Genomic DNA, 144179 nt, shown 5'->3' on the forward strand with positions numbered 1-144179 from the left:
TAGAGGGGCCTGGAAGGGGGAGTTCATAGCAGAACCACAACACTGAAGAACTTGGCAGCCTTCCAGACACAGGTCGACAAGTCTGACAGGGGAAAGATACATTGATTTATTACAGAGACTGTGATAGCAGAAAGTGCTGCAGTAAGCCAGAACACATTAGAATAGCTTTTGGAACTTGTAGGATGATAAAAAACAGGATGCAATTTTTGTTACGGAGTCTCTTTAAATATATCATATAGGAGACCCCCACAGTGATATTTGAGAGTGAAATGAAGTTTATTGGATTTACAGAAAGTGTACAATATTGTTGAAACAAAATTAGGCATGTGCATAATTTTGGGCACCACAAAAAAGAAATTAAATCAATATTTAGTAGATCCTCCTTTTGCAGAAATTACAGCCTCTGCACATTTCCTGTAGGTTCCGATGTGAGAGTCTGGATTCTGGTTGAAGGTATTTTGGACCACTCCTCTTTACAAAACATCTCTAGTTCATTCAGGTTTGATGGCTTCCGAGCATGGACAACTCTCTTTAACTAACATCACAAATTTTCAATTATATTTAGGTCTGGGGACTGAGATGACCATTCCAGAATGTTGTATGTTGTACTCTGCATGAATGCCTTAGTGGATTTTGAGCAGTGTTTAGGGTTGTTGTCTTGTTGAAAGATTCAACCCCGGTGCAGCTTCAGCTTTGTCACCGATTCCTGGACATTAGTCTCCAGAATCTGCTGATACTGAGTGGAATCCTTGCATCCCTCAACTTTTCAAGATTCCCCGTCCCTACACTGGCCACAAAGCCCCACAGTATGATGGAACCACCAACATGTTTTTACTGTAGGTAGCAGGTGTTTTTCTGGAATGCTGTGTTCTTTTTCCTCCAACACCCCTTGTTTGCCCAAAATAACTCAATTTTAGTTTCATCAGTCCACAGCACCTTATTCCAAAATGAAGCTGGCTTGTCTAAATGGGCTTTAGCATACCTCAAGCAGCTCTGTTTGTGCTGTGGGTGCAGAAAAGGCTTCCTCTGCATCACTTTCACATACAGCATCTCCTTGCGTAAAGTGCGCTGAAATGGTTGCACGATGCACAGTGACTCCATCTGCAGCAAGATGATGTTGTAGGTCTTTGGTGCTGGTCTGTGGGTTGACTCTGACTGTTCTCACCATTCGTCGCTTCTGTCTATTCGAGATTTTTCTTGGTCTGCCACATCAAGCGTTAACTTGAACTGAGCCTGTGGTCTTCCATGAAATCTCTGAGACAGCTTTCTGTATCCTTCCCCTAAACCATGACGGTGAACAATCTTTGGTCTTCAGGTCATTTGAGAGTTGTTTTAAACCCCATTTTGCTACTCTTCAGAGAAAATTAAAAGAGGAGGGAAACTTACAATTGACCCCCTTAAATACTCTTTCTCATAATTGGATTCAGGGGTCACTGTGCTTACCAAGCCAATTTGAGTTCCAATAATTAGTTCTAAAGGTTTTGGAATCAATAAAATGACTACAATGTATGCACCTGCCTAATTTTGTTTAAACAATTATTGCACACTTTCTGTAATTCCAATAAACGTAATTTCACTTCTTAAATATCACTGTGTGTGTCTCCTATATAATATATTTAACTGACATTTTTATCGTAACAACCAACAATTTATACAGGAAAATCATGACGATTAACAAGGTTTCACAAGCTTTCCCATCCCACTGTATATGGGCACATGGCTACTTTATTATTTTATCTGGCGAGCATGGCTACTTAATTTATGTATGCATGGTGGACTTTGCTACTTAATGGTTTTTATATTGACACACCTGATGCACCTTAATTTGTTTATTTTGAGGCAACTAATTATTTAACTATTTTATCTGGAGGTGTTTGACGGCTTAATTTTTTTATCTGGATGATTGTGACAACTTTATTTTTATTCTGTGGTTTGTGAATACTTAATGAATTATCTGATGGCATGTGTCTAAATGAATTATCTGATGGCATGCGTATGTCTACTTTTATCTGGAGGCATGAAACAATTTGAGTCTTTTATCTGGAAGCATGTGACCAGAGCCGGATCATCCACCAGGCAACTTAGGCAGTTGGCAAGGGCTGGAGAGACACTAGGGAGCCTAGTTAACACTAGCCTAGGTGACAAATCCTATTAAAAAAGCCAGGTGGCAATCAAGGGTAGGCCCAAAGATGATGCGTGTCTAGTGCCCCATTTAGCCTTAAAAGGGCATAATGGCGAATGCATGTGACTGCATGTGACTATTTAATTTTTTAACTATTTTTTTAACTATTTTTGCATGTGACTATTTAATTTTGAGGCACATAGATACTTAATTCTAATGTGTGTGTGTGTGTGTGTGTGTGTGTGTGTGTGTGTGTGTGTGTGTGTGTGTGTGTGTGTGTGTGTGTGTGTGTGTGTGTGTGTGGTGTGCTTGTGAAGAGGATGGGCGAAGGGGGGGGCACCAAAATCAGGTTTCGCTCAGGGCGCTGTGAAACCTAAGGATGGCCCTGGCAGCCATCTTTATTTCCTTACTAAAATGATGAGCATACTGACTGTCATGATAATATTTTGTCTTCAGTAGAGACACTCATCTGCAACATTACATATTGTTTATTTTGCCATAGTTTTAGCCGCCTATTTTAGTACTCATTTTTTGTGTTCCAGCTTTTTAGTGTTTTATGCAAATTTTAGCTAACATTAACTAGTCACCTGTACTAAAACTTATATTTCACTTGCATATCATAAAATTATACAGCCCACTGAGCAGTGGCGGACTGGCCCGGGGGGAGGGGGGCCGATTTCCCCCCGGGCCGCCTCCTGTCCCTTGCATCAGGGCCGCCCAGGGCTGAATCTTACATTTGCAGAAGCGGGTGGCCCTTCTCCCGAACAGCTACTATACTGGCTGCTGCTAAGACTGGCTGCTAGGCAACAGAGATCCCACCCCTTGCCTGCAGACACAGCCAGCCAGTGAGGAGAAGAGAGCAGCGTCGCCTCCAGCGCGTCATTTGAAAGGGCAGAGACAGCCCGAGTATTCCAGTGCTGCCTGATGTCTCTCCCTGCCGAGTGTCTCCCTCAATCCCTGCCTCTTGTAGCTGGGAAGGACAAGGACGCTGACAGTGGCAGAGTCTACAGACCAGAGTCACCTTGTAAGCCGACACCTCCTCTGCTTTTCCTTTGTTATGCTTTGAACAGGCCAGTTCTGAACACACTAGCCAGGCATTCCACTGTCTGATGTATTCATGTAACCCTTCCACTGCTGCCTGCTGGACTGGTATTAGCTTATATAGCTTTTTGCAGCACTTTCTATTTAAAGGGATACTTAAGTAAAAAAAAAATAATATTTACTCACTTGGGGCATCCCTCAGCCCCCTGAAGCTGTATGGTGCCCTCGCAGCCTCGCTCCGATCCTCCTGTCCCCACCGGCGGCTACTTCCAGGTTCGGCGACAGCCGCCGACAGGCTGGAAACACGAGTGATTTTCCGCGTTCCCAGCCGCTATATCACCGTCTATGCTATAGCGTATAACATATACGCTATAGCAGCATAGAGGGTGATATAGCGGCTGGGAACGCGGAGAATCACTCGCGTTCCCAGCCTGTCGGCGGCTGTCGCCGAAACCCGGAAGGCGAGGGCACCATACAGCTTCAGGGGGCTGAGGGATGCCCCAGGTGAGTAAAAATCTTTTTTTTTTACTTAAGTATCCCTTTAAGTCATGCATATTTATATATTCTACTTTGGCTGCATACTGATATATTGTACTACCTCAATAGCACTTACCACTTTACTTAAAGAACTTCTGATGTGAAGTAGAAAATCTATCTTTTACTCACCTGGGGCTTCTTCCATCCCCGAACAGCCGTCTCAGTCCCTCGCTGCAGCCCCGGTCCTCCTACGTGTCCCCTCTGGCTGTCCGCAATGATGGTGACCCGCTGCTGGGGTCAGCTCTTCTGCGCCTGCGTGTCCACATCGTCTGGCGCATATTGTGCCTGTGCAATAGTTGTGCGCAAGTGCAGTATGCGTGAGATGACATAGACGCGCAGGCACAGAAGAGCCGACCCCACCAGCGGGTCGCCATCATTGCGGACAGCCAGAGGGGATACCAAGGAGGACCGGGGCTGCAGCGAGGGACTGAGACGGCTGCTCGGGGAGGGAAGAAGCCCCAGGTGAGTAAAAAATAGATTTTTTACTTTGCATCGTAAGTCCTTTATTAAGGCTTTATTAAGTACAAGGTATTAGTACAACTGGATGATGCATCGGAAGTCCTTTAAAGGAAACTTGGGTTGTGTTGTGTACTGGTGTATTTATACTTACCTGTGGCTTCCTCCAGCCCCATAAGGTGCTCCCTTGCTGTCCTCTCTGGCCACTTTGTTGTAATATTACACAACCCCTCCCAGTAATCTGGCCAGTAGCAGCCAGTCATGCGCTTCTACAATGCCCTGCCACGCACGAGTGCTCTGCGTCTGCACAGTGCACAGGCACAGAACGCTCCCAGCTGTGGAAGCATGATGGGGGTGCACATGCAGTCGAGCCGTACCTGCGTAGAAGAGTGCGGCCAGCCAGATTACCATGGGGGACTACAACACAATGGTGAGGGCGGCAAGGGAGCCTACACACCTCATGGGGCTGGAGGAAACCCCAGGTAATTATAAATACACCACATCTCAGAGGGGGAACAGGTGACACAGGGACATGAGGTGACACACGAGGACAAAAGAGGCACAGTGAGAACAGAGGGGGAAGAACAGATGTAACATGAGGGAACAAAAGATATTGCGGGACAAAAAAGGCACAGGGGGACATGAGGTAACAGAGGAGGAACAGAGGTGACACGTGGAACAGATGTAGCATAGGGGGACAAAAGAGACGGGTAACAGAGGTGACACGGGGACAAAAAAGGCACAGGAGAACAAAGGGGACACTGAGGAAAAAAGGAACGGGACAAGAGGTGACACTGAGGGAGACAAGAGACACACGGGTAACACAGAGGGGGACAAAAAAGGCACAGGGGGAACAAGTGACATAGAGGACGACAGAAGAGGCACAGAAATGAGTGTTCTGACTTAAGAACGGATTCAGATTAAGAATGAACCCACATTCTCTATCTCCTTCATCAACCAGAGACTACCTGTATTTCGTTAGCCAGTTTATTAGGTATGTTTTGCTAGTACTGAATATGATATTTTTTTTTGCCATCAGAACTGCCTTAATTCTTTAAGGCATTCCTCAGAGATTTTTGGTCCATACTGGCATGATAGTGCCATGCAGTTAGCTCCGCCCACATCATGCCACGGTCAATCCCATCTTTGTTGTTCGCCTCACTGTTGTAACCCCCCCCCCCCCCCCCAAGGGCCTCTGGGTTGTGTTTTCCCCCCAGGCCAAAAGGTCCCAGTCCTCCCCTGCCACTGAGCAAATGCCGAAGGCCCTGAGGATGTCCCAGAAACAAAACAAAAAATCCACCAGGTCACAGAGCAGTGGCAGGAGACTCTTGAAGTGGTCTTCCTCAAAAAAAAATTATACATGCCTAGGGAAAAAGTTCCACAGAATGGAGACACAAGGCACTTTCTTGGTTCTTTTAAGCTGTGTGAATTAAGTAGGTAGGTCACACAGCGGAAGAATAAGGCACCGGGAACAGCCCACATCACTTTAATAAACATATTAATAATAAAAAAATTTCAGCCTCTAAACCACCCCCACCTGCACAGAGTCCTATGTTCAATACCAGGCTTAAAGCAGAGTTGGAAAGCCCATTTAAAGCAGCTTCTTCAAGTTCTGGACACTGATCTGTCTTCAACACCCAGTAGTCCAGCAAGTTCTCAGTTTGAAGGTGGTGGATTTCAGATCTGTAGGTGATATATTTAATGATCTATTATTGACAAGTGCTGCCTGTGATACCTGCTAGTGCTAGCATTGCTTGCCATAGCCTGATAAAACCTTGCATTGCTTTTATTACATTTCTGATTTTAGTAGTCTTACTGCATCTTCCTTCTTGCCTGTCATTGCTTTCAGAGCTGTGAGCATTATCTGTTTTCATAAGGGAAGGCAACAAGTGAGCAATTTGAGCAAGCAATAAACTAGTGAGCAAGTTTAGCATGCCAAGCGAGCAACAAGTGAGCAAGTTGAGCGCACCTAGTGAGCAATTTGAGTGCACCAAGTGAGCAAGTTAAGTGCACCAAGTAAGCAAGAAGTGAGCAACCTATGTGCAGCAATCAAGCAAGTTGAGCAACAAGCAATCAAGTAGTGTTCTAGTTAAGCATTTCAAGGGAACATCAAGAGCATAAGTTGAGCACATGAAGAAAGCAATCTGAGTGCACCAAGCGAACAACAACTGAGCAAGTTGAGTGCAGCTAGTGAGCAAAAAGCAAGCAAATTAAGTGCACCAAGTGAGCAACAAGAAAGCAAGCTGAACAAGCCAAGCAAGCAACAAACTAGAAAATTGATTGCAAGTTAACAAGCGAGGAAAGTTAGCATGCCAACCAAACAACAAACTAGAAAGTTAACAAGTGATTAACTTCAGCATGCCAAGCAAGCAACAATTGAGTAAGTTGACCACTGCAAGTGAGCAAGTTGAGCATCTCAAGTGAACAAGTGAGAAAGTTGAGTACTTCAAGCAATCAAGAAGTGAGCAACTTAAGTGCACCAAGCAAGGACCAAGCAAGTATGTTGAGCGCACCAAGTAAGCAAATTGAGCGTACCAAGTGAGAAAGTTGAGCAGGCCAAGCAGATTGAGTAAGTAAGTAAGTAAGTAAGTAAGTTAAGTAAGTAAGTTAAGTGCACAAAGTAAGCAAGAAGAAATCAATGTAAGCACGCCAAGCCAGCAACAAGTGAGCAAGTGGGGCACACCAAGTGAAAAACAAATTAGCAAGTTAAGAGCACCAAGCAACCAACAAGTAAGCAAGCTGAACAAGCCAAGCAAGCAACAAGCGAGTAAGATGAAAATGCAAACTAAGCAACAAGTAAGCAAGTTGCTTGCACAAAGTAAGCAAGCTGGGTACACCAAGCAAGTAACAAGAGAGCAAACTGGCCATGCTCTGCAAGAAAGCTGAGTGAGCAAAGTGAGAAACAAGCAAGCAAGTTGAGTGTCCCAAGCAAGAAACAAGTAAGTTGACCCCATCAAGTTGAGCGTGCCAAGTGATCAAGTTGGGTGGTGCAACAGGGAGCAAGTTGAGAATGCCAAGAAAGCAAAAAGCAAGCAAGTTGAACACACCAAACAAGCAACAAGGAAGCAAATTGAGTGTGCCAAGTAAGCAACAAGCAAGCAAGTTGAGTGTGTCAAGCAAGCAAGAAGTGAGCAAATTAACTGCACCAAGAAAGCAACAAGTAAGCAAGTTGAGCATGCCAAGCGAGCAAGTTGAGAGCAACAAGTAAGCAACCAGCAAGTTAGTTGAGCGTACCATGCAAGCAAGTTGAGCTGGTCAAGTGAGCAAGTTCAGCATGCAAAGCGAGCAACAAGTGAGCAAGTTGAGCACACCAAGTAAGCATCAAGTGAGCAAGTTGACTATGCCAAAGAGCAATAAGTGAGCAAGTTGAGCTTAGCATGTGAGCAACTTAAGCACGGCAAGCATGCAAGATGGGAGCAAGTTGAGCATGGCAAATGAGCAACAAGCAAGCAATTTAGGAATGCCAAGCAAGCAATAAGCAAGCTAGTTGATTGTTCTAAGAGAAAAAAAAACAAGCAAGTTGTGTATGCCAGGTACGAACCAAGCAATCAAGTTGAGTGTGTTAGGTAAGCAACAAGAAAACAATTGAGTACCAAGAGAGCAATTAGCAAGCAAATTATGCATGCCAAGCAAGCAAGTAAGCAAGTTGGGTGCACCAATTGAGCAAGTTGAGCATTCCAAGTGAGCATCAAGTAAGTTGAGCACACCAAGTAAGCAACAAGCAAGCAAGTTGAATGTTCCAAGCAAGCAAGAAGCTAGCAACTTTAGCGTGCCAAGTGAGCAACAAGTAAGTTGAGCTTAGCAACTTAGACATGTCAAGCAAATAACAAGCAAGCAAGCTGAGCATGGCAAGCAAGCAAGTTGAGAATGTCATTGAGCAAAAAGCAAGCTAGTTGATTGCTCCAATAAAAAAGTGAGCGAATTGAGTGTGCCAGATGAGCACCAAGCAGGCAAGCTGAGTGTGCAAAGCAAGTAACAAGCAACAAAGTGAGCACCAAGTAAGCAACTAGTAAGCAAATTTAGCATGTCAAATAAGCAACAAGTAAACAATCTGGGCAAAACAAGCATTCAAGTCAAGCACACCAAACGAGCAACAAGTGAGCAAGTTGAGCATGCCAAGCGAGCAATTAGAGCGCACCAAGCAATCATCAAGTCAGCAAATTGAGTACACTAATTGAGCAACAAGGCAAAAACTTGAGCATGCCAAGCGAGCAACAAGTGGGCAAGTTGACCACACCAAGCAAGCAACAACCAGTAAATTGAGTGCACAAAGCTAGCAACAAGACAGAAACTTAAGCACACCGAGTGAGCAATGAGCCAGCAAATTGAGCATGGCAAGAGAGCAACAAGCAAGCAAGAAAGTTGAGTGCATCAAGCAAGCAAGAAAGACGTGAGCAACATAATTGCACCAAGAAAGCAACAAGTGAACAAGATGAGCATGCAAAGTGAGCAACAAGCAAGCAAGTTGATGTGGCAAGTGAGCAACAAACAAGTAAGTTGAGAGTGCCAAGCTAGTTAGGTCGGTATGCCAAGCAAGCAATTTCAGCATGCCAAATAAGTAACAAGCGAACAAGTTGAGTGCGTCAAGTGAGCAACAAGCAAGTTGAGCTTGGCAAGCAAACTAGCAAAGCATGTCAAATGAGCAAGTTGAGCATGCCAAGCAGACAAGTGAGAAAGTTGAGGGTTGAGCAAGGCAAGCAAGCAAGCTGAGAATGTCAAGTGAGCAACAAGCAAGCTAGTTTATTGCTCCAAGAAAAAAAAAGTGAGCAATAAGCAAGCTAGTTGATTGCTCCGAGCAAAAAAAGAAAGCAATTGAGCACCAAGTGAGCAACAAGTCAGAAACTTAAGCATGCCAAGTGAGCAACAAGTGGACAAGTTTAGCATGCCAAGCAAGCAACAAGTAAGCAAGCTGAGTGCACCGAGAGAGCATCAAGCAAGCAAGTTGAGCATACCAAGTGAGCTAATTGAGTGCACTAAGCGAGTAACAAGCCAGCAAGTTAGGGGCACCAAGCAAGCAACAAAGCAACAGCTTATGCACATCAATTGAGCAACAAGCAAGCTGCGCAAACCAAGCAAGCAACAAGTGACAAAGTTAGGGGCAGCAAGAAAGCAACAAGCGAGCAAGTTTACTGCTCCAAGCAAGCAAATTTAGCATGCCAAAATGACCAATAAGTGAGAAATTTGAGTGCATAAAATGAGCAACAAGCATACAAGTTAAGCACACCAAGTGAGAAACAAGCAAGCAAGTTGAGCACACCAAGTTAGCAAGCAGGGTGTGCCATGCAGGTAAGTTGAGTGCTCCAAGTGAGCAACAAGCAAGTAAGTTGAGAGTGCTAAGCGAGCAAGTTGGGCATGTCAAGCAAGCAAATTGAGCATAAGTTGAGAGCATAAAGTGAACAAGACATAAGCAACATAAGTGCGTCAAATGAGCAAGAGAGAAATTTGAATGCTGAAATGCAAAAACGCAAGCAAGTTAAGGGCACCAATCAAGCAACAAGTGGTGTGCTAAGCAAACAACAAGCTAGCAAGTTGGATGCCACAAACAAAGTGACAACTTAAACGCACCAAGTGAGCAACAAGTAAGCAGTGTTGCCAATTCTCGGGACATCTATACACTTGCCTACCTTATCTGGGGACATCTATACGCCTGCCTACCTATTCTTGGGAGATCTATATGCCTGCCTACCTATTCTGGGGACATCTATGCACCTGCCTACCTATTCTGGGGACATCTATATGCCTGCCTACCTATTCAGGGGACATCTATACGCCTGGCTACCTATTCAGGGGACATCTATATGCCTGGCTACCTATTCAGGGGACATCTATACGCCTGGCTACCTATTCAGGGGGCATCTATACACCTGGCTACCTATTCTGGGGACAGCTATACACTTAGCTACCTATTCTGGGAAAACCCATAGACCTGGCTACCTATTCTGGGGACAACTATAGACCTGACTACCTATTCTGGGGACACTTATAGACCTGGCTACCTATTCTGGGGACAGAATTATTTTGGGGGACTATTCTCCTGGGAGAACTGCTGCCAGATTATCTGTATTTTTAAGGAACCACTGCTGCCAGATTAAGTGTATTTTGGGGAACCACTGCCAGATTATGTGTATGTTGAGGGAACTGCTGCTGTCAGATTACATCTATGTTTGGGGAACCACTGCCATATTATCTGTATTTTGAAAGAAACTCTTCCAGATTATGTGTATTTTTGGTGAAATGCTGTAAGATTACATGTATTTTGGGGGGAAACACTATGGCACAGCTCAAATTTCCCCGGGAGACCTTTTACAGCACTGCTAAAATCATGTATATTCAACTCCACCCGTGACCACGCCCACATTATGTTGTGTGACCACACCCATTTTCCGGTGCGGCACAGGGGGTTTTGTTAGTAAAAAAAATTATTTTCCAGTAAGTTTTTATGTCAGTAAAAAATAATGTGTATGATTGGCAACACTGCAAATAAGCAAGTTGAGTGGATCAAGAAAGCAACAAATGAACAAGTTGAGCATGCCAAGTGAGTAAATTGAGTGCACCAAATGGGAAACAACACAACAAATTAAGTGAACGCAAAAAGCACACAACAAGCAAGAAACAAGTGAGCAAGTCGAGCACACTATGTGATCAACAAGCCTGCAATTTGAGCATTCCAAGTAAGCAACAAGTAAGCAAGGTGAGTGTGCCAAGCGAGCAAGTTGAGAACATTAAGCAGAAAACTTTAGCAACAACCAAGAAAGTTAAACTTGCTGAGCAAGAAACAAGTTAGCAAATTGTGTTCATCAAGAGAGCCGCAAGCAAGCAAGTTGAGCATACCAAGCAAGCAAATTATGTGCATCAAGCGAGCAATGAGGCAGCAAGTTGAACATGCTGAGCAAGCAACAGAGAGTGCAGCAGAGCCATACGTTGGGAATACATAGATATAGGAAGTGTTCTAAATGTTGAAACCAGGATAATTAACATAGAAATATAATATATATATATATATATATATATATATATATATATATATATATATATATATATTAGCTGATGGCCCAGAGTTGCCCAGTATTTGGCTGGTGTTGGCTCTGCCCAGTTTTTCTAACTCTAAAACACAATTACTCAATTACCTAATTTGTGAGCTTTGCAATCTTTTGCATCAATAATTTCCACTAAAATAAAACAAATCTGATTGGCTGTGGCTCCACCCCTTTTCTGAATTTGAACCCCAGTCACCCAATTACCAACTGTGCCAGGTTTGAGGCTTGTGTCATTAACCGTGCAAGAATGGCAGCAATTAAATATTCCCCTTGAAAATCAATAGGTGAATTGTGATTGGTTTTTGTAGGCTCCACCCACTTTTCTGGATATTAATACCAGTCGCCCAGTGACCAACTGTGCATAGTTTGAGAACCCTACTTAGGAGAAAACTCATGGGAAAAAGTTAATTGCATATGGGCCTTAATTTGTAAAAAAAAAAAAAAGGCATTAGATGTTTCTGTTCTTGATGTGACACATAAGACTGTGTGAGTTTCAGATCATAGGGCGTTGCAGAAAACTTTCAGTGGTTGAAGTGTCATTGTACAATGGGTAAAAATATGCAGCATTGACACATTCCTAGCAATAAAGCTAAGTTATAACTGATTTCATAATATGTGCCATAACTGAACCAAGAAATGCTGAACTTTGGGAACTATAGTTTGACCCATTATAATGCAATTGTAATCATTCTGTTTATTTGTATGTATGCATATAACGTAAAATGGTTAGTTTTCAACAAGTGCTTTTAAAGGGACTCCGAGCAGTGCAGAAACTATGGAAAGATGCATATCATTTTAAAGCTTTCTTTCTCCTCTTTCCAATGATATATAAACCGCCACCCTACGCCTTTTAGTTTTCGCTATTTTCGCGATTGAAGTTGCCGCGGCCGCGATTTCAATCGCGAAAATAGAGAAAACTAAAAGGCGTAGGGCGACGATTTAGGTGTCGCCAGAAAGAGGAGAAAGAGAGCTTTAAAATGATATCCATCTTTCCATAGTTACTTGTATCACACAGGACGACACTTTCCCCAGTGTCAGCAGCTCCATTCAGCAGAATGGAGCTGCTGACTTTAGGAAAAAGTCGTCCTGTATAATACAAGTAACTATGGAAAGATGGATATCATTTTAAAGCTCTCTTTCTCCTCTTTCTGGCGACACCTAAATCGTCGCCCTACGCCTTTTAGTTTTCTCTATTTCCGCGATTGAAATTGCGGCCGTGGCAATTTCAGTCGCGAAAATAATGAAAACTAAAATACGTAGGGCGGCGGTTTATATATCATTGGAAAGAGGAGAAAGAGAGCTTTAAAATGATATGCATCTTTCCATAGTTTCTGCACTGCTCGGAGTCCCTTTAATGTTTGCCAGAAGCCATTTACGCCCATTATACTTTCCTGATGTTCTGGGTCACCACGAGATAGCTGTGTGCTTTGTCCTACTTGGATCAACGCCCTATGTCATTGAGCCATATTAATCCATGCCATGCACTGATGAGGAACAGAAACTCAAAAGCGGATGTATGTATGTTGGATTAGTCAGCCTCCAGTGCTTCTGCTTTTAGGCATCACTCACATGAGTACAGATGGCACTCACAATGTAGAAATGGAGCACATAGGAGGAGAGAATATGACTGGGTCACATGTGCCTGCCGGATCCTGGAGAGATGAGTTGTATATCCCTCTGGGGGGGAGAGGGGGCACTCTCTGACTACTTATACTAGCTTAAAAACAAGAAGAGAATCGAGAGCCCAATATGGTGCAGTATTGTCAGGTAAAATGAAGAGTTCAATACAATTTTATGTATATATATACTCACAAACACGGGTTACCAATAGGCAACCACTTTAAATGCAGGTGGGGAGCATTAGGACCTGACCCCACTCAGGTTAAGAAGTCGCTCTCTGTAGATAGTAGATGGAGATGCACCCCTCCACCCAGGGTGGACTAGAAGATCAGCAAAAACTCGGTATACAGAGGCGCCAGAGTAGAGTAAAACGTTTTAAAAACCGCTTAAAAGGAGAGAGGGATGTTAAGGTGGACTCACCTCCCTCTTACAAAAAAAGAAAACTCACTTGAGTCTCAATAAAATAGAATTGTCAAGTAATTTATTCAACTCCACAAATGCAACGCGTTTCGCGGGCGTGACCCCGCTTCCTCAGGCAAAAATGGGAGCACAACTCAGTGGGTCAAGCAATACGTTTAAGCGCCTCTGTCTTAAAAATTCAGGAATCTGCCTGGAGTCCTGGACCCTGTTGGTGGTGGCGGAGAAGGCAGTCAAGCGGACTGCAGGCAGAGGTGCTGTGTGGGGAGCGACCTAGTCTTGGGGCAGCCAGTCACATGGCGTGCAGGCAGAGATGGGGTGTGTGGGGACTGACTTAGTCTTCAGGCGGGCAGTAGCCCTCCGGGATCCATGCCTCATTCATTTTGATAAAGGTGAGGTACTGAACACTTTTGGGACTTAGGCGACTTCTCTTCTCAGTAACAATGCCTCCAGCTGCGCTGAAGGTCCTTTCTCACAGGACGCTTGAGGCAGGGCAAGACAGAAGTTGGATGGCAAATTGGGACAGCTCTGGCCACAGGTCAAGCCTGCGCACCCAGTAGTCCAAGGGTTCATCGCTGCTCACAGTGTCTACATTCACACTTAAGGCCAGGTATTCGGCTACCAGCCAGTCCAGGTGTTGGTGGAGGGTGGATCCGGAAGCGCTAAGGTGAGGCGTTGGACTAAAGAATGTCCGCATGTCCGACATCACCATCAGATCGCTGCAACGTCCTGTCCTTGCCTGCGTGGACATGGGAGAAGGATTACTGGCAGTGGTACCTTTATTGCGTTGTGCATCCATTCTGCCTTCTGGTGAGTTGGTAACATGTCCGGCACTTTGTGCCTATACCGAGGGTCTAGTAGCGTGGCCACCCAGCAGTGATGCTCATCCGAGCTAGGATATCCGAGATAGCTCTTTTTTTACTATCTGAGCTCGAATACCGAGCTCGAATAGTATTAGCTATCCGGGCTGTGCTATCCAAGCGCATTCGGATAGCAATCAGCTATCCGGAGATATCCGAGCTCGAATACGGAGCTCGGATAGCGTCATCAGTGGGTGACGTCACCTCGAGTCCTCACAAGCGAATCAGAGGGCTCCCAGCCCTCTCACTGCAGCCAATCACAGAGGGGGAGCCTGGCCAAGCCCCCCTCTATAAATAGCGGGCGCCATGTTGCCTCACTCGTCCTGCTTGTGACTTACTGACTGACTGTACTGAGAGACTGCTCCAGTGCTTTTTGTCTGTGCAAGTAGTGCATTTATTGTTCAATACACCAAGCGTTTTTACACTCCAACACTTGATATTCACCTGTATTGCTTTGTATTGTAGATAGATTGTAGTTTAGGCAGTTTAGTTTGTGTGATTAGGGACTAGGGAGGGAGACTGTCACTGGTGGTGCTGCTGCAGCTGCAGCTGCAGCAGCTAGGCCCTGTGCCTAGGCAAGGCAGCATGCCCTGCTTTGTGCTCTAGTCTCTAGTTACCTGTGCTCTCACCTGTCCTACTCTACTGTACTACTTCTGTGTTAGATAGATTATTGTACTATTTTGTAGTTAGCAAGGCCCAGCTTTACTGCTATACCTGTCCTGTATCTGCTCTCTGTAATCTAGTCACACCTGTTCTATTTTTTAGCTAGATTCTTCTATTGTTTAGTTAGTACTGTAGTGTGCCTCTAGTCTGTGTATAGGGATTGTCCGTTACCGTGTTACCTAGGGTCTTTGTGTGCGCAGTGCACGTCTGCACTGTCCGCACCCTCTCGTTAGTGCTACACCAGTCCTATTGTTTATATTACTTGTATTGTGTATTCGCTGAATTGTACTGTACTGTAGTCTGTGTATAGGGACACCGTCAGTCAGCATCAGCTAGGGTCTTTCTGCGCACTCTCTCGTTAGCGCTACACCGATCTCTGCTGTAGAGTACACCTGTCCGTCACCTCACACACCCACCACCACCAGTCCCACCCCATTAAAGTACCCCACTTGTCCCACCCGCCTTTACATACATAATTTTTTTTTTTTCATTTGTATAATCTTAAAAATATACGATGTCTGGCACTGGCAGCCGCAGGGGCAGCAAGGGCATCGGCAAGAGAGGAGGTCGTGGCAGCCACGCCACCACCACCACCATGCGCAGTTCTGCGTCTGCACCAGTGGCTATTCCGCCATTAGCCACTGGCTGTGGATGCCTTGGCCGCCCAACAGCTGGGAGTCACGCTGCAGAGACACAGCAGCAGCATGTGGCGCAGATGTTCCTCCCACCGCCAGGTCGTAGCCGTCCTATTGAGGAGAAGGACGCAGACTCTGTGGTGGAAATGATGGTGGATGAGCAGGCCACCATTAGGTCTGGAACCGAGTCCTCCACCCCCACCACCAGTCCTGTTCGCAAGAGCAGCAGCAGCCGCCCAGCACTGCCTGGGGAGGAGGAGGAGGAGTGCAGTTCTCCAGCCCCAGCGGGCAACACCAGCACCCTGTCACTCAGCACCTTCTTATCCCCAAGCACAGCGAGGGTATGGAGTGCTGTTGCGGCAGAATTGGAGGAGGAAGAAATGCTGATGGGCACTTTGGGGGATGATGCTTTTGACAGTCAGACAGTGGTGAGTGTCCATCAGCCCATGCATGCAGAAGGGGAGTTTGTGGGGTCATCCCAGCAGGACATGTTTGCGGAGGGGGAGGATGATGATGACAGGGTGAAGGACAGAGACTGGGTGGCAGATCCTGGGGATGTCATCAGCTCTGAGGAGGAGGAGGATGCGTCTGCGGGCCTTGCTAGAAGGATCAGCATCGCAGACATAGGCAGGATCAGAAGTGGGCGTGGTATGCAGGCCACAGAGCGTGCTGATCCAAAGAGTTCTGCCAGTGCCACCAGCCGCACCAAGAACCCCCCCCCCAACCACCACAGGTAGACCAGCGGAAGCAGCACCTTCGAGCCGAAGGGGAAACTTCACCGCCCCAATTTGGAATTTTTTCAGCCTGCCATATGTGGATTGCAAGTATGCCACCTGCAACCAGTGCCGCCAGCAGCTCAGCAGAGGGAAGGACACCTCTGCGTATGGCACCACCTCTCTGGTGACCCATCTGGCAGGGAAACACTTTCATGAGCATGAGGAGTTCATGAAGTTGAAGGAAGCTGGCAGTGGCAGACCCGCCACCACTGCGAAGCCGTCGGCAGCAGCCACCCGCCCTCCTCCACCTCCTCCAGCAGCACCAGCAGGAGTGTGTCAGAAACACACTGCTCCTCCTCCTTCTGCAACTCATGACGCCGACACTGAGGCCTGTTCTGGCAGCCAGTCCTCAGTGGCCTCCTCTGCTCCCTCCAGTGATTCCCGTGCCAGCAAAAGGCGTCGCCAGACCCTGCTCAGTGACACCTTCCAGGGGGTGGTCAGGGTTCTGCCTCCCAGCAGCCGTCGCGTGCATCAGCTGAATGGTTTGCAGGCACGGGCCATGTGCTCCCAACTCCTGCCTTATTCCCTTGTGCAGGAGGGGAGCGACATGCGTGCACTCCTGATGTGTGCAGCCCCCGATTGGCCAATCCCCAGCCGACATTTTTTTGCATGCACGGCCATCCCTGCACTTCACCGCTCTGTGATGGCCAATGTCGGGAGAGGGCTGGATCACGCAGTGGGTCAACGGGTCCACGTCACCATGGACTCGTGGAGCAGCCGGTTTGGGACAGGCCGCTATCTGTCCTTCACCGCGCATTGGGTCAGCTTGGGGTAAGGGGGTGAGGAGCAGCATCGGGCACTGTCAGAGCAGCAGCAGCAGCAACAACGCAGTGGGTGGTGCCACCATGCAGGGTCAGCGGAATTGCAGCAGGTTCCTCTGATCCGATTCCATCCTCCGGCACACCAGCTCAAACCCCCCGCCTCAGCAACAGAGTGAAGCCCCGTCACTGCCAAGAGCTGCTGGAATTGGTCAGTCTGGGGAAGACCAAACTGACGGTGAACCACGTCCTGGCCAAATTCTGAGAGCAGGAGAGGAATTGGCTGACCCCCAGAGGCCTCAGAGTCGGAGAGGTGGTGTCCGACAATGGGGCAAACCTGGTTGCTGCAATCAGCAGGGGAGACCTGACCCACATCCCCTGCCTGGAGCACGTCCTGAGCCAGACTCTTCCCAATGGCAGCGCACATGCTGAGGTGCTTGTGCAAGGACCCAAGAGTCATCCAGATGAAGCAGAGGGAGGACATCTGGATCTTCATGATGCTGGACCCACGTCTGAAGGGGAAGCTCAGCCAGTTCCTGCCTGCAGGAGGAGACCGTGCGCAACAAATGAGGGATTTGCAGCTGCCCCTTGTTGAGCGCTTGGAGGAAGCCTTCCCTCAGCCATCCACCCCCACTGTCCAGCCAGCCCAGAGGCAGCAGCAGGTGCCTGCATCCACCAGCAGCAAGCGCAGACGCATAACAGACCTGCTGTCTCTGACCAACGAGCTCTACATGAGTGTAGAGCTGCCAAGGACTAGAGAGGAGGTGCCTGCAGCAGCATCCTTCTCCAGTCACAGACAGCGCTTGACCCGCATGGTGGCTGACTACATAGGGTCCTTCAGCGGGCTTGACAGCGTTGCCCCTGTTGATCCCATGGAGTATTGGGTCAAGCACCTGCCGATCTGGAGCGAGCTTGCGCAGTATGCCCTGGAAGTGCTCCCCTGCCCCCCTTCCAGCGTACTGTCAGAGCGTTGCTTCAGTGCAGCCGGTGGAGTCATCACTGAGAAGCGATCTCGTCTGTCTCACAAGTCTGTGGACAGACTGACGTTTCTCAAAATGAACCAGGCTTGGGTGGAAGGCGAATTCCTGGCCCCTGTTGTCGGCGAGAGGGGGACATGAAGTGGCACACACACATTACACCTGCTGCTGCTGCTGTATTTCTTCCTGCTGTCTGTGTCTCCACTGCCAGGGAATACATTAAAAGGTGCTGCTGCCCATGCGCCACCAGCTATTTACACTCAAAAATAGCTGCATTATTTTGAAAAAAAAAATTAAATTATTTTAGAGGTGTCCGGGTTGAAAACTGTGCTGTCCCAATTGTGTATTGGACACAATGTGGGCTTCACGACCGCTGTCTGGAACCTCATGGTGTTTATTTACGGCCCTGGAAACACCGCTAGGACCCAGGGTCTATTATGTCTCGCTGCCTTCCTCTCCTGCCTGCTGCCACACACTCAACCTCCTCACGCTGCCTGCTGCTGTATTTCCTCCTGCTGTCTGTATGTTTCCACTGCCAGGGAACACATTACAAGGTGCTGCTGCCCATGCGCCACCAGCTATTTACGCTCACAAATAGCTGCATTATTTTGGGAAAAAAGAATTAAATTATTTTAGAGGTGTCCGGGTTGAAAACTGTGCTGTCCCAATTGTGTATTGGACACAATGTGAGCTTCACGACCACTGTCTGGAACCTCATGATGTTCATTTACGGCCCTGGTACCACCGCTAGGAACCAGGGCCTATTATGTTAGTCACATCACACTGCCTGACACACACTACTCCTCCTCCTGTAGCTGCATTGAGCTTCTGCTGTCTGTGTGCTGCTACCACTGCCAGGGAGAACAGAAGAAGAACTATTTTCTGCTGCCACCCACTCTCCTACCAGCTATAACCACACTGCAGTAGCTGCAACTACTTCCTCCTCCTGCTGATGTCTGTGTTTTACCACCGCCAGGGTACACAGAAAAAGGCGCTGTGGCTTGCAATGTGCCTCTAGTACCTATTATGCCATCAACACAAATATAACTATGGTGTTATTAAAATAAAATATTTCCACAAATGAAGTAAAAAAAAAATTACAAAAGAAAGGAAAACCAAGACACATAATATAATGATAGAGAAGAAGAGGAAGAAGAAGAGGAAGAAGATATAGAAGAAGAAGATATAGAAGAAGAAGAAGATATACAGTAGAAGAAGAAGAAGATATAGAAGAAGAAGATATAGAAGAAGAAGATATAGGAGGAGGAGGAGGAGGAGGAGGAGGAGGAGAAGGAGGAGGAGAAGGAGAAGAAGAGGAAGAAGAAGACGACGTAAATGAAGACTTCCAACTTACAACCATTTTGGACACACCTTCTCATGCAAACACTTTTCATGAAGTTAATTTACTATTTTTGATACCTTTTTTATAACTACTACATCACCACATAATCACTTGATGTTTTTCTTCGTAAAAAAGGTGGTTTCATGCATCATTGACCTCCAATCTGCACAAAGTTGGATGCAGACGTACTATCCATCTCCTATTGCTCTTTCTCAGTGACGTCAGGTAAGTCCTCCTCCTCCCCCCAGCCACGAACAATACCACAGGAACGTTGAGCAGCACAAGCCCCCTGCGACGCCTGCTGCGGTTGTTCTTCTGCCACTGCCTCCTCCTCCAAAGAAACACCTTCCTCATCATCCAAGTCTGACTCCTCTTCCCCACACAACTCTTCCTCCTCCTCCCCCCTCTGTGCTGCCGCAGGTGTTGGGGAAACTTCTGATGTAAATTGCTCCCACAACTGTTCCTGCCGTAACTGTTCCTCTTCACGCTCCTCCACAGCTTGATCCACCACTCTACGCACGGCACGCTCCAGGAAATAAGCGTATGGGATCAAGTCGCTGATGGTGCCTTCACTGCGACTGACCAGCTTGGTCACCTCCTCAAATGGCCGCATGAGCCTGCATGCATTTCAGAATCAGAATCAGAAGTAGTTAATTCGCCAAGTGTGACAAACATCACACCTGGAATTTTTTGTGGTACACAACGGCATGGAAAGCTGTTTTTACAGATACGAGGCATTTGGCACAATCAGATGTAAAGTGTAGAAAGGAAGAAACGAGAGTTAGCGGCAGAATAAAGGCAGCAGAAACATTACACATAACAAACATTCTAAAAAGTATCCTTAACAATACATGACAAGCATAAAAGCATACTAAAAACATTACAATATGGCACACCAAGACATTGTAAAACATGATTTGGGAAGCACATTCTAGAAGCAGAAAGATTACAACATAACAAGTATGCTAAACGATTTCAAGCGTAAGTGGTGATTTGGGCAGCGGAGCAAGGCTAGGGGGCTAGGAGGTGACCCTATGATCTTCTTGCATCAGTGTCCAATTCGGGGGACAGAACATCCCCATCTCCCGAGATTGTGTCCTTCTACTGTAATTGTACAGGTACTGGTTGACGGCTTTCTCCTGTTCTAGCAGGCAAGAGTACATGACCAGGGTCGAATTCCAGCAAGTCGGGCTATCACATATCAAGCGTCTCACCGGCAAGTTGTTTCTCCGCTGAATGTCCGCAAAGCATGCCATGGTCATGTAAGACCACCTGAAATGCCCACACAACTTCCTGGCCTGCTTCAGGACGTCCTCTAAGCCTGGGTACTTTGACACAAATCTTTGAATGACTAGATTGAGCACATGTGCCATGCCGGGTACATGTGTCAGATTTCCCAAATTAAATGCGGAAAGGAGATTGCTGCCGTTGTCGCACACCACGTTGCCGATCTCCAGCTGGTGCGGGGTCAGCCACTGATCCACCTGTTTGTTGAGAGCAGCAAGGACAGCTGGTCCAGTGTGACTCTCCGCTTTGAGGCAAGACATGTCTAATATGGTGTTACACAGTCGTACCTGGCATGCAGCATAGGCCCTGGGGAGATGGGGCTGTGTAGCTGGAGAGGAGATCGCAGCACCAGTAGAGTTGAAGTGCCACTCAGCCAAGGAGGAGGACAACAGCGAAGAGGATGTAGCAGGAGAGGAGGTGGCAGGAGGCCTGCAAGCCGTGGAGGTGTCACAAGTTGGTCCTCTGCACAGCCACGTACTCCCGTCCCTGCTTGCCAATGGTCACCAGGTTGACCCAATGGGCTGTGTAAGTTATGTACCTGACCTGACCGTGCTTGGCAGACCAGGCATCCGTGGTCAGGTGGACCCTTGACCCAACGCTGTGTGCCAGAGATGACACCACTTGCCTCTCAACTTCACGGTACAGTTTGGGTATCGCCTTTTTAGAAAAATAATTTCGGCCTGGTATCTTCCACTGTGGTGTCCTAATGGCCACAAATTTTTGGAAGGTCTCATAGTCCACCAGCTTGTATGGTAACAGCTGGCGAGCTAACAGTTCCGCCACACCAGCTGTCAGACGCCGGGCAAGGGGATATCTGGCAGAAATTGGCTTCTTCCGCTCAAAGATTTCCTTCACGGACACCTGGCTGCTGTGGGCAGAGGAGCAGGAACCGCTCAAGGGCAGAGGTGGAGTGGAGGAGGTTGGCTGTGAAGGTGCAAGGAAGAAAGCGGCTGAAGATGCTGCACCTGAAGGAGGAAGAGGAGAAGGAGGCTGGCTTTTCTTTTGTGTGCTGCTTTTGCTCAGGTGTTCTTCCCATTGCAGTTTGTGCCTTTTCTCCATGTGCCTTCGTAAGGCACTTGTCCCTACGTGAGTGTTGGCCTTTCCACGGCTCAATTTTTGGAGGCAGAGAGAACAGATGTCATTGCTCCGATCTGAGGCAGACACATAAAAATTTTTCCAAACCGCTGAGCCCCCCTGGGGTGATGGCACTGTGGTGGCATCAGCAGCTGACGTTGAAGGGCATCTTGCTTGGCTGTACATAGGTGGCAATACATGGAGCCGGACACTGTCACCAGCTGTTTCTGACGACGAGCTCCCCCTGCTTCTTTCAGGAACTCATCTCCTCCTACTCCTCTCTGACTCCCCCTCTGAACTGTCCCCTTGGTCATCTTGTCTATTAGGAACCCATGTGGGATCCGTATGATTATAATCATCATAATCATCCTGCCCAGCTTCGCTTGCCTCAGACACCTCCAAAAACTGCACCAACAGCAGGTACTTCCTCATCCTCCTCCTCACACATTACCTTCATAGTGTCGCTGCCTAACTCAGACATATGAGGTGGTGTAACTTGCTTAGCGCCTTCATCTGGTTGTAACAATAATGGCTGTGAATCAGTTAATTCCCCACCAAATAACTCCTGTGAAGTGTCAAATATTACAGATGTGGTGCTTGTAGTAGCGCTGGTGGCTGTGGAAGATGAGGTGTTCTGTGTTAAATAGTCAACCACGTCCTAACAATCTTGGTAGTTGATGGGACGTGCCTTCTTCTGAGCACTGTACTTTGGGCCAGGGACGCATGAAATCACATCAACACGACCTCTCACAGACCTTCCGGGTGGCCTTCCTCTGGGTCTGCCTCTACACCTGCCTGTTTTGTCCGTTGTGTCCATATCGGGGGGGAAGGGGGGGATGAAGTGAAAGGTATGCACTGACTTGACTAATACAATGTGCAGTCACACAGTTGCAGTTAACAGGTATGCACGGAGTGATATATCACACTGCGTGCACTCACGTAGGTAGGTGGGTGCACTGAACACAACAGGTAGGTATATGCAGTGATGAGGTGGGTGCACTGAACACAACAGGTAGGTATATGCAGTGAGGAGTATTACAGTGTGCACCTGTCACACACAGACAGGTATCGGACAGGCACAGTGACACTGCGTGCGCTCAACTCAAGTAGGTAGGTGGGTGGGTGCACTGTGAACAACAGGTAGGTAGATATGCAGTGATGTGTATTACAATGTGCACCTGTCACACACAGACAGGTAGCGGACAGGCACAGTGACACTGTGTGCACTCAACTCACGTAGGTAGGTGGGTGCACTGTGAACAACAGGTAGGTAGGTATATGCAGTGAAGGGTATTACAATGTGCACCTGTCACACACAGACAGGTAGCGGACAGGCACAGTGACACTGCTTGCGCTCAACTCACGTAGGTAGGTAGGTGCACTGTGAACAGGTAGGTAGGTATATGCAGTATTGGGTATTACAATGTGCACCTGTCACACACACAAGTAGTCACTGAATGTGCTGGGCCTGGCAGTGGCACACACGCAGTATGAATTATCAAGGCTGTCGTCGATGCAACACAAGTGTCAGTGGGACACACAGAAAAAAAAAATAGATCACAAGAACAAGATTTGCTCTCAAAAGAGCTGTTGTGGGGTGCTATTTTAGCAATAAGAATCAGCAAGGAGCAAGCCAACAAGCCTACAAGAGCCTAACTAATCTTTCCCTATGAGTGTCTGCAGCAGCAGCAGCTGTCCCTTCTCTATTTACTGCAGGCATATGAGTGAGTAAAATGGCTGGCGATGCCTGCCTTTTATTAGGGGGGAGTGGCTCCAGGAGGCAGTGTAGCCTGATTGGCTATAATGTGCCTGCTGACTGTGATGTAGAGGGTCAAAGTTGACCCTAATAGTGCATTATGGGGGCGAACGGAACTTCCGCAAAAGTTTGCGGTTCTCAGCGATCATGAACCCTGGAAGTTCGCAAGCGAACCGTTCGGGCCATCTCTAGTCACTAGAGCTATTGTATGGTCACATTATAGTAAGTGTGGTGCTCTAATGCCTGGTACGTAACTTACAATTAGATTTTCTTGCAGATTTCCTGCCAGATCGATTATTTCTAACATGTCCTTTTCCGACAAGCATATTCTCTAGCTTAGGCCATGCACCCACTAAATAACCTAATTGCGCACTGCCTGTACATATACTGTATACTTCCCCACCTCTTGTTTCCACCCCATTCCTTTAGATTGTAAGCTCGCAAGGGCAGGGCTCTCACCCTTTTGTGTCATGGAATGTTATTAATTTAATTGCTTGCACACTGCTAGACATTTATACATTTTAGTCATCATGTTAAATCAAATTGTAATCAGCAGTGCTGTATCTTGTATCAGTGTTCATATTTGATGTATATCATTGTCTGTATCATTATGTATCCCTTGTTTGTTTTCTTACATTGTACAGAGCCACGGAATATGTTGGCGCTTTATAAATAAATAATAATAATGTCCGGTCTGATTTCCGATTGATTCTCCAATAGATTTTCCATAGAAGTGAACACAAAATCGATCGGAAATCAGATCAGACAAGTTGGAAATAATCGATCTGGCAGTAAGTCTGCCAGAAAATCTCCTTGTGTGTACCAGGCATATAGGCAAGTTCCGAAGTTGCCAGTGAGACACGGGACTGGAGCTTGAGAGAGGAGAGGTAGATATGCTTTCATTGGCATGTTCCAACATGCTCTCTGCATGAGGGGCTAGGGAGCCACATTGGGGGGTCTGCTGTGAGTCACAGCTTTTGGCCAACTGATTTTGTTGCAGTGTTGTGTGTGTGTGTGTGTGTGTGTGTGTGTGTGTGTGTGTGTGTGTGTGTGTGTGTGTGTGTGTGTGTTTGTGTGCGTGCGCGCGCGCGCGCAGCCAGACTCCAACGAGGAGGAGGCGGCTCAGGTAACTCAGGGGAGCTGGAGAGAAGTGGAGACACACAGTTTTTAAGGTGAACTGGGCCACTGGATGTGAAAGCATAAGATCGTTGGAGACTATCACTGAGCGCTGTTAGCTGGTCCAATTGAGGTCAGCCATTGAATCTGGTGAGCCTGTATTTTACTTGTTGCTGGTGATAAGTGACAGCACTTGGATAGTGGGATCACACTACCTACAGGTGTGGTGGTGGACAAAAGTTTTTTAAGCTGTTTTTTATACGTTTTTTAAGCTGGATCATGCTATGTTTGCCTGTTTCTTGTCTTGCTGAGCCATATTTAGGGAAGATTGCCAATTGCAAGGAGAAATATTTGAAGATTCCAGTTACACACTATGCCTGATATGCTGATCTGTTACTAAATCAGCCATCACTGTTGGTGAGCGTACTTGCATATATAATACTGTCGTGAGAGGACTGTGAAATTGATCTTCTGCACTGGATGAGACTCTCTCTATATGGACTCATTGTTTATATTTCCTGTTTATGGGACTTTTTGAGTATTGACATTTATACAATCTGGGGTGTTAGCGTAGTGCACGTCACATACACTGTTTCTAGGGTATTGATACCCCACATAGTGCATAGCGATCCACCTGGTTGTAGTTTAGGTTACACTTAGTGAGGAGTGCAACAGCCACCTTTTGCACGATACTGTATATGGTATTGCAGATGCAAGCTAGGTCAGCCATATTGTTTCCATATGTCCTGTATTGAACTGCATAGTTCACACGCCCTGTTTGCGGTTAATGGATAGCATGTGATTCATTGTATACAGTCTGAAGGTTTTACATTGAGTTTTATTACCCAAAAGTTTTTTTACAAGAGTTTTAATTGATTTAATGTTTGAACTGCGATTCATTATGAATAAGCTTACATCCAGAAGCACTGTATAACATTTCTACCTGTGGTATAAACTTGATTACATTCTTTTATTGGATTAATATATTTATATAATACATTATTATTTTTTTATTTGTTTGTTGCATTTTTTCATATTTGCACCAATATAATAGGAATTGTTCGATAAAATAACTCATAAAGTGGGCATATCTGTACATCAGAGATCAAAATAATTTGGGAGTCCTCCTGCCTTAAAAGGAATCTTAAATTATTTTGGTATCATAGTCACAGCTTGTGTGACATCATCATAGCGGGTTCATAGCCACGCCTTAATTTGTAATTTGCCCAACAAAAAGTTAAAAATCACTCTTATTTTTCTTGTTCACCAGTTTACCTGGCTCTTATTTGGTACATCTGCCACACAAAGTAAGTTACAGGGAATGCTATGTTTTCTTTTTGTCTTCTTTATTTAACCCTCAAACTTAACTAATGTAGCCTGATTGGCTGAAGCCTCTTTCCCTCCTGTTATTCCCTCCCATACCTCTGTTCCTCACTGATTGGCCAATATTTTTCATTCTGACAAGCTTCAGAGTCACACAATGACAATGCACTTTCCATTGCAAAGCTGGGTGGGGAGTGGGAGTGTATGAAGCCTGGGAGGAGGGTGGCCAATGAAAACACAGACAGAGCAAGGAGGAAATTATGTCAGATTAGTTTCAATTTAGACAGACTCAAATTGGAACAGCCTAATGGTGGCCATACATGGTACAATTTTTTCATCCAATCTTACCATTTCTATGTAATATAAGGGAACTGCCTAAATTATCCTTCCAGTATATTCACTTAATTTACCCTTATACTACATAGAAATGGTAAGATTGTATGAAAAAAATTGTACCATGTATGGCCACCATTAGAAGGATTTTCTCTTTTTTACTATTAAAAAAATCACTAAAATAAAAATGTCGACAGTGCAATATATATGTTATATAAGTAGAGCAAGTATTTATCTACTTACATATGTGTATTTTTCTGAGATAGTATGGCTAACAGATCCTCTTTAAGAGTCCTGAGTTTTAAAATAGAAGTAGAGAACAGAGGAGTCAAAGAGGGGTTGGGTGAAGGAGAGAATGGGTGGTGGGATAAGAAAGAAAGCGATGCCCAGATGTCATTGTTAGTGCATATCATTCTTGTATGTGTGTGTGTCAAATTCAGCACAAACTGACCATGTTCTGCTAAATTGTTCTTCTATCCTGTGATATCCAAATGGCTTCCTCCAATTATTCGATATGTTTCACCCTAGAGAACCAGTGAGTTAGAGTAGGCACTTCTGTACATCTCCAAAGTGCAGATATTGAGGCATGTGCCACATTCACCAAGTGAATTAAGAACGTTTTTTTTTTATACAATTTTGGTGAAAATGCATACAGCTGCAATGTACGAGGTAGGTTTCAGATTTGAAAGAGAGGTGTCTTAAAGAGACTCCGTAACAAAAATTTCATCCTGTTTTCTACAATTCTACAAGTTCTAAAACCTATCATAATGTGCTCTGGCTTACTGCAGCACTTTCTACTATCACCATCTCTGTAATAAATCAGCTTATCTTTCCCCTGTCGGACTTGTCACCCTGTGTCTGGAAGGCTGCCAAGTTCTTCAGTGTTGTGGTTCTGTGATGCATCTCCCCCCTCCAGGCCCCTCTCTGCACACTGCCTGTGTGTTATTTAAATTAGGGCAGCTTCTCTCTGCTCAATTATCTTTTACAAGCTGGATAAATCATCCTCTGAGCTGGCTGGGCTTTCACATACTGAGTGACAGACGGGTAGAGCTGTCTGCACTCTGCAGGGAGAAACAGCCTGTCACTATTCAGTGGGTGATAGCTGCAGGGGGAAAGAAACACACAAATGATCTCTTGAGATTCAAAAGGAAGGCTGTATACAGCCTGCTTTTGTATGGATGTATTTTCTATGTGTGGACATACTGTACATCAACCTACTTCCTGTTTTGGTGGCCATTTTGTTTGTTTATAAACAAACTTTTAAAAACTGTTTTTAACCACTTTTAATGCGGCGGGGAGCAGCGAAATTGTGACAGAGGGGAATAGGAGATGTCCCCTAACACACTGGTATGTTTACTTTTGTGCGATTTTAACAATACAGATTCTCTTTAAGCCAATTAATGAATCTCACACCAGATGTGGCACTCTTGGGGCAATCACCAATTCTTTGCTTGGTGTTCAAAGTAAATGTTCAAAGTGGAAAAGCATAATTCATTACCCTTTCGTATGAATGGTCTCACATACGTTTATATTAGTTTGCTTATATGTCTCTTACATTGCAAACACACTAATCTCTCAGCTGTTCTCATATGATTGATCTGTGAGAAAGCAGTGTGTGTGGGCAGGGCAGAAACAAACAATAAATCATACCTCTGTGAATAATGACAGGGAAGTAGCACCTTACTACATGGTACAGCTCTGTTATCAACGCCAACTCAAGAAGCAGGGCTCTGATACACAAAGCCTTTTCTTCACACATGTTGTGATAAGAGACTTCTGAAAAGCCTTTGTTACTGGCCAATAGCTTTAGCGGTATGGGGGGTTTACAGATCGGGTTTCTTTGATAGTTGTCCTTTAAAGAAATCCTGAACTTGGAGAGATATGTAAGCTGCCATATTATTTCTTTTTATACAATACCAGTTGCCTGGAAGTCCTGCTGATCATCTGCCACTAATACTTTTAGCCGTTGACCCTGAACAAACATGCAGATCAGGTCTTTCTGACTGAAGTCTGACTGGATTAACCACATGCTTGTATCAGGTGTGTGATTCAGACACTGCTGCAGGCAAGTGGTATTGTTTTAATAGGAAGTAAATATGGCAGCCTCCATATTCCACTCAGTTTAGAGACTCTGAAGCGAGAACAAATCTCGCTTCAGAGCTCATAGTTAGCAGGGGCATGTGTGCCCCTGCTAAAACGCCGCTATCGCGCGGCTAAACAGGGGTCCCTTACCCCCCCAAATCCCTTCCGTGCAGCTGGGGATCACTTCCTGATTGAGGCAGGGCTAACCGCCGCAGCCCTGCCCCACGCGCGTCTGTCAGCGCGTATCCCCGCCTCTCTCCCGCCCCTCTCACTGTTCCTTCACTGAGAGGGGCGGGGGAGAGGCGGCGATGCGCCGCTGATAGACGCGACTAGAGGCAGGGCTGCAGCCGTTATCCCTGCCTCTAGGAGCAGCAAGATCTACGACCAATTTGGTTGTTGATTTTGCGGGGGGGGGGGGGGGGGTTGGGGGTGAAGGGACCCCGTTTAGCCGCGGGATAGCGGCGTTTTAGCAGGGGCACACGTGCCCCTGATAACTATGAGCTCTGAAGCGAAAATTATTCTCGCTTCAGTGTCTCTTTAAGTGTCCTTTAACCAGTCAGATCCCTTAATTAAACTTCAGTGAGTATTCTCTTTTTTTAAAAGCCACTGAAATGAGGGACCTTAAAATATCATAAATATTAAAATGATTGACTTATTTATTGAAAAACTACATGATGGTCAAAATAATTTTCATTTCTCTTCCAAAAAATGAGCATATTGAACTGTACAGAATATTTGCCCAGAGATGATTATTGTTTTGCAATTTTAGGTGGTTGGTAAGTTCATCAGAAATGTTCTTTGTGGGTTTTATGTTATTATTTAGAGTTCCTGGCTTCTGTATCTCCCAAGCAAATAAAACCTGAAACAAAAATGTAATGAGGAGGATTAAAATAATACATTTGACAAAATTACAAATTACAATCTATATGATTATACATTAAAAAATATTAACAAACAACTACACCTGATTTTAGTTATTGATGCAGCTAAAAATGAAAAACACATGCTATCAATGGGTGAAGGAAATAGTAGAATTGATAGACAACCACTCTGCCACTCATGATTAACATTGTGAGGAAGCCTGCAGTGAACAGAGCAGTTGAAATGGGTGCAAAATGCATCCTGTTTAAAAGGGCGCCTGCTATGCAAACTCTGTCCACAAATGCATCTTAATGCCATGGTTAAGGTTAGGCGTTAGGAGGGTGGGAAGTTAAGTTGACTACCAGGGTGGAGTTAAGGTTAGGGGGGTAATTAATATTAGGCAACACCATGAAAGGGTTCTGTGTGAGAGTAAAAAGAGGTTAGGTCATAGTTAAATATTGGTAAATATTTCCATTATTTTTTATATGGATGAACTTAGTAGTAGCATATTGGTAAATTTACTGGTATATAATGCCGCTATCCTGCACCCTTTTAAATGGGCCCCTTTATCAAATGTGCACTGCAGTGGGTGGGTACAATGTGTCTGTGTGTCGAAGTAAACAACTTTTCCATTTAACAACAAGTACTTGTATTATAGAATGAGCTGAAAAGTAAAGAAGGGTCTCGCCTGGATGCTGCCTGATGCACGGCTTCCTCCTGCATCCTACAGGGTGGTGAATGACTATGAAGCACATATTTTGGGTGGGACAGGACAATTTTTCCAATAAATATAAAGGTCAGCTAAATGGTGCCCATATGCGGTACATTTTTTAATTTTTTTGATTAGATAATTTTATTTATTATTCTGTTAAATCGAACACTAACATTTTTCCAACATTTCCGATTGCATTTTTATCGAATAAACTGGATAATCATTCGTTTTTCTTGATGAAAAAAAAACTATTCCTGACTTTCATTTGATTCAAACGTTTTGGTCAAATAAACGGAAAAATCAAATGTTTCTTATTTTACCATGTATGGGCACCATACAGAGTCATGCAATCTTGGAGAACACTATGGTTGTGTGCCTATAGCAAGATGGAATAAAAATCTTACATTACATTTAATAAAAATGTGTTTTCCTACTTTTTATTACCTATACACAGGGGCATAGCAATAGGGGTTGCAGTGGTTGCAATCGCATTGGGGCCCTTGGGCCAGAGGGGCCCCGAAGGGATCTCCCTCAACTGCAGTATTAGCTCTCTATTGGTCCTGTGCTCATATAATAACGTCTATAGATTCTTTGAATAGTGGTAGTCATTAACAAACTGTTCCCCATCCCTTTCTTGCACCTGTGACACTGCAGTTGCCATTGGCAGGTTTTGGTGTGCCGTATCAATTGTTATGTATAGAGTGCTCGGGGGGATCCATTATAAAACTTGCATCGGGGCCCACAGCTCCTTAGCTACGCCACTGCCTATACAGTTAACATATTTGCTTTGTGCACAAGTAATATTGTCCATTTACAAATTACGGATTCCCAAAGTACAGTTTATCTGCTCTGAAAGCTGCCATTGTATTTTATTCAAGCTGCTTTTTATTATATATTAAAATCTTCAACCTGAGCTCTTCTGAACTGTGTGAATGCTTGAAGCACAGAGAGCTCATTTTCAGTTCAGCGAAGAATGTATCAATTGAAGAATGTAAGCAAAAGATAATGTTATCTCCTCTTTGTATGCCGATCATAAGATGTAGGGGCTTTCCAGTGCAGAGCAAAGTGCTCTGTTTAACTGTTTGAATGCTGTTCTGCTACAATTGCAACTGGAGTGTTTTTTTCCATATAAGTAAACAATTAAAATTGTTTAATTACTGCAAACTTACCTGTATAGAAGTACATAGCAGTTGAGAGTATCACTGTTTACCTTCAGAATTACCTTGGGACTTTAACTACTTGAACTCTGATGGAGCAGCTATTTCAGGCCTGATTAACCACTTGAGGACCGTGGGCTTTACCCCCTTAAGGACCAGGCACTTTTTTTCCATTCAGACCACTGCAGCTTTCACAGTTTATTGCTCGCTCATACAACCTACCACCTAAATGAATTTTGGCTCCTTTTCTTGTCACTAATAAAGCTTTCTTTTGGTGCTATTTGATTGCTGATGCGATTTTTACTTTTTATTATATTCATCAAAAAAGACATGAATTTTGACAAAAAAATGATTTTTTTTAACTTTCTATGCTGACATTTTTCAAATAAAGTAAAATTTCTGTATACATGCAGCACGAAAAATGTGGACAAACATGTTTTTGATTAAAAAAAAACCCGTTCAGCCTATATTTATTGAATTGGGTACAAGTTATAGCGTTTACAAACTATGGTGCAAAAAGTGAATTTTCCCATTTTCCAGCATCTCTGACTTTTCTGAGCACCTGACATGTTTCATGAGGGGCTAGAATTCCAGGATAGTGTAAATACCCCCCAAATGACCCCATTTTGGAAAGAAGACATCCCAAAGTATTCACTGAGAGGCATAGTGAGTTCATAGAAGATATTATTATTTGTCACAAGTAAGCAGAAAATGACACTTTGTGACAAAAAAAAAAAATATCCATTTCTTCTAACTTGCGACAAAAAAAAATGAAATCTGCCACGGACTCACCATGCCCCTCTCTGAATACCTTGAAGTGTCTACTTTCCAAAATGGGGTCATTTGTGGGGTGTGTTTACTGTCCTGACATTTTGGGGGGTGCTAAATTGTAAGCACCCCTGTAAAGTCTAAAGGTGCTCATTGGACTTTGGGCCCCTTAGCGCAGTTAGGCTGCAAAAAAGTGCCACACATGTGGTATTGCCGTACTCAGGAGAAGTAGTATAATGTGTTTTGGGGTGTATTTTTACACATACCCATGCTGGGTGGGAGAAATATCTCTGTAAATGACAATTGTTTGATTTTTTTTTACACACAATTGTCATTTACAGAGAGATTTCTCCCACTCAGCATGGGTATGTGTAAAAATACACCCCAAAACACATTATACTACTTCTCCTGAGTACGGCGATACCACATGTGTGGCACTTTTTTGCACCCTAACTGCGCTAAGGGGCCCAAAGTCCAATGAGTACCTTTAGGATTTCACAGGTCATTTTTGTTTTAAGACTACTCCTCACGGTTTAGGGCCCCTAAAATGCCAGGGCAGTATAGGAACCCCACTAATGACCCCATTTTAGAAAGAAGACACCCCAAGGTATTCCGTTAGGAGTATGGTGAGTTCATAGAAGATTTTATTGTCTTGTCTCAAGTTAGCGGAAATTGATTTTAATTGTTTTTTTTTTCACAAAGTGTCATTTTCCGCTAACTTGTGACAAAAAATAAAATCTTCTATGAACTCACCATACTCCTAACGGAATACCTTTGGGTGTCTTCTTTCTAGAATGGGGTCATTTGTGGGGTTCCTATACTGCCCTGGCATTTTAGGGGCCCTAAACCGTGAGGAGTAGTCTTGAAACCAAATGAGGGGTGCTGTGGGCGATCAAGGGGCAGGGGGGGGGGGGAATCAGTGTGCTTGGGTGCAGACTAGGGTGGCTGCAGCCTGCCCTGGTGGTCCCTCGGACACTGGGACCACCAGGGCAGGAGGCAGCCTGTATAATACACTTTGTATACATTACAAAGTGTATTATACACTTTGTATGCGGCGATCCGGGTGCTAGTAACCCGCCGGCGCTTCCGAACGGCCGGCGGGTTACAGCGCGAGGGGGGCGGAGCCAGTCGCCGGCGGCCGTTCGCGTCACGAATGACGCGATCGCGCCGCCCATGCCCGTAAAAGGACCGCCGCCATTTGTCTATACGGCGGTCCTTGCGGGGTCCACTTCCCGGCCGCCAATTGTATATACGGCGGTCGAGAAGTGGTTAAGGACCCAACTCTTTTCATGGCTTATAACCTTGAAACATTGGGAGTGCCACATCTAGCTACAGTTGCTTGGTGATGTTTATGAGGGTATTGCATGGCTCTCATATCATAGTTTACACCAAAGCACACTACTTGTACATTGTCTTTATCTTTTATTGAGACTTTTTTTCATAATAAGATTATATGGGTGCAATAGTTCTGGTCCTTAATTTACTATAGATTGCTTAAATAAAAATGTATTTGTTATTTCGGGACATGCTTGGGTACACCAGAAAATTCAAGATTCTATTTGCAAATAGCAGAACAAAGTGGATAATGCATGCTAATTACAAAGTTTACTGTGTTCACATCATGTCTCAGAAGGTTATCTTCATGAAAAAGTGTTACTCTTCAAAAATCAATCTGTTATAGTCATTACAACAGTTGGACTTGTAGTAATTCATTAAACAAGGTAGAATATTTTTCCTGTGTACATTTTATAAAATAGGTTTTAAAAGTCCTCATAAATATGTCCTTTATGTCCAATCTGATTACAATAAGCTACGTTCCAGCACATGTGGTTGCCATTGATAATATATGTAGCACTGCATACATAAATCCTCTAGTTCTGTCCAACCTACTACATTAGTAACTTGAACTTTAAAATACCTTCTTGTACACAGACCAGTTCTGTGGGATTTCAGATACTTCCATAAACTCATACAATTTTCATAGGCAGCAGCTCACCCTTAATGTTACCCAAGAAGTTTTAAATCAGGATGATACCATTTATTGGCTAACTAAAAATGAATAAAAATAAGCAAGCTTTCGGCCTTTCAGCCTTCGTCGGGCTTATATCCTGTTAGTTTGCAGGCTGGTGGTACAGACGGCTTATATACATGCAACATCAAAAGGGAAAACAGATATTTTTTTCAAGCATAAATACATGTCATTAAGATGCCTTAATTCAAACAGACCATCTAAATGGGGTTAAAGGTTGTTAGCTAAGATAAGCATCCTTGTTTACGCCATGCTCACAGACCTGGATTAGGATTGACCCAGAGGTATCGTAAATTCTTAGTTCACAAGTTCAGCTAGAATGGCTGAGAAAGTTTAAATATCATCCGCCTCATACCAATATAAGAAGTTGTTGTCCTTATTCAAACCGTTCTGCACAGCTTTGAACCAATTTATAAATTTTGTTTCTGCTATTAATTGATCATTTGACGTTTTGAAGCCACCCTTCAGGGCAGTGACATGAAGATCATCCATGCTGTGTCCGTTGGATCGAAAGTGTGTAGCAACTGGGAGTCCAGATTTGGTATCATTAATAGTGTGCCTGTGTCCATTCATACGTTTGCGCAGAGTTTGTCCAGTTTCTCCCACGTACATCACATTGGGGCATTTAGCACACATGATCAGATATACCAGATTGGTGGAACCACAGGAAAATGTACCTTGTATTCTGTACTCCTGTTGTGAACCTGGTATCGTTACCCTGTCAGTGGAGTAAATGTGTCTGCAGGTTCCACATATTTTTTGTCGGCAGGGTGATGTTCCGTTTTGTTGAGGCCTATTTAAAGAACTCCTGACAATCATCTGTTTTAGATTGTGTGGTTGCCGATATGACAAGAGTGGAGGCTTAGGGAATATCTTTCTCAGTCTGTGATCCCTGGTTAAAATGGGATGAAGTTCCTTAGCAATCTTCCTTAAAATTTCCAGGTGTAGGTTGTAGGTGACAACCAATGGGACACGGTCCTCTTTCTGGTTTTGCTTATATTTCAGGAGTTCAGTCCTGGGGATGTTGCTGGCTTTCCTGATTTGGGCCCCAGCCATAGGAGGACTGTAACCTTGTTTAATGAAAGTGTTCTTAAGGCGATCCAGGTGCTTGTCTCTGTCCATCCTGTCAGAACAAATCCGGTTGTACCTTATAGCTTGGCTGTAAATTATAGAGTTCTTAATGTGTTTGGGATGAAAACTGTCATATCTTAGGTATGTGGGACGGTCTGTAGGTTTGCGATACACAGAGGTTTGTATGTTGTTACCCCTGATGTATATGGTGGTGTCCAGAAAGTTAATCTCTGTGTGAGAGTAGGTAAGTTTCAATTGAATTGTAGGATGGAAGGCATTGAAGTTCCTGTGGAATTGGAGAAGATCATCCTCACTTGCGGACCAGATGATTAAAATATCATCAATGAAGCGGAAGTAGGCCATGGGTTTTATGCCACATGCATTGAGGTATTCCTCTTCTATTTTGGCCATGAAGAGATTTGCATACTGTGGTGCGAATCGTGAACCCATTGCCACGCCCATCTGCTGTAAAAAGAGGTCCTGTCCAAAAGTGAAATAATTATGAGTGAGAATGAATTTGATCAGTCCAGCAATAGGCTTTACAGTACTCTCCAAAGGCCTGTCATTCTGCCCTGCGAGACCCATAGACAGGCTTGCACTCTGTGGAAATATGGAGGAATTTTTCAGAAAGCTGCGACTCAAGGAACACTACCATGATAAGGAAGCCTGTGATACAATGGATAATGGACCAAAACACACCAGATCTAAAAAGAAGAAAAAAAGATGGACCCCCAAAGAAGGAGAAAACCCGGCCCTGGATAAATACATCAACAGATTCAGACGCAGAATCTCTGACAGGATCCTGAGTAAAAGAAAGACACTGGCCCAGAACGTAACACCACAGGAGCGACAGGCCATCATATCCCTTAAGGAGAATAAGGACATTATTATTAAACCAGCGGATAAAGGTGGTGCCATAGTCATAATGAACACCAGTGACTACATCCAGGAGGCACAAAGACACCGCTCACTATGCCAAATTACAGTGGGACCCCACAAAAGGCTACAGGATGGCACTCAATAGGATGGTTAACAGATTGCCTGCAAACATCAGACAGCATGTAAGGACCCTTATCCCTGAAGAGCCTAGAACAGCCTGCTTTTACATGCTTCCCAAGATCCACAAAGAGGGAAACCCAGGCAGGCCTATAATCTCAGGGAGTGGAACTTTTACAGAGAACATCTCAGGGTGGCTGGAAAACATCTTGAAACCTCTTGTCTGTAAAACACCCAGCTACATACAGGATACCACCCACCTCCTGAACAAACTGACAGTCATCGGCCCAGTATCTGAGGGAACCATACTGGCCACGATGGACGTGGAGCAGTGCTGGGCCGAAATTACGCATTAGCGTAATTACGCATCGTAATTCACTACAAATGCACCGTAAGCGTTACGTGTAAGGTTACGGTATTACGCGTAATTAATTACGCATAAAACGTAGGTTACGTTATTACGCTTAACAAATTACGCGTAACACAGTAAACTCCCATTGAAATTACACAGTCTGCCGTAATCGCGTAATATTACGCTCCCGTATAATATAAAAAAGCCGCCGACTTTAAGGGTTAATAGCAAAGCCCCCTTAAGTGCTAAGAGCCTCAAATTATTCTGATTTGAAGGAACCCCATTGGTCTGCTAAGGACCAATGGGGCTCCTTGGAGCCCAAATACAAAGATGCTTTAGAGAGCTCTGAGCTATATAGCTCAGAGCTCTGTCGGGTTCAGGACGCAAAGTCCCCGCCGGCTCCGCTGCCCTCCCCGCCTCTCCCACATGTCACCTATATACATGCTGGCACCCATGGGTGCCAGCATGTATATGGGTGACAGGTGTGGGCGGAGTGGACGGCAGGAGCCGGCGAGGACTTAGAGTGTATGCGGCGGCCGGCGGGTGAGCGGCGAGTGACGTCGGGTGCGGTGGTGTTACAAAGTAACAAAGTTGTTACATTGTAACAACTTTGTTACATTGTAACTGATTAGTATATTTCCGAGGATATTGCGTGGGAACTGGCTTTTAAAGGGACAGGTAAGTATTAATGGTTAATTAAGAATATTAAAGGACTTTTTTCGTGGTTATGTTTTTTGTTCAATTAAAATACTTTTTCTATGTGTTTGTGTGTTTATTTACTTTTAACTCTTAAAGGAAATGAGTAAGGGGTACAAGTACCTCTATACTCATTTCTCCTGGGAGGGGGGGTGGGCATCTGGGGGACCCCTTTTTAAAGGGGACTCCCAGATGCCACCATGAACCCCCCACCCAGGAAATCACCGCCTCCACCTCCACCGCCCATCGGAGGTGGAGAAGAGCCCCTTGTCCTTGGATTGTACAAGGGCTCGGAGGGGGAGGGGAAAGCTTGGCTGCCCCTCCCCTTCCGAGACCCCCCAATCCATGGACCATGCGGGCTGGTATAGTCAGGGTGCGGAGCCCCACGCGGCCGGTGCTCCGCATTCTGGCTATCCCAGTCTGCATGGGGGACAAGGGGTTAAAGAGGTCTGGGAGGGGGGACCCCACGTCGTTTTTTTTTAATATTTCCCACACTCAGAGCGAAGTAAGTAAAACTCTTCCCACTTGGGGGAATCTATGAAAATAAAACACTATTGTTACCTGTGCAAAAAAAACTGACATTTTCCGCATTTAAAAGACATTTTTGCCCTTGAAACTTAAAAATCGATTTTCTCAAAAACTATAAGGTCTTTTTGAAAAAAAATTTTTTCCTCTTATTCCCACTGATCCCCTTAATATACCCTGTGAATTTGGTGTTCCTAAATTTAAAGCAGGCTTTGCTATTAACCGTTAAAGTCGGCGGGTTTTTAAATGTATATATTTTTCCTTTGAAACTTTAACATCGATTTTCTCAAAAACTATAAGGTCTTTTTGAAAAAAAAATGTTTCCTCCTATTCCTTTTGATCTCCTTAATATATTCTCCAAATTTGAGGCTCTTAGCAATTAAGGGGGCTTTGCTATTAACCCTTAAAGTCGGCGGCTACCTAACATTGATCCATGCGTCAACTTTTCCGCTTGGCAGCATGACCTTACGCATTAATTGCTAGTAGGATCTTACGCGTAAGCCTATAACGTATCAACCTGAATTACGGTATTCTTACGCGTAATTGCGTAAGGGCTATGCGTAATTACAGACATGTACCGAAATTGAATGTCTACGCCGTAAGCGTAATTCCGTAATGCGTAATAGCGTAAAATTACGCGTAATGATCCGTAAGCGTAGCTTTTTCCATTACGCCCAGCACTGACGTGGAGTCCCTGTACACGAACATTCCCCATGATGATGGTATTGCGGCCTGCCATAAATATCTTCAGGGTCAGGGCATACCTGTAAAGCCTATTGCTGGACTGATCAAATTCATTCTCACTCATAATTATTTCACTTTTGGACAGGACCTCTATTTACAGCAGATGGGCGTGGTATTACGGTATTACGCGTAATTAATTACGCATAAAACGTAGGTTACGTTATTACGCTTAACAAATTACGCGTAACACAGTAAACTCCCATTGAAATTACACAGTCTGCCGTAATCGCGTAATATTACGCTCCCGTATAATATAAAAAAGCCGCCGACTTTAAGGGTTAATAGCAAAGCCCCCTTAAGTGCTAAGAGCCTCAAATTATTCTGATTTGAAGGAACCCCATTGGTCTGCTAAGGACCAATGGGGCTCCTTGGAGCCCAAATACAAAGATGCTTTAGAGAGCTCTGAGCTATATAGCTCAGAGCTCTGTCGGGTTCAGGACGCAAAGTCCCCGCCGGCTCCGCTGCCCTCCCCGCCTCTCCCACATGTCACCTATATACATGCTGGCACCCATGGGTGCCAGCATGTATATGGGTGACAGGTGTGGGCGGAGTGGACGGCAGGAGCCGGCGAGGACTTAGAGTGTATGCGGCGGCCGGCGGGTGAGCGGCGAGTGACGTCGGGTGCGGTGGTGTTACAAAGTAACAAAGTTGTTACATTGTAACAACTTTGTTACATTGTAACTGATTAGTATATTTCCGAGGATATTGCGTGGGAACTGGCTTTTAAAGGGACAGGTAAGTATTAATGGTTAATTAAGAATATTAAAGGACTTTTTTCGTGGTTATGTTTTTTGTTCAATTAAAATACTTTTTCTATGTGTTTGTGTGTTTATTTACTTTTAACTCTTAAAGGAAATGAGTAAGGGGTACAAGTACCTCTATACTCATTTCTCCTGGGAGGGGGGGTGGGCATCTGGGGGACCCCTTTTTAAAGGGGACTCCCAGATGCCACCATGAACCCCCCACCCAGGAAATCACCGCCTCCACCTCCACCGCCCATCGGAGGTGGAGAAGAGCCCCTTGTCCTTGGATTGTACAAGGGCTCGGAGGGGGAGGGGAAAGCTTGGCTGCCCCTCCCCTTCCGAGACCCCCCAATCCATGGACCATGCGGGCTGGTATAGTCAGGGTGCGGAGCCCCACGCGGCCGGTGCTCCGCATTCTGGCTATCCCAGTCTGCATGGGGGACAAGGGGTTAAAGAGGTCTGGGAGGGGGGACCCCACGTCGTTTTTTTTTAATATTTCCCACACTCAGAGCGAAGTAAGTAAAACTCTTCCCACTTGGGGGAATCTATGAAAATAAAACACTATTGTTACCTGTGCAAAAAAAACTGACATTTTCCGCATTTAAAAGACATTTTTGCCCTTGAAACTTAAAAATCGATTTTCTCAAAAACTATAAGGTCTTTTTGAAAAAAAAATTTTTCCTCTTATTCCCACTGATCCCCTTAATATACCCTGTGAATTTGGTGTTCCTAAATTTAAAGCAGGCTTTGCTATTAACCGTTAAAGTCGGCGGGTTTTTAAATGTATATATTTTTCCTTTGAAACTTTAACATCGATTTTCTCAAAAACTATAAGGTCTTTTTGAAAAAAAAATGTTTCCTCCTATTCCTTTTGATCTCCTTAATATATTCTCCAAATTTGAGGCTCTTAGCAATTAAGGGGGCTTTGCTATTAACCCTTAAAGTCGGCGGCTACCTAACATTGATCCATGCGTCAACTTTTCCGCTTGGCAGCATGACCTTACGCATTAATTGCTAGTAGGATCTTACGCGTAAGCCTATAACGTATCAACCTGAATTACGGTATTCTTACGCGTAATTGCGTAAGGGCTATGCGTAATTACAGACATGTACCGAAATTGAATGTCTACGCCGTAAGCGTAATTCCGTAATGCGTAATAGCGTAAAATTACGCGTAATGATCCGTAAGCGTAGCTTTTTCCATTACGCCCAGCACTGACGTGGAGTCCCTGTACACGAACATTCCCCATGATGATGGTATTGCGGCCTGCCATAAATATCTTCAGGGTCAGGGCATACCTGTAAAGCCTATTGCTGGACTGATCAAATTCATTCTCACTCATAATTATTTCACTTTTGGACAGGACCTCTATTTACAGCAGATGGGCGTGGCAATGGGTTCGCGATTCGCACCACAGTATGCAAATCTCTTCATGGCCAAAATAGAAGAGGAATACCTCAATGCATGTGGCATAAAACCCATGGCCTACTTCCGCTTCATTGATGATATTTTAATCATCTGGTCCGCAAGTGAGGATGATCTTCTCCAATTCCACAGGAACTTCAATGCCTTCCATCCTACAATTAAATTGAAACTTACCTACTCTCACACAGAGATTAACTTTCTGGACACCACCATATACATCAGGGGTAACAACATACAAACCTCTGTGTATCGTAAACCTACAGACCGTCCCACATACCTAAGATATGACAGTTTTCATCCCAAGCACATTAAGAACTCTATAATTTAAAGCCAAGCTATAAGGTACAACTGGATTTGTTCTGACAGGATGGACAGAGACAAGCACCTGGATCGCCTTAAGAACACTTTCATTAAACAAGGTTACAGTCCTCCTATGGCTGAGGCCCAAATCAGGAAAGCCAGCAACATCCCCAGGACTGAACTCCTGAAATATAAGCAAAACCAGAAAGAGGACCGTGTCCCATTGGTTGTCACCTACAACCTACACCTGGAAATTTTAAGGAGGATTGCTAAGGAACTTCATCCCATTTTAACCAGGGATCACAGACTGAGAAAGATATTCCCTAAACCTCCACTCTTTTCATATCGGGAACCACACAATCTAAAACAGATGATTGTCAGGAGTTCTTTGAATAGGCCTCAACAAAACGGAACATCACCCTGCCGACAAAAAATATGTGGAAACTGCAGACACATTTACTCCACTGACAGGGTAATGATACCAGGTTCACAACAGGAGTACAGAGTACAAGGTACATTTTCCTGTGGTTCCACCAATCTGGTATATCTGATCATGTGTGCTAAATGCCCCAATGTGATGTACGTGGGAGAAACTGGACAAACTCTGCGCAAACGTATGAATGGACACAGGCACACTATTAATGATACCAAATCTGGACTCCCAGTTGCTACACACTTTCGGTCCAACAGACACAGCATGGATGATCTTCTCGTCACTGCCCTGAAGGTTGGCTTCAAAATGTCAAATGATCGATTAATAGCAGAAACAAAATTTATAAATTGGTTCAAAGCTGTGCAGAACGATTTGAATAAGGGCAACAACTTCTTATATTGGTATGAGGCGGACGATATTTAAACTTTCTCAGCCATTCTAGCTGAACTTGTGAACTAAGAATTTACGATACCTCTGGGTCAATCCTAATCCAGGTCTGTGAGCATGGCGTAAACAAGGATGCTTATCTTAGCTAACAACCTTTAACCCCATTTAGATGGTCTGTTTGAATTAAGGCATCTTAATGACATGTATTTATGCTTGAAAAAAATATCTGTTTTCCCTTTTGATGTTGCATGTATATAAGCTGTCTGTACCACCAGCCTGCAAACTAACAGAATATAAGCCCGATGAAGGCTGATAGGTCGAAAGCTTGCTTATTTGTATTCATTTTTAGTTAGCCAATAAATGGTATCATCCTGATTAAAAACTTCTTGCTTTTACTGATGGCTAACACGGTACAATACCCTACTGCTACTACTTAAAGAGACTCTGTAACAAATTTTTCAGCCTTAGTTCTTCTATCCTATAAGTTCCTATGCCTGTTCTAATCTGCTCTGGCTTACTGCAGTCTTTCCTAACTGCACTGTCTCTGTAATAAATCAATGTATCTTTCCTCTGTCCTGTTTGTCGGGCTAAAGCTTGATTGTGTGGAATGTGCAGGGCTGCTTGTGATTGGTAGAAGCGATACACACCCTCTGCAGGCCCCCTGCACACTCTGAGATGACTCACACACTATGCTTAGCTGAGCCTATTAGAAGCTGGTTAGTTTGTTTGTAAACACTGCCTAAAACTGTTAATTACAAGCCAGGATTGCAGCAGAGAGTGGCAGAAACTGCACAGAGGGGCACAGGAGAAAATAATGAATAGAATGGTATGCTTTTTATTGTAATAATATTAGAGTACAGATTCTCTTTAATGTTACCCATATCACGTAAGTAAAATATGTAGGTCATAAAAAAGGAATAGTTATAATGGCTTCAGGCCCCGGTGCAAACCCAACTATGTTATGGTGTTCTTTACATCTGTATGAGAGTGCCACACCAATGTCTTGTGGGATACCACAGGATTTTCTTCTTTCCCATGTTACTGTGCCAGCTCATATGTTGTTAAACATATGATATCTCCTAGACACCTCCTGTTGCCTGTCCCAGCAATGTCTCCTCTATGTATATTAAATGTTTGGGTTCCTGGAGAACTAAATGAATGCAGCTGTTTATTTTTGTATAAATTATCTTTATTTTTACAGTTTCATAATAGTACAAAATTTTCCATACAAAAATTACAAATTGAGTATGGAGATAAACATCATATCAAACTTAATTTCAAAATCTTTTAACCTGCTGAGCGGTCTGGACGAGCTCAGCTCGTCCAACACCGCCAGAGGCTGCCGCTCAGGCCCTGCTGGGCTGATTTTAATGAAATAAAAAGCAGCACACGCAGCCGGCACACGCAGCCGGCACTTTGCCAGCCGCGTGTGCTGCCTGATCGCCGCTGCAGCGCGGCGATCCGCCGCGTGCAGCGGCGAAAGAGGGTCCCCCCAGCCGCCCGAGCCCAGCGTAGCCGGAACAAACAGTTCCGGCCAGCGCTAAGGGCTGGATCGGAGGCGGCTGACGTCAGGACGTCGGCTGACGTCCATGACGTCACTCCGCTCGTCGCCATGGCGACGAGGTAAGCGAAACACGGAAGGCCGCTTATTGCGGCCTTCCGTGTTACTTCTGGCCGCCGGAGGCGATCGGAAGAACGCCTCCGGAGCGCCCTCTAGTGGGCTTTCATGCAGCCAACTTTCAGTTGGCTGCATGAAATAGTTTTTTTTTATTTAAAAAAAACCCTCCCGCAGCCACCCTGGCGATTTAATCAGAACGCCAGGGTGGTTAAAATACATTTAATAAATTAACGTATTTTCCCCATTATTGGGATCTCTCTCAGTTTTACTGACATTGCTGTGCACCAATTCTCCCTGGTTTAGCTTCTTTTCTTCCGCCACCTCCATTCATTCCATCCCATTCATTCCCTTCCCCCCCTCCTCCCAGTCCCCGGGCCATACTTCGCTCTCCTTTTCTCCTCCACTTCCTTTTCCTCTCTACCAGTCCTTTCTTACTCTCTGTCACTGATCGTCAGGGGGTATACCCCTCCCTCAGTTTCCCTCTTTCTAAAAAAGACCTTCAATGTATGTCTTATCAAAATAGTGCTTTTACCTACTCCTAGGTCCCCTTTCTTTCTCCATGGACCATGGGATATTTTTAATTGATCCTCCCACCATCTCTTCTTCCAATCTTACCCATTCTTTTATCCGCATCATTTGTATGCCAATCTACTATCCTCACCAAGATCGCTGCTTCATAATATCGAATGCAGCAGTTTAACTTTGTCCTTTGATGGTCTGTTGTGCTGTGATTTGCATATATATATATATATATATATATATATATATATATATATATATATATATATACACATCCCTGAACTGGCTTGCAAGAAAGAAGTTCTCTTAAAGAAACAACTACAAAAAACACACTAAATGCAAATACCCTATGGGCGTGTTACATAAGTAATCATATAAGTAAACTTTGCTTTCAGCTTGACTACATCACCTTATGAAATTTAGCCTGTGCACAATTCTTCATGTTCACTGTTGGCATTGGCTCAGCCAAGATGTAAAGAGGAAAGTGGATGAAATGGCTTGGCAAAAAGGTGGTCTGTTTTGACATTTATGGAAGATAGACTTTTTAGGGAACATATGTTTTTAATTGACAAAACAGACATATTCAGTGAAAAGTCCTAAGGGTCATTAATAATAAACAAAGATCAATCTTAATGTAATGGGGTGGGGGGTGTAAAAACAAACAAACCAAAAAAAAAAAAGGTGTAGTTACAAATGTATAAATGGTTACATAACCTTAACCCCCCTACCCCCTTCCCCCATGGACAGTTAACCTTGACCATTTAGCCTAACACCATTTAAACACGATGAAAACAAAGGTTGTATGAAATATCTGGCAGGTGCTAATGTATGTTTATTTGTTTGTGTTATATAGATGAGCATATTATCGATTGTGAGCTTAGTTTAGTTCAGAATCAAAAAAGTTGACCATTGTGGAGTCAAAACTTTGAATGTAAATAACTTTTTTGAGAGAAAGTGTAGGTCAATCTTTTAGAAATGAAATAATAATTTGTAACATAAGGGTCATAATTCACACAAATTATTAATAAATGGTTATTAAATACCATACAGTATTATTGAAATATGAAGGCAATATACAGTAGTTGAAAATGAAACCAATATAATTGTTTTTTTTTTATTTACGCGGCCCCCTTTTTATACAGTTAGCACCAATAGAGAAAATGTTTGTATTGATGTGAATGGGTTGCCCTTTTTAATAGGCACCATTATTACATGATACCATTTTATAGGACCATTTATGTTTACAGTTTCATTTTAACATTACAATACAAAAACATATAAAAGTGCAGTGTGTGATTACATTCCAGTTTGTTTTGGTAAGACCAGTAAATACTTTTTTTTCCAATAGGTTGCCGTAAGTCTACAAATTATTTCTCATTTACCACTGTACCCATTTATATATTTAACGAATACCTGAAGTCTGAAAGAAAGTTATTTACCTCAGTGGAGAGAAGCCTTTAGATCACAGGTGTCAAACACAAGTCCCGCTGGCTGAATGCAGCCCTCCTTCACTTTTTATGTGGCCCTTGAGCACTTCCAATGTCCATCATTGTAAGCAAAAGAAGCAGCAAAAGAAAGACAGCGCACTGCCTTCCTGCCCGGAGGAGCACACCAGTGACAGTGTTTCTAACTTAAAGGGAACCTGAAGCGAGTAAAATTATTTAAACTAAACACATGATGTACCTGCAAATGAATATTACATACAAAGCTCACCGTCAGTTCCTCTCAGAAGCTCACCATTTTCTTCTTACAGTTATCCCTTCCAGTTCTGACAATATTTTGTGAGAACTGAAATATACCAGTTGCTGTCAGTTAAATATCAGCAGCTGTCAGTTACAACTGAATGTGCAAGGTAATGTCCATGTCTCCCTACGGCTCAAGTGGGTGATATCACAGTTTAACAGTGTGCTGACCAGGAGATTGTTATGGGGTTGTGGCCATTTTCAAAATGGAGGATGGAGAATTTCATTCATCACAGCAGACAAATGGGCACAGGAGAGGAGAAAGAGATTGAGGAGTAGACTACACAGGGGGTAAGTATGACCCGTGAATGGTTATTTTGACTTTTTATGTTCAGTTAAGGTTCTCTTTTGACCATTGTCATTTTGAGCTGGGGTGCAGCAATAAGCCACAGGACCCCCCCCCCCCCAAGGAATTAACATGGGGTCCCCTCCTTAGATCCAAGCCCCCCCTTGGAAAATCCTTCATACACATCTACTCACCTCCCCCCACCCTCATCTCCCCACATAGCAGAGCAGTGCAGTGGAGCAATGCAATGTTTGCCTCTCTCTTCTATTCTTTTTGGCAGTTGAATGCTCTGTGCTTCCATACATCCTTCTCCCGATTACATGGCGTGCCTCAGGAGCCAGTGGCATGCAGCATAAAGCATGTGTCTGTCATGAAGATTAAAGGAGACCTGAAGCAGTACTGGAGCAGGTAAATATTAAACTGCTCCACTGCCATACTCTGCAGAAGGGTAGGAGCAGCCAACTCGCAGTCAATATAGTTACATCCATTAGTTTGATATTGTTCAATAAATGTTGAATCTTAATAATCATTTTTTAATAATTGATAAAAATTGATTTAATAATTCTTAATAATCGATTTTGGTCCCTTACGTGATTGAGTTTGACACTGCTGCTTTAGATGGTTTAGAGGCTTTCCCTATCTTCCTTCACCCCTCCACTCCTCCCCTGAGACCCTCTAAAAAATATTCAACATTAACGTCAAATATTGCTTTTGGCCACGTTCCCCTCCTGCCTGCGCAGTAGCACAGAGCCGCTTGTGCACAGCATTTTTCTTCGTGTGTGAGCAGCAATGAACTACTATACACTTTCGTGTGTGAGCAGCAATGAACTACTATACAATGTGGCTATGCTTGTACATGGAGGGGAGCCTGATCGTGAAGATGAAGAGGGGTCTAGCAGGAATGGTGATGCCTCAGCAGGATCCATAGGCTCCCCTACTGTGGTAAGTATCTACCGTTCTTTTCTTTTCTTTTTTTTTACCAGACTCCAGGTTTGCGTTAACAGTGGTAACATTACAAAGAAGAAATACAGTAAAGAAAATGTGAAACAGTATGATCACACAGGAAATCAGGAGCTGAGATATATCCAGGTGTACGTAAATAGGATTTATTTATACCTTAACCGACAGGCGATCTGACAAAGGGAATGGAAGCCATGTGCATGTATTCACCATTACACTCCTTTGTCATCTCCGTGGTCCTAGTTTCACATGCTTTGCAGTGCTAGAAAACATAAAAAAATGTTTGGATATCAATGAAGTGGCTTTCAAGAGTCCCTCCAAGTTGCTGTTCTTTTGATACCCGTGCGACTGCTGCAATAGAGGGGGGCCAGTCCGGCAACTATAAGAGGAGGAGAAGTTGTGGGTGGGAGCTGCAACAGGAAAAGCAGTGTAGTACACTGATTGCTGATGAGAGCCTATTGGCTGGTGGCTTCCCGGGGTGTACATAGAGGCGGCGGCCGTAGCAGAGCATGTGGTGCACTGCAGGAGGTAAACAAACAATTGGCACCAAACTTGTCACACACAGTGTGACAGAATGACTGAAATACCTCCCTTCCCCCCTCCTGCCATCCCAAGTGACCGCCTGTATTGTCTGGAGCTTTAGGCGCCCCTGTCTATGGTTTATTTGGATGGACTTGCATATAGCAAAAGGAGAAAGCACCATATTGAGACCACATCATTCTTTGCCAGATATTTACAGTGGGATGCGAAAGTTTGGGCAACCGTTTTAATCGTCCTGATTTTCCTGTATAAATTGTTACAATAAAAAATGTCAGTTAAATATATCATATAGGAGACACACAGTGATATTTGAGAAGTGAAATAAAGTTTATTGGATTTACAGAATGTGTGCAATAACTGTTTAAACAAAATTAGGCAGGTGCATAAATTTGGACACCACAAAAAATAAATGAAATCAATATTTAGTAGATCCTCCTTTTACAGAAATTACAGCCTCTAAATGCTTCCTAAAGGTTCCAATGAGAGTCTGGATTCTGGTTGAAGGCATTTTGGACCATTCCTCTTTACAAAACATCTCTAGTTCATTCAGGTTTGATGGCTTCCGAGCATGGACATCTCTCTTTAACTCACACCACAGATTTTCAATAATATTCAGGTCTGGGGACTGAGATGACCATTCCAGAACATTGCACTTGTTCCTCTGCATGAATGCCTTAGTGGATTTTGAGCAGTGTTTAGGGTCGTTGTCTTGTTGAAAGATCCAGCCCCAGCGTAGCTTCTGTTTGGTCACTGATTCCTGGACATTGGTTTCAAGAATCTGCTGATACTGAGTGGAATCCATGCGTCCCTCAACTTTCACAAGATTCACAATCCCTGCACTAGCCTTACAGGCCCACAGCATGATGGAACCACCACCATATTTTACTGTAGGTAGCAGGTGTTTTTCTTGGAATGCTGTGTTCTTTTTCCTCCATGCATAACACCCCTTGTTATGCCCAAATAACTCAATTTTAGTTTCATCTAGGGATGGGACGACGAATCCGGCGAATCCACGAATCCCTCGAATATTAGGAAATATTCGAGATTCGTGGACTCGAATCCCGACGCCATTTTTCGTTCGCCGAATCCGCCGAATCCCGACGCTGCATCACAGCGCATCTGCTGCTTCCCCCGCTCGCAATTGTCCTCCTCCCGCTCCCCGCAGCCTCCTCTGCTCGCCCGCCGCATAAATAAGAGGAAGCAGCCTCTCACCTCCAGCGTGGAGCCCGGAGCGGCAGACCTCCTACAGACTTTCTCATTCCCCCTAGTGACCGGCTCTTACTACGCGTCATCAGTAAGAGCTGGTCCAGTGGCCACTAGGGGGAACTAGGAAGTGAAGGGAGAAGGCTGCCACTCCGGGCTCCACGCTGATGCTGGAGGTGAGAGGCTGCTTCTCCTTATGTATGCAGGGGGACGAGCGGAGGAGGCTGCGGGGGGAGGGAGAAGGATATGTGCCACCCATAAGAAGCCCCCATAGCCTGCTATCTATACTGAAGCCCCCATACGAAGCCCCCCATATCCTGCTATCTATACTGAAGCCCCCCATAGCCTGCTACCTATACTAAAGCCCCCATAGCCTGCTATCTATACTGAAGCCCCCCATACTGAAGCCCCCCATAGCCTGCTACCTATACTAAAGCCCCCCATAGCCTGCTAACTATGCTGAAGCCCCCCATAGCCTGCTACCTATACTGAAGCCCCCATAGCCTGCTACCTATACTAAAGCCCCCATAGCCTGCTAACTATACTGAAGCCCCCCATACTGAAGCCCCCCCATAGCCTGCTACCTATACTGAAGCCCCCCATAGCCTGCTACCTATACTGAAGCCCCCCATAGCCTATTACCGATACTGAAGCACCCACATAGCCTGCTAACTATACTGAAGCCCCCCATAGCCTGCTACCTATACTGAAGCCCCCCATAGCCTGTTACCTATACTGAAGAACCCCCATAGCCTGCTACCTATACTGAAGCCCCCCATAGCCTGTTACCTATACTGAAGCCCCCCCCCATAGCTTGCTACCTATACTGAAGGCCCCTATACCCTGCTGCCTATACTGAAGGCCCCTATACCCTGCTACCTGTACCGAAGCCCCCTATACTCTGCTGCCTATACTGAAGACCCCTATACCCTGCTGCCTATACTGAAGGCCCCTATACCCTGCTACCTATACTGAAGCCCCCTATACTCTGCTACCTATACTGAAGCACCCTATACTCTGCTACCTATACTGAAGGCCCCTATACCCTGCTGCCTATACTGAAGGCCCCTATACCCTGCTGCCTATACTGAAGGCCACTATACCCAGCTGCCTATACTGAAGGCCCCTATACCCTGCTGCCTATACTGAAGGCCACTATACCCAGCTGCCTATACTGAAGGCCACTATACCCTGCTGCCTATACTGAAGGCCCCTATACCCTGCTGCCTATACTGAAGGCCACTATACCCAGCTGCCTATACTGAAGGCCCCTATACCCTGCTGCCTATACTGAAGGCCACTATACCCAGCTGCCTATACTGAAGGCCCCTATACCCTGCTGCCTATACTGAAGGCCACTATACCCAGCTGCCTATACTAAAGGCCACTATACCCTGCTGCCTATACTGAAGGCCCCTATACCCTGCTGCCTATACTGAAGGCCACTATACCCAGCTGCCTATACTGAAGACCCCTATACCCTGCTGCCTATACTGAAGGCCCCTATACCCTGCTACCTATACTGAAGGCCCCTATACTCTGCTACCTATACTGAAGCCCCCTATACTCTGCTACCTATACTGAAGCCCCCTATACTCTGCTACCTATACTGAAGGCCCCTATACCCTGCTGCCTATACTGAAGGCCCCTATACCCTGCTGCCTATACTGAAGGCCACTATACCCAGCTGCCTATACTGAAGGCCCCTATACCCTGCTGCCTATACTGAAGGCCACTATACCCAGCTGCCTATACTGAAGGCCCCTATACCCTGCTGCCTATACTGAAGGCCACTATACCCAGCTGCCTATACTGAAGGCCACTATACCCTGCTGCCTATACTGAAGGCCCCTATACCCTGCTGCCTAGTGCCTATAATGAAGGCCCCTATACCCTGCTGCCTATACTGAAGGACACTATACCCTGCAACCTATACTGAAGGCCCCTATAACCTGCTGCCTATACTGAAGGTCCCTATACCTTGCAACCTATAGTTAAGGCCCCTATACCTTGCTAGCTATACTGAAGACACCTTTACCTCGCTACCTATAGTGCGGGCAACTATTCCATGGATCGCACAATTCTTATGTGCAGGATTCGTTAGATTCGGGATTCGAAAGGTTCAAGATATTCGAGAACCTTTTTAGATTTGAATCCGGATTCGGATTCGAAGAAATTGTGGATTCGTCCCATCCCTAGTTTCATCTGTCCACAGCACCTTATTCCAAAATAAAGCTGGCTTGTCAAAATGTGCTTTAGCATATCTCAAGTGACTCTGTTTGTGCTCTGGGCTGAGAAAAGGCTTCCTCTGCATCACTCTCGCATACAGCATCTCCTTGTGAAAAGTGTGCCGAATGGTTGAACGATGCACAGTGACTCCATCTGCTGCAAGATGATGTTGTAGGTCTTTGGTGCTGGTCTCTGGGTTGACTCTGACTGTTCTCACCATTTGTCGCTTCTTTCTATCTGGGATTTTTCTTGGTCTGCCACTTTCGAGCCTTAACTTGACCTGAGCCTGTGGTCTTCTATTTCCTCAATATGTTCCTAAATGTGGAAACAGACAGCTGAAATATCTGAGACAGCTTTCTGTAGCCTTCCCCTAAACCATGATGGTGAACAATCTTTGGGCTTGATTCACAAAGCCGTGCAAACTGTTTAGCATGGGTGTGCTAAACAGTTAGCACGTGAAGTGCCATTCGCGGACTTTTGCGCGCGCAAAGTGCAGCGATTCGCACAATCGCGGACTTTTGCGCCCGCAATTTGCAGCAACTTGCACGCACAAAAGTCCGCAATCACACGAATCGCAGCACTTTGCGCGCGCAAAAGTCCGCGAGCGGCACTTCACGTGCTAACTGGGTAGCACACCCGTGCTAAACAGTTTCCACGGCTTTGTGAATCAAGCCCCTTGTCTTCAGGTCATTTAAGAGTTGTTTTGAGACCCCATGTTGCTACTCTTCAGAGAAAATTAAAAGAGGAGGGAAACTTACAAATGACCCACTTAAATACTCTTTCTTATAATTGGATTCACCTGTGTATGTAGGTCAGGTGTCACTGAGCTTAACAAGCCAATTTTAGTTCCAATAATTAGTTCTAAAGGTTTTGGAATCAATAAAATGACAACAGTGCCCAAATGTAGGCACCTGCCTAATTTTATTTAAACAATTATTGCACACTTTCTGTAAATCCAATAAACTTAATTTCACTTCTCAAATATCACTGTGTGTGTCTCCTATATGATATATTAAACTGACATTTTTTATCGGACCCAAAGCAACGATTTATACAGGAAAATCATGACGATTAACAAGGTTGCCTAAACTTTCGCATCCCACTGTAGCTAGCCAGTGAGTGATTACTAAAGTTAGTTGTAGTCAATGTAGTTCAGTGAGAGAGTGTACTGATTTCTGTGCTTAGTGCAGGCAGCCAGGTTCACTGATTCTACTGCTCTATTAGTGTCTGTATATCCTTGTATTTAGCTACCCAGTGAGTGATTAACTTCAGTTAGCTGTAGTCAGTGTCAGTATACTGGTTGCTGTGCTTAGTGCAGGCAAGTTCAACTTCATACTGATTCCACTGCTCTATTACTGTATACTTCTTAGCTAGCTACGCCAGCCAGCGATCAACTTCAGTTAGTTGCAGACAGTCACTGCCACTGTTGTTCAGTCACTAAGTTTAGTCAGTGACATTGTACTGTTCTATTATTTAAGAAGGGCAAAAAATCAGATCCAGGAAATTATAGACCTGTAAGCTTAACATCAGTTGCATGCAAACTATTTAAAGAGACTCCGTACCAAAAATTGCATCCTGTTTTTTATCATCCTACAAGTTCCAAAAGCTATTCTAATGTGTTCTGGCTAACTGCAGCACTTTATACTATCATTGTCTCTGTAATAAATCAATGTATCTTTCCCCTGTCAGACTTGTCGGCCTGTGTCTGGAAGGCTGCCAAGTTCTTCAGTGTTGTGGTTCTGCTATGAACTCACCCTTCCAGGCCCCTCTCTGCACACTGCCTGTGTGTTATTTAGGATTAGAGCAGCTTCTCTCTTTTCTCTTATCTTTTACAAGCTGGATAAATCGTCCTCTGAGCTGGCTGGGCTTTCACATACTGAGGAATTACAAACAAGGGCAAAGCTGTTTGCAGGAAGAAAAGAGCAGCCTGAAACTTCAGTGCATGGGGGAAAGAAACACACAAATGATCTCTTGAGATTCAAAAGGAATGCTGTATACAGCCTGCTTGTGTATGGATGTATTTTCTATGTGTGGACATACTGTACATCAACCTACTTCCTGTTTTGGTGGCCATTTTGTTTGTTTACAAACAAACTTTTTAAAACTGTTTTTAACCACTTTTAATGCGGCGAGGAGCGGCGAAATTGTGACAGAGGGTAATAGGAGATGTCCCCTAACGCACTGGTATGTTTACTTTTGAGCGATTTTAACAATACAGATTCTCTTTAAGGGGTTACTAAGAGATACTATACATGACTTCATAGTAGAAAATAATCTTATTTCTCAGCATCAGCATGGGGTTACTAAAGACAGGTTCTGTTTGACTAACATGCTCAGCTTTTATGAGGTAGTGAACGCTAATGTGGATATTGGGAATGCTGTAGATGTGATATACTTGGACTTTGCAAAGGCCTTCAACACTGTTCCCCACAAAAGTCCGGTGCAAAAGTTAAGGATGCAAGGACTGGGGAAGAGTCTGTGTGCATGGATAGGGAACTGGCTAACGGACAGAAAACAAAGAGTTGTGGTCAATGGATCATACTCAAAATGGGTGACTGTTAGCAGTGGGGTCCCACAGGGGTCTGTACTGGGTCCAGTGCTCTTCAATTTATTTATTAATGACTTGATAGATGCAGTAGAAAGCTATGTTGCTATTTTTGCAGATGATACAAAATTGTGCAGAATCATCAACTCTCAGGAGGATAGTGACATATTTCAACAGGATCTAGATAGGATAACTATATGGGCACATAAATGGCAGATGAAATTCAATGTTGAAAAATGTAAGGTCATGCATTTTGGTTGTACCAATGGTCTATCACCATACAAAATAAATGGGATACAGTTGGGGACATCAAACTTGGAGAAGGACTTAGGAGTACTCATCGACAACAAGTTAAAGGGATACTTAAGTCTGGCAAAAAAAATGAGTTTAACTCACCTGGGGCTTCCCTCAGCCCCCTGCAGCTGATCGGTTCCCTCGCAGCTCCTCTCCGATGCTCCTGGGCCCGCCGGCGACGACTTCCGGTTTCGCCGTCACCGGCCGACAGGCATGGGAACACGAGTGATTGTTCGCGTTCCCAGCCACAATAGCACCCCCTAGGCTACTATTGCGGCCTCTTGCCGCAATAGTAGCCTAGGGGGTGCTATTGTGGCTGGGAATCACTCGCGTTCCCATGCCTGTCGGCCGGTGACGGCGAAACCGGAAGTCGTCGCCGGCGGGTCCAGGAGCATCGGAGCGGAGCTGCGAGGGCACCGATCAGCTGCAGGGGGCTGAGGGAAGCCCCAGATGAGTTAAACTCATTTTTTTGGCCAGACTTAAGTATCCCTTTAAATAATCGTATTCAATGCCAAGCCGCTGCAGCTAAAGCTAATAACATTTTGGGATGCATTAAAAGGGAAATAAAAACTCGAGATGCTAGCATAATATTGCCCCTGTTTAACTTGCTAGTAAGACCACATCTGGAATATGGAATTCAGTTCTGGGCACCACATTACAGGAAAGATATTACAGTTTAGAGTAGGTGCAGAGACGAGGAACAAAATTGATACGTGGGATGGAAGGTCTCACTTACCAAGAAAGGTTAGATAAACTGGGTTTATTTAGTCTTGAGAAAAGATGCCTTCGAGGGGGATCTAATTAACATGTATAAATACATCAGGGGGCAATATAAAAGCTTGGCGGATGAGCTTTTTGTCCCCAGGCCTTCTCAAAGGACTAGAAGACATGAGCTGCGGATGGAGGAAAAACGTTTTAGCCATTTATTTAGGAAAGGGTTCTTTACAGTAAGAGTGATTAAGATGTGGAATGCATTGCCAAAGGAAGTAGTTATGGCAAATTCTATACCTGCAATTAAAGGGGGCTTAGATGCTTTCCTTGCGTTGAAAAACAACAATTACTAGGTAATGCCCAGTGATGTTGATCCAGGGATTTTATCACTGAGGCGCTAAACTTATTACTGCTGAAATTCTGTTGTCCCCATTTTGTTTGCCTGATGAAGTGGGCTTGACCTGCGAAATGCATTGCACTGTTTTTGGGGTACCGTATAATAAATGTATTTATTTATATGAAGACAGGATCTCGTGTCTGCTTTTGGGAGGCAGCCCACTACTTCCTCCAAGCAAAATTTTTTAAATATTTTATCGAATTTTATCCTGCTGGCGCCTCTGTTCTACATACAAATACACTGTGTCCACTCCTGGTGGAGGGGAGTGTTACCCCCTTTCTTGTTTCTTTACTACAGAGAGCAACTTTTTAATCCTGAGTGAGGACAGGTTTAATCTCCTCACCTGCCTATATAGTGGTTGCCTGAATGGTGACCCATGTTTGTGAGTATAATTTTTCTCACTAAATTACATATCAATTGTTTTCAACGTACTACAGCATATTGGGCTCTCGGTTTTCCCTATTTTATTATCCGGGATTTTATCTGATTGCCATCTGGAGTCGGGAAGGAATTTTTTCCCCTTTGGGGCTAATTGGACCATGCCTTGTAAGGGTTTTTCACCTTTTAAGTTTAGTCAGTGACATTGTACTTTTCTATTAGTGCAGGCAGACCCCTGTCCGCTAATTTTTGTGCTCTTTAATATTTTACTATATATCACTTGTATTCAGCTCATTAGCCAGTGATCAACTTCAGTTAGTTGCAGTCACTGCCACTGGTCATTCACTAAGTCTAGTCAGTGACATTGTACTGTTCTAGTAGTGCAGGCAGATTCCTGTCCATTACATTTTTTTAGCTCTTTATTATTTTACTGTATCTGACACTTGTATTCAGCTCATAGCCAGTGATCAACTTCAGTTAGTTGCATTCACTGCCACTGGTCAGTCACTAAGTCTAGTCAGTGACATTGTACTGTGCTAGTAGTGCCGGCAGACCTCTGTCCACTAATTTTTGTGTTCTATATTTACTTTATCTGACAGTTGTATTCAGCTCATGTCCCCAGTGATCAACTTCAGTTAGTTGCATTCACTGCCACTGTTCAGTCACTAAGTTTAGTCAGTGACATTGTACTGTTCTAGTAGTGCAGGCAGACTGCTGTCCACTAATTTTTGTGTTCTGTATTTACTGTATCTGACACTTGTATTCAGCTCATAGCCAGTGATCAACTTCAGTTATTTGAATTCAATGTCACTGGTCAGTCACTAAGTTTAGTCCGTGACATTGTACTGTGCTAGCATTGCTGACAAACCACTGTCCGCTAATTTTTGTGTTCTATATTTTACTGTATCTGACAGTTGTATTCAGCTCATAGCCAGTGATCAACTTCAGTTAGTTGCATTCACTGCCACTGTTCAGTCACTAAGTTTAGTCAATGACATTGCACTGTTCTATTTGTGCAGGCAGACTGCTATCCACTAATTTTTGTGCTCTTTATTATTTTACTGTATATCACTTGTATTCAGCTCATTAGCCAGTGATCAACTTCAGTTAGTTGTAGTTACTGCCACTGGTCAGTCACTAAGTTTAGTCAGTGACATTGTACTGTTCTATTAGTGCAGGCAGACCACTTTCAACTAATTTTGTGCTCTTTATTATTAAACTGTATCGCTTGTGTTCAGCTCATTAGCCAGTGATCAACTTCAGTTAGTTGCAGTCACTGCCGCTGTTCAGTCACTAAGTTTAGTCATTGACATTGTACTGTTTTGGTAGTGCAAGCAGACCAATGTACACTAATTTTTGTGCTCTTTATTATTTTACTGTATATTACTTGTATTCAGCTCATTAGCCAGTGATCAACTTCAGTTAGTTGCAATCACTGCCACTGGTCATACACTAAGTCTAGTCAGTGACATTGTACTGTTGTAGTAGTGCAGGCAGACCGCTGTCCATTACATTTTTATTATTTTACTGTATCTGACACTTGTATTCAGCTCATAGCCAGTGATCAACTTCAGTTAGTTGCATTCACTGCCACTGTTCAGTCACTAAGTTTAGTCATTGACATTGTACTGTTCTATTAGTGCAGGCAGACTGCTGTCCACTAATTTTTGTGTTCTATATTTTACTGTATCTGACAGTTGTATTTAGCTCATAGCCAGTGATCAACTTCAGTTATTTGAATTCACTGCCACTGGTCAGTCACTAAGTTTAGTCATTGACATTGTACTGTTCTATTAGTGCAGGCAGACTGCTGTCTACTAATTTTGTGTTCTATAATTTACTGTATCTGACAGTTGTATTCAGCTCATAGCCAGTGATCAACTTCAGTTAGTTGCATTCACTGCCACTGTTCAGTCACTAAGTTTAGTCAATGACATTGCACTCTTCTATTAGTGCAAGCAGACAGCTGTCCACTAATTTTTGTGCTCTTTATTATTTTACTGTATATCACTTGTATTCAGCTCATTAGTCAGTGATCAACTTCAGTTAGTTGTAGTCACTGCCACTGTTCGGTCACTAAGTTTAGTCAGTGACACTGTACTGTTCTAGTAGTGCAGACAGACCGCTGTCCACTAATTTTTGTGCTCTGTTTTATTTTACTGTACCTGACACTTGTATTCAGCTCATAGCCAGTGATCAACTTCAGTTATTTGAATTCGCTGCCACTGGTCAGTCACTAAGTTTAGTCAGTGACATTGTACTGTGCTAGTAGTGCAGGCAGACCGCTATCCACTAATTTTTGTGTTCTATATTTTACTGTATCTGACAGTTGTATTCAGCTCATAGCCAGTGATCAACTTCAGTTAGTTGCACTTGCAGTCACTGCCGCTGTTCAGTCACTAAGTTTAGTCAGTGACATTGTACTGTTCTAGTAGTGCTGGCAAACCGCTGTCCACTAATTTTTAGTACTCTTTATTATTTTACTGTATCTGACACTTGTATTCAACTCATAGACAGTGATCAACTTCAGTTAGTTGCATTCACTGCCACTGGTCAGTCACTAAGTTTAGTCATTGACATTGTACTGTTGTAGTAGTGCAGGCAGACCGCTGTCCATTATATTTTTGGGCTCTTTATTATTTTACTGTATCTGACACTTGTATTAAGCTCATAGCCAGTTCTTCGAAGGTAGGCGTGGCTACTGAAACTAGTTGGCAATTGGTTCCCTGGCTGTGGTGACGTCACCCTGCACTTCCGGCTGCTATCATAAGGAAGTTCGTGATCGCCGGTCCACTGTTTAAAGTGAACCGAGCATCATTTTTAAAACCCAGGGCAGCTCTATAGCAACTTAAAAATGCATTCTAAAAATGTGCTTTATTATTAAAAAAAACTTTCATTTTACCTCAATTTTTTACATCTAAGGGTTAAATTAGCCCTTTGTCCATCAGTAAAGGACCTGTGGTCCCTGAGCTGAAGATGGTGGAAGACAGATAAGAAATCACCTCATTAGACTTAATTGACCACAAACAAACCCCCATTGTACTTCAAACAGAAAACATCAGTTACAGTTGAAGAATTTCACAACTAGCCTGGATAATAGCAGTTGTAAAATAGCAGGGGAGTGAGCTTCTGAACAATGGCAGCCCTTGCAGCTCTTTGAAGCCAGGAGCTGCTTGGATCCTTTTAAAGGAGAGCGGCAACACGACTATCAAACGAGTCACCGGTCGGGACTCGTGTCGCAAGGTTTGAGGACTCTGTACTCTGAGGCCAGTGTCTCCCCCCCCCCCCCCCTCCTGGAAACGTGAGTGACTGAGCTAATGAGCCGCATAAGCGGCAGAAGCGGACCTAGTGCTTAACCACTTGAGGACCGTGGGCTTTACCCCCCTTAAAGGGAAGGTTCAGGGAGGGTGGGGAAAAAATAAAAATCAATTTCCACTTACCTGGGGCTTCCTCCAGCCCGTGGCAGGCTGGAGGTGCCCTCGCCGCCGCTCCGCAGGCTCCCGGTGGTCTCCGGTGGCCGACCCGACCTGGCCAGGCCGGCTGCCAGGTCGGGCTCTTCTGCGCTCCAAGTCCTTGTACTTCTGCGTCCCACGCCGGCGCTCTGACGTCATCGGACGTCCGCCGGGCTGTACTGCGCATGCGCAGAACTACTGAGATATAATCAGAACTACTGATTGACTACTGAGATATTTCTCCCACTCAGCATGGGTATGTGTACACCCCAAAACACATTATACTACTTCTTCTGAGTACGGCGATACCACATGTGTGGCACTTTTTTGCAGCCTAACTGCGCTAAGGGGCCCAAAGTCCAATGAGTACCTTTAGGATTTCACAGGTCATTTTAGTTTCAAGACTACTCCTCACGTTTTAGGGCCCCTAAAATGCCAGGGCAGTATAGGAACCCCACAAATGACCCCATTCTAGAAAGAAGACACCCCAAGGTATTCCGTTAGGAGTATGGTGAGTTCATAGAAGATTTTATTTTTTGTCGCAAGTTAGCGGAAATTGATTTTAATTGTTTTTTTTCACAAAGTGTCATTTTCCGCTAATTTGTGACAAAAAATAAAATCTTCTATGAACTCACCATACTCCTAACAGAATACCTTTGGGTGTCTTCTTTCTAGAATGGGGTCATTTGTGGGGTTCCTATACTGCCCTGGCATTTTAGGGGCCCTAAACCGTGAGGAGAAGTAGTCTTGAAACCAAATGTCGGAAAATGACCTGTGAAATCCTAAAAGTACTCATTGGACTTTGGGCCGCTTAGTGCACTTGGGGTGTAAAAAAAGTGCCACACATGTGGTACCGCCGTACTCAAGAGAAGTAGTATAATGTGTTTTGGGGTGTATTTTTACACATACCCATGCTGGGTGGGAGAAATATCTCTATAAATGACAATTGTTTGATTTTTTTACACACAATTGTCCATTTACAGAGAGATTTCTCCCACTCAGCATGGGTATGTGTAGAAATACACCCTAAAACACATTATACTACTTCTCCTGAGTACGGCGGTACCACATGTGTGACACTTTTTTGCAGCCTAGGTGCGCTAAGGGGCCCAACGTCCTATTCACAGGTCATTTTGAGGCATTTGTTTTCTAGACTACTCCTCATGGTTTAGGGCCAGTAAAATGACAGGGCAGTATAGGAACCCCACAAGTGACCCCATTTTAGAAAGAAGACACCCCAAGGTATTCCGTTAGGTGTATGGCGAGTTCATAGAAGATTTTATTTTTTGTCACAAGTTAGTGAAAAATGACACTTTGTGAAAAAAAAAAACAATAAAAATCAATTTCCGCTAAAATTTGACAAAAAATTAAATCTTCTATGAACTTGTCATACACCTAACAGAATACCTTGGGGTGTCTTTTTTTCTAAAATGGGGTCACTTGTGGGGTTCCTATACTGCCCTGGCATTTTACGGGCCCAAAACTGTAAGTGGTCTGGAAACCAAATGTCTCAAAATGACTGTTCAGGGGTATAAGCATCTGCAAATTTTGATGACAGATGGTCTATGAGGGGGCGAATTTTGTTGAACCAGTCATAAGCAGGGTGGCCTTTTAGATGACAGGTTGTATTGGGCCTGATCTGATGGATAGGAGTGCAAGGGGGGTGACAGGAGGTGATTGATGGGTGTCTCAGGGGGTGGTTAGAGGGGAAAATAGATGCAATCAATGCACTGGGGAGGTGATCGGAAGGGGTCTGAGGGGGATCTGAGGGTTTGGCCGAGTGATCAGGAGCCCACACGGGGCAAATTAGGGCCTGATCTGATGGGTAGGTGTGCTAGGGGGTGACAGGAGGTGATTGATGGGTGTCTCAAGGTGTGATTAGAGGGGGGAATAGATGCAAGCAATGCACTGGCGAGGTGATCAGGGCTGGGGTCTAAGGGCATTCTGAGGGTGTGGGCGGGTGATTGAGTGCCCTAGGGGCAGATAGGGGTCTAATCTGATAGGTAGCAGTGACAGGGGGTGATTGATGGGTAATTAGTGGGTGTTTAGGGTAGAGAACAGATGTAAACACTGCACTTGGGAGGAGATCGGACGTCGGATCTGCGGGCGATCTATTGGTGTGGGTGGGTGATCAGATTGCCCGCAAGGGGCAGGTTAGGGGCTGATTGATGGGTGGCAGCGACAGGGGGTGATTGATGGGTGGTAGTGACAGGGTGTGATTGATGGGTGATTGACAGGTGATTGACAGGTGATCGGTGGGTTACTACAGGGAAGAACAGATGTAAATATTGCACTGGCAAATTGATAAGGGGGGGTCTGAGGGCAATCTGAGTATGTAGGCGGGTGATTGGGTGCCCGCAAGGGGCATATTAGGGTCTGATCTGATGGGTAACAGTGACAGGTGGTAATAGGGGGTGATTGATGGGTAATTAGTGGGTGTTTAGGGTAGAGAACAGATGTAAACACTGCACTTGGGAGGTAAACTGACGTGGGATCTGCGGGCGATCTATTGGTGTGGGTGATCAGATTGCCCGCAAGGGGCAGGTTAGGGGCTGATTGATGGGTGGCAGTGACAGGGGGTGATTGATGGGTGGCAGTGACAGGGGGTGATTGATGGGTGATTGACAGGCGATTGACAGGTGATCAGTGGGTTATTACAGGGAAGAACAGATGTAAATATTGCACTGGTGAATTGATAAGGGGGGGTCTGAGGGCAATTTGAGCGTGTAGGCGGGTGATTGGGTGCCCGCAAGGGGCAGATTAGGGTCTGATCTGATGGGTAACAGTGACAGGTGGTGATAGGGGGTGATTGATGGGTGATTGATGGGTAATTAGTGGGTGTTTAGGGTAGAGAACAGATGTAAACACTGCACTTGGGAGGTGATCTGACGTCGGATCTGCGGGCGATCTATTGGTGTGGGTGGGTGATCAGATTGCCCGCAATGGGCAGGTTAGGGGCTGATTGATGGGTGGCAGTGACAGGGGGTGATTGATGGGTGATTGACAGGTGTTTGATAGGTGATTGACAGGTGATCAGGGGGATTGATGCATACAGTACACAGGGGGGGGGGGGGGGGGGGTCTGCCTCTGGGCATGAGCTGGTCCTTGCGGTATCCACTTTCCGGCCGCCCCTGTGCAGTGGGTGGTCGGTAAGTGGTTAAACGAAAGTTTCTCTCAATGTGCATGGGATTGCCCAATACATGAATATCCAGTGGATTTTAATATTTTGCAGTTTGTCATTTAACAAACAGATCTGTCTCATTAGGACATTGAATGGGAGCGCTCCTATTTAACAGATTTTTTGATGTATGATATTTTTTCTGAATTTTCCAAGTGCAGATTGATGCAACGGTTTTAGGGCAGTTGTTCTAGGACTTTTTATTTGTGTGCCTATATTGTGGACACTAAGGCTGGCTCAGCAAACTGATCTTGAGAGGCATTGATAGGATCCATTCAGATTCTATGCGAGGCAATTTTTGAGAAGTGGATTTGAGATTAGTGTCCATTGAACGAATGCAGATTATTTTTAATTATTTTAATTGTCAATTTTGTATTTTACAAATAAATGTGAGCAATTCATTTTTATTATGTAGAGGCGGCGAGAAAAACACAAACAGGTCCGGGAGCCCACCCTGGTGCAATATCGTTAGTGTATATGGATAAGGTGCAAACAAGCAAAATATATACTCACAAGTCTGGGTTGCAGCAAAGGCAACCACTTGTGTTCGCAGGTGGAGAAGTACCGTCTCCACTCGGCCTTGCGCTTCCCAGCTGGTCGCTGCTCCTGGTGAAAAATGATTTTTCGTCGGGATACTCGACTCAAATCACCCTCGATATAGAGTGTATATGAGGGAAGGAAACTGCTTAAGAACGGGATAGGAGGTGCCCGGTCTAGGAAGCGTCACAGTGTAAGTTATTACTGTTATGGATGGTTATTCCAATCACTATAATATATGGAATAATAAAATAGTCCTACCTCACTGACGTATGGCAGGACATAAAGGCTCAAGGGAGTCACAATTAAATATTCGAGCTTTTTTATTTTAGCAATTGGTGCACTTCGACAACGCGTTTCTCGGCTCAACGCCGCTTCCTCAGGTCAATACAAGTGCCAGCTCTGAGTATATTGATAGCTTGGCACCTCTGTCTGTATTGACCTGAGGAAGCGGCGTTGAGCCGAGAAACGCGTTGTCGAAGTGCACCAATTGCTAAAATAAAAAAGCTCGAATATTTAATTGTGACTCCCTTGAGCCTTTATGTCCTGCCATACGTCAGTGAGGTAGGACTATTTTATTATTCCATATATTATAGTGATTGGAATAACCATCCATAACAGTAATAACTTACACTGTGACGCTTCCTAGACCGGGCGCCTCCTATCCCGTTCTTAAGCAATTCATTTTTATTGCAGAGGCGCATGAGTTGATATTACTTACTATCTCTTTAATTTATGCCTAACCCTAATTTTGCCAGGGAATATTTGGGAATCTGAAAGCTAATTTCTTGTTGTTAATGCCTGTCAATGCTGAAACATATGGGCTTGCTATTACTGACAAACTACCTGCAATGTGTTAGCGACAGTCAGGCCACACAGAAGAGAGCGCTTCAGTGAAGGCAAAAGAACATCCATGGAAATTGCAGCAACCATTAAAAGATGAGTATTACTGTTAAAGAAAAGTTTATAAATATTTTTCACAGAGTCGGTGTTTTCATTTGTTTTTATTTCTTTGTGGAGAGCGGGTCAGAAAGCAAGGATCAGGTTTATTAAACGGTGCTTCCTACTTCCATTATAAGTGTTCCCATAAGCCCTACTCTGAAGTGTCTGAGGGTAGTTGCCCCTCTCTCTTCCATCCCCGGAAGTAGGGATGAAGAGGGAAGGCTTTGTTGACACTCTTTTGGGGGAGAACCCGATAATGTCCAATCAATTTAAGATGGTCTGTGTTCTCCCCAGGCTCTTTTAGCCAGGTGCTCCACCCGGCTAGTTTTGGTGAGCACCCAGCTGTCATCGGCTCACCTCCTCCTCTGTTGTAAGCAGAGTTGTGCAGAAAAAAGCCAGCCCTGCATTCTCTCATCTCTCCCACCTGGCTATTTTTTCATGCCACCCAGGCTGAAAAAAAATTCTGGGGAGAACACAGCTAGTATTGCCGATATAGCACAACCCCACACCGGTTAGCTCTGACTTCCCTGGGGAATACAAACCTGCATGGGGTTAAATGTGCTTGGGAGGGGGGAACTTAAAGCATTTTTTTCCAAATAAGGAATATCACTACAAATTTTAAACTTTTCAGAATTAAAGTGTACCCAAGGCGACATGTGACATGAGATAAACATGTATATGTACAGTGCAAAACATATTAATAACCAGGCTGTTTTACTTGTTTTGAGTTGCTGCCTGAAAGAGTTAATTTCTAGGTATGGAAGTGACAGTTTCTGTCTTGTCGGTACCTTGTCAGGAATATAGTAAACATCACTGATAAATAAATTACAGCCATAAATGTTTTCCTGGCAGAACACAACTTTTGAGAGCAGGGTAAGATAAAAAATGTCAGTAGTGAATGTATTTTCTTTAGTGACACTTAATAGGCTGCCACTGAGCAGAGACAACAAAACATTAAATCTACTTTGTAAATGTTTAAATATAAAATAAGAAAAGTAATTTTAGGAGTGGGAGGATAAATACAATTGTTTACAGTGGGATGCAAAAGATTGGACAACCTTGTTAATTTTCATTATTTTCCTGTATAAAACGTTGGTTGTTACGTTAAAAAATGTCAGTTAAAGGATACCCTATGTGAAATGTGACATGATGAGATAGATATGTGTATGTGCAGTGCCTAGCACACAAATAACTATGCTGTGTTCCTTTTTTTCTTTCTCTGCCTGAAAGAGTTAAATATCAGGTATGTAAGTGGTATTTGAGAAGTGAAATGAAATTTATTGGATTTACAGAAAGTGTGCAATAAATGTTTTAATAAAATTAGGCAGGTGCATACATTTGTCATTTTATTAATTCCAAAACCTTTAGAACTAATTATTGGAACTCAAATTGGCTTGGTAAGCTCAGTGACACCTGCCCTACATACACAGGTGAATCCAATTGTGAGAAAGAGTATTTAAAGGGTTCATTCGCAAGTTTCCTTCCTCTTTTAAGCAGACTCGTAGCTAGGGGGTCGGGGTAGGTCAAGTGCCCCTGGGCGCCGGGTCCCTAAGGGCGCCCAGCTGAGCTGCTTTGTTTTTGTTTTGTTTTCTGGGGAGGGGAGCAGCGCAGAGAAGAGGGAGAGCTGTAAACAGCGGTAGGGAAGGGGGGCCATCTCCCACTCCTTCCCTCACCTTAGGGTGCTCTCCCTCCCTCGCTGTCCCCTCCATTAATGTCCGGGTGTCTGGCGCAGCGGGCGGAACTTACATCTGTCTCACTCCAGCGCCGGAAGTTCGGGTGCCGCAACCGCTGCTCTGGTCTGGACCATACCAGAGTAGCGGCAAATCCATCCGGCGCTGCGACGAGACGGAGGTAAGTTCCGCCCGCTGCGCCAGACACCCGGACATTAATGGAGGGGACAGCGAGGGAGGGAGAGCAGCTCTCCCTCTTCTCTGCGCTGCTCCCCTCCTGCTGGGGAGGGGGACACCTGGCTACCTACTCTGGGCACATATACCCCTGCCTACATATACTGGGCATATATACCCCTGGCTACATATACTGGGCACATATACCCCTGGCTACATATACTGGTCACATATACCCCTGGCTACATATCTGGGCATATATACCGCTGGCTACATATACTGGGCACATATACCCCTGGCTACATATACTGGGCACATATACCCCTGGCTACATATACTGGTCACATATACCCCTGGCTACATATACTGGGCACATATACCCCTGGCTACATATACTGGGCCCATACACCCCTGGCTACATATACTGGGCATATATACCCCTGGCTACATATACTGGGCACATATACCCTTGACTATATATACTGGGCACATATTATACCCCTGGCTACATATATTGGGCATATATACCCCTGGCTACATATACTGGGCACATATAACCCCCTGACTACATATACTGAGCACATATTCCCCTGGCTACATATACTGGGCACATATACCCCTGACTACATATACTGGGGACATATACCCCCCACTACATATACTGGGAACATATACACCTGGCTACATATACTGGGCACATATTACACCCCTGGCTACATATACTGGGCATATATACCCCTGGCTACATATACTGGGCACATATACCCCTGGCTACATATACTGGGTATATATACCCCTGGCTACATATACTGGGCATATATACCCCTGGCTACATATACTGGGTACATATACCCCTGACTATATATACTGGGCACATATTATACCCCTGGCTACATATACTGGGCATATATACCCCTGGCTACATATACTGGGCACATATAACCCCCTGACTACATATACTGGGCACATATACCCCTGGCTACATATACTGGGCACATATACCCCTGACTATATATACTGGGCACATATTATACCCCTGGCTACATATACTGGGCATCTATACCCCTGGCTACATATACTGGGCACATATAACCCCCTGACTACATATACTGGGCACATATACCCCTGGCTACATATACTGGGCACATATACCCCTGACTACATATACTGGGGACATATACCCCCCACTACATATACTGGGCACATATACACCTGGCTACATTTACTGGGCACATGTACCCCTGACTATATATATACTGGGGACATATACCACTGACTACATATACTGGGGACATATACCCCTGGCTATATATACTGGGCACATATACCCCTCCCTACATATACTGGGCATATATACCCCTGGCTACATATACTGGGCACCTATACCCCTGGCTACATATACTGGGCACATATTATACCCCTGGCTACATATACTGGGCATATATACGCCTGGCTACATATACTGGGCACATATACCCCTGGCTACATATAATGGGCACATATACCCCTGACAATATATACTGGGCACATATACCCCTGGCTACATATACTGGGCACATATACCCCTGACTATATATACTGGGCACATATTATACCCCTGGCTACATATATTGGGCATATATACCCCTGGCTACATATACTGGGCACATATAACCCCCTGACTACATATACTGAGCACATATTCCCCTGGCTACATATACTGGGCACATATAACCCCCTGACTACATATACTGAGCACATATTCCCCTGGCTACATATACTGGGCACATATACCCCTGACTACATATACTGGGGACATATACCCCCCACTACATATACTGGGAACATATACACCTGGCTACATATACTGGGCACATATTACACCCCTGGCTACATATACTGGGCATATATACCCCTGGCTACATATACTGGGCACATATACCCCTGGCTACATATACTGGGTATATATACCCCTGGCTACATATACTGGGCATATATACCCCTGGCTACATATACTGGGTACATATACCCCTGACTATATATACTGGGCACATATTATACCCCTGGCTACATATACTGGGCATATATACCCCTGGCTACATATACTGGGCACATATAACCCCCTGACTACATATACTGGGCACATATACCCCTGGCTACATATACTGGGCACATATACCCCTGACTATATATACTGGGCACATATTATACCCCTGGCTACATATACTGGGCATCTATACCCCTGGCTACATATACTGGGCACATATAACCCCCTGACTACATATACTGGGCACATATACCCCTGGCTACATATACTGGGCACATATACCCCTGACTACATATACTGGGGACATATACCCCCCACTACATATACTGGGCACATATACACCTGGCTACATTTACTGGGCACATGTACCCCTGACTATATATATACTGGGGACATATACCACTGACTACATATACTGGGGACATATACCCCTGGCTATATATACTGGGCACATATACCCCTCCCTACATATACTGGGCATATATACCCCTGGCTACATATACTGGGCACCTATACCCCTGGCTACATATACTGGGCACATATTATACCCCTGGCTACATATACTGGGCATATATACGCCTGGCTACATATACTGGGCACATATACCCCTGGCTACATATAATGGGCACATATACCCCTGACAATATATACTGGGCACATATACCCCTGGCTACATATACTGGGCACATATACCCCTGACTATATATACTGGGCACATATTATACCCCTGGCTACATATATTGGGCATATATACCCCTGGCTACATATACTGGGCACATATAACCCCCTGACTACATATACTGAGCACATATTCCCCTGGCTACATATACTGGGCACATATACCCCTGACTACATATACTGGGGACATATACCCCCCACTACATATACTGGGAACATATACACCTGGCTACATATACTGGGCACATATACCCCTGACTATATACAGTATACTAGGGACATACACTCCTGACTACATATACTGGGGACATATACCCCTGGCTATATATACTGAGAACATATACACCTGCCTACTACATATACTGCGCATATATACCCCTGCCTACATATACTAGGCACATATACCCCTGCCTACATATACTGGGCACATATACCTCTGGCTACAAATACTGGGGACACATACCCCTGCCTACATATACTGGGCACATATACCCCTGGCTACCTGTTCTGTGGACATCTCTACCCCTGGCTACCTGTTCTGGGGACATCTATACCGCTGGCCACCTATTCTGGGGACATCTATACTGCTGGCCACCTATTCTGGGGACACCTATAGACCTGGGGCTACCTAGTTTTGGGGAACCACTGCTGTCAGATTGAGTGTATTTTGGGGAACTGCTGCCAGGTGAGGGATGTCTACCCTATTAAGGGGGCATTCTGCCTATTTATGTGAAATGCTGTCTATTTATGTGCCTCATGACTGCTGAATTTGTCTTGTTGGGGGCCTCATGGTTACTGAATTTGTCTTGTTGGGGGCCTCATGATTTGTTGGGGGCCTCAAGATCGCTGAATTTGTCTCGTTGGGGGCCTCATGATTGCTGAATTTGTCTTGTTGGGGTCCTCATGATTGCTAAATTTGTCTTGTTGGGGGCCTCATGATTGCTGAGTTGGTCATGTTGGGGGCCTCATGTTTGCTCATGATTGCTGAATTTGTCTTGATGGGGGGGGGGGAGGGCTCATGATTGCTGAATTTGTCTTGGAACATTCTAGAAGGTACATACTGAGGGAGGGTGGGTGAGCGTGAGCCTGCTGACCTCCATGTACATTTGGCTCCACCCATAACCATGCCCACATTTATTATGTGGCCATGCCCCTTTTTGCCCCTGCGCGCGCTGCAACCTTCACCTTGGGGGGCGCATTAATACTCTTTGTCCCCGGGCGCTGAAAACCCTAGCTACGCCTCTGCTTTTAAGGTTCACTGGAGAGTAGCAGCATTGGGGTCTTGAAACAACTCTCAAATGACCTGAAGATAAAGATTGTTCACCATCATGGATTAGGGGAAGGATACAGAAAGCTGTCTCAGAGATTTCTGCTGTCTGTTTCCACAGTTAGGAACATACCGAGGAAATCGAAGACCACAGGCTCAGTTCAAGTTAATGCTTGAAGTGGCAGACCAAGAAAAATCTCTAATAAGCAGAAGCGACGAATAGTGAGAACAGTCAGAGTCAACCCACAGACCAGGTTCAAAGACCTACAGCATCATCTTGCTGCAGATGGAGTCACTGTGCATCGTTCAACCATTCGGCGCACTTTACACAAGGAAATGCTGTATGTGAGAGTGATGCAGAGGAAGCCTTTTCTCCACCCACAGCACAAACAGAGCCACTTAAAGAGAACCAGAGATGAAGCACCCTCATGTATTTTACCTTATAAATCAGTGGGAACATGACAGTAAACACCTAATCTGCTCTTTGTTTCATTGTTCTCTGTTTAATTGGCCTGTTATCACCTCTGATAAGAATCCCGACTGAGCAGTCAGCTGGCTTTGCTACAGAATGATTATAGCTGAGACTGTGTTCTTTGGTGTCTTTTCAAGTCCAAGCCTGCCCCCTGCTGGCTCTGCTCAGGAATCATTATAGCTGAGTCATTATAGCAAAGCCAGACTCAATGCTCAGTCCGGGATTCTTATCTCAGCTAGATAACAGACACTTTTAGCAGTGAGGCTGAAACAGAGAGCAGAGTAAATGTTTTCTCTAATGTTCCCACTGATTTCTATGGTAAAATACATGAGGGTGATTCGTCTCTGGTTCCCTTTAAGTTATGCTAAAGCACATTTGGACAAGCCAGCTTTTTTGGAATAAGGTGCTGTTTACTGATGAAACTAAAATTGAGTTATTTGGACATAACAAGGGGTGTTATGCATGGAGGAAAAACTACACCGCATTCCAAGAAAAACACCTGCTACCTACAGTAAAATATGGTGGTGGTCTCATCATGCTGTGGGACTGTGTGGCCAGTGCAGGGACTGGGAATCTTGTCAGAGTTGAGGGACGCATGGATTCCACATAGTATCAGTAGAATCTGGAGACCAATGTCCAGGAATCGGTTACAAAGCTGAAGCTGCCCCAGGGCTGGATCTTTTAACAAGACAACGACCCTAAACACTGCTCAAAATCCACTAAGGCATTCATGCAGAGGAACAAGTACAACGTTGTGGAATGGCCACCTCAGCCCCCAGACCTGAATATAATTGAAAATCTGTGGTGTGAGTTAAGGAGAGATGTCCATGCTCGGAAGCCATCAACCCTAAATGAACTAGAATTTTTTTAAAGAGGAATGGTCCAAAATACCTTCAACCAGAATCCAGACTCTCATTGGAACCTACAGGAAGCGTTTAGAGGCTGTAATTTCTGCAAAAAGAGGATCTACTAAATATTGATTTCATTTCATTTTTGTGGTGCCCAAATGTATGCACCTGCATAATTTTGTTTAACCTCCCTGGCGGTACGCAGTTTATGAGGCTGCGTCCGCGGGAGGGATTTTTTAAATAAAACTTGTTTTAAGCTTCGTAGCTAGCACTAGGCTAGCTAAATGTGGCCCTCAAGTCCCCCGGCACCTATCTGCTTCCCCCGATCGCCATCTGCAACACTCACCCATACACGATCCCGCGAGAGCCGCAGCTTCCCAATTAGCTTCAGTCGTCGCTATGGCGACGATCGGACATGACGTCATGACGTCATGCGCTGCCCCGATCCTCCTCATAGCGAAGCCTGGAGCTGATCGGGAGGCTGCGCCATCGCGGGATCTTTGGGGGTTATGTATTGTGGCGGGGATCGGGGAGATCAGGGGGGAGAGTGGAGGTACTTGGGGGGGCATAGGTAGCCTAGTGCTAGCTGAAGACTACTGCACACATTTTATTTAAAGAGATCCTCCCGGGGCCATGCGATCCGCTGTGGCGGCTTGCCCGACACTGTGTCTCTTCTCCACCACTCTTCTGTATGCCCCAGCAGCTGAGTTCACTTCACACCAGCCCCCACTACAGAGGTTAGGCCACTCACACAGGCCCCCACTACAGAGGTTATGGCCACTCAAACAGATTCCAGTCCTTACACGGACAGACAGCGTGTTTCACCAAACTTTTAGTCCTCAAAACCAAGCATACACACTTCGCATAGCGTAATACATGTAGCGACCATCCGCCGCTTCCTAGCGGGCCTGAGACCCTTCGCTGCTAACACTGACTCCTGTAGTAAGAGTCGGTATATCTGGTGAGTGTACATATTGACTACCTTCAAGTGATTTCAAGTGTTTTTTGGTGGAAGTCCAGGAAAGAGGAAGATTACTGGTTTAAGAGATGTATGTAAGGGGCACAATAAAGCAATGACTAAAAGTTCATCTTGGATCCACTACTCCACTCGGATCTATGGTGATACTATGAGCTGAAAACTGCAATCTAACTCTCTAAAGGTGAATACACAGACCATGTTTTCACAAACGATGGGTCCGTCAGACCCTCCCGCTGAGCGGATGTTCTGCCGACAGTAGGAGGTGTGTACAGTCTGTCTGTCAAAAACAGTCTTATCAGTCTACCCACAGATTGTACACACGTCCTACTGTTGGCAGAACGTCCACCCAGCGGGAGGGTCTGAAGGACCTGTCGTTTGTGAAAATATGGTGTGTGTACACGCCTTAATCCACTCTCGAACAGGTTTAACAATGTGCTTGTTGCACCAAAACTATAATGTCGGTTTTCACAAAAAAAAAAAAAAAAATTAAAACGTTGAGCCTTTTTCCATACTACAAATATATGACCACCATCATTATAATAACTTCAGAATTTCATACCGTATAATACATTTTCTTAATATTTATAAAGGAAAATGTCAGACTTCTCTTTGGTTAGTGCATTTTTAAATCTAATAATGTTGAAGAAACTATGCTCAAATAGTTTACTTCTTTTATTTAAATGTATAACAAGCAGTAAGGTAACTGTCAAGGTGGCCATTAAGAATACTATCCTGGGGACAATCAATCTTTTCTGATCACTGTGGTAATTCATCAGAAACGATTGGTGGTGCACATTAATGGCCAGACACCGTCTAACCAACTACATAAGATTATTGGAATCAATCCATTTTTCTGGTTGATTCCATCAATTTGATTGAACTAGTTAGTGGGTTTTCACTAGTGTTGATCGAACACCCAGATATTCGAGCTCGGGTCATGGTCCGGATGTTCGGAATATTTGGCTGAACACCAAGCCTAATTGAAGACAATGGGGACCCAAGCATGCCTGCTTTGCAGGCCTTAAAAAACTTGCAAAATGAGGGAAACTTCTGCAAAATGGGTTGGAAATAGACGGGGGGCATTTTACACATACGTAGATCTTAGGCTCAGAATAAAAGCAGGGACTCATGTTTGCAGAGCAGTGCGCCAATTATACTTGACTGCCAATAAAACAAATAAAACTCCTAAAAAAGGCATACGTGTATGGGGAAAATCTGCACGCTTAAGGCCAATGCAGTTTATCGCCATGCATATACAAATTTTATACAAATGAGATACTGAAAAGCTGTCCTAGTACCAATGGGACCAGCAACGCTAACCCAGCACACATGATAGAAGAGGAGGTACAGGAGAGCAAGGCCACACTTATTGACACAACCCAGGCCTTGCACGAGGACAAAATGCAGGCTTAAAGCAATGCATTTTGTCGCCATGCATTGATAAATATAATAGAAATTAGATATTCCTGAAAAGCAGTCCTACCAATGGGACCGGCAACGCTAACCCAGCACACAGGATGGAAGAGGAGGTACAGGAGAGCAAGGCCACGCTTTGTGACACAACCCAGACCTTGCATGATGACAAAATGCAGGCTTACAGCAATGCATTTTGTCGTCATGCATTGATAAATGTAATAGAAATGAGATATTCCAAAAAAGCAGGCCTACCAATGGGACCGGCAACAATAAGCAACGGTAAAATGCAAAAAAGAGTGTTTATTTTATGGGCACAACTGATCCCAGCTGGCACTGAAAGTACTGTTTTTTTTCAACAATAAGCAACAGTAAAATGCAATAAACTGTGTTTTTTTATGGGCACTGTGGCTGCTGCCAGTGGTGAGGCTGGGGCACTGTGCCTGCTGCCAATGCCTGACAGTGGTGAGGCAGGGGCTCTGTGGCTGCTGCTGGCAGTGTTGAGGCTGGGGCACTGTGGCTGGCCTGGCTGGCAGTGCTGGCACCTACATAACCGCTATGCTAGCTCTGTCTCCTTCCTGCCCCAAGCTAAACCCCAATGTGAATGGCGGAGCCAGCCGCGCTATCGGGTATTTATATACCTGAACACGTGACCCGCTCGGCCAATCACAGCTATGGTCACAGCCAGCTAGGCTGTGTGACCATAGCTGTGGAAAAAGCATCGTCGCCGCTTATTGGCTACCTGCAAAGGTGCCAATAAGCGAGGGGAGGAGACCGAACAGCGCAGCCGAGCACCATGCGGTGCTCAGCTGTGCTCGAACCGAACCCGAACACCCCACTGTTCGGGGAATAACGAACACTGCCGAGCACTGTTTGATCAACACTAGTTTTCACTATTAATGGGCATTACAGATAATTTCCAATTGATTACTGCAGTGGTTGGAAATGATCGATCATCTGTGAGATTGTATTGTTAATGGGCTGGCCACCTTTAGGGTAATAAAAGAGAAACCAAAAGCATTGAGCAAGATGCAGTGAAGCACAGCATTGCATTTACCAAAGAGGTTAAGCACTGTCATTGCCTGATATGATTATGGGCAAAGAGGCTGCACATTAAATAAGTGAACCACAGAAAGGAATACTGCCTAGTGCCACTTTACTCTTAACAAAAGTTGATTTACATGGCGCATTAGCATCCCAGATTTCAGTATTCACAAAACTCTCTAGTGTTCCAGAAGATCTACCTTGCAAGCATTTCTGAAAGCTGGGAAATACACTTGAAACAACAGTGGTTGAAGTTAGTAAACAATTATTGAATAAAAAGGTTTGTGTAAAATACTTACTTTCTTCGTGATTTTGATGCATAACAACACAATGCAGCATACAAACAGAAAGGCAGCAATTCCAGTCATAATCCATGTCAAAAAGAATGACGTCAGATCACAATCTGGACAGTCTGGGCAGTCTGGAGTTTCCAAATACAAACGAAGATGTTAAAGCGTAACTGTCAGTCATAAAATCAAAAATAAATTCTTCATTTTTATCTGGTAAACAAGTAATAAGGATGCTAACCAGGCAATCCAAAAGTTAAAAATTACTCTAATACCTGATACACACCATGCAATTTCCCAGCAGATAGATGGGTTGATAGATCATTTCTGACAGATCTGATCAGATTTCAGATCGTTTTTTCTGATCGCTTCTATGCAAATCGATCAGAAAAATGATCGTAAATCAGATCGGACCTGTCTGACATCTATTCAACCCATCTATCTAACGGGAAATTGCATGGTGTGTACCAGGCTTTACTTTTATTGTTGATAAAAGATCATTCCCCAGTTTACCTGGCTCTCATTTGGTACATTGCCGCACAAAGGAAGTTGCAGGGCATGCTGGGTTTTCTTTTTTTTTGCTTCTTTACTATCCCCTTAGACTTAACTAATGCAGCCTGATTGGCTGAAGCCTATTTCCCTCCTGTTTTCCCCTCCCACATCTCTGTTCCTCTCTGATTGGCCAATATTTCTCATGCTTCTCAAGCTACAAAGTCACACAATGACGACAATACATTTCTATTGCAGAGCGGGGTGGAAGTGTCTGAAGACTGTCTGTGTTTGCATTGGCCACCCTCCTCCCAGAGTAATGGAGGAAATGATGACATCAGGATTGGCTTCGGACACAGGGATTCCAAAATGGCAAATGCCTGAAACTTTTTTTCTTTATTAACTGTTTTCTCTTTATTTACTATATATAACTCACTGAAATCAAAACATGGGCCGTGCAATACATATGTGATGTACGTAGAGCAAGTATCTACATATATATGTGGGGGGGGGGGGGTTAATAGTACACCTGACAGCTCCTCTTTAAAGCAGACCCAAACCAAACATTTTTTAATGCAAAATATTTAGTTGCACCACTCTGACACATACAAATATAAATAAACACTCCTTCAAGCCTATGAGCATTTCACTGCATGCTTTTCACCCTTTTCTTTGCATAACTAGGGTTATACAGGTGGCAGCCATTACTTCTGAGCTTAGTAGGAGGTTTTAGATCATGGGTGTATTTGTCATCAGCTACCCTCCCTCACAGGGGTGTTGTCTATGTGAAATCTCACACAAGCTGAAATCACTTCCACTGTGACATCATCAGTAGCAGCTTGTGCTTTGTTTTTGTTTTTTTTAACTCCTCCACCAGTCTGCCGGATTCTGTCCCGGCAATATGAAAGGAAGGGAGGGGTTCCTCCAATAAATGTAAAATATTTTATATTTGTCATCATGCAGCTGAAAAACGGCTGCTATTTATTATTATAATTTAGAAACTAGATTTTATTTCTGAAATCTTGTATTTTTAATTTGGGTCCACTTTAACAACAAAGAAGAGTAACACAACATGGAGATGAGCTTGGATCTCACGATCCAGACACTGGATGGATCCGGTGAAGATGAGGTGGGTGGAGTAAAGCCGGAGCAAGAAGCAGAGGTAGCCGCTAGTTGGGTCACAGTTAGAAGGGGTAGGGGAAAAAGTGGCAGGGAGGCTAGTCCCGAGTTGTCCCTCACTAATAAGTATGCTTGTTTGCGTAATATTGGGGAGGATGATTAAGGAGTAGCAATGCTGCAGCAGGATGTGCTCCTTAGCAACCAAGGGGCAGACTGTTGTAACGAGAAAGGGAATAGGAGTGCAGCAAAGGCTAGACAGGTACTGGTGGTAGGGGATTCAATTATTAGGTGTACAGATAGGGTAATCTATCGAAGAAACCGTGAATGCCGTACAGACTGTTGCCTCCCGGGTGCTCGGGTTCGGCATGTAGCGGAAAGAATTGACAGATTATTGGGTGGAGCTGGGGAAGACCCAGCTGTCATGGTACACATTGGCACCAATGACAAAGTTAGTGGGAGATGGAAGGTCCTCAAAAATGATTTTCAGGTACTTGGAGATAAACTTAAAGCAAGGACCTCCAAGGTGGTGTTCTCTGAAATACTGCCAGTGCCACGTGCTACATCTGAGAGACAGAGGGAGCTTAGGGAGTTAAATAAGTAGCTGAGAAATTGGTGTAGGAAGGAAGGGTTTGGGTTCCTGGAGAACTGGGCAGACTTTGCAGTCGGCTACAGGTTCTATAGCAGGGATGGGCTGCACCTTAATGGGGAGGGTGCAGCTGCATTGGGGGAGAAGATGGCTAAACGGTTGGAGGAGATTTTAAACTAGGATCTGGGGGGAGGCGGGAGGATAAAGTCTCAATATGTAGACAAGATAAGGTAAAAAGACAGTGGGAGCCTAACATTATGGGGGGTGGAGGGGGGGTGGGGACAGTATAAAGATTAAGGAGGTTGGTAAAACTTCAAGTAGCTCATTTCATGTAAACAAAATTGGTAAATGTGGTGGTAAAAATATAAAGTGCATGGTAACCAATGCTCGGAGCCTTGCAAATAAAATAGACGAACTAGAGTTCATTCTGAATGACAAAGGCTATGACATTGTGGGAATAACCGAGACATGGATGGATGAAAGCCATGACTGGATAGCTAATTTAAAAGGGTACAATGTGTTTAGCAGGGATAGAACAGGGAAAAAGGGTAGAGGGGTTTGTCTCTTTGTTAAGAATTCTTTTACAGCTGTCCTCAACGATGAGATGGAAGAAGATTACGAAGATGCGGAGTCCGTTTGGGTAAATATTCATGTTGGAAATAAAAGTTGCCAATTGCTTATTGGGGTATGCTACAGACCACCTCATATTAATGAAGCTGCAGAACTGCGATTACTACAGCAGATTGAAAAAGCTGCAAGTAAAAATGAGGTCATAGTTATGGGCGACTTCAACTTTCCAGACATTGACTGGGGTATTGAGGCTACCCATTCTGGTAAAAGCAGCAGATTTCTGGCAGCACTACAGGACGATTACTTGACTCAAATGGTAACGGAACCAACTAGGGGGAATGCGTTACTGGATCTGATCATTTCTAATAGACCAGATAATGTATCAAATGTGCAGGTTCAAGAAAATTTGGGAAATAGTGATCACAACATGATAACGTTTGATCTGGTGACTGATAGACCACGGGGCAGCGGGACCACTAAAACTATGAATTTTAGAAAAGCAAAGTTCAATCAAATTAGGCAGGCACTAAGTTTGGTGAACTGGGATAATGTACTACAAGGGGAGGACACTAGAGGGAAATGGCAAGCTTTTAAACTTATTCTCAATCAATATTGTAGTATGTATATCCCATATGGAAACAAAATGTCTAGGAATAAAAAAAGGCCTCTATAGATGAATAGAAAGGTTAGGGATAAAATGAAGAGGAAAAAGAATGCCTATAAGGTCCTAAAACAGGAGGGGACCGCGGCTGCACTAAGCAATTATAAGGAGTGCAATAAAAATTGTAAAAAAGAAATTAGGCTGGCAAAGATCGAAGCTGAAAATCAAATCGCTAGCGATATCAAATCGAACCCAAAAAAAGTACATCAACTCTAAAAAAGAAAGGTTGACTGTATAGGACTCCTAAAGGATAAGGGGGGGGGGGGGGGGGGGCTCAATGGTGGATGACCAAGGTAAGGCAGAGTTATTAAATGCTTTCTTTGCTTCTGTCTTCACAAAGGAAACAGCACTGTTGGAAATTACAGAGGCAGAAGAGTCTCAATCTTCTAACTGTAATATTAACCACTTCCCTACCACGCTATTTTGTGCTGATCGGTGCTGCGTGGGCTCTCCAGCCCGCAGCACCGATCAGCTAGCAGCCAGGCCGATCAGACTTCCCCCCTTTTTTCCCCACTAGGGGGATGTCCTGCTGGGGGGGTCTGATCGCCGCCGGCTGCTTGCGCTTGCGGGGGGGGGCTCTTCAAAGCCCCCCTCCGCAGCGCTTCTTGGCCTCCTTCCCCTTCCCTCCCTCTCCCTCCCCCTGTGAGCGGCGCAGGACGGATTTCCGTCCTGCGCCTGATGGGATAGGCTTTAGCCTATCAGATGCCGGTGATCCCCGGCCAATCAGAGGCCGGGGATCACCGATCTCCTCTACGGCGCTGCTGCGCAGCAGCGCCGTATACATGTAAACACCGGGGAAGGTCTTCCCCGTGTGTTTACATTTACCCTGCGAGCCGCCGATCGGCTCGCAGGGTGTTCACGGAGACACCCTCCGGGAACTGACATGGAACGGCCGCTCATACGAGCGGCCGTTTCCATGGAATACACTTCAGGATTCAGGGGCGTGTATATACGCTCCGAGAATCCGGAAGTGGTTAAATACTTAACGCAGGAAGAAGTGAAGGCAAGACTAAATAAATTAAAAATAGACAAGGGCATGCATCCTCGGGTCCTAAGGGAATTAAGTTCAGTTATAGATAAACCCCTTTATCTTATCTTTTGTGACACTCTTGCAACTGGCAGAGTCCCAGTGGATTGGCGTACAGCCCACGTTTTCCCATTATTTAAGAAGGGCAAAAATCAGATCCAGGAAATTATAGACCTGTAAGCTTAACATCAGTTGTATGCAAACTATTTGAGGGGTTACTAAGAGATACTATACATGACTTTATAGTAGAAAATAATCTTTTCTCAGCATCAACATGGGTTTACTAAAGACAGGTCCTGTTTGACTAACATGCTCAGCTTTTATAAGGTAGTGAATGCTAATATGGATATTGGGAATGCTGTAGATGTGATATACTTGGACTTTGCAAAGGCCTTCGACACTGTTTCCCACAAAAGTCTGGTGCAAAAGTTGAGGATGCAAGGACTGGGGAAGAGTCTGTGCGCATGGATAGGGAACTGGCTAATGGACAGAAAACAAAGAGTTGTGGTCAATGGATCGTACTAAAAATGGGAGACTGGTAGCAGTGGGGTCCCACAGGGGTCTGTACTGGGTCCAGTGCTCTTCAATTTATTTATTAATGACTTAGTAGATGCAGTAGTGAGCAATGTTGCTATTTTTGCAGATGATACAAAATTGTGCAGAATCATCAACTCTCAGGAAGATAGTGTCATATTGCAACAGGATCTGGATAGGATGGCTATATGGGCACATACATGTCAGATGAAATTCAATGTTGAAAAATGTCAAAGTCATGCATTTTGGTCGTACCAATGGTCTAGCACCATACAAAATAAATGGGATACAGTTGGGGACATCAAACTTGGAGAAGGACTTAGGAGTACTCATCGACAACAAGTGAAATAATCGTACTCAATGCCAAGCCGCTGCAGCTAAAGCTATCAAAATTTTGGGATGCATTAAAAGGGAAATAAAAACTCGAGATGCTAGCATAATATTGCCCCTGTTTAACTCTCTAGTAAGGCCACATCTGGAATATGGAATTCAGTTCTGGGCACCACATTACAAAAAAAGATATTGCAGTTTTAGAGCAGGTGCAGAGACGAGCAACAAAATTGATACGTGGGATGGAAGGTCTCGCTTACCAAGAAAGGTTAGATAAACTGGGTTTATTTAGTCTAGAGAAAAGACGCCTTAGAGGAGATCTAATTAACATGTATAAATACATCAGAGGGCAATATAATAGCTTGGCGGATGAGCTTTTTGTCCCTAGGCCTTCTCAAAGGACTAGAGGACATGATCTGCACATGGAGGAAAAACGTTTTAGCCATTTATTTAGGAAAGGGTTCTTTACAGTAAGAGTGATTAAGATGTGGAATACATTGCCACAGGAAGTCGTTATGGCAAACTCTATACCTGCATTTAAAGGGGGCTTAGATGCTTTCCTGAAAGACATCCATGGCTACAATTACTAGGTAATGCCTAATGATGTTGATCCAGGGATTTTATCTGATTGCCATCTGGAGTCGGGAAGGAATTTTTCCCTTTTGGGGCTAATTGGACCATGTCTTGTAAGTGTTTTTTCGCCTTCCTCTGGATCAACAGGGATATGTGAGGGAGCAGGCTGGGGTTGTACTTTGTACTGGTTGAACTCAATGGACGTATGTCTTTGTTCAACCAAAATAACTATTTAACTATGTAACAAGCAAAATACTGTTTCATAACTATTTAATGGCTATCTACCCAGTTTCTAAGGCTTTTTATCATGTAATAAAATAAGCATATCATATAACTGTATAGCTTTAAAAAGAGAAACAAGAAAAATGTTGGCATTCATTGAAAAACATCTCCTCTTTCCCTCTTTTCCTCCCACCCCTTCCTTCCTTTCTGAGCACACAACATAATTTAATTTTCATATCACTTTTTCTTCCCTTTCCTTCCCCCCCCCCCTTCCCACCCCCACCACCACCTTTTCCCACACACCACCCCATAATCCCCTATCCTTTCATCTCTGGGTCCTTCCTACCCTCTTCTCTTTACCCTTGCCCTTCCCCTCATTTCATCCATCTTCTACCAACAGATTCTCCTTCTTCTGTTCCTTTTCCTACCCCTTTATAATAAAAATAATATTGCAGTCTTTTTTTCCTGGGCCATAATCAGTCAATTTAATACAAGTATTCAAAATTTGTCAATATTAAAATTAGGTGATTAAGAATGAAATCTTACCAAAAACAAAGATACATGTCTTAATCTCCGGTTCCTCGAAAGGAGGTGGGTACAATTTCTCCAGATGACAGGTATAACTGCCGGTGTCTGTGATATCAAGGTTAATAAGAGTAAACAATAAAGTATCTTTGACTTTTTTAAATATACAGTTATCTGTCCAGGTATTGAACATAACATCTGATTCTGATGTATAGGCTGTACAAACTGGGCCTCTTCTCCATAAAGTTAAGTTAAACTTGGAAATATTTAAAAAGGTAAATTGGCAAAGAGTCACATTATTGCCTTTGGAAACCTTCAAAACTTGTTGAACACTTTTCTCTGGGTTTTGTGCTATAAAAAAAACAAAAGAAATTACATTAAGCAGTCAGCAGTCAAGGAAGAGTATAAAGAATTTTACCATATAGAAAAATGATGCTTGGTTAATTATTATGAACATTTTTACTATGTAAATGATACTGCTTCAATAATGCTAATTTTAACACTCCTAAAAGGGTGCGAAATAGTGATCAACAGAAGTACACATTCACTATACATACACACACACAGTAATTTATACAGCAGATCATTTTCCATAGTGTAAAACTTTACTGGAGTATTACTTTATACAATTTATATACCATTAACATTTTCCATGATGCTTAAAAAGCAGTGATACAAACTGAAGCTAGATACAGACCCCCAATAAACTGTCTCTTACAAGGATGGGGTCTGACTTTTGCTATGTAGGGGGAGGAGGGACAATACATAGCATGGCAGAGCAGCTTCCATGGGGCAGGGTGATGAGGAGAACAATGTGTTTGAGGTCATTCAGGTGTCCAGGGCCGGTTTAAGCAACAATGGGGCCCCAGGGCAAAATAAACCTGGAGGGCCCACCCAACATATACCCCGGAACAAAAATCGGCATTAGGGGACCTTTTTTGCAGCTGGTATAGTCAGGGTGTGAAGTCCCAATCGGTTGGAGCTCCACATTCTGGCTATCCCAGCCTGCATGGGGGACAAGGGCTTAAAAAGTTTCAGGAGGGGGGACCCCACATAATTTTTTTTTTTTAAATTCCCACACTCTAAACATAAAAAAGCAAAATTGGGAAAATAGCAAAAAATGCCAGGGATCTTCATACAGCCATATTGCGGCTGTATAGCGTTCCCTGGCCAAAGCGCTGCGGCTGCGTATAGACCCCCCTGGAAACCCCGTCAGGAAATTTATTGCGCTTTCGTTTGATGCATGTAAATTTACACTACCGTTAGGTTTGCTACTAAAAGTGACATTTACCGCATTTAAAAGTATACTTTTTTCCTTCAAAACTTTAACCACTTGCCGACCGCCCACAGCCCATGGGCGGCGGTAAAGTGGATAGCTAAAGGACCGCAATACGCCTTAGGGCGTTGCGTCCTATTTACATGCCGGGGGAGCGATCGCGTCATTGATGACGCGCGCTTCCCCCGGCAACTGGCTCCGCCCACCCGCCGTAACATCCCGCCGGCCATACGGAAGCGCCGGCGGGATGTTAACCCCGCGATCGCCGCTACAAAGTATATAATACACTTTGTAATGTATACAAAGTGTATTATACAAGCTGCCTCCTGCCCTGGTGGTCCCAGTGTCCGAGGGACCACCAGGGCAGGCTGCAGCCACCCTAGTCTGCACCCAAACACACTGATCTGCCCCCCCTGCCCCCTGATCGCCCACAGCACCCCTCAGACCCCCCCCTGCCCACCCCCCAGACCACTGTTTGCACCCAATCACCCCCCTAATAACCCATCAATCACTCCCTGTCACTATCTGTCAACGCTATTTTTTTTTAAACCCCCCCTTGCCCCCTGCCCCCTCCTGATCACCCCCCCACCCCTCAGATTCTCCCCAGACCACCCCCCAGACCCCCCACCCCCTGTGTACTGTATGCATCTGTCCTCCTGATCACCTGTCAATCACCTGTCAATCACCCATCAATCATCCATCAATCACCCATCAATCACACCCTGTCACTGCCACCCAACAATCAGCCCCTAACCTGCCCCTTGCGGGCAATCTGATCACCCACCCACACCAATAGATCGCCCGCAGATCCGACATCAGATCACCTCCCAAATCCATTGTTTAAATCTATTCTCTCCTCTAAACACCCACTAATTACCCATCAATCACCCATCAATCACCCCCTATCACCACCTGTCACTTTTACCTATCAGATCAGACCCTAATCTGCCCCTTGCGGGCACCCAATCACCCGCCAACACGCTCAGATTGCCCTCTGACCCCCCCTTATCAATTCACCAGTGCATTAATTACATCTGTTTTTCCCTGTAATAACCCACTGATCACCTGTCAATCACCTGCCAATCACCTATCACCCATCAATCACCCCCTGTCACTGCCACCCATCAATCAGCCCCTAACCTGCCCCTTGCGGGCAATCTGATCACCCACCCACACCAATAGATTGCCCGCAGATCCGACATCAGATCACCTCCCAAATCCATTGTTTACATCTATTCTCTCCTCTAAACACCCACTAATTACCCATCAATCACCCCCTATCACCACCTGTCACTGTTACCTATCAGATCAGACCCTAATCTGCCCCTTGCGGGCACCCAATCACCCGCCCACACGCTCAGATTGCCCTCAGCCCCCCCCCCCCTTATCAATTCGCCAGTGCATTAATTACATCTGTTCTTCCCTGTAATAACCCACTGATCACCTGTCAATCACCTGCCAATCACCTTTCACCCATCAATCACCCCCTGTCACCCCTGTCACTGCCACCCATCAATCAGCCCCTAACCTGCCCCTTGCGGGAAATCTGATCACCCACCCACACCAATAGATCGCCCGCAGATCCGACATCAGATCACCTCCCAAATCCATTGTTTACATCTATTCTCTCCTCTAAACACCCACTAATTACCCATCAATCACCCCCTATCACCACCTGTCACTGTTACCTATCAGATCAGACCCTAATCTGCCCCTTGCGGGCACCCAATCACCCGCCCACACGCTCAGATTGCCCTCAGCACCCCCCCCCCTTATCAATTCGCCAGTGCATTAATTACATCTGTTCTTCCCTGTAATAACCCACTGATCACCTGTCAATCACCTGCCAATCACCTATCACCCATCAATCACCCCCTGTCACTGCCACCCATCAATCAGCCCCTGTCACTGCCACCCATCAATCACCCCCTGTCACTGCCACCCATCAATCAGTCCCTAACCTGCCCCTTGCGGGCAATCTGATCACCCACCCACACCATCCAATCGCCTGCAGACCCGCAGTCAGATCACCTCCCAAGTGCATTGCATCTGTTCTCTCCTCTAAACACCCACTAATTACCCATCAATCACCCCCTGTCTCTGCTACCCATCAGATTAGACCCCCATCTGCCCCTAGGGCACCCAATCACCCGCCCACACCCTCAGACCCCAGCCCCGATCACCTCGCCAGTGCATTACTTGCATCTACTCCCCCCACTAATCACACCTTGAGACACCCATCAATCACCTCCTGTCACTACCTGTCACCCCCTAGCACACCTACCCATCAGATCAGGCCCTAATTTGCCCCGTGTGGGCTCCTGATCACTCGGCCAAACCCTCAGATCCCCCTCAGACCCCCTTCCGATCACCTCCCCAGTGCATTGAGTGCATCTATTTTCCCCTCTAATCACCCCCTGAGACACCCATCAATCACCTCCTGTCACCCCCCTAGCACTCCTATCCATCAGATCAGGCCCAATACAACCTGTCATCTAAAAGGCCACCCTGCTTATGACCGGTTCCACAAAATTCGGCCCCTCATAGACCACCTGTCATCAAAATTTGCAGATGCTTATACCCCTGAACAGTCATTTTGAGACATTTGGTTTCCAGACTATTCACGGTTTTGGGCCCGTAAAATGCCAGGGCGGTATAGGAACCCCACAAGTGACCCCATTTTAGAAAAAAAGACACCCCAAGGTATTATGTTAGGTGTATGACGAGTTCATAGAAGATTTTATTTTTTGTCAAAAGTTAGCGGAAATTGATTTTTATTGGTTTTTTTCACAAAGTGTCATTTTTCACTAACTTGTGACAAAAAATAAAATCTTCTATGACCTCGCCATACACCTAACGGAATACCTTGGGGTGTCTTCTTTCTAAAATGGGGCCACTTGTGGGGTTCCTATACTGCCCTGGCATTTTAGGGGCCCTAAACCGTGAAGAGTAGTCTAGAAAACAAATGCCTCAAAATGACCTGTGAATAGGACGTTGGGCCCCTTAGCGCACCTAGGCTGCAAAAAAAGTGTCACACATGTGGTATCGCCGTACTCAGGAGAAGTTGTATAATGTGTTTTGGGGTGTATTTTTACGCATACCCATGCTGGGTGGGAGAAATCTCTCTGTAAATGGACAATTGTGTGTAAAAAAAATCAAACAATTGTCATGTACAGAGATATTTCTACCACCCAGCATGGGTATGTGTAAAAATACACCACAAAACACATTATACTACTTCTCCTGAGTACGGTGGTACCACATGTGTGGCACTTTTTTACACCCTAAGTGCGCTAAGGGGCCCAAAGTCCAATGAGTACCTTTAGGATTTCACAGGTCATTTTGCGACATTTGGTTTCAAGACTACTCCTCACGGTTTAGGGCCCCTAAAATGCCAGGGCAGTATAGGAACCCCACAAATGACCCCATTCTAGAAAGAAGACACCCAAAGGTATTCCGTTAGGAGTATGGTGAGTTCATAGAAGATTTTATTTTTTGTCACAAGTTAGCGGAATATGACGCTTTGTGAAGAAAAACAATTCAAATCAATTTCCGCTAACTTGTGGCAAAAAATAAAATCTTCTATGAAATCACCATACTCCTAACGGAATACCTTGGGGTGTCTTCTTTCTAAAATGGGGTCATTAGTGGGGTTTCTATACTGCCCTGGCATTTTAGGGGCCCTAAACCGTGAGGAGTAGTCTTGAAACAAAAATGACCTGTGAAATCCTAAAGGTACTCATTGGACTTTGGGCCCCTTAGCGCAGTTAGGGTGCAAAAAAGTGCCACACATGTGGTATCGCCGTACTCAGGAGAAGTAGTATAATGTGTTTTGGGGTGTACACATACCCATGCTGAGTGGGAGAAATATCTCAGTAGTCAATCAGTAGTTCTGATTATATCTCAGTAGTTCTGCGCATGCGCAGTACAGCCCGGCGGACGTCCGATGACGTCAGAGCGCCGGCGTGGGACGCAGAAGTACAAGGACTTGGAGCGCAGAAGAGCCTGACCTGGCAGCCGGCCTGGCCAGGTCGGGTCGGCCACCGGAGACCACCGGGAGCCTGCGGAGCGGCGGCGAGGGCACCTCCAGCCTGCCACGGGCTGGAGGAAGCCCCAGGTAAGTGGAAATTAATTTTTATTTTTTCCCCACCCTCCCTGAACCTTCCCTTTAAGGGGGGTAAAGCCCACGGTCCTCAAGTGGTTAAGCACTAGGTCCGCTTCTGCCGCTTATGCGGCTCATTAGCTCAGTCACTCACGTTTCCAGGAGGGGGGGGGGGGGGAGACACTGTCCTCAGAGTACAGAGTCCTCAAACCTTGCGACACGAGTCCCGACCGGTGACTCGTTTGATAGTCGTGTTGCCGCTCTCCTTTAAAAGGATCCAAGCAGCTCCTGGCTTCAAAGAGCTGCAAGGGCTGCCATTGTTCAGAAGCTCACTCCCCTGCTATTTTACAACTGCTATTATCCAGGCTAGTTGTGAAATTCTTCAACTGTAACTGATGTTTTCTGTTTGAAGTACAATGGGGGTTTGTTTGTGGTCAATTAAGTCTAATGAGGTGATTTCTTATCTGTCTTCCACCATCTTCAGCTCAGGGACCACAGGTCCTTTACTGATGGACAAAGGGCTAATTTAACCCTTAGATGTAAAAAATTGAGGTAAAATGAAAGTTTTTTTTTAATAATAAAGCACATTTTTAGAATGCATTTTTAAGTTGCTATAGAGCTGCCCTGGGTTTTAAAAATGATGCTCGGTTCACTTTAAACAGTGGACCGGCGATCACGAACTTCCTTATGATAGCAGCCGGAAGTGCAGGGTGACGTCACCACAGCCAGGGAACCAATTGCCAACTAGTTTCAGTAGCCACGCCTACCTTCGAAGAACTGGCTATGAGCTTAATACAAGTGTCAGATACAGTAAAATAATAAAGAGCCCAAAAATATAATGGACAGCGGTCTGCCTGCACTACTACAACAGTACAATGTCAATGACTAAACTTAGTGACTGACCAGTGGCAGTGAATGCAACTAACTGAAGTTGATCACTGTCTATGAGTTGAATACAAGTGTCAGATACAGTAAAATAATAAAGAGTACTAAAAATTAGTGGACAGCGGTTTGCCAGCACTACTAGAACAGTACAATGTCACTGACTAAACTTAGTGACTGAACAGCGGCAGTGACTGCAAGTGCAACTAACTGAAGTTGATCACTGACATTTGGTTTCAAGACTACTCCTCACGGTTTAGGGCCCCTAAAATGCCAGGGCAGTAGGAACCCCACAAATGACCCTATTCTAGAAAGAAGACACCCAAAGGTATTCCGTTAGGAGTATGGTGAGTTCATAGAAGATTTTATTTTTTGTCACAAGTTAGCGGAATATGACGCTTTGTGAAGAAAAACAATTCAAATCAATTTCCGCTAACTTGTGGCAAAAAATAAAATCTTCTATGAACTCACCATACTCCTAACGGAATACCTTGGGGTGTCTTCTTTCTAAAATGGGGTCATTAGTGGGGTTTCTATACTGCCCTGGCATTTTAGGGGCCCTAAACCGTGAGGAGTAGTCTTGAAACAAAAATGACCTGTGAAATCCTAAAGGTACTCATTGGACTTTGGGCCCCTTAGCGCAGTTAGGGTGCAAAAAAGTGCCACACATGTGGTATCGCCGTACTCAGGAGAAGTAGTATAATGTGTTTTGGGGTGTATTTTTACACATACCCATGCTGAGTGGGAGAAATATCTCTGTAAATGGACAATTGTGTGTAAAAAAAAATTAAAAAAATTGTCATTTACAGAGATATTTCTCCCACCCAGCATGGGTATGTGTAAAAATACACCCTAAAACACATTACACTACTTCTCATGAGTACGGCAATACCACATGTGTGGCACTTTTTTACAGCCTAACTGCGCTAAAGGGCTCAAAGTCCAATGAGCACCTTTAGGCTTTACAGGGGTGCTTACAATTTAGCACCCCCCAAAATGCCAGGACAGTAAACACACCCCACAAATGACCCCATTTTGGAAAGTAGACCCTTCAAGGTATTCAGAGAGGGGCATGGTGAGTCCGTGGCAGATTTCATTTTTTTTTTTAAACAGTGCAACAATTGACCCTACAAGACAATGGTGGATTACAGCTTATGCAGTGAACAAATCAATTGCAGATTTTTATATAATCGTGGAAGATATGCCTGCTCTTTATACATCATTATAAGGCAAAAGGGGAGGAGAGCCCTGGTCAATTGGCCTTACAGTCTAAAAGGGCTAAGAGATAGTACAGTAGGTGAAGGGAAATGTGTATGAGATGTTAAACTTGGCTACCTAAACTGGAGGCACTCATTTCATACTATTCATCGTTTTCTGACACAAATCGGGCAATACAATCTTTTCTTAAAACCATTCAGGCCTATTTGCTGGCTTGTTTAAAATGATGGTGCAAAAGAGGCCAGTGGGCAGCATTCTGTGACTTGATTGCACAGATCAATTGAACGGGCACAGATGGGTGGGCCCGGGTGGGGGGCGGGCAGGCCTGATGTGTGAGGGTCCCCAAAATTTCTAGTGGTGGCCCTGTACACACACACACACACCATCCAATATATACACCAACATCAATGTAAGGCCTGGGACACATTTGAGATTGCAAAACGCAATTGCTAGCGCTCTGTGTAAGCACTTTGTAGGTGAATGACGCTGCGTTTTCCAGAAATTAAGCTAACTCATATACTATGTATATAAGTACAAATGCTCCCAAAATGCTGCGTGTCCTGCGATTATGGTTTCCAAAATCACAATCGCTTAAGTGGGCTCAACACCATAGCCTTGCATTAGCAAAGCTTTTTGACAAGCACTGGCGATTCTCAAAACTCCAAAATTGCACCAAAAAGCACTCTTGTGTGCTCCAGGCCTTACAGATGAAAGATGAAAAACAGCCACAATTTTAAAGAGTGGTTTTCTGCAGATTGTGATTTGGCATGAGGGGGGCCCAGTAGGTTTTCACAGTGTGGGGGCCAGAAATTTCTGTACATAATCCACAATATTTTGCATCATGACCTTTTATCTTGCAAGGAAATGAAATCTAAAAATTATCTTTAAGGGTGCTTTTCCACTGCAGCGTTTGCGATGGCTGAATCGCAAAAACGCAAACCGCTAGTGATTTTCAAATTGCTACAGTTTGCTTTTTAAGATAGGAATCGCGGTAAGTCATTTCCACTACCGCAATTCGTTTTTTACCTAATCGCGATCGCGCAGCGGAACGATTATTGCCACGATTTTGCTATGCAGTGCACAGCATAGCAAAATCACGATCGCAAACGTCGGGAAGTCGACGCAAAATGTTGTACTTTTGCTGAATCGCAATCGCTAGCGTTCAGCGCCAACGCTAGTGATTGCTAGTGGAAAAGAGCCCTAAGGGTTTTCAAAGCAGCAAACTCTACCATTGTGATGTTACAAGCATAGAAACACACATCAGCCTTGTCCTATACCTGTGGGACCTTGTTTTTCATTAATTACTCAAACATATCCAAAGTGGATATGTTTGATTTAACACTATATGTGATAGTGTTAAAGCGGAACTGAAGATCTTACTAAAACAAAGTGTTTCACTTACCTGGGGCTTCTGCCAGCCCCGTGCAGCCTGCCTGTCCCATGTCGGTCCTCCACAATCCTCCGTTCTCCCGCCACCAGCTACTTTCGTTAATGTCAACTTGTAAGTGGCAGGCAACTGCGCCTGCGCGCCCTGAGCCACATGTATCTATTTTTGTGTTCCAGACCGTAATAGTGTCCTGCGCTATTAGCACATGATCAGGGGCGTTCCTAGGATCCTAAGAGATCTGGGGCACTATTGGGCACTCCAGCCGAAAGATGAGTGTGGTCATGGATGGAGCCAAATTTACATGAACTTAACAGCCGTCTAAGTAGGTCTGCCCAGCAAAATGTTGGCTGAACCTCCCCTCTCTATTAATAAAAACAAAAGTTTGCTTTCTTAAAACAGAAAGAATTTGCGATAATTCAGGTTGGAGTGAGCTTGAGATGTCTCCCAGGGCATCACTGCTGAATATATGCAAATTAACCATTGTACCCTTAGAAGCTAAACACACCTCCAGAACCGCTGGAATGCAATGATGTGTCAGCTTGTTAATTTGTACAGAGCAATAATAATCCAACATGCATACAGACTGTTTCGGATTGTTTGATCCTCATCAGTGCATGGCATGGATTAATTTGGCTCTATGCAGTAGGGCTTGTAACACCGAGAGGTACAGACTAACCAGCAAGCTCATGGTGACCCAGAACTCATTGGAGTGTGTAAGGGACAACAACGGTCCTAAAAGCTCCCTTACTAAGAATTATTGCAAATTCTTTCTGTTTTAAGAAAGCAAACTTTTGTTTTTCTTAACATCTTAGTAAGGGGGCTTTTAGGACCGTTGTAGTCCCTTACACACTCCAATGAGTTCTGGGTCACCATGAGCTTGCTGGTTAGTCTGTACCTCTCTATTAATACAAATGAAAAATGCAGCATATCACATAAATAGAGTTATCTGGCTTATGTGCTGTCTGGTCTGGCTTTCTGCAGAGTGAGCTGGTCTTCTGCCAGTCCCCCAATAGCATTCCCTGACCTTCTAGTGGACCCCCTCCCATGCTCCCATGGACCTCCCATTGAGGCACCACAACTCCTATAAAAGAACCACAGCTCCCTGCATGTCCCCATAAAGGCATCACAGCATCTAACATGGCTTCACAGCACCCAATATGGCCACATAGAGACACCATTTGCTAGCAACACCACTACGCATGATGCTATTGCAGGCTGGAACATTGCAGGCTGGAATGCGGAAAAATATACGCGTGGCTTGGGATGCGCAGGAGCAGTTGCCATAGACTTACAAGAAAGTAGCTGGCGGTGAGGAATGAAGGATCGCAGAGGACCAGCACGGGACAAGAAGGCTGCACGGGGCTGGCAGAAGCTCCAGGTAAATTAAACGCTTTGTTTTAGTAAGATCTTGTTGCCATGCATGTTCTTGCAGCTGCCCATTAGTGGGGAGATAAGTGAATGAGAAAGCAGTTCCCATTCATTGATCTAAATCTCTGTGTTAATGTTCGCCGGCATCCATGAGATGCCTGCGGTCATTGCGATAACAAAAGTAACACATACATGCATTACTGCCTGTTAGCGTACTAACAGTACGCGCAGTAAGATTATTAGTGCGGACATCTTGTGGCCAAATAGTAAAATTACACCTACATATATTTTTTTTAATAAGTATGCATACACATACCATTAAAATTAACCCCTTACCTCCCACACTCTCCCATAGTTACCCAAATAAAACATTTGCATAAAAAAAGACAATTAAAAAAAAATAAAAATAGTTACCTTAGGGACTGAACTTTTTTTAATAAGTATGTCAATAGGGTATCTGTAAGGAATAGCGGGGCCGCCGCCGCGCAGGGCAGCATGGTGGCGGCATCCGCTTCTCAGCCGGCGGCTTCCGACTCGCATACGGAGCCGCCGGCACAGAGCAGGGCAGTCGCCGCTGCGCCTGACGATATGGCGGCGGACCCCGCAATCCAGCCGGCGGACTTCCGTGCGCAAGCTTGCGCTGACCGGGGACCTGGCCTCACTGATGTGCAGAGGCAGAGGGTCATGCGCACGTGCGCGAGGCGGCAGGACATTTACCTTCTCCGTAGACGGGTCAGCTGATCCGGTGATCAGCTGACCTCAGCCAAGCAATCACAGGCTGACCTTGGTTCCAGCCCCCTGGGTGGGCTGGTGAAACAGGGCTTCTGCATTTAAGCCCACAGATGTCAATTGCTCTCTGTCTGCTGTCGTGAAAACATTCTGTGTTAGCACTCAGACCTTAGTGCAGTTCCCTGGTGTTGATACTAAGGATTTCACACCTTAGCTTAGGAATATTGTTGTATATTGATCTGTGTTTTGACTCTTGCTATCCCTGACTACTCTATCTCTTGCTGATCTTGTACCTTTGCCTATCTGATCCTTGTTGCCGACCTCTGCCCGTTTACCGATTACTCTTCTGCCTTCCGCTCCTGTACTGCCGCCGTCATCTCTGTTGCCGAACCCTTGCCTGTCTGACCTTTCTCCCTTCAGTGGAACGTCTCCCACTGGAGGGTTATCTCTGAGGCTTGCCTCTCCGAGACGCCTACCCCAAGCAGACGATTTCTGCTGGGGGTCGAGATTCCTCACTCTGCCTGATTAGAGGATCTCACTCATGGGGATCCCATTCAGAGGTAACCACACCTCTGAGGAATTGCCGTGTGGTGGACATTTCCACACTTTCTGATATATTACTGTCTTTATTGTGTTCTTTTGCTGGTGTCCAGAGGTTAGCGATATATCGGATTATCGGTGATACTGCAGATCATCAATAATCGGGTATACATCTGCATTCTTGGTGATACTGCAGATTGCCAATAATCAGATTCTCTCTGCGTGCTGACACCGATCATGACAGAACAGCAGACCATTGGTATGGAAGCACTACGCAGTCAGATCGAGACTCTAACCACCTCGCTTAATAACCTCATCGAGGTGGTTAATACACAACAGACTCAGATCAACCAGTTGGCTGGGTCTGTTCGGGTCTTGCAGACGACTGTGGCCACAGTGCAATCCCCTCCGGTCACAGACCTCCGCATGTCAGTGCCCGAAAAGTTTTCAGGGCAAAGATCTGACTTCCAGAATTTTCGTAACCGGGTTTTATCTTATTTTGAGTTACGACCTACCCAGTTAGGTTCTGAGCAGCAAAGGGTGACTTTTATTAAGACCTTATTGTCCGGGGATTCGCAAACCTGGGCATATGGCCTTCCACCCGAGGATACGGCTCTCACGTCAGTTGAGGAATTTTTCAAATCAATGGCTATAATTTATGATGATCCGGACGCCTCGATCACTGCCGAGAGGAAGCTCAAAACTCTCAGGCAGGGTCGAGACACGGTCGAGGTTTACGCGGCAGAGTTCAGAAAGTGGGCTGTGTCATCTAGGTGGGGGTCTTACGCCTTGTTAGACTGTTTTCTGTCAGGCCTATCAGACGCAGTATCTGAATTAATGTTGGGACACCCAGAGCCCAAGTCCGTGGATGACGCCGTTTCTTTGGCGATACGGGCGGACCGTAGATTGCGCTATCAGCGCCAATCGAGAGGCAGGAATGCAGTGAGAGTTTTTTCTCATGCATCCTCATCACCTGCTCCTGCTACCGACGAACCGATGCAAATCGGACATTCTCGGTTGACTCGAGCCGAGAAAGAGCGTAGAAGGGCAGAGAACCTTTGTTTATATTGTGCAGAGCAGGGTCATATTGCTCAAAATTTCCCCAGGAAATCGGGAAACGCTGCTGTCTAGGTGTAGTTAGAGGTAATACCCTAGACGCACAGAAATTACCTCTAAGTCAGAATAATCGGTTACTTCTCCCGTGTTCCATTTCCTGGGGGAATTTTTCTGTTTTTACTGAAGCTTTTGTGAACTCTGGGTCCGCAACCAATTTTATAGATTACGAATTTGTTAAAGGACTGGGGGTTCCCTTACAGCCCTTAGACCGACAAATAGTCGTCACCGCAGTAGATGACTCTCCTCTACAGTGTAGATCACCTCTCTCTCAGACATCAAGGTTGTCATGTACTATAGGGGTTCTACATAAGGAGAGTCTACAGTTTCTTGTTTTGCGCATGGCAACCTCCACCGTTATTCTTGGCATGCCCTGGTTACAGCTCTATTCCCCACAGATAGATTGGACCTCAGGTCAGTTACTCAGCTGGTCATCTTATTGCCATACCCATTGTTTGGGGAGGATTGCCATGTGTGCTGTCAAGGTAGAGGTCAAGGGGATACCTGCACAATACGCTGAGTTTGCGGATGTGTTTTGTCCTAAATCCACTGATAAACTCCCACCACATCGGAGTTTCGACTGTCCTATCGACCTAAGATCTGGTTGTATGCCTCCTAGGGGGTCATCTTTATAATCTTTCTGGTCTGGAGAAACAGGCAATGCGAGATTACATTACGGAGAACCTGGCAAAGGGGTTCATCCGCCCTTCTCGGTCACCGGCCGGGGCGGGGTTTTTTTTCGTTAAAAAGAAAGATAGTGGCCTTAGACCCTGTATTGACTACCGAGGTCTAAACAAGATCACCATCAAGAATCGCTATCCTTTACCTCTGATAGACGATCTCTTTGGCCAGATTACCAATGCCACTATTTTTTCAAAATTGGACCTACGTGGGGCACACAACCTGGTGCGCATTAGGGCTGGTGACGACTGGAAGACAGCCTTCAATACACCCGACGGGCATTACGAGTATCTGGTTATGCCCTTCGGGTTGTGTAACGCCCCGGCCGTCTTCCAGGACTTAATTAACGAGGTCTTCAGGGAGGTATTGGGGAGGTTTGTCGTGGTATATCTCGATGACATATTGATTTTCTCTCCAAACCTCGTGGAACATCGCAAGCATGTCAAATATGTGTTGAAGAGGTTGAGACAAAACCTATTGTATGCAAAACTAGAGAAATGCCTTTTTGAGGTCACTCAAATTCCTTTTCTGGGATACATCATCTCAACGTCAGGGCTCTCTATGGACCCAGAAAAGGTTTCGGCTGTCCTTGAGTGGCTGCAACCGGTGGGTTTAAAGGCACTTCAGAGATTTCTTGGTTTTGCTAACTACTACCGGAGATTTATTAAGGGATTTTCTTCGGTAGTAGCCCCTCTGACTAGTCTAAACAAGAAAGGGGCTGACCCTTATCAGTGGTCATCGGAGGCCCAGGCCGCATTCAATACCCTGAAGAAACTGTTTTGCTCAGCACCCATACTGAGACATGTTAACATCGCTCTTCCCTTCATAGTAGAGGTAGATGCCTCAGAGATCGGAATGGGGGATGTGCTGTCTCAGCGCTCGGGTCTGCAGGGCAAGACACATCCTTGTGCCTATTTCTCACGCAGGTTTTCTCCTGCTGAGAGAAACTACGATGTGGGCAACAGGGAACTGTTGGCCGTCAAGTTAGCCTTTCAGGAATGGCGCCATTGGCTGGAAGGTGCAGAACACACCATTACTGTATATACTGACCATAAGAATCTGCAGTACATTGAAGGGGCTAAGAGGCTCACTCCTCAGGCCCGCTGGTCCCTATTTTTCTCGCGTTTTAGATTTATTATCACGTACACTCCAGGTTCCAAGAACATTAAAGCGGACGCTCTCTCCAGATGTTTAGAACCGGAGACAGCTCAGCCCGCACTCCCCGAGAGCATTGTACCACACAAGGTGGTACTGGCAGCCACTGAAACCTGGGAGGACTGGGCAGTCACACTGGTGCCTCACCAGCTAGATACCCCAGAAGGGAAACTGGAAGGGGTTCTCTTTGTTCCACTCCCGTTCCATTTGCAAATCATGCAGCTATTCCATGCCCATAAGAACACAGGTCACCCAGGGGTCACCCGCACTCTAGATCTACTCACAAGGTGTGTTTGGTGGCCTTCATTGGCATCTGATTGCAGGGAATTCGTCAGAGAGTGTGTGGTGTGTGCCAGGAGTAAACCGTCTCGCCAGGCTCCAGTGGGTACCTTACAACCCTTGCCAGTTCCAAGGGAACCATGGACCCACCTGTCCATGGACTTCATTGGCGAGCTTCCCAAGTCGGAAGGTATGACGGTGATATGGGTGATCGTGGACAGGTTCAGCAAGATGGCCCACTTTGTTCCTCTTAAAGGATTTCCATCAGCTCAAGACTTAGCCGACCTCTTCATACAGCACGTCTTCCGATTACATGGCATTCCGGATGATGTGGTGTCGGATAGAGGCGTCCAATTTGTATCAAAATTTTGGAGGGCTTTTTGCCATAATTTGGGTATGAACCTGTCCTTCTCGTCTGGGTATCACCCACAGACCAACGGGCAGACCGAAAGGGTTAATCAGTCACTGGAACAATTCCTGAGGTGCTATGTGGCAGATGCACAAACGGAGTGGGTTAAATTTTTACCCTTTGCTGAGTTTGCACACAACAACCTGAAAAGCGCTTCTACAGGCTTGTCCCCTTTTCAGGTGGTGTCAGGGAGGTCTCCTAAATTTTCCCCATTGCCGGTGTGTTCCTCTCCCTTCCCAGCCCTGGAAGATTGGCAGAAGGTTTTAAAGAAACTTTGGGGACAAGTAAAGGAGAATTTGGGAGTAGCCTTCCAGAATCAAAAGAAACAGGCTGACAAGAAACGGTCTGTTGACTTGAGTGGCACTTTTCTCCTGGAGACATGGTGTGGGTGTCAACAAGACATTTGGCACTCAGACAACCATCCACCAAGTTGGGGCCCAAGTTCATAGGGCCTTATCCGGTGTCCAAAAAGATCAATGAGGTCTCGTATGTGATTGATCTCCCAGCCAGCATGAGAGGTGAGAGATCATTCCATGTTTCCTTGTTGAAACCAGCAGTGTATGTGGATTCCTCCCCCCCCCCCCAGTGGTAGTGGAGGGCCAGACTGAGTACGAGGTTGGGAAAATTTTGGATTCCCGGCTGGTACAGAATTCCGTACAGTATCTGGTCCATTGGAAAGGGTATGGGGTGGAGGACAGATCTTGGGTACCAGAGAGTCGTATGCACGCTGAGAAATTAAAAAAGAGGTTCCATCAGTTACATCCTGAGAAGCCAGGTAGGAAGTGTCCGGAGTCCACTCCTCAAGGGGGGGTACTGTAAGGAATAGCGGGGCCGCCGCCGTGCAGGGCAGCATGGCGGCGGCCTCCGCTTCCCAGCCGGTGGCTTTCGACTCGCATACGGAGCCGCCGGCACAGAGCAGGGCAGTCGCCGCCGCGCCTGACGATATGGCGATCCAGCCGGCGGACTTCCGTGCGCGAGCGTGCGTTTTGATCTGTGTTTTGACTCTTGCTATCCCTGACTACTCTATCTCTTGCTGATCTTGTACCTTTGCCTATCTGATCCTTGTTGCCGACCTCGGCCTGTTTACCAATTACTCTTTTGCCTTCCGCTCCTCTGTACTGCTGCCGTCATCTCTGTTGCCGAACCCTTGCCTGTCTGACCTTTCTCCCTTCAGTGGAACGTCTCCCACTGGAGGGTTATCTCTGAGACTTGCCTCTCCGAGACGCCTACCCCAAGCAGAAGATTTCTGCTGGGGGTCGAGATTCCTCACTCTGCCTGATTAGAGGATCTCACTCACGGGGTTCCCATTCAGAGGTAACCACACCTCTGAGGAATTGCCGTGTGGTGGACATTTCCACACTTTCTGATATATTACTGTCTTAATTGTGTTCTTTTGCTGGTGTCCATAGGTTAGCGATATATCAGATTATCGGTGATACTGCAGATCATCAATAATCGGGTATACATCTGCATTCTTGGTGATACTGCAGATCGCCAATAATCAGATTCTCTCTGCGTGCTGACACCGATCATGACAGTATCTTACTGTTATTTTTGAAAATATGGGCTTGAAATTAGTGAAATAAATTAGTAAATAAAATATTGTCGTGATAAATTGTACTAGGGTAATATTTTAAACGTTGTAATAACCGGGACAGATGGACAAATTAAAATGTGTGGATTTTAATTATGGTAGCATGTATTATTTTAAAACTATAATGGCAGAAAATTGTACCAACCCCAGAAATCCTAATTGGTGGCAAAAAAATGACAAAATATAGATTGTTTTGTTGTGATAAAAGTAATAAAGTTATTGGAGAACATGAGGCAGCAGCAAGGGACGAATGGATCCAAACTCCCAGGGGCAGCGCCAGATAGTGCGACGAGAAGATCAAGATTCCCCCAGGCCAGGAGAAAGTCTTGGAGTCTCGGGGGGTGCGAGAAAGGGGGTGGACAGACAGAACGCCGCCCCTTGGAGGATGCCGTCCTATGCACATGCATCAGTTGGTGTCATGGGCAGTTCGACAGTGAGTCTATCGTGCTGGAAACCTGGATATCTTCAAATGTAGTCTCAAAATACACTTATTCATACAATCTTATAATTTGCTATAGGTAGCATATAAGCTCACTGTCTCATCCGCTAACCCCTGTGTCTCCTTCCCTAATGTTTTCAACCCACTACCCTCTAGATTATAAACTCCTCATAGTGTTTCTTATTCTGCTGTAAATTATCATATGAACATGCACCAGTATTGGTGATGTCTCTGTAATGAACTTACCTTTTGATCATTGACGCGGCTATCGATGCTGAGCCGACTACTGGCACTCCCGGGACTGCGCTGACTGTGCAGGCGCGCAACAGCTCCTGTGCTTCTCCTGCTGGGTGTGCACGTGAACAGTGCAAGGGGCAGCTGGCCATTCTATGAGGTGGTGTGTGATTGGTTGGTGGAGTGTGTGGTCGGCCTCTGATTGGAGCATGCAAGTTTAAAGGGAACCTAAACTGAGAAGGATATGGATTTTTTTCTTTTAAAATAATACCAGTTGCCTGACTCTCCTGCTGATCTTGTGTCTCTAATACTTTTAGCCACAGCCCCTCAACAAGCATGCAGATCAGGTGCTCTAACTGAAGTCAGACTGGATTAGCAGCATGCTTGTTTCAGGTGTGTAATTTAGCCATTACTGCAGCCAAAGACATCAGCAGGACCGCCAGGCAGGTATTGTTTAAAAGGAAACATCCATATCCCTCTCAGTTTAGGTTCCCTTTAAAAGGTATGCTGCGTCATTCATGCACTGCCCGTTACAGCATTGTTACCTTATGGCCTGTACAGACTGTTGTGCTTGTGCTCCGTTTTTAGAATCGCATGCAATTTTTAAATTGCAAAGCTTTCATGAAAATAGAAAAAAACGTATCGCACCAGTGTGTACAGGTCTTCACGATTTTCATGATTTTTCAAAAGACCTGATTAAAAAACGCAATTTTAAAATTGCAGCAGTGTGTACAGGCCTTAAGAGTACTGCTGGGTGCATTTTTCCTGTACTGACCTTCTTTGTAATGACCTCTTGCCTGATTTACTGACCTCTCCTTGGATCTCTGCCTGGACTGACCTGTGGAACTGTTATTGACCTGATTTTGCCTTATCCCTGGTATTGTGTATTCTGATCTGCTGTGTATGTATCTGTATTGTTATTGGAATGCCTTTGCCTAAAGATACTGTACCGTGTCTATCTGATCACCCGTTGCCAACCTGGACTGGTCTGATTTCATGCCTGAACTGCCTAGTGTGTCTAGCGTGGTTCTGTTGGTATCACTGCCTTGCTCCTTTCAGGTCCTATACCTTGCGCACTTAAAGAAAACCTGTAACTAAAAAAAGTTCCCCTGGGGGGGGAGGCTTCCCCCGTCCTCCTGTGTCCCCCAGCCGGTCTCGCTGTGCCCCTCTGAACAGCGGGGATGTAAATATTTACCTTCCCAGCTCCAACGTAGGTGCAGTTTCGGCTCTCCGCTCGGAGATAGGCGGAAATAGCTGATCGCTGTTTGTCTGCTCTACTGCGCAGGTGCAAGTCTCCTGCGCCTGCGTAGTAGAGTGGACCCGACAGATCGGCTATTTCCGTCTATTTCCGTGCTGAGAGCCGCAATAGCACCACCTGCTGGAGCCAGGGAAGGCAAATATATCAAGGCTGGTCAGGCTTGTCGAGCCAGGATTATGGGACGCTTCGGGGGAGCCAGCGCTGGATTGCCTGCAGCTACAGGGATGGGGGAGGCCTCACTGGGACCCTGAGGCTTCCCCCTCCCGAGATAAGTACCCCCCAGGGCAGAGCCGTGCAGAGGGTCCTTAAGTGGGGGGTGCTCATATTTCTAAAAAGCCCCCCCCCCCCCATGCACAGTAGTACCAACAAGTGGTAGGAAACCTTGCCACAAACCCCCTTTCCTTGCAGTGACAGGACTTTTTACGGACAAAAAGCCAAAAAACCCAAAAATTTGAACAGAAAAGGGGTCAGCAGCACACTTAAGAGTTGTGGGTGGGGCTAAAGTGTGGCTAGAATTATTCAGTATTTATATAGCACCTACATCTTCTGCAGCACATTACAGAGTACATAGTCATGTAACGGACTGTCCTCAGAGGAGCTCACAAACTAATCCTACCATAGTCATAGTCTAATGTCCTACCATATTATTATGATGTATTTATATAGCACTGACATCTTCTGCAGCACTGTACAGAGTACATAGTCAGTCATGTCACTGACTGTCCTTAGGGGAGCTCACAATCTAATCCTACCATAGTCATAGTCTAATGTCCTATCATATTATTATGTATTTATATAGCACTGACATCTTCTGCAGCACTGTACAGAGTACATAGTCATGTCACTGACTGTCCTTAGAGGAGCTCACAACCTAACCATACCCCATAGTCATAGTCTAAAGTCCTGCCATATTATTATTATTATTATTATGTATTTATATAGTACTGATATCTCCTGCAGCACTTTACAGAGTACATAGTCATGTCACTGACTGTCCTCAGAGGAGCTCGCAATCTAATCCTAACATAGTCATAGTCTAATGTCCTACCACAATATTATTATGTATTTATATAGCACTGACATCTTCTGAAGCACTGTACAGAGTACATAGTCATGTCACTGACTGTCCTTAGAGGAGCTCACAATCTAATCCTACCATAGTCATAGTCTAATGTCCTATCATATTATTATGTATTTATATAGCACTGACATCTTCTGCAGCACTGTACAGAGTACATAGTCATGTCACTGACTGTCCTTAGAGGAGCTCACAACCTAACCATACCCCATAGTCATAGTCTAATGTCCTGCCATATTATTATTATTATTATTATTATTATGTATTTATATAGTACTGATATCTCCTGCAGCACTTTACAGAGTACATAGTCATGTCACTGACTGTCCTCAAAGGAGCTCACAATCTAATCCCTACCATAGTCTAATGTTCTACCATATTATTATTATGTATTTATATAGCACTAACATTTTCTGCAGCACTTTACAGAGTGCATAGTCATGTCACTGACTGTCCTCAGAGGAGCTCACAATCTAATCCTAACATAGTCATAGTCTAATGTCCTACCACATTATTATTATGTATTTATATAGCACTGATGTCTTTTACAGCACTTTTTGCATCAGATGGACTAACCGTTTGATAATTTTCAATCTGCTTCCAATTGAGAAAGGGATCGATTTTGTACAGTACTGATCTCAAAATTGATCCCTATCTTGATCATGCAAAGCAGATCGAACATGCTGGAAATGATTGAATGATCAGTCTGACACAAAAATTGCATTGTGCTTATTAATCTTTAGACATGTAAGGGCCCTTTTCCATTTTTAAGCGCGATTGCAATCATGGAAACTGTTATTTACACTTATTATTGTTTAGCTCACAGCTGTCGGGAATGTAATGTGATTGCAACAAGAATCGCGCTGGCTGGCGATAGCACCGCGATTTGCATGTTATTGGTCGCTGTAGCGATCGGCAAAACGGCTGTGAATCCGCTTTTGAATCAGATCACAAGCCTATGGAAAGGGGCTTAGTGTTAGGTGGGAAGTTTGTCTTGCTTTCTGCCACAAATAACATTCGTTTTTGCCCTCAAACCTATGACGAATGGAGCCTGTGTGGAACCATGAGGATCAGCATGTCCTGTCAGATCATCGAGGAGTTGCAGCTCATTCAGTTATAAATATTGACACTACTCTCAGGAACTGCAAGTCTCAGCATGCTCAGTGAGGACTGGCTGGCCCATGTTTCCAGAGGCATAATTCGTATTTGCCTCTTAAAGAGACTCTGAAGCGAGAATGAATCTCGCTTCAGAGCTCATAGTTAGCAGGGGCATGTGTGCCCCTGCTAAAACGCCGCTATCGCGCGGCTAAACGGGAGTCCCTTACCTTCAAAGTCCCCTCCGTGCAGAGGGGGAGCGCTTCCGCATTGGCCTGCCCCACGCGCGTCTGTCAGTGCATATCTCCGCTTCTCCCCCGCCCCTCTCAGTATTCCTTCACTGAGAGGGGCGGGGGAGAGGCGGCGATGCGCTGCTGATAGACGCACTGTGAGGTAGGGCTGCAGCCGTTAGCATTGCCTTCAGCAGCAGCAAAATCTACGACCAATTTGGTCGTTGATTTTGCGGGGGGGGGGGGGGGGGTTGGGGGTGAACGGACCTCCGTTTAGCCGTGGGATAGCGGTGTTTTAGCAGCCCTGCTGAATATAAGCACTGAAGCGAGATTTATTCTCGCTTCAGTGTCTCTTTAAGGGTTAAGAATGCTGTGGTAAGACAAATGGCCAAAGGAGAGATGACTGAGTGACCCCAGGTCAAGGCTAGTCAGAGGGACATCTAAGCAGGCTCTCTTCTCTGCATGATTTCTGCCTGTGTGATCTGTGCTAGCAGTGTCTCCCGCAGCCAGGAACCCCCACCCTCTGCAATTCAGTAAGTTGTCAGTTTTCTTCAAAAGCAATAGTCTCCTTGTAGAACACGCTGGCAGCCTCTAGTGAGGAGAGAGAGGAGGGGCAGGGGAGGACTGGCCCAGGGGGACGGGGGGCAACTGCCCCCCGGGCCGCCCGAATCTTAAGTAATTAGGGCCAGCCGCTGACATACCACAGGTGACAGGTTCGCAGTGGGGATCGCAACCTCGCGCGATATTTCCCGGCAAGTTGAAGTATCCAATCAGAGAAGGGGCTGAGGCGGCCAGCCGTGGTGTGCCCTTGTGCGTGGCTGCGCCTGCGGTGTATGTGAGCGGCACAAGGACACAAATAGCTTAAGTCCTCTCCGGCCCGGTGGGTTGACCCTGCTTGACTCCGCCGCCCGCCTGGAGCCATTGCCGCCCGCAACGTGCTGCTGTGCCTGCGGTGTCATCTGAGTGAGCTGTCTCACTCTTCAGCTTTCTGTGCTGGGGGGGCTGGGGGCCTGGAGCTGCTGCTACGTGTGGCTGGCTGGAGGAGTCGGACACAGTCCTCCCCTGTGCTGCTGTGCCTGCGGTGTCATCGGAGTGAGCTGTCTCACTCTTCAGCTTTCTGTGCTGGGGGGCTGGGGGCCTGGAGCTGCGGCTACGAGTGGCTGGCTGTCCTGGCTGGAGGAGTCGGACACTCGGGGGGCTGGGAGTCTGAGATGCCACCTATAGCTGCTTGCTGTGGAGGAGGAGGTGTAGGACTGAGGAGACAGGAGGATAGAGGTCGGGTCCAGGTCGCCAGAGGAGAAGGTGGTTTTTATAAATTTTATTTCTGTACTTCTTCTCCCTTCTTGTCACTGACTTACTCACACTTTGCTGCCTGCCTGCTACTGCTGTCAAATTCAATTCTCTGCCCAGGCCAGTGCCCTCTGAGTTTTTTTTTGTGTGTGATAATCATCCCCATTCTGACCCTGGCCTAAGGGGGAACGTTTTTTCTTCTTGTGGTGTGATTGGCGGCAGGGGAGGGGGGAGGCAGGCAGTTAGGCACTGTCAAACAGGTAGTTGGAGGGGGGGGGGGTAGGTGTCAGACAAGTAGTTTGTATGGTGGGTGGGCAGGAGTGGGGTTAGGCATCACCAGGTAGGTAGGTGTGTGTGTGTGTGTGTGTGTGTGTGTGTGTGTGTGGGGGGGGGGGGGGGGGTTAAAGGAGTTATCAGGCATTTTTAATGAAATAAGTGCTACTTACTCGTCCAGCCCCACGCTCCCAGCATGTCCCTCGCCGCAGCTCTGCAGTCAGCCATTCGCTGCCGTTGCCTCCCAGTCCCCGGCGATGGCACCAGTCCGACCTGGATGTCGGCCTGTACTGCGCCTGTGCGAGCAGCACTGTCAATCACCGCCACGTGGACCGGAGTGTACTGCGCAGGCGCAGTAGTTCTGCATCTGCACAGTACGCTCTGGTCCATGTGGCGGTGATTGACAGCGCCGCTCGCACAGGCGCAGTCGGCCTGACGTCATCGCCGGGGGCTGGGAGGCAGCGGCAGCGAACAGCTGACTGCAGAGCTGCGGGGAGGGACATGCTAGGAGCTTGGGGCATGGACGAGCCCTGGGTAAGTAGCACTTATTTTCATAAAAGAAAAAAAGCTAACTCCTTTAAGGTTAGGCATCAGACACAGACAGGTAGATTGTGCGGAGAAATGGGGTTAGGCATCAGTGTGTGTGTGTGTGTGTGTGTGTGTGTGTGTGTGTGTGTGTGTGTGTGTCTGGGGCTGTTAGTCATCACAATTTGAAGATTTGCACACAAGAAAGATATGGCTTTGGGCTGGGGATGCCGTGAAACGGGCCTCTAGTTTGTGTTGTCCCCCCAGGCCAAAAGGTCCCAGTCCTCCCCTGAGGAGGGGGATCGGGACACAGCATACGTAGTTCAGAAGGTCCTAATGACACTGATGAGGGTCAGACAAGTCTGCTGTGTGCTCGATTATACCTGCTGCACTGACTGTGCCTCTTCCTCCAACCACCCCAAGAGCAGGGTACCGGTCCGCCGCCACACATTAGGGCGGGGGGGGGGGAGTAGCTATACGGTTCCAGGGAGAGCTGGAGGTGCAACAAATCAGAGTGCAAACAAGCAGAGAGGGAGGGCGGAGCTTCCGTGCCAGCACCAATCATAGAGCCACAGTTTGTTTCAGGCTCAGGCTGGAGAAAAGGGGCTGGCATAGGTGCCTTAGCAGCTCAAATGTATACATTTTGTATCAGCTCGTGCAAACAAATGAGGCACAAGTATAAGTGGCCCGAAATAACAGACAGCCCGTCCAAATACATGCCGTTAGAAACTCAATAAGAAAGAAGGGCCCAGAGCAGTGGGCCCCACAAAGGGGGGTGCTGGAGCACCCCGAGCACCCCCCTCTGCACGTGCTTGCCCCAGGGGATGTTTTTTTAATACAGAGTCTCTTTAAGGCCTGGGTGGAACCAGGTGTTGGAACGACGCACTAATTATCCCTCAGCTGACCGGGGATGCGCCACGCCGCCACATAAGGTGAAGACTGTGGAGGAGATTGGGACATAGGAACTGAATTAAGGTGGTGGATCTGACAGGCCTCACAGTCTCAAACCACACATCAACTATGTATGTATTTGCACTTGCATTGCGGGATGTCCTGAAAATACAGAGTTTTTAACTTCTCATTTATCTATGCTATCCAGTATTTATTCTTGCACTATGTACAGTGCCATGGAAGATCTTAGTGCTATACAAATTAAAAATAATTACTCCCTCATTGCTAAATACTATCTTCCCAAACCTAGTTTATGCATTACTAATTTCACATATTGTTGCTCTCCCAAAATCCAAACATAACCTCTGCAGTACCTAACCCTATCTTCACAAGCTAGAATATTAAAAGCACCCCCACTGACCTTAACCCCCACCCCCAAACATATTCAGTGTTTCAACGATGCAAGCAAAAACTAGAGCTCTGCATCAATAAGCTGAAGATAAAATCAAACAGCCAAGTGTATAATCTAAGTGCCAATCACTGGTTATGCCATTTACCTCTAATTGTCTTTGTGGTGCAGTGTTGGCAGGTTAAATTGAATGAGGTGCTCGCAGCGCTGGAAAGGCCCGACACAAGAAGATCTAAGTGGGAACAGCTGACTCCTTTATACATACAGCAAATCAAAAATTCCTTGGCAAAGTGTAGCCACGTGTAGCTCAATGAAAAGATGAATGTTGTTTGCTTTTTCCTCGTTTTTAGTTCTTGGAGAGAAACTGAAGCATATATATGAAACCCACATAAGCATGGTGACAACATGAAACTTAAAGCACACCTGAAGTGAGAGGTATAATGAGGCCGCCATATTTATTCCCCTTTTAAAAATGCAAATTGCCTGGCATTCCTGGTAATCCTCTGCCTCTAGTACTTTAAAGGTGGCCATACATCAGGCGACTTGGCGGCCGATCGACCATCCAGTTCGATTATTATAATCTAATTGGATGAAAATCGGTGCATGCCTCACAGACAATGTGACCAATTTGGGGACGAAAATTGGTCGCATTGTCGCTCACGCATGCTGCAAGATGTTGAGCTGACTTGCTCGATCAGGTGCGCGACGATATCATTTCAAAACATAACAGGGGATTTTCAGTTCACTCACACATTGTAGCTTTTTTTTTAGCAAAATCTAATTTTGGGGAGTTGATATTTCTTTATAAAATAATTTTCAAAAAGGCAATGTTACTAATAGTTTTCAAGTGTGAAGCCTCAACCACCAAGATTCTACTTACCTGGGATACAAACAAAAGAATAGCAAATTATGCACGTGGTTAAACAACACAAGTACTATATGCACAGTGCCTGTGCTTTAGACTTCTCGGCTTCTACTTATGGAATAAAGCAATATCGAAACAAAAAATGTGAAGTTACACATTAGATTGTTTAGGCAACTAAATTAAAACAGGAAGATTTAATGATGAATTTAATTCACCACTTTATTGACCTCTACTCCATGTTATTAAGCACTGAAATCAGCGTACACATTGCCATCGCTCTCGATATTTACTCCAGTCTTATAAATACACAATTAACTAATAATAAACAAAATACTCACCAAAGGCCTGTAGAAACAGAATGGACTCAACATGAAATAGACTCAAAAGAATGGCGACTTTTCTCATGCTAAGGATTATATGATTTTAACTTGTTAACGCTAATAGAAGCAGGTGCCTCCGAAACTATTCTCACACACTGCAGTGAGGGAAGTGTCTTGCTTGGTCTGATGTTTTGAACGGAAGAGTTAAGTAAGCATTATTCAACTCTCTTTGTATCTGCCTTAATGTGGTTTAGTTAACTATGATGCACAGGTTCTGAAGCCACCTTTTGCGATAACAAAATTTCCACATACTGACATATTGTATATCAATGCAATGGAACAGAAAATTCCTCTGTTTAGAGATAAGTTGTTTGGATATTACTTAAAAACTTAACATACCCTTATCATCAGATGCACAATAGTTATTACATTTATTTTGGTCTTTGATTTTGAATGTAATTTGTTTATTATTGCTTCAGTTTTTTATTGTTTATTTGTGAACACATGGGGCTTGATGCATAAACATTACAATTTAGGATCGTGCACATGAAGATGAGCATACATTACACAAATAGCATAACTTGCCTTATAAACACAACATATAGCTTGCTGGTATAACATGACCCATTTAGCCAATAATGAATGTTATACCTGCTGCAATATATATCTTGTATGTACACTATTGGTATAACGTGAATTACACACTTATCCTAAAGCCCACAAAGCTTTATGTGTGCTCTGCGTACAGTAACGTTATGTGCATCAGGCCCAGTGTATGGTTGGCTGTAGTCTGTACATGAGGCTAAAGAACTATGTTCTTGTCTGATCTTTAACATCAAACGTTCCTCTTCTTTAATTTAAAAAATCAGAGAGTATTTGGTCTTACTATACAAACCATTTCTAGCTCAGTGCTATTAAATATTATCTTTAGACTTACAATTGCAATGCTTTGAGAAGACTATTGAAAAATATATTATCAGAAACACCTGATCTGCATATGCTTGTTCATGGTCCAGGGCCGGGCCGAGGCAGAGGCTGAAGAGGCTGAAGAGGCTCCAGTCTCAGGGCGCAGTGTAGGAGGGGGTGCACAATTCATTCAGCTGTCATTCCCAATTGTGTTTGAAGCAGAAAGAAATAAGAAAAGGGGATACATGGCAGTGACTGCAAGCCATTTAAGTAGAGATGAAGGTTGGGGGCCCTGGGGCGCCTCTAATAGCAATCAGTGTGTGACGGCTGGGGTGGGAGGGATGGAGGGGCACACTTTGGTGTCTCAGCCTTGGGTGCTGAAGGACCTTGTCACAGCTCTGTCAGGGTCTGTGGCTGAAAGTATTAGAGGCAGAGGAACAGCAGGACAGCCAGGAAACTGGTACTGCTTGAAAGGAAATACATATGGCAGCCTTCAAAACTCTCACCTCAGGTTCACTTTAATGGCAGGTCAAACTTTTAAAACCTTCAATACATCTCTGCAACCATAATTTCTTTAAAAAATATTGTTTTTACACAGATTTTTAAGTGGCAATGCCAAAAATCACATATCATTTCTAGATTTTGCAAATGAATCTTTTTAGAATGGCAACCATGGTTACTTCCCTAAAAATAGCTACAGTGTGTGCAGCCACTGTATGAAATGCTATTTAAAAAACACAAAATCCAAGCTCCTCACCTTGAGCTAAGACATTTAAATCACAAAAATCATGCAGAAATCAATGCTGTCCCTATAGCTAAGTTAAAAGCTGGGATCTTCGTTAAAAGAATAAAGTCTCTTGCGTAGTCACATACACCGCGTAGAGGTAGCCCAGTGGCGTATGTGTCCTAACTCTGGCCCTGTAACATGCATAGCACAAACATACACGCATTCAGCGCATCAAAACCTATCTAAGGTATAAGAGCACATATCCTTAACGTCCTCCCTGGGACAGATAGTGCATCCCTCTAATCCTGCAAGGGAGCTGCTAGTACCATATGTACCATGCGAACACATTAGCAAGCTGTGTGTTAAGATCACTAACAGGGGAAAAGGGAGAGCACTAGATAAAATCTTAGCCACAAAGGATCAAATACAATTTAAAAAAACACTAAATCTACCAGCAGCTCCCTTTCAGGATTAGTTAGATGCACTATCTGTCCCAGGGAGGAAGTTAAGGATATGTGCTCCTATTCCTTAACTAGGTTTTGATGAGCTGAATGCGTGCATGTTTGTGCTATGCATGTTACAGGGCCAGAGTTAGGACACATATGACACTGGACTATGTGGTGTATGTGACTACGCAAGAGACTTTTAACTTAGCTGTAGGGACAGCATTGATTGCTGCAGGATTTTTGTGAATGGATTCGCATGAGGATTTGCATGACTGTGCGAAATGCCTGAAAAGTGAGCAATTACCTGTCTAAACATTTGAAAAAGCAGCCACCCTAGGTGAGGCCAGAAAAACTGACAAGTTACCTACCTAAACATTTGAAAAAGCAACCACACTAGATGAGGCCAGAAAAATTGTGCAGTTAACTGCCTAAACATTTGAAAAAGCAGCCACAGTAGGTGAGGCCAGAAAAATTAAACAGTTACCTGCCTAAATATCTGAAAAAGCAACCACGCGAAGTGAGGCCTGAGAAATTGGACAATTACCTGCCAAATAAATATTTTACTTTCAGCCTCTGTATGAGCGTCCAGGAAGAACTAGCATAAGCCAGGTTATTATTAATAATACTAATTTCCAATAATAATTTTCAAAATGGTATACTGGGTGTTGGTGTTGATGGTGCAGGACAGGTGTTCAGGTGATCAGGGTGGGCATTATGCTCCCATTCAATAATGGCACAACATGTCTGTGCTGTGACCCTCTCATGTCCACACCTCATTCATTTTAAGAAGTTTCAAGTAAACAACACTGCTTGTGCTAGTCAACTTCTCTTGTCTGTCATGATCCCTCCAGCAGCTCTGAATATATGTTTAGAGATGACACTCGACACAGGGCAAGCCAAAAGCTCCATGGCAATTTGAGACAGCTCTGGCCACAGGTCACAAGCCCACACTCTAAAAAGTTCAGAGCTTCCTCCCTCCTCAGAGTGTTCACAGTGAACGTTAACCTAAGGTAGGCAGATACCTGTTGGTCAAGACGTTCCGTGAGGGTGGATCCAGAAGCAACCTGTTGAGACATTGCACAAAGGAATTCCCTTATATCAGACATCATTGGCACATCACCATCAGCAGCAAATCCCCCTGTTCTTCAAGGCAGGGGAGTGTTACTGTTAGCACCGCTTTGTCTGTTAATGGCTCTTCCTCTGCCTTCACCCTGAACAGTTAAATACAGCATCTGTTTCAGCTTGGTATGGTAGTGCTCCATTTTGGCCACCCTCTGTGATTGTGGTAACATCCCCACCATTTTCTGTTTATACTGAGTACTTAATAAAGTTGCCACCCAGTACAGGTCTATGTCCTTCATTCTTTTGATAAGGGGGTCCTTCCTCAGACACATCAGCATGAACTGCCCCATTATGATGAAGTTTGAGGCAGGGGGCTCAAGCTCCTGTTCCTCATTCAGGGCAACATCGTCCACCATGCTTTGTTCCCCTAGCAACAGACAAGACCAGGATCCTCTGAAAGGTGAGAAGGCTCTTGCTCTTCCTCACCACATCCATGTGCTCCTCCTCTTCAGACTGCTTCCTGTGCACAGGTACAGCAGATGATGACATAGCCCCCACTTCAGTTTGTGTCAGAGTGAAGTCTTCCTCCTCTTCACACTCCCACTCATCCATGGCCTATTTAAGGACACATGGCACGACATGCTCCAGAAAAAATATATATGGCATGATGTCACTGATGCTGCCTTCCCTGCCACTGACCAGGTTAGTGGTCTCCTCAAAAGGAGGAATCAGTCTGCAGGTGTTGCATATGAGTACCCATTGCCTTGGGTAAAAATAACCCTCCCACCCAGATACCATACTACTAGCCAGTGCACAGAGGTACTCATTAACTGCACGTTGTTGCTAGTACAGCCGATCCAACATAAGCAAAGTTGAATTCCATCTGGTGGAAGTGAGGACTGGGACCTTTTGGCCTGGAGGGAAAACACAAACTAGAGACCCGGTTTCACGGCAGCCCCAGCCCAAATGATGTCACATGCGCCCCACGTGTAATATACCAGTAGTCACATGGTCATGCCAATGCAGAAATACAGCAATGATCAGGGCCGGCCCTAGACTTTTTGCCGCCTGAGGCAAATTTAGGAGAGAGCTGCTGCTGCCGCCGCCCCCCCCCCCCCATCCGTGGGAGCGGGTGGGGGCGGCCGCCGAGCCGGAGGGGTAGCGGGCAGGTCGTGCGCTCCACTGACGTCACTTCCTGCATCGCCGTCCACTTACAATACAGTGGGCGGCGATGCAGGAAGTGACGTCAGTGGAGGGCTCGCTGGAACGCGGAAAAGGTGAGTCCTTCCCGCCCGTGCCTCTTACGAACTGGCAGTGGCTTCCTAATTACAGGCTGGAGGGGAGCGCAGATTGAGGGACCCAGGCGAGGGAGGGGGGCGACCCCCCTCACCACCGCTAGGCCCAATACCCCCGACCTACCCGCTACCCCTCTGGCTCGGCAGCCGCCCCCCCCCCCCCCCCCCGGGCGGGTGCCGCCCTTAGAAGTTTGCCGCCTGAGGCAAATGTTTCACCCCGCCTCATGAGCGGGCCGGCCCTGGCAAGGATACTCGAGGGACAGCATGACAGGTAAAGTATAAATGCACAGGCACCGTGGGGTACATAATAGATTTTTAGGGAAAACACGGGGGTTTCCATTGCGTACATAGTTTGTTTTTATCGCACTTAACGAATACATCGGCCCAAGATTTCCCAGCATCTCAGATTGATACATTCAACTACTTTCCACCGGAAATAAGTCAAATTGTTGATTGGGCATGCTTGTGGCGGCACAGATTTTCATCCAATTGGATAATTATCGAAGCAGTTGGTGGATCGGCCAGCCCTAAATCATTAAAAGAGAGGCAGCCTGGGGGGAAATCTCCCCCCTTCCCCCCTGGCCAGTCCTACAGTAGCAAATAAGGTGTCCCATGGGCATTTTGTATTGCCACTGATTCTCAGCAAGGGGAGCCATGGCTGTGTAAGATCTTAGGAAATGGCTAGGGTCCATGAAACACTGCACAATCAGGTTTAGCACATGTGCCATGTAAGGCAAATGAGTCATGTTGCCCAATTTCAGTGCAGCCACCAGTTTGGTATCGTTGTCGAAGACCACTCCTCCAACAGTGAGGTTGTGTAGGATTAGCCAGTCATTAACCTGTGCCTGCAGAGTAAACAGCAGTACAGGTCCGGTGTGGGTTTTTGTTTCCAGGCACAACATCAGCAATACAGCATTAAATTGTTGTACCTGCATGGTGGATTAGAAACTGGGGAGCTATGGTGGGCACAGCAGAAGAGGAGGGTGCAGCAGAAGAGGGCAACTCAGCCAAGGAAGAGACTGCAGAGGAAGGACGAGGAGTAGGAGAAGAAGAGGCTGGCTTGCATGCAAGCCGTGGCAGTGGCACTGACTTCACTCAACAGCCACACAGTCCTTCTTTCCCCACAGTCACCACTATGTTTACCTAGTGGGCAGTGAAAGCTATGTACTTTTCCTTCCCATGTTTTGAAAACCAAGTGTCTGTGGTAAGATGGACCTTTGCCCCAACACTGTGTGCCAGAGATTGGTGGCCTGCATGCTTGTACAAGTCTGAGATGCCCGTTTGAGAAAATATTTTCTTACTGGTAACTTCCACTGTGGTACTGCAATGCCTACAAATCTTTTAAAGGCCTCAGAATCAACTAGCTGGTATGGTAAAAGCTGGCAGGCTAGCAGTTATGAGAAGCCAGCAGTCAGACGTTGGGCAAGGGTGTTACTTGGCAACATATTTTTTTCTTTTTGCTCCAACATTACAAGGATGGAACAATGACCATGAAGCAGGCAGGCTGGAAGGTGGAGTGAAGGGCAGCTGAGAACAAGGGAGAGGAGGGGAGGAGGAGGCAGAAGGTATAACACAAGGAAGACTGGCTTGCTTCTTTCCTTAAAAGAATACTGTAATCGAAATAAATACTGAGTTTAACTTACCTGGGGCTTCCACCCCCCCCCCCCGATATCCTGTGGCCGTGCCAGTACAAAATGATCCCCCCCAGTATGAGCACCGGAAGCTCCCAGCAACGTCAGTGGGAGCGAAGTCGCGCATGGCTAGGGCCACGTAGGTGCAGTGGCTTGCGACATTGAAGTCACAAATACCAGAAGCGAGCTGCAGCGTGGGACTGGGGTATTGTTTTGTCCCGGCACAGGCACAGGACGTCTGTGCAGGGCTAGTAGAAGCCCCAGGCAAGTTAAACTCGCTTTTTTTTTCCATTACAGCATTCCTTTGAGGGCTTTATGCCACACAGGGCTTTGAGATGGGACTCCAGGTGATGGGACTCTGTTGAAGTTGTTCCTACATTGGTTCTGGTCCCCCTTGTCTAATTAGGTGCTGGCACAGGATGCAGATTGCATTGACTCACAGAAATATTTCCATACTAAAGTGAAGTGAACGGGCACGGTGTCTGGTTTTGTTTGCCTCATAGTGGAACCGGTTACTGCCTGGCTTTTTCCTGCGATCTGGAGGTTACAAATTTATCCTGGAACCTGCTGAGGTGACATTTAATTGATTCATTGGTTCCACATTGCATAGTTACAACCTTATTTTTGTCTGGTAACTGCCTTTATCACTGCCCTTATCGTTACTGTCAGTGATGATGTGACACCTTGGGGTTAATTCACTATAACAAATAGCAAGCATTACCTCCTGTAACGCTCGCTATCTCCTTTTGGTCCCCTACTGCACGCGTAGCGTGCCTTATCAAAGTTCACATGTCTTATCAGAGATAGCATGCCTTATCAGAGTAGCATAGCGAGCACTACGAACTTATGCCTGCTAATTGGCAATGACAGGAGCTCCACTCATCCTGCCCTGAGCCCCAGCGGGTCCAATCACTTTAAAGTATTATCCCCGCATTTTGATTAGCCCAATAGGCTGCCTGTGAAGCCTCTCGTCATTGCCAATTAGCAGGCATAAGTTCTTGGCGCTCACTATGCTACTCTAATAAGGCACACTAACTCTGATAACAGAGTAACCAAGCAGCTCAGGGTGACCCAAACTACTAGGAATGTATAGAGGGATAAAAGGAACCAAAAAGCCCTCCTACTAAAAAAGCAAAGCTTGGTGTAATTGCCTTCTTAAAACAGAAGGAAATTTGCAATAATTCAGTTATAAGTGAACATTTGTGGTTACCCACAATGCCCTACTGAATAATCAAATTATCCCTTTTCGCCCTTGTGAAGCCAAGCAAGCATCCAGAACCGCTGGTTTATAGCAAGCCTATAACTTTAAGTTTTACACAGCCATATCAAACCCACATGTAGACAGCCTGTTTTGGACTTTTGGTCCTCATCAGTACATGGCAGGGATTGATAAGGCTGTATGAAATAGGGCTTGGACGAGAACAACAGAGTAACCAAGCAGCTCAGGGTGACCCAAACTACTAGGAATGTATAGGGGGATAAAAGGAACCAAAAAGCTCTCCTACTAAAAAAAACAAAGCTTGGTGTAATTGCCTTCTTAAAACAGAAGGAAATTTGCAATCATTCAGTTATAAGTGAACATTTGTGGTTACCCACAATTTGTGGTTATATACTCAATTATACCGTAAGGAGACTTCAACCAATTTTTTGTTGCGGGCTTATAGCTTTCACCCGAGTCACACAATTAGAGGGCTCCCCACAGGCCAATATCTTCCTTTGAGACTCAATTGCTCCAAATTTGAGGAGTTTAAGAGGGAGGCTGATGATACTCCGATAAACACCTAAAACGGGCCTATCAGCGTGCCCATATGAGCACCAGAGATTCACTCCTTGGATCGATTGGTGCTTCGAGACGGGGATCGGAGATATTAAGGTTTTGCACTCAGTTCTGTGCACAACATACACATATTCAAAACATTTTTAGCTGCCATTGGCACATTTTGACTAACGACTCCAAATTGGCGAAGTTAGTTCCAGATCGTCCACAGATTGTATACCGTCGGGCACCATCGTTACACGATAAACTGGTTTGGAGTTACTTCCATGGTGTGGATAGTGCTCGCCAACATTGCAAGGTTTTGGGGACGTACACGTGTGGTGGCTGCTCCATGTGCCAATACATTTCTGTGGGGAAAACGGTTATACTCCCAAATAACAGGTCGTGGGACCTTGCACATTTTGTTAATTGTGGAACGATACTGGGGTGTATCTTCTGACATGCCCCTGTGGGGCTTTTTATGTCGGGAAGACTAAACGCGATTTGAGATATCTCGCATGTTGGAACACATCACCAGTATCACAAGTAAAAATGTCCCAACTGTTCCTATGCCAGTAGCCAGGCATTTTAGGTTGGGGCATGGTGGCAGCCCCATGGGTGTCCGCTTTATCGGCCTGGATCGCATCCATCACACGATCCGGGGGGGGGGGGGGGGTAATAGGGATCGTCTGCTGCTTCAGAGATAGTCCAGGTGGATCTTCGACCTGCAGGCCACGGATCCACCTGGGCGACTCAATGAAAATACTAGGTACGCCTAATTTCTTCCCTTTTCTTCCCCATATAGTGATCAATATTGGTTGGTTGACAATCGATGGGTTCCCTCATATTAGGTCCCTCTCTCTTCCTGTATATTGCTGCTGTGTCCTCCAGTGAAGCATCCCTGAATAGCTACCCAGTGCTCCATCTTTGTTGTTGGAGATTTGTCCTAATTTCCCTTTGGGTGGATTTGACTGTTATTTTATGCAGTCATTTTGCTTTATATACTTATGTGTTGGGTTTTTTTCTAGTTAGTCCTTAGATGGACTTTATATTATTTTTGTTCTATTTATCTGTTAGTTCCATATCTCTGGGGACTCACCCACTCTCTTGCTCCCGCTGTTGGGCTGGCTGGGCTTCTTAGTCCCACACCTCCCTCCAAACATTTTCCCCCTCCTTTGCGGGGGTGGGGTCTACGGGGGTTTGTGATCGGCTGTTTGCCCCAGTGAGTTGTGCTATTGGTTTGTTGCCACGCCTGTCGGTGTTTGCTGCGCCCGCCCGCCCAGTTCCTATAGTGGATGATGCTGTTGCCTCTCTCCCTCCCCCGGGCTTGGGGGGTTGGGCCGTGGTGGGCGGGCGCCATGTGCACCGATTGGCGGGCAGCTATGTGTGTTAGTGACTGAATGTTAGCTGCCACACCCCCTTCGAAAAAGCTGGAAGTTCGGCAAAACATGTCAGGACAGCATGGTCTGGCGTCCTACGATCTCTGACACCCGCCGACCGCTGCATTCACATCTTGTCTTGCTGCAACTTCTCTTCCTAGCCTGCTGTCTGGGACCTCTTTGCCTCCATACTGGTTCTCCTTTTGACAAATAACAATCGGTTCTACTCACACTGATGGATATTGCTGATGAACAGCGTGGACTCAAGTCATCCTCTTGCTGCTAAGTGTTGCCTATTTTGTTGGATAGTTGCTTTATACACAATCAGTTGCTCCCTGTTTGATGGAACTGCTTTGACTGCTACAGCTTGCTTGCACAGATTTTTCAAGATATCCAGGAACTCTGTGATTCTTCCTGCATATAATCTATTACTTTGTAAGGCATTTGCTCTTGCAGTGACTATACATTATATGTTACTGATTGATCTTTAAGAGGTACCCCCTCAGCAACTCTGGGTGGCTAGGTGTGAGTGCGGGTGTGTATGTGTGGTATGGTGGAGTGATCTATGAATCGTTGGGACCCTCTTTTATACATTTATGTGCGTATGTCATTTTATGATTACACAATAATAACAATTTTTGATATTTTAGTAATTACTTCTCTATTAGTCCTTTGTCGTTTGGGGTATATGCCTTTCTTTGAGGCCTCCTATATGTATTTGCCTTATATCTTACCCATTTCAGCCCGCCGGGTATTTTTTTTCACGTTATGGGTTTTTCCCCTTTCAGCGCTCCTCCCTTTCATTCCCCAATACCTTTACCACTACTTATCACAATTAAATGATCTATACCTTGTTTTTACTGCCACCAATTAGGCTTTCTTTGGGTGGTACATTATGTTAAGAATTATTTTATTCTAAATGCATTTTGACAGGAATAATACCCAAAAAAATGGGAAAAAAATCATTATTTCTCAGTTTTCTGGTATTAAAATAATACATGCTACCGTAATTAAAATTCACACATTTTATTTGCCTATTTGTCCCGGTTATTGCAACGTTAAAATTATATCCCTAGTATAATGTATGGGGAAAATATTTTATTTGGAAATAAAGGTGCATTGTTTTCAGTTTTACATCCATCACTAATTTTTAGCCCATTATTTAATAATAAGATGTTCTCTTGACATACATTTTTTTTTCCCTAGGTCAGTAGGTGTATTTTACTATTTGGCCACAAGATGTCCCCGCTGAGCAAAAATCCTATTAGCGTACTTTGTATGCTACATAGGATACAATGTATTGTTACATTGTAACTAGGGGAAGTGACGTAAGGTTTTGCTGGAAACCTACGTACAAAGTGCCGGCGGGGAGTTTATGAATGGGAACATTGTTCCCATTCATACATTTAACGATCGGGCGGCAGAAACCGGCAGAAATGACAGCGGGGCTCTATGTAAGAATAAACACTGTTTTTGAACACTTTTGTCCCCTGCAGCCAATCTCCCCCTGCTCCCGATAACAGCGCGATCGCGGGCATTTGCTCGTACGATCGCCTGCAAACCCCCCAAACTGCAGGGAAGTGACTAGCGCCATCCCTGCAGCTTTAGCTGCTGCTGCTGCGGACGTGAAGCTCACGTCCGCGCGGCGTAGATGGTTAAGCATGCTTGAAATATAAGCCCTCTCCCGAAAATAAGCCCTAGCTGCATCAGGCCCAGAGCATTACAGCAGAAGAGAACTTCACCAAGGTGCTTGGTCAGCAGCTAATCAGGTCACAAGCTACCTGAAACACTCCGCCGGTGCCTTGTCTCAGCTGGGTTGCTCAACAGCTTGCATCACATCAAACGTAAAGAATGAGACGGCACACCACTGGCTTGCAGTCAAAGTGCTGTGTATTGCGAATAAGTCACACTACATGTTACGGAGGAACCCCTCCTTCATCAGGTGTTAAACAGCATTGAAGCATACAACCAATATATACACAATCACATATAGAATGGGAACCACAACCGCAGTGGATCCACCCACCAATTTATTAACCCCATACTCCCCAGTTGCTAAATAGAATAATTCCAATGGTCATATGGCACTCCTGATCGGCTACCAATAAATGTAATACAAACTGACCGTAAACTGGCACTTCCAACCGAGGACTGCCACAGAACCACCTGTGAATAAAACATAGGTTAAGAATAATGCATGTACCGACATCTAAATTGTTACAGCATTCGCATGTGCATAAAGATGACATTTAGACCCTACAAAAAGCATGGGACATTTGTTCCAGTATTTTCGTTTCGTGGATGATGTACTGTTGTTATGGAGGGGCCCTGAGGAGCTGCTCCTTGAAATGGTAAATGACGCTAATCAGATGCATTCCACTATTAAATTTTCGTTGGAGGTATCTAGAGACACGATTAATTTTTTGGATGTGTCTCTTAAGATTTCTAATGGTCGCTTTGTGACCAAGTTGTTCCGGAAACCAACGGATCGAAACAACTTATTGCGTCCTGATAGTCATCACCACAAACATGTGGTAAAAGCCATACCGAGGGGGCAGTTCCTCAGGGCCAGACGAATATGTGCCCGGGATGAGGACTATGGTACAGCAGGTCGATCTTTGGCCTCTAAATTTATACAAAAAGGCTACAATCCTAAGAGCATTGAAAGAGTTAAGAAAGAGGTAGGGGAGATCGAGAGGTCCTCATTGCTACAGCGGGTTGGTATAAGGGATAGATCAAAAGGTATACCTTTTGTTACCAGCCTGGGGAAAAACACTGAGCTAATAAAGAGAACTGTACGCAGGTTTTGGCCACTTTTGAGTAATGACAGCGTATTGGGAACAGTGTTTAGTGAGGAGCCCATATTCTCTATTAGGAGAGGTAAAACCATTTACGACAAAGTGAGGCACACAGACACTGCACCCTTGAGTAAGGAAAGGAGAATGGGCAGACCAGGTACTTACCCGTGCCTGAATTGTAATGTGTGCAACGCCATTATCAAGGGTAACGTGGTTGGGCATCCCCATACAGGTCGTAATATTGTCATCAAGGGTAGACATTACTGCTCTACGACATGGGTTGTGTATGGACTTAAGTGTCCATGCGGACTCATGTACGTAGGGGAAACCACCAGAGCAGTCAGGTCCCGCATACAGGAGCACAAAAGGGCAATCAGCAATTATGCAGAAGGCAAACGTGGGAACTACGATACCTCTGTAGCCAGACATTTTTACGCAGAAGGACATAGTGCAGCACAACTAAGGTGGTGTGTTTTGGAGGCTGTGACTCCCTCCACTAGAGGGGGTGATTTGGAGAAGGTATTAAAGCAGAAAGAGGCACGATGGATCCACACGCTTGATGTGGTAGCCCCAAGAGGGATGAATGAGCGTTTGCCGTTCAGATGCTTTTTGTAGGGTCTAAATGTCATCTTTATGCACATGCGAATGCTGTAACAATTTAGATGTCGGTACATGCATTATTCTTAACCTATGTTTTATTCACAGGTGGTTCTGTGGCAGTCCTCGGTTGGAAGTGCCAGTTTACGGTCAGTTTGTATTACATTTATTGGTAGCCGATCAGGAGTGCCATATGACCATTGGAATTATTCTATTTAGCAACTGGGGAGTATGGGGTTAATGAATTGGTGGGTGGGTCCACTGCGGGTGTGGTTCCCATTCTATATGTGATTGTGTATATATTGGTTGTATGCTTCAATGCTGTTTAACACCTGATGAAGGAGGGGTTCCTCCGTAACATGTAGTGTGACTTATTCGCAATACACAGCACTTTGATTGCAAGCCAGTGGTGTGCCGTCTCATTCTTTACGTTTGATGCATTACAGCAGAAGAAGCTCGCCGGCTTCCAACGTGCCAGTGTTAATGTCTCTTTTCAACAGCGTCCTGCTTCCTCTCCTTGACAACGGCGGCTCTTGTCATGTGACACACACACGTAGCATTGCGTCACATGGAGCCACTGTTCTCAAGAAGAGGAAGCTTGGCGCTGCTGAAGAGAGACGTTAAAGCTGAATTGTTGGAGGCTTGGGACACCTGGGGCCACACCTGACTACAGCGGAGCACATCTAGATATATGGGGGCACATCTGACTACAGGGAGCACATATAAAAAAAATTCTGAAAAAACGTTACTACTGTGTAACTTAATTCCTAGTCACCAAACCCAATTTTAAAAAACATATCAAATGACCGTAATTGATTTCATAAGCAAAGGTAGTGCATACATTTGTATACAAAATTTGCATAATCCTGCAACAACGCAGACTTATTTGCATCTCATTGACCATCCCTATTATTGACACAACTATACATCAGACTTTATTCTAAAGGTGCGTACACACATGCGACTATAGTCGATTGAAACGTTTGTTCTCCGATCATTTCAAACGACGATCGTTTAATAAAAACATCCAACGATCATTAAGTCAAACGATGGACGAGCTAGATCGTTAAAAACAAAAGATCTGCCTTGGCGGATTTTTTTTAAACGACAATCGTTTGCAAAAGTAGTACATCGTTAGAAAACAGTCATTCGTACTAGGTTTGACATGCGCATTTCGTTATATCTCCATAGAACCTTTCATTTTTATGCGCAAGCGCAACAGCTGCTTTTCGTGATGTAACGTTTGTTCTATGAATGTGTCCTGTGACACGTTAATTGCTACATGATTACACCATAATTGTCATTTTAACAGGACAGATTGTATTTTTGTATGTTTTGTCAATGGTATATTATGTAAATGCTCTACCTACATACCTACAGTATGAAATCTTGTACTGTAATGTAATATATCCAGTTCGGCCTATCTGGACCTCGTCCAGATAGGCACTGCTGCTTTGCCTGCTCGGACGCGCGATCGGGCGTGCGCCTGCCCGCGCACCCGCCGCCCGCCGCTAGCCCCCCGATCAGTGAATGGGAATATAATTCCCATTAACCGATCTAGCTTCCCCGCAGAAATACCGACGCTTTCTATCCAGAGAGCGCTGTATTTCTGCCCTCAGGAAACAACTTCTCTTCTTTTTAGTTCCTGGATGCGACATCGTTCGCATCCAGGTCTTTTTTCACTGTGGCCATCTTGTGGCCAAATAGTAAACTGCACCCACACACAGTTTTAATTAAACAATTACTTTATCTTACACTTAAAATTAGCAATTTCCCTCCCACACCAAAAATTACCCACATACACTTTTTATTAAAAAATAAATAAAAAAAAATACAATAAAAAAAAAACATCGTAAATAGTTACCCAAGGGTCTGAACTTTTTAAATATGCATGTCAAGAAAGTATGTTATTATATTATTTAAAATTATAAGCTTATAAATAGTGATGGACGCAAATTGAAAAAATGCACCTTTATTTCTAAATGAAATATCGGCACCATAAATTGTGATAGGGACATCGTTTAAACGGTGTAATAACCGGGACAGATGGGCAAATAAAATGCATGAGTTTTAATTACGGTAGCGTATATTAATTTCAAACTATAATGGCCCAAAACTGAGAAATAATGAATTTTTTTCATTTCTTTCTTAATCTTCCTGTTAAAATGGATTTAGAAAAAAATAATTCTTAGCAAAATGTACTACCCAAAGAAAGCCTAATTAGTGGTGGAAAAAACAAGATATAGATCAATTAATTGTGATAAGTAGCAATAAAGTTATAGGCGAATAAATGGGAGGTGAACGTTGCTCGGATGCATGAGATTTTCGGCACTGCGGCGCTGAACCGGTTAAGTAACGTTAGTTTTACAGTGTAACGTACGTTTTGAACTGTTCGTTACGTGCGGGCGGAACTTGCTATGATGTCACTTCCAGGAACAGTATGTGACATTGTTCTGGATCGTTCGTTAACAAACGATCAGATCGTTACACACCTTTAAAAGCTAACTTTACTTAGGTTGTTCTTTCATCAATTAAAAGATCGTTTGCCGTTCACAACGAATGATCGTTGTCGTATGTGTGTACGTAGCTTTACACAGAGATGTTATTTATTATATATCAAAGATTCCTGTGCACACATAAGATATACAGTCACAATCAAATTTTTATATCTGTTTTTAATAATTTGGTGACTGCTTTATAGCAGAAAAAGTAACTATTTTTTTTGATTGGTTTATTTCATTTTTATGGACTAAGCACTGCTTTCACTGTATACAGTATATAAGTTATTTATAATGTTTTCTTTTTTATTACAGGTTAAATTTATTAGGAGTCGGTGCATTTTTCCCCGACTCCGACTCCAGGTACCCAAAAATTGCTCCAACTCCACAGCCCTGGTTTTAATACAGTAATTAAAAACAAATTAAAACAAAGGACAGTCTTAACTTAATGTAAGAGAGCAGTGGCATAGCTCAGGAGCTATGGGCTCTGATGCAAGTTTTACATTGGGCCCCCGCCAAGCACTCTATACATAACAATTGATATATGCATTAAAACCTGCCAAGGACAACCACAGTGTCATAGGTGCAAGAAGGGGATGGGGCACAGTTTGTTAATGTCTACTTCTATTCAAAGCATCTATAGAAGTGTTCATTACCAGCACATGACCAATAGACGGCTAATAGGGCCTAGGTCGCAACTTCTGCATCCCCTATTGCTACACCACTGTAAGAGAGGTTTATTACTGTATAAAGAAGTGTAAGCGTAGATTTATGCATCATGCACAGGCCAAGATTTTTTCTGGTTGCTTGAGAATTCTGATTAACTGAGCTCTGGATAAGGGTGTTACTGCATGTACAAGGCCTGCAATCCCCTTAGACATACTTACACGGCCATGCAACCTCTTATGCACTCCGGCAGTGCTGTTAGCCGCTTGAGTATACTTTTAATTGAAAGCAACAGGCGTGACCAATAGGTAATACCCTGCTGGGACTTGCAGTGTCTTTGTCATTGGCTGCAGCTATTTAAGGCTGCCCCCCTCTTCTGTTTCTCACCCTTGATGGTGAATAATTGCATGCTATACTATTTGGTATTTGTTACGACTCTCTGCTTGATATTTGACCTCTGTTTGAATTGCCAGCTGACCTCTGCTTTGCCTGACTACATCTTTGCCTGACCCTTGGGTTATCCATTTGGATTGCCTATTGACCCTGAGTTTGAGTGATCCCTGAACTAACACTCATTTCATCTCTGGTGTTGACCTCTTGCCTGATTCCTAGACTTAGCTGCTGTTTGATGATCTGCTATTTGTTGGTTTCCTCTGTGTTGGATCTTATACCTTGCACTCACAAGTCATGGGGACTACCAAAGTTGGGTAACTGGGTAAATGCATCTTGTCTCCCATCCAGCGGGGGCTAGACTATAGGTGAATAAAGTGTGCCGATAGGGGTATAGGATTTAAAGGGAAGATGTCTATAACTTGGAAGTCTCATACTCACACACTGCAAAATCAAAGAAAATAAAATATAAAATTAGCATGACAGCCAGACCTTTACATAGAGCTGTCTAATGTATTCACCAGTTTAACAAGGAAAGTTTTGTCTGTAGTACCACTTTAAATGCTGGCTTTTATCTGCTTATATAATATTAGACATCTAATTTAATTTTGTGGCTAATTGAATATTACTGTTCAGTTTAAAGTGAGACTCTAGAATAAATTGTTTTATATGGTTCCAGAAGATTGATTAGAACACCTGCAAAGTTTTATGAGCTGATTGTTTGGGGGTATTTTAGTTCACTTCCCGCTCAGCGACACCTGTCACATCTATAGTGTGTAATTTTAACACAACTTAGAAAAATAAATACTTTCAATGATTCTGTGTTATAAAATCTAAAAAACTTGAACATAAACATTACCAGTATTGAAAAACAGCTTAGTACTAAATGATTTCTGTATGAACTACTAAATAACACAGTTTACTATAACTACCACCAGATGGCACTGCTGCTTCACAAGCAAAGCTAATTGTTATAGTAGGTTTTTTATTCTTGTTTTTTCTTTTGTAATCTATGCTGTGTAAGAAGAAATAATAAACAGGCGTGCTTATTATCATATAAGCTATGTCAGAACTATTGTTTGAGGCACTAAGGTGTAAATTATCTAAGAAGTCCCAAATCACAAAAAAAAAAAATTCTAATAACTATAGACCATGAGAGCATTTAAAGGGGACCTGAACTCAGAACTTCCTTACTGCTCTAACATCTTAGTAAGGGGGCTTTTAGGACCATTGTAGTCCCTTACACACCCCAATGAGTTCTGGGTCACCATGAGCTTGCTGGTTAGTCTGTGCCTCTCGGATTTACAAGCCCTACTCCATAGAGCCAAATTAATCCATGCCATGCACTGATGAGGATCAAACAATCCGAAACAGTCTGTATGCATGTTGGATTATTATGGCTCTGTACATATTAACAAGCTGACACATCATTGCATTCCAGCGATTCTGGAGGTGTGTTTAGCTTCTAAGGGTACAATGGTTAATTTGCATATATTCAGCAGTGGTGCCTGGGAGACATCTCGAGCTCACTCCAAACTGAATTATCGCAAATTCTTTCTGTTTTAGGAAAGCAAACTTTTGTTTTTCTTAACATCTTAGTAAGGGGGCTTTTAGGACCATTGTAGTCCCTTACACACCCCAATGAGTTCTGGGTCACCATGAGCTTGCTGGTTAGTCTGTGCCTCTCGGATTTACTAGCCCTACTCCATAGAGCCAAATTAATCCATGCCATGCACTGATGAGGATCAAACAATCCGAAACAGTCTGTATGCATGTTGGATTATTATGGCTCTGTACATATTAACAAGCTGACACATCATTGCATTCCAGCGGTTCTGGAGGTGTGTTTAGCTTCTAAGGGTACAATGGTTAATTTGCATATATTCAGCAGTGGTGCCTGGGAGACATCTCGAGCTCACTCCAACCTGAATTATCGCAAATTCTTTCTGTTTTAGGAAAGCAAACTTTTGTTTTTCTTACTGCTCTACAAGATAAGCAACAGCATAATAACCTATAAGAAAAGCATTTCTTTGTTACAGCTTATACAAATCCTGCAATACATCTGTTGTGTATCTACTTCCTGCTTTCATGGAAGCAAACATATTGTTAACATCCTGTGCTTTCAAATTAGCCTCTCTGGCATGGCAGTCAGCTGACAAAGCTAAGGGGTCAAATTACACGTGTTTCTAATCCGCAAAGTTGCCTCAAAGGTACATATTGTACCACTGAAACAACTGCATTTTAACCACTTGCCGACCGCCCACTGCACAGAGGCGGTCGGCAAGTGGATCCCGCACGGACCGCCGCATGCACCGAGGCGGCGTTCCTTGTATGGGCATGGGCGGAGCGATCGCGTCATCCATGACGCGATCCTCCGCTGGGGATCGATAGCCGGCAATTTAGCCTCCAGCTCGCCAGCCAATTAGCAACGCCGGCGAGCGGAGGAATATAGATTTCCGCCAATCAACTCGTATAAGGCACTTTGTTAGGTAAACAAAGTGCCTTATACATGCTTCCTCCTCGCCTCGTGGTCTCTTTGTTCCAGAGACCATCAGCGAGGAGGAAGCCATTGTAAGTACACACTACACATTGCTTTTTTTGCACACAGCCCCCCTGATCTCCCACCCCAGCCTTCAGACCCCCCCCCCCCCAATTTGCTTGTGCTGTGATTGGATTCGATTGTGCTGTAATTGTATTTGATTGTCCCGTGATCGGCTTTGATTGTCCCGTGATTGTTTGATTGCCTCTGAGACCCTACTTCCCACCAACCCCAACCCTACCACCACCCCCACCCCCCATCACCTTCTGAGTGCATCAGATTTGATTGTGCGGTGATTGGATTCGATTGTGCTGTAATTGTATTTGATTGTCCCGTGATCTGCTTCGATTGTCCCGTGATTGTTTGATTGCCTCTGAGACCCCACTTCCCGCCGGTTGAGACCAACCGTAAAGCCACACAATTCATCACCGAGCACCCGGAGAGCAGCTATGCCCAGCCTTTCCGGTGGAAACCAGTCCAAGTTTCCGACATTAAAATCTTTTTGGCCCTTATCCTTCACTTGGGACTAATGAAACAGAATGTATTGCGGTCGTATTGGTCTACGAACCCAGTACATCATGTTCCCTTGTACCCTGCTGCCATGTCCAGGACACGATTTGAGTCCATCCTGTGCTTCCTGCACTTCAACGGCGACAAAACCTGTCATGAAAAGGGCCACCCTGCTTATGACCGACTCCACAAAATTCGGCCCCTCATAGACCACCTGTCATCAACATTTGCAGATGCTTATACCCCTGAACAGAACATCTGCGTAGACGAGTCCCTCTTACGCTTTACCGGCGCCTTGGCATCAAACAGTACATCCCAAGCAAGCGCACACGGTATGGGGTGAAACTGTATAAGCTCTGTGAAAGGGCCACAGGCTATACATGTCGTTTTAGGGTCTATGAGGGAAAAGACTCAAAATTGGAGCTGGTCGGATGCCCTGACTACCTGGGGAGCAGTGGAAAGGTTGTGTGGGACTTGGTGTCAACCTTGTTCCAGAAGGGCAGGGACGGATCTAGACCAAGTTGCCCCAAGTTGCGCCTGGTGCAAGGTCAGGTTTTGGCGCCTAAACTGCCATTCCCCATCCACATTTTGCAGTCTTTTTAAGAATTCAACAAACTGCGCCTGGGGCAAGAGACCCGCCTGCCCCCCCTAGATCCGTCCCTGCAGAAGGAGTACCATCTTTATGTGGACAGCTATTACACAAGTGTGGCCCTCTATCAGCACTTAAAGTTAGAAGGAATCTGATGCTGTGGCACTGCGCGGCCTAGTCGCCAGGGCTTCCCCCAACGACTCGTTACCACCAGACTTGAACGGGGGCAGAGGGCCGCCTTGCGTACTGACGACCTGCTTGCGGTGAAATGGAGGGACAAGAGGGAGGTTTACTTTCTGTCCACCATTCACACAGACACTACAGTCCAAATTCAACGGGCAACTGAGGTCATTGAAAAGCCCCTTGTCGTCCACGAATATAATGTCAACATGGGAGGGGTGGACTTCAATGACCAGAGGTTAGCGCCCTATTTAATTTCCCAGAAAACAAGACGCTGGTATAAGAAAGTGTCTTTTTATCTGATTCAATTGGCAGTTTACAACAGCTTTGTTCTCTACAGTAAGGCTGGGAGAACTGGATCTTTCCTTCAATTTCAGGAACAGATCGTTCTGGACCTCCTGTATCCAGGAGGTGCCAGTCACCCCCCCCCCCCCCCCCCCCCCCCCAGATGCAACTAGCCAACTGCATGGAAGGCATTACGTCTATCAGCTTTCGAGTACCCCAGGTCAACGCATCCGAAGAAAACGTTGTCGTGTCTGCAGCAGTGCTAGAAGAAGGACTGACACCATTTTTTATTGTCCCAAATGTCCTGCCCAGCCTGGCCTATGCATAGGGGAGTGTTTTGAGAGGTACCACAAGCAGGTACACTATTAGAACCTAGGGAACTCCAGATACAGGAGTAGGCACACACTCAGTGGTCTTTCGCACATTGTCCCAGGGGGAGGAGAGGTAAACTTGAAAAACAAACAGGTAAGCATAAAAGGATCGGTTTCCATGCTTGATATGGAAGCAGTAGATTTGGGCGCATGAGACAAGTGGACAAAAAGGGCGCCCCATTCACTCCCATTATAAATATCGTTTATCGGGCGCCGAACAGGGAGAAAAAGGCGCCCGAGATTATTAACGTTTTAACAAACGGCGCCCGGAGAATTTTAAGGATTTATGACTATGTTTGTGATGATTTAACTTTACAAAATCAGCCCGTGACGAATAACGTTTATAAAGATACTAAATCACTATTTGTAAAACATTTCTAAAACATTATTATCCACCCAAAAAAATTAATTACATTTTTTTATTTACATTTTTTATTTATTAATGTCTGTAAAACATTATTATCCATAGGGGGTCTTAGGTTTAGGCACCAACAGGGGGGTCTTAGGTTTAGGCACCAACAGGGGGGTCTTAGGTTTAGGCACCAACTGGGGGGTCTTAGGTTTAGGCACCAACAGGGGAGTCTTAGGTTTAGGCACCAACAGGGGGGTCTTAGGTTTAGGCACTAACTGGGGGGTCTTAGGTTTAGGCACCAACTGGGGGGTCTTAGGTTTAGGCACCAACAGGGGGGGGTCTTAGGTTTAGGCACCAACTGGGGGGTCTTAGGTTTAGGCACCAACAGGGGGGTCTTAGGTTTAGGCACCAACAGGGGGGTCTTAGGTTTAGGCACCAACAGGGGGGTCTTAGGTTTAGGCACCAACTGGGGGGTCTTAGATTTAGGCACCAACAGGGGGGTCTTAGGTTTAGGCACCAACAGGGGGGTCTTAGGTTTAGGCACCAACTGGGGGGTCTTAGGTTTAGGCACCAACAGGGGGGGTCTTAGGTTTAGGCACCAACTGGGGGGTCTTAGGTTTAGGCACCAACAGGGGGGTCTTAGGTTTAGGCACCAACAGGGGGGTCTTAGGTTTAGGCACCAACAGGGGGGTCTTAGGTTTAGGCACCAACAGGGGGTCTAGGGGTTAGGGAGAGGTACAGGGAGGGTTTTTAACAAACGTTAAAATAAGTTTCAGTTTACAAATAGGGAAGATTAACGTTTTAAGAATTGCCGATCTCATACACATTATTTAGTGATTTATAAATTCTTAAAACACTATTTCTAAACGAAATTCTACACAATATTTCAATAAACGATAATACTGTTTATCGTTTACACTACGCGCCCTTTTTTCCCGACGCCCTTTTTTGATGTACCCGCTTGATATTGCTGATCTGTGCTGGGTTGGCGATATAAGACGGCATGTTTGAATTTCCCTTGAGTGTGGACACCCCCGGTTTATATGTGATTTACTTTGGGCCTATGATGATACTTTAATGCCACACAGAGTCATCTCTATTGGCAGGCATATTGCTGTATACTACAGGCATAATGCTGTATACTAAAGTTCTGAGGCCCAGTCACATAAGTTGGTAGCTCACCCTGAGTGCAAGGTGGCACGGTGTGTCTCTCTCCTGAGGTTATCACTGCCATTAATGTGGAGGAAGATCTGCCATTGATGTGGAGCAAGGTATGTTTGCCGTTCATTTTTCCTTTCAGCCCAGAGTGCATAACCTGTATACCCAATATAAGGAGTATAGCAGAAACTCCTAATACTGGCCATACATGTAATGATTGCAGAGACCCTAAAAGGATAGACTCCACAAATGACCCCATTTTGGAAAGAGGACACCCTAAAGTATTCTGTGAGGTGCATGGTGAGTTCATAGAAGATTTTAGTTTTTGTCACAAGTTAGCAGAATTTTTTTTTTTTTTTTCTACAAAGTGTCATTTTCCGTTAACTTGTGACAAAAATAAATTTTTCGATGACCTCACCATTCCCCTCATGGAATACCTTGTTGTGTATTCTTTCCAAAATGGGGTCATTTGTGGGGTTTGTTAACTGTCCTGGCAAGTGGGCGGGGTGCTAAATTTTGAGCACCCCTGTAAAGCCTAAAGGTACTCATTGGACTCTGGGCCCCTTAGCGCAGTTAGGGTGCAAAAAAGTGCCACACATGTGGTATCACCGTACTCAGGAGAAGTGGTATAATGTATTTTGAGGGGTATTTTTACATATACCCATGCTGGGTGGGAGAAATATCTCTGTAAATGACAATCTTTTGATTTTTTTTACACACAATTGTCCATTTACAGAGCTATTTCTCCCACCCAGCATGGGTATGTGTAAAAATACACCCCAAAACACATTGTACTACTTCTCCCGAGTACGGCGATACCACATGTTTGGCACTTTTTTGCACCCTAACTGCGCTAAGGGGCCCAAAGTCCAATGAGTACCTTTAGGATTTCAAGGGTCATTTTGCGGCATTTAGTTTCCAGACTACTCCTCACGGTTTAGGGCCCCTAAAATGCCAGGGCAGTATAGGAAGCGTACGTACAAAAAGGGCGCCTGGACAAAAAGGGCGCGGGGTGTAAACTCTAAATACTAATTAATCATTAATAGGGTTTATAAAAATAGTGTGCTATATTTCGTTTACAAATAAAGTTTAACAAAATTATAAATCATTAAATAATGTTTATAAAATCGGAAATTGTGAAAACGTTAATCTTCCCTATTTGTAAAGTTAAACTTATAATTAGGTTTATTAAAAAAAACAATAATATATGTTTAATTGTTATAATTGTATATTATTGTGAATAACCTTCATTTATGTTTTGTTCTTATAATAAAATCTGAAAATATTCTTTATAACGATGATATAAATATAAGTACGTTCGTAATAAGAGTTGTAAAACATTAGTAATTATTACTAAAATTTTACTAAAACTATACCTAAGCCTACTCTTACACAGAACCCTCCCTGTACCTATCCCTAACCCCTAGACCCCCCTGTTGGTGCCTAAACCTAAGACCCCCCTGTTGGTGCCTAAACCTAAGACCCCCCTGTTGGTGCCTAAACCTAAGACCCCCCCTGTTGGTGCCTAAGTAACCCTCCCTGTACCTACCCCTAACCCCTAGACCCCCCTGTTGGTGCCTAAACCTAAGACCCCCCTGTTGGTGCCTAAACCTAAGACCCCCCTGTTGGTGCCTAAACCTAAGACCCCTGTTGGTGACTAAACCTAAGACCCCCCTGTTGGTGCCTAAACCTAAGACCCCCCTGTTGGTGCCTAAACCTAAGACCCCCCCTGTTGGTGCCTAAGTAACCCTCCCTGTACCTACCCCTAAACCCTAGACCCCCCTGTTGGTGCCTAAACCTAAGACCCCCCTGTTGGTGCCTAAACCTAAGACCCCCCTGTTGGTGCCTAAACCTAAGACCCCCCTGTTGGTGCCTAAATCTAAGACCCCCCTGTTGGTGCCTAAACCTAAGACCCCCCTTTATTATGTGGATAATAATGTTTTACTAATTATGGATGCAAAAAATATTTTGCAATTTACGTAACGTACTGATCGCTTTATTTTGTGAATAATAATGTTTTTTATTATGTGGATAATAATGTTTTACAAATTGTGACTCCAAAACATATATACTATATTTACATTACGTACTGATCGCTTTATTTTGTGAATAATGTTTTAAAAACAGTAAGGGATAAAACTTTAAATAAAAAAATATATTGCAATTTACATTACGTACTGATCGCTTTAATTTGTGAATAATGTTTTAAAAACAGTAAGGGATAAAACTTTAAATAATGTTTTAATTATTTAAATAAGATAAATATATTTAGTATTTTCATAAACGTTATTGGGCACGGGTGCATTTTATAAACGTAAATCAACACAAGCTCAGTTATAAATCATTAAACAGCTCCGGGCGCCGTTTGTAAACTTTATTTAGCTCCGGGCGCCGTTTGTAAACTTTATTTAGCTCCGGCGCCCTTTTTTCCTGCTCGGCGGCCATTAAACGTTATTTATTATGGGAGTGAATGGCGGCGCCCTTTTTGTCCACTAGCTGCCTGCGCCCTTTTTTCCCAGCTCCGTATAGGAACCCCACAAATGACCCCATTTTAGAAAGAAGACACCCAAAGGTATTCCGTTAGGAGTATGGCGAGTTCATAGAAGATTTTATTTTTTTGTCACAAGTTAGCGGAAATTGATTTGTATTGTTTTTTTTTCACAAAGTGTCACTTTCCGCTAACTTGTGACAAAAAATAAAATCTTCTATGAACTCACCATAGTCCTAACAAAATACCTTGGGGTGTCTTCTTTCTAAAATGGGGTCATTTGTGGGGTTCCTATACTGCCCTGGCATTTTAAGGGTCCTAAACCATGAGGAGTAGAGTTGGGCCGAACGGTTCGCCTTCCGTGGTTCGCGTTCGCGTCCCGCAGGCGAACCTTTGCGGAAGTTCGGTTCGCCCCATAATGCACCATGGAGGGTCAACTTTGACCCTCTGCATCACAGTCAGCAGGCACAGTGTAGCCAATTAGGCTACACTAGCCCCTGGAGCCACTCCCCCCTACTAAAAGGCAGGCAGCGGCGACCATTACGGTCACTCGTGTGCCTGCATTAGTGAGAGTAGGGCGAGCTGCTGCACACTCTCTCTCATAGGGAAAGATTAGTTAGGCTTAGCTTGTCCCTGGCTGCATACCTGTTCTGTGAACCCACCACTGCATACCTGTTCTGTGAACCCACCACTGCATACCTGTTCAGTGAACCCACCACTGCATACCTGTTCTGTGAACCCACCACTGCATACCTGTACTGTGAACCCACCACTGCATACCTGTTCTGTGAACCCACCACTGCATACCTGTTCTGTGAACCCACCACTGCATACCTGTTCTGTGAACCCACCACTGCATACCTGTTCTGTGAACCCACCACTGCATACCTGTACTGTGAACCCACCACTGCATACCTGTTCTGTGAACCCACCACTGCATACCTGTACTGTGAACCCACCACTGCATACCTGTTCTGTGAACCCACCACTGCATACCTGTTCTGTGAACCCACCACTGCATACCTGTTCTGTGAACCCACCACTGCATACCTGTACTGTGAACCCACCACTGCATACCTGTACTGTGAACCCACCACTGCATACCTGTTCAGTGAACCCACCACTGCATACCTGTACTGTGAACCCACCACTGCATACCTGTTCTGTGAACCCACCACTGCATACCTGTACTGTGAACCCACCACTGCATACCTGTTCTGTGAACCCACCACTGCATACCTGTTCTGTGAACCCACCACTGCATACCTGTTCTGTGAACCCACCACTGCATACCTGTTCTGTGAACCCACCACTGCATACCTGTACTGTGAACCCACCACTGCATACCTGTTCTGGGAACCCACCACTGCATACCTGTACTGTGAACCCACCACTGCATACCTGTTCTGTGAACCCACCACTGCATACCTGTACTGTGAACCCACCCCTGCATACCTGTTCAGTGAACCTGCCACTGCATACCTGTACTGTTCAGTGAACCCGCCACTGTATACCCGTTCTGTTCAGTGAACCCGCCACTGCATACCTGTTCTGTTCAGTGAATCCGCCACTGTATACCTGTTCTGTTCAGTGAACCCGCCACTGCATGCCTGTTCTGTTCAGTAAACCCGCCACTGTATACCTGTTCTGTTCAGTGAACCCGCCACTGCATACCTGTTCTGTTCAGTGAACCCGCCACTGCATACTTGTTCTGTTCAGTGAACCCGGCACTGCATACCTGTTCTGTTCAGTGAACCCACCACTGCATACCTGTTCTGTTCAGTGAACCCGGCACTGCATACCTGTTCTGTTCAGTGAACCCGCCACTGCATACCTGTTCTGTTCAGTGAACAGTTTGGTGTGTCAGTGTGAAGCAGTACCTTAATTACACTACCTGATTGATGTATACACATGCAAGATGTTTTAAAGCACTTTAGGCCTGTCATTTAGCATTCAATATGATTTCTGCCCTTAAAACGCTGCTTTGCGTCAAATCCAGATTTTTCCCGGGGAGTTTTGGCGTGTTTCCCACTCCGCCATGCCCCCCTCCAGGTGTTAGACCCCTTGAAACATCTTTTCCATCACTTTTGTGGCCAGCATAAATTTTTTTTTTCAAAGTTCGTATCCCCATTGAAGTCTTCTGCGGTTCGCGAACTTTAACGCGAACCGAACCTTCCGCGGAAGTTCCCGAACCCGGTTCGCGAACCTAAAATCGGAGGTTTGGCCCAACTCTAATGAGGAGTAGTCTGGAAATCAAATGCCGCAAAATGACCTGAGAAATCCTAAAGGTACTCATTGGACTCTGGGCCCCTTAGCACAGTTAGGGTGCAAAAAAGTGTCACACATGTGGTTCCGCCGTACTCAGGAGAAGTAGTATAATGTGTTTTGGGGTGTATTTTTACACATACCCATGCTGGGAGAGAGAAATATCTCTGTAAATGGACAATTGTGTGTAAAAAAAATCAAAATATTGTCATTTACAGAGGTATATCCCTTGCACTATATCTTGGCAAGATAAGACAGAGACTACTGAGGCCTTCATTGATTCAGGCTCAGCAGCTAATTTTATGGATTACGAATTTGCTAAGAAACTGGGGATCCCGACCTCCCCTTTAAAACAACAGATTCGGGTCACTGCGGTGGATGATTCCCCTCTGCAGAGTAATCACCCTCTTTCCCAGATCTCCTCATAGCACAGACATACGTATGCCTGTACCTGAAAGGTTTTCTGGTCACAGATCTGACTTCCGGAATTTTAGAAACAGAGTGTTATCATACTTTGAGTTAAGACCTAGTTCCTCAGGAACCAGACTCTATTGTCAGGGGATTCCCAGACTTAGGCGTATAGTCTTCCCACGGGGGATAAGGCCCTGACCTCAGTAGAGGTATTTTTTAAAGGAGACGCAGTGAAACAGAGCAGCTCTGTCTTTACTGTGCAGAGGGGGGTCATAAGGTGCAGAATTGTCCCAAGAAGTTGGGAAACACTGCCGCCTAGGTGTAGTTGGAGGTAATACCCTAGGCGAGCAGTCGTTACCTCTTGATGATAAACGTTTTCTTCTCCCTTGCACTATATCTTGGCAAGATAAGACAGAGACTACTGAGGCCTTCATTGATTCAGGCTCAGCAGCTAATTTTATGGATTACGAATTTGCTAAGAAACTGGGGATCCCGATCTCCCCTTTAAAACAACAGATTCGGGTCACTGCGGTGAATGATTGCCCTCTGCAGAGTAATCACCCTCTTTCCCAGACCCCAGATTTGGGGGTCACAATAAGGGTCTTGCATAAAGAAAGTTTATCATTTTTTGTGTTACGAATGGCAACCTCCACGATCATTCTTGGCATGCCATGGTTCTCCAGAGGTTCCTGGGGTTCGCTAACTACTACAGAAAGTTCATAAAGGGGTACTCTACAGTGATCTCACCTCTCACCAGTCTCACAAAGAAAGGGGAAGATACTCACCACTGGTCCCCTGAGGCCCATGATGCTTTCTCCACTCTAAAGAAATTGTTCTGTACTGCACCCATTTTGAGACATGTTGACACCACCTTCCCCTTTATCGTGGAGGTAGATGCCTCAGAGGTAGGGGTAGGGGCTGTGCTGTCTCAGCGTTCTGGGTTGCAGGAAAAGTTACACCCCTGTGCCTATTTTTCACGTAGGTTTTCACCCGCTGAGAAAAACTACGATATAGGCAATAGGGAACTTCTAGCCATTAAGTTGGCCTTTGAGGAATGGCTACATTGGCTAGAGGGTGCAGAACATACCATTACTGTCTATACTGACCACAAGAATTTGGAGTACATTGAGGGCGCTAAGAGACTTAGCCCCCGACAGGCTCGGTGGTCATTGTTCTTCTCGAGATTCAGATTTGTAATCACGTATACCCCTGGTAGTAAAAACATCAAAGCTGATGCTTTGTCCAGATGTTTTGAGCCTGAGACAGCACAGCCCTCAGACCCAGAAACCATTCTGCCACAGAAAGTGGTTCTGGCCACCACTGAGATCTGGAGGGACTGGACTAAGACGTTGAGTCCGTTCCAACAGGATGTACCTGAGGGAAAGCCTGAAGGAGTCATGTTTGTACCACTGCCTTTTCGTCTACAAATACTGCAGTTGTTTCATTCTCACAAGAATGCTGGGCATCCTGGAGCCACCAGAACTCAGGACCTCGTAGCGAGATGTGCCTGGTGGCCTTCATTGGCAACTGACTGCAAAGAGTATGTAAGAGAATGTGCAGTGTGTGCGAGAAGCAAACCCTCTCGTCAGGCACCTGTTGGGACATTACAACCACTGCCAGTCCCGAGGGAACCATGGACCCATCTGTCCATGGATTTTGTGGGCGAACTCCCTTGGTCTGAAGGTATGACGGTCATTTGGGTGGTAGTCGATAGTTTCAGCAAGATGGCCCATTTTGTCCCCCTGAAAGGACTCCCCTCGGCCCAGGAGTTGGCCGATCTCTTCATCCAACATATTTTCCGGCTGCATGGTATTCCGGAAAATATAGTGTCAGATCGGGGAGTCCAATTTTGTTTCTAAGTTTTGGAGGGCATTCTGCCATCAGTTAGACATGGAGCTATCTTTTTCAACAGGCTACCACCCACAGACCAATGGCCAGACCGAGAGAACCAATCAGTCTCTGGAACAGTTTTTGAGATGTTATGTGGCAGACGTTCAAACTGACTGGGTCAAATTCCTGCCATTTGCAGAATTTGCACACAACAACTTGAGGAGCTCCTCCTCAGGTTTTTCTCCATTCCAGGTGGTGACTGGAAGATCACCTAAGTTCACCCCATTGCCAGTGGCTGCCACCCCGTTTCCAGCCCAGGAGGTTTGGCAGAGGTCCTTGAAGCAGACGTGGGAAATGGTAGAAAGAAACTTGAGGAGGGCTTTTCAGAGTCAGAAGAAACAGGCTGATAAAAGACGTTCCATAGAGTGGGAGTTTCTTCCAGGTGACTTGGTCTGGGTGTCCATACGACATTTGGCTCTGAAGCAACTGTCTCCCAAGTTAGGTCTCAGATTTGTGGGTCCGTTTCCTGTGATAAGGAAAATTAATGATGTCACTTATGCCATTGATCTCCCCGCCAGCATGCAGGGTGTGAGATCATTCCATGTGTCCTTGCTCAAGCCGGCAGTGCACGTGGATTCCGCTCCCTCCCCCCCCCTCTGTTGATTGATGACCAGCCTGAATATGAGATTGAGAAGATTCTTGACTCCCGACTTGTGCAGAACTCCGTGCAGTATTTGGTGCATTGGAAAGGGTATGGCATTGAGGAGAGAACTTGGGTGCCAGAATGTCGCATGCATGCAGAGGAGCTGAAAAGGGAGTTTCATAACTTGCATCCTGAGAAGCCGGGCAGGAGATGTCCGGAGTCCACTCCTCGGGGGGGTACTGTGAGAGATCGCGGAAAACCCGCCGCATGTGCTACTGAGCAGGCGGCTGATTCCGCGTCCTGTGCGGCGGTTTGCACGCGGAAGCGTGTGTTTGGTGTGGCCGAGTTTGTTAGTGCACATAGGCTTAGGAATACACGCGCGCGCGCTGAGAGGCAGAATTCTTATACTAAGCAGGAAGAGTCAGCTGACCACACCGATCAGCTGACTCCAGAGCAGGATACTATTGGTTGAGCAATTAGAGGTGGTGCTGGAGAGCACTACTCCATATATAGTTCCTGCTGGTCACTTGCAAGTTGTCTGTCGTTGCGATCACTACGTGGAAGCACTCAGACCTAGTCAGATCCTTCAGTGTGTTTGAACCAGGTGGACTTGGGAATTCACACTTAGCCAGATTATTTGAATTGTGTTCTGTTTATGCTTAAGCTAGTTCCAGGGTGTAGAGACCAAGGACCTCACACCCAGCTCAGGGAACTGTGTTGTCATCTGTGTTATACTTCAAGCTAGTTCCAGGGTGTAGAGACCAAGGACCTCACACCCAGCTTAGGGAACTGTACTACCATCTGTGTTATCTTTCAGACTAGTTCCAGGGTGCTGAGACTACGGACCTCGCACCCAGTCTAGGGAACTGTATTATCATCTGTGTATACTTCAGACTAGTTCCGGGGTGCTGAGACCAAGGACCTCGCACCCAGAATAGGTATTGTTTGATATATGTTATGACTTATAGCTTTTCTGACTACTCCTCTGTCTTCTGATTCGGTACCTCGCATATCTGATATTCCGTTGCCAGACCCTGCTTGACTTGGATACCGAATCAGCCTTCTGTCTTTGTACTTTATCTGTCAGTGTGTTGCCGACCCGGCGTGCCCGACCTCGAGAGCTATCTCTCCCCTTAAGAGGTAGTCTCCAGATTAGATAGTGACATCCACCTTTAGGTGTCACTCACTCTCTGGCCCTTCCTGTCTCCAGTCTGACTCCTCCCCTTGGAGAGCCTCAGGCTGCTGGAAGGTTCCTGTGCTCCCAGAGCAGTGTCTCTTTACTGTCTATTATCACCTGCTCAGCAGGTGCATTACTCAAAGTACTACTGTTGCACCAAACACTCACATACCAAAAGGTGTCCAGAGGTTAGCAATATATATGTATTATCGGTGATTCTGCAGATCATCAATAATTAGTTATATATCTGCATTCTTGGTGATACTGCAGATCACCAATAATCAGATTCTCTCTGCGTGCGGACACCGATCGTTACACTCTGGTCCTTAAGGGGGGTAAAGCCCACGGTCCTCAAGTGATTAATTATGAACTGTTGTTGTAACCATTTAGCAGTGTACCCAAAACTAAGACAATCAACTTACATACAAAACCCACTAAAAAAGGAACAATTGCATTATATGTACACAAACAAAACAAGAGGTAGAACAATAAAAAACCTTTTCAACCAGTGATGTTTGGCCAAGCCATGCTCCTGAATATAATCTGACACAACTTCGCTGCTTGAAAAGTTTGTGTATTGTATTGGCCTACATTTGGACTGTATGCTTGTCTGAAAATATATGTTTTAAGAGTATGCTTGAAAGGTGCAAAGTTTAGAGCATAATGGATGTGTATAAGAATGGAATTCCAGAGGAGGGGGAAAAACTTGTGTGAAATCCTGTATATAGGAAGAGGTGATTCTAGGGGAGGAAAGAAGAAGGCTGTGTGGAGAGGGGAGGTTACAGTTTGGATGGTTTTTGGACCACGGCGTGATGTCATGAACCGATATATAACATAAGCAAAGAACACTGGCTAGGATTATGAGCAATACAGCGAACAAGACTAGGCAATACAGAATCTCTATACTAGAAGGAGTACGTATATATGTCCCCGTGGGAAATATATAACATAGCTCCACAGGAAAACTGAACTAAGACAAGGAATGTATTTTACAATATCAAGGGACCCAGTAACAGCTTAGACAGAGCTGAGACTATGACGGGTCAGGGTCTTGCAGGAGAAGAAGGCCTTTATGCTGGCATCAGCCAATGGATGCAAGCATGCAAATCTCCACACAGCTGAATGGTAATCACTCAATCCTGTGCTGGCCTGAATACCACTTGCTAGCTGAAAGACCATCATAACAAATGCATGCAGTACTATGCAAGAACATGCATGCAGGAAATCCAGGGCTAGCTGCAGCAAACCATTAGTGGAATAATGACAATATTCTGAGCTGTCCAGAACTGCAGAGCAATTGTAAATGACAATATGACTCACTGCGAATGCACAACCGAATGCACACTCACAAGCCAGAACTGTCCATTAGCGACTCCACCTGCAATGGACAGAACACGTCACAGGAGGAATCCTAATAATATCCTAATTTTCATAGAGTCATGCACTTGTAATAAAGTAGTATTATTAGTGAATATGGGTCGGTTGTGAAATATATTTTTGAGATGAAAATGACAGAAGGCGGTTAGAGAGTGAATTTGAGGGATAAATGAACAATCAAATATTACACCTTAGCACTCTGCTTGAGGAACTGATGTTATAGGAATGTTATTGACATTTATTGATATATCATGCAGAAAAATCGATAGAGAAGGTCAAAAAAGGTCAGTGCTCTTTTACTCATGAAAGTTTAAGTGATGCACTAATTGAACTTTTGGAATCAAGATGAGCTCCCAGCAGGGCCGGGCCGAGGCATAGGCTGGAGAGGCTCCAGCCTCAGGGCGCAGTGTAGGAGGGGGCGCAAAATCCATTCAGCTGTCATTCCTAATTGTGTTTGAAGCAGAAAGAAATAAGAAAAGGGGATACATGGCAGTGACTGCACGCCAGATAACTAGATATTAAGGTGTTGGGGAGGTTGTGGGCCCTGTGGCGCCTCTTAGTCTAATAGCAATCAGTGTGTGATGGCTGGGGTGGCAGGGATGGAGGGGCGCACTTTGGTGTCTCAGCCTTGGGTGCTGGAGGACCTTGTCCCGGCTCTGGCTCCCAGTGTTATTATATACTGCCAAGAAAAAGATCACCATACACCAGATTCATATCAACTTTAACCCAAAAATATGTATGACTGTCAGTGCCCGCTCACATAAACTGAACATACTGGTTCACGATGATAGTGCTTCATGCACGGCTGTAACTGATCTTCATATCTAAAATTCCTTTCTCTTCTTTGATCACATATCTAAAATGCCTGCGTAGTCCACACATACCCTGCAATACCACTCTAGATTTCTCCATACTGTACCTTACACAGAAATAGGCAAAATAACAGTAAACATAAACTCCTAGAGCAATACTGCCATAAAAACAATAGTTCTCCCGTACGATCCCAGCAAATATACAAGAAAGCACACTACAAGAAACTGTAGTTTCTTCAACCAAGAAACCCAACACATTTAGCTTCTGTAACCAGTGTGCAAAGGAACCTACAGTGAGACATACTGTGTATATTCGCTCACCAAATGCACTGCCGTATTAATCACAGGACAACCTAGAGTGCATATAACACTGCTACATGCTTGTAGCCAACAGGCAGTGCTTCCCCAACCTCTCTTCGAAGCAGGCAATTTTGGCGGCCGCTAGTGGCAGACATTTGGGTGCTGCCATGGCGCCTATTGAAAAAGTTGCATTGAGGGGAAATTTGGGGTGCCTGCGAGTGATTGATGGCAGAGGTAGTGGTTAAGGTTAGGCATGGAAGGGTGATTAAGGTTAGGTGTCAGGTAGGCTGTTTGTGCAAAGGGTCAGTTAGGGTCAGGCATCAGGAAGGTAGTTTGTGTGGTGGGGGGAGCAGTTAACATTAGGCATCAGGTAGGGTGTTTGCGCAGGGGGCTGGTTAGGGTTAGGCGTCAGGAAGGGTATCTGTGCCGAGGCGGATGGTTAGGGTTAGGCATCAGGGGGAATGGTTTTGTGTAAGAGTAGGGTTAGGTTTTGCTATTGTAAAATAGTGGTATTTAATATTGATATTTTACAATCCTTCTTTACACTTTAATTGTAGAATATCAGGCAATTTGCCAAAATTCTACTATCGACTTTCCTAGGCACCCAAATTATCAGGCACCCTTTTATTCTCTACGCACCTCTCTCTCCTTCCTCTGTGCATGTATCCTACAGCTGTTCCCTTAAATGAGTCATCAGGCAAAGTAAATGACAGCCCATTTACTAACCTGGGGCTGCCTTCCTCCAGTCCCTTGCAGCTTACTGTCCCTCGCTGAAAGCTCAGTTCGCAGCTGCCAGCCCGGGGTTCCCGCACGGTGAAGAGGACGACCTCCAGGTCTCAGTAAGGACAACCCCGAGGTCGTCCTCTGCGCTGCGCGGGGATCCCGGGCCAGCGACTGTGAACGGTGCTGTCAGCGTGGGACAGTCAGCTGCAAGGGGCTGGAGGAAGCCCAAGGTAAGTAAATGGGCTGTCATTTATTTGGTCTGATTACTCCTTTAAACTGAAAGAGAACCTGAATTAAGAGGAATACAGATGTTGCCATTTTCATCCTGGCTATCTTGCTGATCTTCTGCCCCTAACACTTTTACCATAGACCATATACAAGCATGCAGAAGATCAAGTATTTCTGACAATATTGTCAGATCTGACAAGATTAGCTGCATGCTGGTTTCTGGTGTGATTCAGACACTACACAGAACACAGAACATGTGTATAGTGCTATTCTCCTGGCGGACTCAAAGCGCCAGAGCTGCTGCCACTAGGACGCGCTCTATAGGCAGTAGCAGTGTTAGGAAGACTTGCCTAAGGTCTCCTACTGAATAGGTGCTGGCTTACTGAACAGGCAGAGCTGAGATTCGAACCCTGGTCTCCCGTGTCAGAGGCAGAGCCCTTAACCATTACACTTTCCAGCCACTTTAATGCAGCCAAATAGACCAACAAGGTTACAGGCCTTGCTAGTGATTTGAAAAAGCTCTTGCTAATGCAATGCTATGGGGGAGTTTTATAAAATCACATCGCTCAAGTGAGATCACACCCATAGCATTACATTAGCAAGAGTTTTCAAATCGCTCAGAAAAATGCTCCTAGTGGGCTTCTGGCCTGATACATTTTTGAATTGGCGTAGCTTCTTGTTTGAAAGGAGGTACTACCGCAAACATTTTTACAATTTAAAATATGTGCAAACATAAACAAATAGGAAATATGTTTTTCCAGAGTAAAATGACTTCATTTCACTTCTCAAATATCACTGTGTGTGTCTCCTATATGATATATTTACCTGACATTTTTTATCATAACAACCAACAATCTATACAGTAAATCATGAGGATTAACAAGGTTGCCCAAACTTTCGCATCCCACTGTAGTCAGTGGCCACCTATTAAGTGTCCCAGAGTTAGAAAAAGGTCAACAGTTCATGTATTTTATCTCTCCCTGCCCTTAGAAGTTGTATTCTGCCAAGAAAACTTTTATAGCTGTAACTTGCTTATCAGTGACGTTTACTATATTCCCTACAAGGTACTGACAAGATAGAAACTGTCACTTCCATGCCTAGAAATTAACTCTTTCAGGCAGCAAAATAAAACAAGTAAAACAGCCTAGTTATTAATATGTTTTGTACTGTACATACACGTTTATCTCATCATTTCCCATATTGCCTTGGGTACATTTTAATGGAAACAAACAGACAGGCACGGAGCTAGGGGGGGTCGGGGTAGGACAAGTGCCCCAGGGCGCCTGGTCCCCAAGGGCGCCCTCCGCCTGGCTGAGCTGCGGGGTTTTTTTTTTTTTTTTTTGCGGCCGGTGAGGGGAGCAGCGCAGAGAAGAGGGAGAGCTGTGCGGACGGTGGGGAAGGGGGGCCATCTCCCCCCTCCTTCCCTCACCTTAGGTGCTCTCCCTCCCTCGCTGTCCCCTCCAATGTCCGGGTGGCTGGCAGCGGCGGGCGGAACTCATCTCCGTCTCGCTCCAGCGCCGGCCGGAAGTTCGGGTGCGCAGCCGCTGCTCTGGTCTGGACCAGACCAGAGTAGTGGCAGATCCATCCGGCGCTGCGACGAGATGGAGGTAAGTTCCGCCCGCCGCTGCCAGCCACCCGGACATTGGAGGGGAGAGCGAGGAAGGGAGAGCAGCTCTTCTCTGCGCTGCTCCCCTCCTGCTGGGGAGGGGGACACCTGACCTGGCTACCTACTCTGGGCACATATACCCCTGCCTACATATACTGGGCATATACCCCTGGCTACCTACTCTGGGCACATATACCTCTGGCTACCTACTCTGGGCACATATTCCCCTGGCTACCTACTCTGGGCACATATACCCCTGGCTACCTACTCTGGGCACATATACCCCTGGCTACCTACTCTGGGAACATATACCCCTGGCTACCTACTCTGGGCACATATACCCCTGGCTACCTACTCAGGGCACATATACCCCTGGCTACCTACTCTGGGCACATATACCCCTGCCTACATATATTGGGCACATATACCCCTAACTACATATACTGGGCATATACCCCTGGCTACCTACTCTGGGCACATATACCCCTGGCTACCTACTCTGGGCACATATACCCCTGCCTACATATATTGGGCACATATACCCCTAACTACATATACTGGGCATATACCCCTGGCTACCTACTCTGGGCACATATACCCCTGGCTACCTACTCTGGGCACATATACCCCCGACTACCTACTCTGGGCACATATACCCCTGCCTACATATACTGAGCACATATACCCCTAACTACATATACTGGGGACACATACCCCTGCCTACATATACTGGGCACATATACCCCTGGCTACCTGTTCTGTGGACATCTCTACCCCTGGCTACCTGTTCTGGGGACATCTATACTGCTGGCCACCTATTCTGGGGACACCTATAGACCTGGGGCTACCTATTTTTGGGGAAGCACTGCTGTCAGATATAGTGTATTTTGGGGAACTGCTGCCAGGTGAGAGGTGTCTACCATATTAAGGGGGCATTCTGCCTATTTATGTGAAATGCTGTCTATTTATGTGCCTCATGACTGCTGAATTTGTCTTGTTGGGGGCCTCATGGTTACTGAATTTGTCTTGTTGGGGGCCTCATGATTTGTTGGGGGCCTCAAGATCGCTGAATTTGTCTTGTTAGGGGCCTCATGATTGCTGAATTTGTCTTGTTAGGGGCCTCATGATTGCTGAATTTGTCTTGTTGGGGGCCTCAGGATTGCTAAATTTGTCTTGTTGGGGGCCTCATGATTGCTGAGTTGGTCATGTTGGGGGCCTCATGTTTGCTCATGATTGCGGAATTTGTCTTGATGGGGGGGGGGGGGGGGGCTCATGATTGCTGAATTTGTCTTGGAACATGCTGGAAGGTACATACTGAGGGAGGGTGGGTGAGCGTGAGCCTGCTAACCTCCATGTACATTTGAAGGGGCGTGACCAAATGTGGAGCACCCATAACCACGCCCACATTTGGTCACGACCCTTCACCTTAGGGGGTGCATTAATAGTCTTTGTCCCCGGGCGCTGAAAACCCTAGCTACGCCTCTGCAAACAGATTGGAATTTTTGGGACTTTTGCAGATCCCATTGGCATAACTATAGGGGATGCAACCCCATCAGCCACATGGGGGCCCCTCTGGGGCCCGCACACCATGTGTGGAGGGAGCGTTGCCGCCCGACTGTGGGACCTCCCAGCCAGGTGTTGAACTGGCCGCGGCTTCTAACAGACGGCACGCCAGTTCATTCTCCGCAGCTCGCAGGCTACCGGGAAGCAGAGCAGGGCTACAGAAAGATGGCGTCCGAAGCCCTGCACTGAAGATTTGTGTCTCCAGTACAGGGCTTCCGGCCCCATATTCCCATAGCCTTGCTCTCTGCTTGTCAGCGCAGGAGATTTCCTGCTGGAGGGTCATCGGGGGAGCTGCATTCCAGGGGCCGGGAGAGGAGACTACTGCCAGGTGAGTGAATTGTTTTTTTTTCTACAGATGCATTTTTTTCTGGTGATTGCTGCCCACATTAGGATTTTCTAGTGACCGCTGCCCACATTACGATTTTCTGGTGACTGCTGCCCGTTTTACGATTTTCTGGGGACAGCTGCCCACATTACGATTTTCTGGTGAATGCTACCCACATTACAATTTTCTGGTGAATGCTGCCCACATTACAATTTCTGG

The 144179-nt window shown here is 45.2% G+C and overlaps 1 protein-coding gene across 2 annotated transcripts; it reads right to left on the bottom strand.

Moving 5' to 3' along the window:
* Positions 1 to 28891: 28891 nt before the first annotated feature.
* Positions 28892 to 106258, bottom strand: LOC137525743 (cytotoxic T-lymphocyte protein 4-like). Of its 2 annotated transcripts, none has more exons than XM_068246930.1 (5): positions 106096 to 106258; positions 80459 to 80545; positions 73814 to 73935; positions 46694 to 46799; positions 28892 to 29071 (listed from the first exon to the last, which is right to left on the bottom strand). In XM_068246930.1, exons 1-4 carry the CDS (start codon positions 106160 to 106162, stop codon positions 46695 to 46697), a joined length of 381 nt encoding a protein of 126 aa, XP_068103031.1. In that variant the 5' UTR covers positions 106163 to 106258; the 3' UTR covers positions 28892 to 29071; position 46694. The 2 variants fall into 2 exon arrangements, with proteins under 2 accessions (XP_068103031.1, XP_068103030.1); XM_068246929.1 differs by having other exon boundaries at positions 80459 to 80788.
* Positions 106259 to 144179: the final 37921 nt, after the last annotated feature.

Source organism: Hyperolius riggenbachi, chromosome 7, assembly GCF_040937935.1.
Source record: "Hyperolius riggenbachi isolate aHypRig1 chromosome 7, aHypRig1.pri, whole genome shotgun sequence".
Lineage (NCBI taxonomy): Eukaryota > Metazoa > Chordata > Amphibia > Anura > Hyperoliidae > Hyperolius > Hyperolius riggenbachi.

Coding starts and splice junctions, on each gene's coding strand:
- LOC137525743 (XM_068246929.1), bottom strand. CDS start 106,162: ATGAGAAAAGTCGCCATTCTTTTGAGTCTATTTCATGTTGAGTCCATT. Junction 73,936..80,458: donor GACATGTATCTTTGTTTTTG/GTAAGATTTCAT, acceptor TGGAAACTCCAG/ACTGCCCAGACTGTCCAGAT. Junction 46,800..73,813: donor GCATCAAAATCACGAAGAAA/GTAAGTATTTTA, acceptor TATGTTTTCTAG/CACTGCAAAGCATGTGAAAC.